Below are 144,179 nucleotides of genomic sequence, written 5' to 3' on the forward strand. Positions count from 1 at the left end.
ACACCCAGATCTCTCTGTACTGCCCTTTTACCTAAATTGATTCCATTTAGGTACAAATCTGCCTTCCTGTTCTTGCCACCAAAGTGGATAACCATACATTTATCCACATTAAACGGCATCTGCCATGTATCTGACCACTCACCTAACTTGTCCAGGTCACCCTGTAATCTCCTAACATCCTCATCACATTTCACCCTGCCACCCAGCTTTGTATCATCAGCAAATTTGCTAATGTTATTGCTGATACCATCTTCTATATCATTAATATATATTGTAAAAAGCTGCGGTCCCAGCACGGATCCCTGCGGTACCCCACTGGTCACTGCCTGCCATTCCGAAATGGAGCCGTTTATCACTACTCTTTGTTTCCTGTTAGCCAACCAACTTTCAATCCAAGTTAGTACTTTGCCCCCAATACCATGTGCCCTAATTTTGCTCACTAACCTCCTGTGTGGGACTTTATCAAAAGCTTTCTGAAAGTCCAGGTACACTACATCTATTGGATCATCCTCGTCCATCTTCAGAGTTACATCCTGAAAAAATTCCAGAAGATTAGTCAAGCATGATTTCCCCTTCATAAATCCATGCTGACTCTGACCTATCCTGTTACTACTATCCAGATGTGTCGTAATTTCATCCTTTATAATAGACTCCAGCATCTTTCCCACCACTGAGGTCAGACTAACTGGTCTATAATTTCCTGTTTTCTCTCTCCCAATTTTCTTAAAAAGTGGTACAACATTAGCCACCCTCCAATCCGCAGGAACTGATCCTGAATCTATCGAACTCTAGAAAATAATCACCAACACATCCATGATTTCTCGATCCACCTCCTTCAGTACCCTGGGATGTAGACCATCAGGCCCCGGGGACTTATCAACCTTCAGACCTAACAGCCTCTCCAACACCAATTCCTGGCAAATATAAATTCCCTGAGGTATAATGTTACCTCAGGGAGATTGCTTGTGTCTTCCCCAGTGAACACAGATCTGAAGTAACAATTCAATTCTTCTGCCATTTCTCTGTTCCTCTGTAAATCTCCTCTGAACCTTTTCCAAACCTTCCACATCCTGCCTATAATGCAGTGACCAGAACTGTACACAATACTCCAGGTGCAACCTTACCAGTGTCTTGTATAGCTGAAGCATTCCTCGTGACTCCGAAACTCAATCCCCGACCAATAAGCACGAACACACCATACGCTTTTTTAACAACCCTAGCAACCTGGGCAGCAACTTTCAAAGATTTATGCATCTGGACACTAAGACCTCTCTGTTCATCGACGCTGCCAAGAGTTTTATGATTAGCCCAGTACTCTGCATCCCTGTTATTTCATCCGAAGTGAACTACCTCACACTTTCCGCATTAACCAATTGCTACTTCTCAGCCCAGCTCTGCATCTTATCTATGTCCCTCTGTAACCAACAACATCCTTCAGCACTATCCACAAATCTGCCAACGTTAGTGTCATCCACAAATTTACTAACCCATCCTTCTACACCCACAACCAGATCATAACAAAAATGATAAACAGCAGTGGCCCCAAAACAGATCCTTGCAGCACACCACTGGTAACTGAACTCCAGGATGAACATTTCCCATCAACCACCACCCTCTGTCTTCTCTCAGCTAGCCAATTTCTGAATCAAACTGTTAAATCACCTTCAATACTGAAACTCTATATTCTGTGCAAAAGCCTAATGTGTGGAACCTTATCAAACATCTTACTGAAATCCATATACACCACATCAACCACTTTACCTTCATCCACCTGTGCTGTCACCTTCTCAAAGAACTCAATAAGGTTAGTGAGGTATCACCTACCCTTCACAAAACGGGTTGACTTATCCCTAATCAAATTATTCTTTTCTAGAGGATTATAAATCCTGTCTCTTATAAGCTTTTCAACACTTTACCTCAATTGAAGTAAGGCTCACCGGCCTATAATTGTCAGGGTTATCCTGACTCTCCTTGCTATCACTGCACCTGGAGCGTTAACTCTGTTTCTCTCTCCACAGATGCTGCCTGACCTGCTAAGATTTCCCAGCAACTTCTGATTTTGTTTCTGATTTCCAGCATCTGCAGTTCTTTAGTTTTTTTAATTTGGTTTGTGGTCAGGTTGCCTGCCTGTTTGAGTGAGGTCCCAGAGCTCTCTGCATGGACTGTAGCCCTGAAAGAACCTGGAGAAAAAGAGGATGTGATTAGAACAGGAGCTCACATTGCAGTTTCTATTTTCTTTGTGTGTTCTCGGCCTATCCTAATTGATATATATCTGCGTTAGAGGAAATGAAATACATGGTCTCCAAGTTTGATGTTACAGATTCGATTTTCACATGGAATTATGATAAACTACTTTTTCTAAACTGGGGCTCAGAGCAGCGTAGTGTTTTGCTATGATGTATCACACCTTTAACACCAGGCTCCTGCTAACTCCTGATTAAAAGGCATTTTCTCAATCCAGTTTTCTAAGGAGCCGGTGATGAATGAGTAATGATTCATGAACCTGTTTCACAGTGTAACACAAATGTAACTCTTCAATTCTGTGGATGCAGGCCGGATCAATTCTAATAGAGTTATTTAAAATTAGCTTTGGGTCACTCCCCAACAAACTGCATTCAGTGTTACAAATCAATACTAATCTGAATAGTTCTTGGCTGTAACCAGGAGTGATTCGATCCAGGGTTATTAGCTCGCTCCCACACAGCAGTGTGGAAAAGAACAAATAAACTGTTTCTTTTTCATTTTCTTCAAAGGAACTTCTTTTTGTTAACCTCAAGAAAGGAAAGATTGTTTACTGAAAACATTTTCTTTTTGGATGCTTTGGATTTCAGTGTGGCTGGATAGAGTCCATAAAGGGATATGCTGACAACCCAAGTGGTCTTACCCTTGGCACAATGGATTGTGCACTTGCCTCTGAGTCAGGCGATGAGGAGTTCAAACCCTGCTGTTGGTACTCAATTGCTTGGAGGGTGTGACACTGTCAGGGGAGCTACCTATCAGATGAGGCATCAAGCTGTATCACTGCTTGCTCCGTCAGAATCATAGAATCCCTACACTGTGGAAACGAGCCATTTGGCCCAACAAGTCCAGGCCAACCCTTTGAAGAGTAGAGTTCCAGACCAATTCGCTCCCATATCCATTCCCCTACCTTATTACTCAACATTTACCCCTGACTAATGCACCTAACTTACACATCCCTGAACACTGAACAATTTAGCGTGGCCAATCCACCTAACCTGCACAACTTTGGACTGTGAGAGGAAACAGGGGCACCTGAAGGAAACCCACGCAGACACAGGGAGAATGTGCAAACTCCACACAGACAATTGCCCAAGGCTGGAATCGAATCTGGGTCCCTGGCATTGTGAGGTAGGGTTGGAGGATCCCATGGCGTGGCTTTAAAGAAGAGCTGGAGGAATTCTTCCTGTGTCCTGGCTAATCACGGTGAGATTATCTGGTCCACTAATCATACTGCTCCTTGTCCAAATTGGCTACCTTGTCTCCTGAATTCCAACAGTGACAAAACTTCCAGAGTGATCCCTTGGTGGACAGCACTTTGTTGAACCTTGAGGATGTGAAAGGCGATATATAAATGCAGGCTTTCCATCAAGTTGTAATTGATTCTTGCTTGTCTTATGAGGAGAGAACTTTAGGCCAATACTCACTAGAGTTATGAAGACAGAGAGAAGTCTAAACATGCTCAAGAGGACTGACTTCTGTACAGCAGATTATGGGGAAATTTAGAGTTAAAAGTAGTGCCTTTGGTAGTGTTAGGAGAAAGTGAGGCCTGCAGATGCTGGAGATCAGAGTCGGAGAGTGCGTTGCTGGAAAAGCACAGCAGGTCAGGCAGCATCCAAGGAGCAGGAGAATTGACGTTTCAGGCATCGGGGCTCTTCACCAAGTGGGTAGTGTCACGGAAAGGAGAAACCTAGGGGTTCAGGTACATATTTCTTTGAAGTTTATATCACACGTGGACAGAATAATTAAGAAGGTGTTTAGCATGCTTGTCTTCATTGCTCAGACCTTTGAGTATAGGAGTTGGGACATCATATAGAGGTTGTTCAGGACATTGGTGAGGCCTCTTCTGGAGTACTGTCTGGTTGCCCTGTTGTAGGAAGGATATCATTACATTGGAGAGGGTTCAGAGGTGATTTACCAGGATGTTGTCAAGAATGGAGGGTTGAAGTTATAAGGAAAGACTAGATAGACTGGGACTTTTCTCACTGGAGTGTAGGAGATTGAGGGGTGACTTTGCAGAGGTTTATAAAATCATGAGAGATATAGATAAGATGAATGACAGTTAGAGGAGGGGAGTTTAAAACTGGGGGGCATATGTTTAAGGTGAGATGAGAAAGATTTAAAAAGGACATGAGGGACAATGTTTTTACACAGAGAGTGGTTTGTGTGTGGAATGAGGAAGTAGCAGTTTTGGGTGCAGTTACAATGTTTAAAAGACATTTGGATAAGTAGACAAATAAGAAGTGTTCAGACAGTTATTGACCAAGCACAGGCAGGTGGGACTGGTTTAGTTTGGGATTATGGTCAGCATGGACTGGTTAGAAAAAGGGTCTGTTTCTATTCTGTCTGACTGTGAAAGGTTCGAGTTTTACAGCAACTCCCATCCAACAGTCACATGGTCTCTTAGGAGACAGAAGGAGAAGGGATAAACACTCAGACTAAGTGGGAAGTCGCAAAACCTTGGGAATTCCTCATGTCACCAACATCCCTCCCTTCTCCCGACCTCCCACACCTCCCCCCCCTCAATCTTAACTCCAAGGAATGACCACAAAAGTGCTGCTTTTCAATTGTGTTGAATTTACGTTCACTTAAGTGATGACAGATAGGTAAAACATAAGGCTACAAATTGCACATCATACCATTCCAGATATGTAGTTCACATTCTTTACAACAATTCTCTTTTTACCAAGTCTTGAGCAATCAACAGAGAGATTTCGGAGCAGTTTGGCATTGAACCTGCATTAATAACGCTTCTTGTGACTGGAAAATGTTGGCTGCATGCAGACAGTCAGTGATTTATGAAGGTGTCGCTGGATAAAGTACATTGTGTGGAATAAATAAACATATTTTAAGCCTTTTGGAAGTGCAGTAAACAGTTTGGAGAACAGCAGCAGATTTCAAGAGGACATAAACAGACCAGTGAAATTGCCAGAAGCATTGCAGATGAAATTTAACGCAGAGAGGGGTGCACTGAAGCATTTTGTGTGGGAGAATGGGGACAGGCCCAGAGAAATGGAATGGACCAATTTTTTACATGAGGCGGAGCAACACAGCAAGGTGGATGTTTTGGTCTACAAATCTCTGGAGGTTTTTAGGCAAGTACGGGAAGGAGATAGAATGTGCAGGGGCAGTGAGCAAAGGGGACAATCTCTGCCACAATGTCAGCAAAAACAAGGGAGATGGTCATCGACTTCAGGAGGCAGAGTGGAGGACATGCCCCTGTCTGCATCAATGGAGCTGGAGCTGGAGATGGCCGAAAGCATCAGGTCCCCGGGAGTGATGATCACCACCAGAAAAACATTCTCCTCAATTCGATCCAAAAATGGTGACCCCTAATTTTAAAATTCTGCCTCTTGATTACGAACCAACCTACGAAAGAAAACTTCCTCGTCATGTCCATTTTATCAAGGTCTCAAGTTGCTCCTCACTCACCTGGACTCCAGCAGAATCCAGCCCACTCTCTCCGACTTAGCCTCAGAAGACAGCCTGCACATTTCAGAGTGGCACAGTGGCTCAGTGGTTAGAACTGCTGCCTCACGGTGTCAGGGACCTGCATTTGACTCCAACCTCAAGCGTCTGTCTGTGTCGAGTTTACACATTCTCCATGTGTCTGCGTGGGCTTCCTTCAACTGTTCCGGTTTCCTTTCACAATCCAAAACTGTGTGGATTTGCCCATAGAGTCCAGGACATACAGGCTAGAGGGATTCGCCATCGGAAATCCAGGGTTACAGGGATAGGGGAGTGGACTGGGTCTGTGTGGGATGCTGTTCAGGGGGTCGGTATGGATGAGTGGTCTAATTGCCTGCTTCCACACTGTAAGGATTCTACGATTCCAAGCACTGATCTAGTAAACCGCCTCTGTACCATCCTGAGGGCACTTATACCCTTCTTTAAATAATGTGATCAAAGCTGCAGAGAGGGTGGGATTTTATAAGGCCTTGAGTGTTGTGGGTCTTGGTGAGAGGTTTGGGGCAATCACACGACAAGTCGAATGAGATTAGAAGCAACTAATTACACTTTCCCACAGAGCTCTGAATGCTGAGATAGGATTCGTAAAATAATTGCACAGAGGCTGCTACCCCATCAGCAATTCATTCTTTAAGTGCACATGAACTGCCCTTGACTCTGGTACTGCCTCGGTCTGAGTCAGGTATCAGGTTGTCAGTATTGCTAACACTCCCCTTTTTATCTGTCAGCCGGGGCTCCCTGATTGGACCATAATTAAAAGCCCCCAACAGAAGACTCATATTCTATGAGGTCCAGCTCACTGACCTCATTCCAATCATTAGAATTCTTACTTGGGAGCTGCAAACCAAAAGGACTATTTTGTTTTTATTTATTTTTGGGATGTGGGTGTCGCTGGCTGAGCCCAGCATTTATTGCCCGTTCCCTAGTTACCCCCTTGAGAAGGTGGGGGTGAGCTTCCTTCTTGAACCGCTGCAGTCCACCTGCTGTGATTGACCCACAATGCCCTTAGGGAGGCATTCCAGAATTTTGACCCCACTGACAGTGAAGGAACGGCGATATATTTCCAAGTCAGGAGGATGAGTGGTTTGGAGGCGAACTTGAAGGTGGAGGTGTTCCCTTGTATCTGCTGCCCTTGTCCTTCTCGATGGAAATGGTTATGGGTTTTGAAGTTGATGTCTGAGGATCTTTGATTAACTTTTGCAGTGCACGTTGGAGGTGGTACACACTGCTGTTACTGAGTGTCTGTGGAACGAGTGGATGTTTATGGATGTAGCGCCCAATCAAGTGGGCTGTTTTTCCTGGATGGTGTCAAGCTTCTTCAGTGTTGTTGGGGCTGCACTCATTCAAGCAACTGGGGAGCATTCCATCACACTCCTAACTTGTGAACAGGCTTTGGGGGGGTCAGGAAGTGTTACTTGCTGCAGTATTCCTGGTCTCTGATTGGCTCCTGTAGCCACTGTGTTTATATGGTGAGTTCAGTTGAGTTTCTGGTCAATGATAACTCCCAGGAGAACACAGGGGGCCAACACCTTCAACATATTGTCTAGCTATCACCATTGTTAACAGCTAACCCGAGAATGTAACCTTAAAAAAAAGGTTTTGTGATTTACACATGAAAGAAGTGAAACTATCACTGTATTCTAACAGATGAAAGGCTTCACAGACAATCAATTTTTCAATGTATCATTTCAGTTACATCACACTGTAAATTTTTGCTATAAATTCTGTGTTACGATTGAGCCCTCCACTATCACCTGATGAAGGAGCGTCGCTCCGAAAGCTAGTGTGCTTCCAATTAAACCTGTTGGACTATAACCTGGTGTTGTGTGAGTTTTAACTTTGTACACCCCAGTCCAACACCGGCACCTCCAAACCCAGGATATTGACAGTGGGGGATTCAGTGATGGCAACACCATTGAATGCCAAGAGGCAATAGTTAGATTTTCTCTTTGAGTAGGATGATTAGATTCCCTACAGTATGGAAACGGGTCCTTCGGCCCAACAAGTCCACACCGACCCTCCAAAGAGTAACCCACCCAGACCCATTTCCCTCTGACTAATGCACCTAACACTATGAGCAATTGAGCATGACCAATTCACCTAACCTGCACATCTTTGGACTGTGGGGGGATACCAGAGTACTCGGAGGAAACCCATGCAGACACGGGAAGAATGTGCAAACTCCACACAGACAGTTGCCTGAGGCCAGAATCGAACCTTGGACCCTGATACTGTGAGGCAGTGGTGCTAACCACTGAGCCACCATTGTAGCCTGGCATTTGTGTGTTACTTGCATCTTGTCAGCCCAACCTTGGATATTGTCCAGCTCTTGTTGCATTTGGAGACGGACTGCTTCAGTATCTGAGGAGTCCTGAATGTTGCTGAATATTGCGCAATCTTTGGCGAACATTCCCACTTCTGACCGTATGGTGGAGGGAAGGTCATTGATGAAACAATTGAAGATGGTTGGATCTAGGACACTGGGGCCAAGATTCAAACCATGTCATGGCAGAATTTGAATTCAATAAAAATCTGGGATTCAAAGTCGAATGAGGTGTCAATTGTTGGCAAAAATCCCATCAGGTTCACTAATGTCCTTTATGTGATTATGTGAGACTCCAGAACCACAGCAATATGGTTGATTCTTAACTACCTTTTGGCCAATTAGGTAATAATGCTGGCATGACATCCATATTTTGTGAACGAATAAAAAAGGAAGAAGGCAGGTCTTAGTCGTTTCATGACTTGTCGTGACTGCAATGGTGACTACACTGTACATTCAATACCGCAATGCCAAATGTTTTCACTGCCATGTGAGAGGCCAAGTTACAATTGCTTTCCAAGTTAATGTCAAAATTTGAAAGCAAACTCATTCTAGTGCTAATGGAAAACAGCAATTCCAGTGGGTTCAGAATTCTGACATGACAAGGAATTTGGTCAGTACAGCGTTTATACCACTTGCAATTACTCAGCATTTGTAAAAAGGTTATTAAATCAATGATATATCAACAAACACGTTCCTTTATTATGAATAGTGTAATGTATATTTTGTGTGAAATACAATTTGGAAGGTGGAACTTCAATGTAGCACTGCTATGTAGCAGTGAAAGAACCAATTGTGTTTTTGATAACTCAAAGTAGAAATGTGTTTTGCCATGAGTTGCACAAGAACATATAAGCTTTGCTGAAGCAAACTGGCATCAGGTGTCTCTGGGTTGAAATAAAAACAGCCCAGCAACAGCACTTGATTTAGTTTAAAGTAAAACCTATCACAAAACTGGGAAAGAATAGCTGGATGTTCAAACCTGCAAACTAGTTAGATATCTCCCTTTCAGTTTATGAGTAGAAAAGACCCAGAAACTCCACAAAAAAAACTCAAGCAAAAGACCTAGGTCCAACTGATCAGTCAATTAATTTGGAATTATCATTGTTGTCAATTTCTAAGAAAAAAACTTAGAGAAATTCATCCCATTTCTCCTAATAGCTTGGCCGCTTGATCCATTGACTCTTGTTGACTATGTTCTGCATCACAATATTCCCGTGAGACTGTTTCTGTCATCTGAATCATAGAGACCCTCCAGTGTGGAAGCAGGCTATTCAGCTCATCAAGTTTTACACTGACCTTCCAAAGAGCATCGCACTCAGACCCAAACCCTTACCCTATCCCTGTCAGCCTGCATATCCCATGGCTAATCCACCTCACCTACACATCCGTCGACTGTGGGGCGAAATCAGAGCACCTGGAGGAAACCCAGGCAGACACGGAGAGAATGGGCAAACTTTACACAGACAGTCACCCGAGGGCAGAATCAAACCCAGGTCCCTGGCACTTTGAGGGATCAGTGCTGACCACTGAACCATTGGAATCCCTCTTGTTTGATTTGTCCTATTTGTGATTGAAAATATATATGTTTAGTTTTAAAAAAGAATGTAGTTTACATTTGTGAATGAGCGAATAATAATCCATTTTCCACCCATGAGAGGATAAGTGTTTTTGATCATGAAAACGCCAATGTTTTCCTTTTTCTCACTGATGGAACCTGATATGATTTTTGCTAATTTTAGATGATTGTCACAGTCAGCTATTAACCGCCCTAGTGATTAAATCAGTCATATTTCATTTTATGACGAGTTATAGAATAGAGAGGCTTGATTTCCAACATAATCTTCCCTTCAGGATCAAGGGAATTCTTCCAAGCTGTAATGGTAAGATTTTATAAGGAGGGCTATAGCGCAATGAGCAAGTTGTGTTGATGGTATCCACAACAAAGCCAACTAATCTTGATAGTCCTTAGAGTCATCGAGTTGTAGACTCATTCAGCACAGAAACTGACCCCTTGGTCCAACCGGCCCATTAACCAACCATAATTCCAAACTAAACTAGTCCCACCTGCCTGCTCCTGGCTGGTATCCTTCCAATACTTTCCTATTGACTGTATTCACATCCACCACTTCTCAGGGAATTCATTCCACACATGAATCACCCTCTGTGTGTAAATATTACCATTCGTGTCCTTTTTAAACCTCTCTCCTCTCATCTTAAAAATTCCCTGTAGTCTTGAACTCCCCCATCCTAGGAAAAAGACACCTGTCATTAACTCTATCTATACCTCTCATTATTTTATTAGCTTCTATCAGCCCCTCAACCTCCTACACTCCAGTGAAAAAAACGTTCCAGCCTATCCAGCCTTTCTTTATAACTCAAACCTTCCATACCTGGCAACATCCTGGTAAATCTCTCTGAACCCTCTCCAGCTCGATAATATTCTTCCTTCTCATGGAAGCACACAGGATTCTTAGGGGAATAAAATCGAACAAAGATTGCAGATACTGGAAATCAGAAGCAAAAAGCAGAAATTGTTGGAAGGACTCAATAGGTGTGGCAGCATCTGTGGAGAGAAAGCAGACTTAATGTTTCAGGTCCAGTGATGCTTTTTTCAGAATGGATCACTGGATCTGAAATGTTCACCGTGTTTTCTCTCCACAGGTGCTGGTCGACCTGCTAAGATTCCTAGGGAGCAGATGCAGAAAAAAATTATTCCCCTTCTGGGAGAGTCTCGGACCAGAGGGAATAATCTCAGATTAAGGATTGGTCATTGGAGAACGTGATGTGGAGGAAGTTCTTCTCTCAGAGGATAAGTGAATCATTTACTGTGGAGAACAATCAAAGCAGGGATATTTGGTCAGTTCAAGGCTGAGATAGTCAGATTTTCAATTAATAATTTATGGGTGGCATGGTGGCACAGTGGTTAGCACTGCTGCTTCACAGTGCCAGTGACCTGGGTTCAATTCCCGCCTCAGGCGACTGACTGTGTGGAGTTTGCACATTCTCCCCGTGTCTGCGTGGGTTTCCTCCGGGTGCTCCGGTTTCCTCCCACAGTCCAAAGATGTGCAGGCTAGGTGAATTGGCCATGCTAAATTGCCTGTAGTGTTAGGTAAGGGGTACGGGTGGGTTGGGCTTTGGTGGGTCGGTGTGGACTTGTTGGGCCGAAGGGCCTGTTTTCACACTCTAATCTAATCTAATAAACCAATCAAAGGTTGTGAAGACAAGGCAGGAAAATGGAGTTAAGGATGATCAGACCGGTCATAATCTTACTGAATGGCAGAGCAGATACAATGGGCTGATTGGTCTGTGATTACTCCTCTGTCTTTTGCTCTTAACCATCAAATATTGACTGAAATGTAGGAGGATCAATGATCACAAGAGAAAGTGGAAAGAGAGTGCATGTAACATCTGGCAATCTGAACAAGTGTGTCTTGGGTTGAAAGTCAACAAAAGGGCTATATCCCTAGGATGGGGGATTTCAAGTCGACTGAGATGAGAGGAGAGATATTTTTAAAAAGACATGGGATGTCATTTTTACGCACAGAGGGTAGTTCATGCGTGGAAGGAATTTCCTGAGAAGTGGTGGGTGTGGGTATTGTTAACATTGTTAAAGTTGTCAAAAAACTGTTAAGAGCTGCAGGTATTGAGGAAGATTGTCAAAGGATACAGCGGGATATAGATAGCTGGCAGATTTGGGCAGAGAAATGGCAGATGGTATTGAATCCAGATAAATGGGACGTTTTTGCATTTTAGAAGATCAATTTCAGGTGCAAATTGTACAATAAATGGCAGAACCCTTAGGAGCATTGACATACAGAGGGATCCGGGTGGACAGGTCCACAGACCCATGACAGTGGGAATACAAGTGGATAAGATGGTCAAAAAGCCAGACAGCATTGAATATAAAAGTTGGCAAATTATATTTGAGCAGTACAAAATTTTAGTTAAGCCACATATGGAATATTGTGTGCAATTCTGGTCGTCACACTATCAGAAAGATATGGATGCTTTGAAGAGGGTACCCATGTTGTCTGGTCTGGAGGGTTTTAGTTATGAGGAGAAGTTGGATAAACTCGGATTGTTTTCACTGGAAAGGTGGAAGCTGACGGGGCAACTTGATAGAAATTTACAGAATTTTAAGAGGCATAGATAAGGTGGATAATCAGAAGCTTTTTTCCCAGGGTGGAAAGGTGAACTATAAGAGAGCACAGGTTCAAGGCATAAAGGGGAAAGTTCAGGGAAAAAGTGCAGGGAAAACTTTTCACAGGGTGGTGGGGGCTTAGATCATACTGCCAGTGGAGGTGGTGGAAGCAGGCACATTCATAATGTTTATGGTATATCTTGATAGAAATATTAAGGTGAGGTGAACAGAGCGATAGGTACCATGCATGGGCAATACGTGATGGGTCAAAATAAGGATTAGGAATCGATGTGGGCTTGGTGGGCCAAAGGGCCTTTTCCTGTGCTATGTTCTATTGTACTTTTGCATTGTATAAGTCAGGATGGTGTGTGACTTGCATAAGAACTTGCAGGTTATAGCACTGGATGGAGTGCCCTTGTTGTTGTGGGTGGTAGTGCTTGTGGATTTGGAAGGTGCAGCCAGAGGAACCTTAGTGGATTGCTGTAATGTATCTTGTAGATGGTGCACACTGCTGCTACTGAGCGTCTTTGGTAGAGGGATGTGGTGCCAATCAAGAGAGCTGCTTTGTCCTCTATGGCCTCTTGAGTATAGTTGGAGCTGCACCCATCCAGGTAAGTTCTATTACACTAATGACTTATGCCCTGTAGATACTGTTACATAAATGCAACAAACACAACTGAAGGTGAACAGCATCCAAGCTTTTGAATATAATTTTGTAATCAAATTTTCCGAGCTAAAGGTTCATCAGCAATTAGAATGGTAAAACCACTGGTTTCGTTGCACCTGGAAGATCTCTGTTTATACGACAGATAGTTCTTCTCAGTATGAGAGCCCATTAACCTTGACTTAGCCTCAGCTTAATGGGCCAAATCAGTATCACTGCTTCCTATTTGTGTAGGAGACATCTTTTACAAAATGCAAGATCAGTCATGTGGAGGCTTGGAAAATTTGTTGAAGCAACAACAGGTGCTGAGATGGAAAGTTGTAACCTAATATCATAATATTAATCAGGTCTGATTAGCAGAGAGCTGGGAGGAAGAGTAAGTAAATACTTTGACATCAATGTTAGCTTGATTGCTTATGAAGCCTCTGATAATGATGCTCTCACCATCATAGTGCGTGGGGCAGAACTGATGAAACATCTTCACCTTTCCTTTCAGCCAATATTCCATGTTCGGAAACAATAATCAATAGCAGACTGCAAATTGTGTTGAAAGTTGCCTTGAAGCTACCATACATACACATGTACCAGCAGAGGGAGTCTGCCAGGAAGGGAGGTCCCTGTATACATCTATCCGCCATGTCGAAGGCCTTCAAGCCCTCCGCTTCTTCCTCTCCTGCCGACCCAACCAATACCCTTCCACTGACACGCTCATTGATTGGCTGAACTGATCCTCATCCTTATTAAACTTCTCCCTCCAATCCTCCCATTTCCTCCAGACCAAAGGGGTAGCTGTGGACACCCACATGGGTCCCAGCTATGCCTGTCTCTTTGTCAGGTATGTGGAACAGTCCATCTTCCGCAGCTACACCAGCAGCATTCCCCACCTTTTTCTCTGCTACTTCAATGACTGGGTTGGTGCCACCTTGTGCTCCCACGAGGAGGTTGAACAGTTCATCAACTTCACAAACACTTTTCACCCCAACCTCAAGTTCACCTGGACCATTTCAGACACGTCCCTCCCCTTCCTGGACCGTTCAATCCCCATTTCCGACAACCGACTCAACACGGACATCCACTACAAACTCCCCGACTCCCACAGCTACCTGGACTACACCTCCTCCCATGCCACCTCCAGTAAAAACACGATCCCTTATTCCCAATTCCTCTGCCTCCACTGCACCTGTTCCCCGGATGACCAATTCCACATCCGAAAATCCCAGATGGCCTCCTTCTACAAAGACTGCAATTTCCCCTCTCGCGTGGTCGACGATCGCCTCCAGCGCATCTCCTTCACTTCCGCACCTCCACCCACAAACCCCACCCCTTCAATCGCAACAAGAACAGAACCCACCCCCACCCCTGGTTCTCACCTTCCATCCCACCAAGCTCCGAATACACTGCATCATCCTCTGGCATTTCCGCCACTTACAAACAGACCCCACCACCAGAGATATATTTCCTTCCTCACCCCTATCTGCATTTTGGAAAGACCACTCCCTCCGCGGCTCCCCTGTCAGGTCCGCAACCCTCACCTACTCACCCTTCCCTCCCGGCACCTTCCCCTGACACCGCAAAAAGTGCAAATCTTGCGCCCACACCTCTACCCTCACCTCTATCCAATGCTCCAAAGGAGCCTTCCACATCTGACAGAGATTTACCAGCACTTCCATATATGTCATCTACTTTATTCGTTGCACTCGATGTAGTCTTTCTACATTGGGGAGACAAGACGCCTACTTGCAGATCATTTCGGAGAACATCTCCAGGACACTTGTACCCACCGCCCAGTGGCTGAACATTTCAACTCCCCCTCCCACTCCACCGAGGTCATTCGGGTCCTGGGCCTCCTCCATCACCAAACCTTAACCACCTGACGCCTGGAGGAAGAACACCTCATCTTCCGCCTTGGGACCCTCCCAACCACATGGGATCAATGTGGATTTCACCAGGTTCCCCATTTCTCTCCCCCCACCTTATCCCCGGCCCAACCTTCCAACTAGGCACCGCCCTTTTGAACTCTCCTACCTGTCCATCTTCCTTCCCACCTATCTGCTCCACCTCCTCATCACCATCACCCCCACCTTCATCTACCTATCGCAGTCTCCGTATCTCCCCCCCAGTCCCACCTCCCCCCCCCCCTCCCCCCAATTATCTCTCAGCCCCCTTGGCCACAAGCCTCATTCCTGATGAAGGGTTTATGCCCCAAAACGTCGACTCTTGTACTCCTCGGATGCTGCCTGACCGGCTGTGCTTTTCCAGCACCACACTCTTCGACAGGGGATGAAAAAGGAGTCATGTGGTCAAATATTCAATGCCGTTAGCTGAATATAGAGCTTGTTTTACTCTACAAACTGAATGGGCGGTCTTTTCTATGGTATATGGTTCTGATTGGGTTAATACTGCCATGAGTACCATAAGCACCACCCACTGGAATGATACCATGAGGATCGAAGGAAGGAATCAGACCAAAAGCAACACAGGTCTTCCTAGTAGACTCTGAACTAAGGTACACCAAACCCTTGCAATACTTAAATATTTGCAGAGCTGCAAAATATAAACCTTGCTCACTTTGTTTCTGATGGCGATCCTCATTCATACTTGACCATGATGGAGCATATACTTAGAAGATGGTCGCACTTTCAATTGCCCAGGGAAGGGAGGAGATTGCCCCACACTCTGATAATCGTGAACAAATATTGACTGCACAAATCCATTGTCTTGTCATCCTTCTAGAAATTAACCTCAAAGTAACCATCCTCCAAGGTGGAGGCGCCATCAGGCTCCTTCAGTTTATTGCTGCATATTATTGGCAGTATCAGCACTGAAGCTAGCTCCCTTCTCACAGCCGAAACATAATTGAATCAATACTTTGGCATCGCACTGTGTGGCTGGTTGCGGGTACAACAGGTCAGCGGTACTGTTATTAGATTAGATTTTTTTAGATTAGATTATATTACAGTGTGGAAACAGGCCCTTCGGCCCAACAAGTCCACACCGACCCGCCAAAGTTCAAACCACCCATACCCCTACATTTACCCCTTACCTAACACTACGGGCAATTGAGCATGGCCAATTCACCTCCACATCTTTAGACTGTGGGAGGAAACCGGAGCACCCGGAGGAAACCCACGCAGACACGGAGAGAACATGCAAACTCCACACAGTCAGTCACCTGAAGTGGGAATTGAACCAGGGTTTCTGGCACTGTGAGGCAGCAGTGCTAACCACTGTGCCACCGTGCCACCCACTATGTTATGTGGGAAGTCTCCATTCAGAGATATAATGAACATGCCATCGTTGTGAACACTGCTTGAGAGTACTTATGCAAGCAAGAGGACTTGTTTTGTCAAAGATTTTCATCAGGACAGTTTGCAAGAATATCAATTCAAGGGTAAAAATTCTACATTTACACTTTTTGAGAGAAGAGTGAAGGCGGTTGGCAAGTGGGCTGTAACTGGTGGAGATCTTACCATGGAAAATGCACTTATTAATGATGATTGGCAGTTAACAGCCAAGCTTTAGAACAGAGAATTGAGAACATTGCAGCACAGTACAGGCCCTTTGGCCCCCGATGTTGCACTGAACTGTGAAACCTACCTGAAGCCCTTTTTTTCGGTTTTAAACCAGCAACTGGCTGTCACCTTTCTTATTCGGTTCAAAGAGGCAAAATATGTGCATAAATGCGTTAATGTATGTAGCTTCCAGTGCATGCAAATGTACCACCCTGTAATCCTGATGGACAATCCGAAATTGGGTATCAGCATAATTCTTTCAACTTTCAGGGTTATCCAGCAAATGCAATTATAGAATCTCGTCTAATTTTGGACACTATGTTGCAATTTTGGCAAACATGGACTTGGTGCAAACTGCTGAAGGAATATCCTGTTTGATGTGAGCCACCATTCTCCTGGGCAATACGGCTTATATACCCTGGCATCGCACTGGCACTGATGTTGATACATCATATTGCTCATTGGGACAGAAAGTCTTCTTGACTTGACAGCAGCATTTTGGTAATGGCGAACACTTGTGTCATTACTGAATAGTTACAGCACAAAACACTTTGCTCAAATGTTTGAAGGGTCTTACATTTCTGAGGTAGACTGGGACTTTTCAACCCCTATACTTTCAAGAGTTTGCAAGCTTTCATCAATTAACATGGCTGTTAACTGTCAATCAACACATAGTATTCACCATGACAACATGCCTACCATTGAGAGCCTATTTACCAAACAATTAGCCATCTCCTTTCAAGCAGTATGAAGATTGAATTTGTGTTCTTGTGAGGTGTCCTGATGAGAACTAAATGAAATAAAGGGGTCCTGGACTCGATCCACCAGTTTGTGGACAAGCCAGGTGGGGCCAGTCTGTCCAATGGAAATCTGATGCTCAATAGGGTATTTGCAGTGTTGGCTCATTTTCTCTCCTGTTCACTGTCCCTCTCAATCCAGTCCTCCCTCTCGATGTTTGTGTTGGTGTCCCTCACAAATGTCCTCAGTTGCGCTAGACTCTGTTGCACGTACCTCCCTCAATCTTTATCTCTGCATCAATCTTATCACACAGGACTGGGGAACAAAACTCACAAAAAAAAGTTTTCAAAATGTGATGAATTTCAGTGCTGAAAATGAGAAATCTGATGCATCAAAATGATAAGCAGGCACCAAAGACTTTTCAATCCCAATCTTTCTTACAATAAAACAGAAAGCAATTGCGGAAACTCTCAGGTTTACAAATTTTGTTTCCTTCATTTTCACGTACAAATCCAACAATAATCCTCTGAAGGATTACTCCTGTACTGAGCTTGTCAAAGATTCTGATTCTTAATTGCTGTGAATTCAAAATCAAATGATGCTATTTTTACACTTCCATCACTGTCAACAGACTATATGGAATGAATGATTAGAATCAGCTCCGCAAACTGGATGCTATCTATACAAATTAATTTTCTGTCTGACACCAGACAGATGGAAGTTCGCTGTCCCTCTGTTTGCAAAGCACGTTTGTAATGCAGAAGCAGGCCGTTCAGCCCAATTGATCCATGCTGGAGTTTATGCTCAAGACAAGCCTCTTCCTTTGTTGAACTTTGCCAACACATACAGTTCCTTTTTCCCTCGTGTCTAAGCAGCTTTTTCTTAAATGCATCAATATTTGTTACGCAAGGGTTAATGATTGAGTTGAACTTTGCTCCAACCAATCTCATGATGCCTGGAAGTACAGGCTGGAAAATGGAGGAGTTTAGCTTCAAACCCCAATGGGGATAGGTGCGTCTTGATAGTCTCAGTAATTATAACTAGCTAGTCAAGCTAATTTGGACTCATTGCTATTGTCTAAGAAGCTGCATCTTCACAGATACAAAGGATTGTCACAATGTAGAAACAGGATGTTTGGCTCATTTTATCTGTATTGGCTGTCCAGTAGTGCAGCACAGTGGCTCAGTGCCAGAGACCCAGATTTGATTCCACCCTTGGGCAACTTCCCGTGTGGAGTTCGCACGTGCGCACTGAGCATATTTAAGACAGAGACAGATAGGTTCCTGATTGTCAAGGGGATCAAGGTTTGCGGGAGAATGGGGTTGAGAAACTTATCAGGGAGAGAGTGAGGACTGCCGATGCTGGAGATCGGAGGTGATTTGGAGGTGCTGGTGTTGGACTGGGGTGTACAAAGTTAAAAATCATAGTCCAACAGGTTTAGTTGGAAGCACTAGCTTTCGGAGCGTCACTCCTTCATCAGGTGGACCCACATTCCTGATGAAGGGCTTATGCCCGAAATGTTGACACTCCTGCTCCTCGGATATTGCCTGGCCAGTTGTGCTTTTCCAGTGCCACACATTTAGACCTTGAGAAACTTCTCAGCCATGATTAAATGGTGGAGCAGACTCAATGGGCTGAATGGCCTAATTTCTGCTCCTGCATCTTATGGTCTTATGCTCCTCAAACCTGTGTGGGTTTCCTCCCACAGTCCAAAGATGTGGAGATGAAGTGGATTACCCATGATAAATTGCCCCTAGTGTCCAGGGATGTGCTGGGTAGGTGGGTCAGCCAGGTTAAATGCAGGTTTACAGGGATAGGGTAGGGGCTGGATCTGGACTGGAAGCTGTTTGAAGGGTTGGTGTGCACTCAATGGGCTGAATATCCTGCTTGAGGTAAGGGCTTTTGCCCAAAACGTCGATTTCACTGCTCGTTGGATGCTGCCTGAACTGCTGTGCTCTTCCAGCACCACTATTCCATGAATATCCTGCTTCTACACTGTAGGAATTCTTTGATTGCATTATGACTCTGTCATTCTCCTGCCTTTTCCCTCTAACTCTGTGTGTCATTTCTATTCAAACAATCATCTCAGGTCCTCTTGAGTGCTTCAACTGCACCTGCCTCCAACACACTTCCGAATGATACATCCCGAGCCCAACCACTCAGTGGGCAAAAAATCTTTTCTTTCTTGCACATTATATTTGCTCCTTTTGTAAATTACTTTATATCTGTACTTGATCGTTTTAAAGATGGGAACGGTTTGTCTCATGATTTTGAAGACTTCTTTCAAAGCTGGTCTTACCCTTTTTATCTCCAAGGAAGAAAGGCCCAATTTATTGAGTCATACAGTCATTGAATTGTACAGCGTGGAAATAGACCTTGCAGGCCAACTCATCCATGCCAACCAGTTATCCCAAATTAATCTAGTCCCATTTGCCAGCATTTGGTCCTTATCTCTCTAAACCCTTCCCATTCATATACCCATCCAGATGCCTTTTAATTGCTCTAATTGTACCAGCCTCCACCACTTCCTCTGGCAGCTATATCCATACATGCACCGCCCTCTATGTGAAAAAAAGTGCCCATTAAGTCCCTTTCAAATCTTTCTCCTCTGCCCTAGGTCCTCTAGTTTTGAACGCTGGGGAATAAATAATCTTGGCTATTCACCCTATCCATGCCCCTCATGATTTTATAAATATCTACAATGGAAATGGAGGCTTTGAGTCATCAGGAGTGGTTGGATGGACTGGGTTTTTTTTTTCACTGGAGCCTAGGAGGTTGAGGGGCGAGCTTATAGAGGTTTATAAAATCATGAGGGGTATAGATTAGATTTGGTTCCCTACAGTGTGGAAACAAGCCCTTCGGCCCAACAGATCCACACCCAGACCCAATCCCCTCTGACTAATGCGCTGAACGCTATGGGCAATTCAGCCTGGCCAATTCACCTGGCCTGCACATCTTTGGACTGTGGGAGGAAACCAGAGAACCCAGAGGAAACCCACGCAGACACGGGGAGAACGTGCAAACAGCAAGACAGTCGCCCAAGGCTGGAATCAAACCTGGGACCCTGGTGCTGTGAGGCAACAGTGCTAACCACTGAGCCACCATAATGTGAATGGCAGGTATGTTTTTCCTGAGGTGGGGTATTTCAAGATTAGTGGACATATTTTTAAGATGAGAGGAGAAAGATTTTAAACAGTTATTTGAAAACACAGAGAGTGGTTCATGTGTGGAATGTGGTTACAGTTGCAATGTTTAAAAGACAGTTGGATAAGATTACCTATAGCATGGAAACAGGCCGTTTGGCCCAACAAGGCCATACTGACCCTCTGAAGAATAACCCACCCAGACCCATTCATACCCCTAACACTATGGGCAATTTAGCACAACCAATTCATCTAACCTGCGCATCTTTGGATTGTGGGTGGAAACCAGAGCAAACCTATACAGACATGGGAAGAACGTGCAAATTCTACAGGAACAGTCACCCGAAGCTGGAATTGAACCCAGCTCCCTGGCATTGTGAGGCAGTAGTGCTAACCACTGTGCCACCCTTGTATATGAATAGGGAAGGTTTGGAAAATATGGGTTAGGAGCAGACAGGGGGATTAGTTTTAGTTGGGATTATGGTCAGCATTGATTGGTCGAACTGAAGGTCTGTTTCTGCACTCTATGACTCCACTTGGCTTAACCATTCCCTTTGTTAGCATAGTTTCACATTCCATTACAACAGTTTTATTTCTTCTGAATTATATTTTGGTGAATTAGTCACGACCTTATATTAATGGCTCCAAGTTCTGGCCTTGCCTGCAAGTAGAGGTGTAATTCCTACACCCACCCTAACAAGCATCTTCATACTCCTGACACATCCTAATGGCTCACTCCTCCGATCTGCCTGGAGAAAAGATAAGAACTCAGTAATCCCCGGAAGGTGTCAACTCTCATTTCTCTTGGGGCATGTCTGGTAATAAGTCAAAGCCAGTTTGGGGGAGACGATGTAATGGGAATTGCAATCAAGTTTTACCAGTGAGACCTTTCCAATTTTACCTTTACAAAAGGAAAGCGTTTACAGCCAAAGGTAACAAAAGACGAACAGGAATCATGGGAAGATGGTGCCCAGTGGTATTATCACTGGACTATTAACCCAGAGACCACGGTAATGTTCTGGAACCCGACTTCAAATCCCGTCATGGCAGATTGTTGATTTTGAATTCAATTTCTTTTAAAAATCTGGAATTAAGAGTCTAACCGTGAAATCATTGTTAATTGTTGGGGAAACCCATCTGGTTCACCAATGTCCTTTAGGGATGGAAACTGCCATCCTTACTGGGTCTGGTCAACATATGGTCTACAGCAAATGTGGTTGACTCTGAACTGCTCTCTGGGCAATTAGGAACGTGCAATAAATACTACCAAGCCAGCAACGCCTTCATCCTGTGAATGAATAAAGGAATCATGGAGAAATATAGAGCAGACACAAAAGGAGTGTTTCCCCTGACTGGAGAGGGCCAGAACCAGGGGTGACAGTCTCAGAATAAGGGGCAGGCCATTTAGGACTGAAAGAAAAAGGGATTTCTTCACCTGGAAGATTGTGAAGTTTTAGAGTTCTATATCCACATCCATAAGTTTGGGTTCAATACAGAGTGGCTGAGGAGAAGGCAAGGTCAAGCACTTCCTGTACACTTTGGTTTGTGTAAAAAAAACTCTTTGCTACAAATTAAGCCTAAGGAAGAGGCCAGAAAGCTTGCCACGGGTAACTCACTTCCTGACTCCCTGACAGTCTGGCCACTATCCACAAGGCACAAGACAGGAGTGCAATGGAATACTCCCCGCTTGCCTGGATAGGTGCAGCTCCAACAATGTTCAAGAAACTCAACACCATTCAGGTCAAAGCAGCCATTTTGTTGGCACCACATCCACTCCCGACCCTCATGTGTACTATCCACAACCAGTTCTGAAGAAAGGTCACTTGACCCGAAACATTAACTCTGATTTATCTCCACAGGTGCTGCAAGACCTGCAATGCTTTTCCAGCAATCTACAAGATGCACTTTAGCAATTCACTAGAGATCCTTAGACAGCACCTTCAAAACCCATGACCATTTCCATCTCGAAGGACGATGGCAGTGGACACACAGGAACCCCCACCACTGCAAGTTAGCCTCCAAGTCACTCACCATCCTGACTTGGAAATGTATCCTTCAATGACATTGGGCCAAAATTCTGGAACTCCTTCCCTAAGAGCATTGTGGGTCTACCTACAGCATATGGACTGCAATGGCTTCAGAAATCAGTTCACTACCACCTTCTCAAGGGCAACTAGGGATGGGCAATAAATGCTGGTTCAGCCAGCAATGCCCACATATTGCAAATCTCTTTCATTTTCATGCCAGCCCCAGCCTCAATCTAAAGTCTTTCAAATCTAAAATAATCTCTTAGACCAGACCAGGTAAGGAGAGCAGTTTCCATCCCTAAAAGACATGAAAGAACCAGATGCATTTTCCCAACAATCCACAACGGTTTCATGGTGTCACAAAGCTAGTCCTTTTTTTTTCTAAAAGTTGTTCCTTGGCTCAAGGAGGCTCTGTCCTTGATTTTTTTCAGCAGGGTAATAAACCAGGCTGGGTTCCGATCAGACGGGTTTGGTACAGAGATGAAAAGGATTTTGAAAGGCCTTTTGTTTTTATGGAAACAGCTGAGACTTCAGGCCAAAGTGGTCATGTTTTATAAGTGACCTGTATAATGAAAGGAAAATGGTCAGCTCTCCAGCTGAGCAGTTCAGTTCAGTCCTGGACTGGTTGGGAGTTCAACAGTGAGTTGTGTGGAAACTCTCTCGTCCACCCCTCTAACTTCAACCTGCAAGCGTCTGACCCTTTTTTGTACTGTGTTTTAAAGGAGGTGTGCTAAGTGGGACTGTTGTGTATATTCGGAACAGCATACTTAAGTCTAGACTGAGTTCTGTAGGTGTTCTTTATTCTATTGTTCATGTTTCATTTCATAATTTTGTGAATAAATTTTTTTGTCATAGTAGTCATATAGTCATAGTGTCATAGAGATGTACAGCATGGAAACAGACCCTTCGGTCCAACCCGTCTATGCCAACCAGATATCCCAACCCAATCTAGTCCCACTGCCAGCACCCGGCCCATATCCCTCCAAACCCTTCCTATTCACATACCCATCCAAATGCCTCTTAAATGTTGTAATTGTACCAGCCTCCACCACTTCCTCTGGCAGCTCATTCCATACACGTACCACCCTCTGCATGAAAAAGTTGCCCCTTAGGTCCATTTTCTATCTTTGCCCTCTCGCACTAAACCTATGCCCTCTAGCTCTAGAATCCCTAACCCAGGTAAAGACTTTGTCTATTTATCCTATCCATGCCCCTCATAATTTTGTAAACCTCTATAAAGTCATCCCTCAGCCTCCAATGCACCAGGGAAAACAGCTCCAGCCTGTTCAGCCTCTCCCTATCGCTCAAATCCTCCAACTCTGACAACATCCTTGTAAATCTTTTCTGAACCCTTTCAAGTTTCACAACATCTTTCTGATAGGAAGGAGACCAGAATTGCATGCAACATTCCAACAGTGGCCTAACCTATGTCTTGTACAGCTGCAACATGACTTCCCAACACCTGTACTCAATACTCTGACCAATAAAGGAAAGCATACTACACACTTTCTTCACTATCCTATCTACCTGCAATTCCACTTTAAAGGAGCTATGAATCTGCGCACTCCAAGATCTCTTTGTTCAGCAACACTCCCTAGGACCTTACCATTAAGTATGTAAGTCCCACTAAGATTTGTTTTCCCAAAATGCAGCACCTCACATTTATCTGAATTAAACTCCATCTGCCACTTCTCAGCCCATTGGCCCATCTGATCAAGATACTGTTGTAATCTGAGGTAACCTTCTTCGCTGTCCACTACACCTCCAATTTTAGTGTCATCTGCAAACTTACTAACTACACCTCTTATGCTCACATCCAAATCGTTTACATAAATTATGAAAAGAAGAGGACCCAGCACCAATCCTTGTGCATTCCACTGGTCACAGGCCTCCAGTCTGAAAAGCAAGTATCCACCATCACCTTCTGTCTTCTACCTTTAAGCCGGTTCTGTGTCCCAATGGCTAGTTCTCCCTGTTAAACTCATTATGGGGCAGCACGGTGGCTCAGTGATTAGCACTGCTGTCCCAGAGTTCCAGGATCGATTCCAGCCTCAGGCGACTGTCTGTGTGGAGTTTGCTCATTCTCCCCGTGTCTGCGTGAGTTTCCTCCGGGTGCTCCAGTTTCCTCCCACGATCCAAAGATGTGCAGGTCAGGTGAATTGGCCATGCTAAGTTGCCCATAGTGCTAGGTGCATTAGTCAGAGGGAAATGGGTCCGGGTGGGTTACTTTTCAGAGGGTCGGTGTGGACTCGTTGGGCTGAAGGGCCTGTTTCCACACTGTAGGGATCCTAATCTTAAACAAAACTTAATCCAGATAATTTTCACTGTACACTTTCCAAAAGAAAATTGCAAAGTTATGGTCTGGGCTGCCTGCTAAAGAATGTTCTGAGTGGTCTGGCCTAATCAATAGCAATGGTCATCATTAGACTCTGAATTCCAGATTTTTATGGGATTCAAACCCCACAATCTGCCATGGCAAGATTCCAGTCCAGAGCACACTAACCAGTTCCTGGGTAAATAACCCAGTAATTATTCCATTGGGCCATTGCCTCACCATTTCTACATGCTCATGTTATCAAGGGATAAGGAAATGGCACAGAGAGATGCCATTAAAGTTGATAAGCAATGATCTGGAGAAATACAGCAGATACAAGAGACTGACTGGCCTACTTTCCCTGTGTTCTTATATCCCCAAAATACAAAGGACAGAAAGAGAGAGGTGCACTATGAGTCAAGAAGACGGTTTACTGTGTAAGGGATTTAGTTTCGATTTGGAAGACTTTTAGAATGAGGCCGGGGCTGACATTAAGACATCTGTTTGACACCTCTGCAAATCCATGATTGCAACTCTGTAGAGTATTGGTGGTTCTTGTCCACAGGCTGACTCTGACAATGTGCAGGGAACTGAAATGCTGCATTGTGTATCAATGTAAAAAAAAAAGGCACGTTAAGGAGCAAAAGCTGTCTTCATTGAAGTCAGCTCATCAGTAAACTCTTCTCGTTGCCATGCACTATAAAGGGTATTTCAGTATCTGTGGCCTCCGCAAAGATAATCTAAAAGTGCAACAGTCCAAATGTTGCTTTGTCGCTGCTCTGAGTACAATATAATGCTGTTATCCTTTTCAGCTGAATATTTCTCCGAATTGCTTTCTGTCACTCAGCATGAAGTGTGAAGCTGGTATTATCTGCGTAACCCCTTCAGGGCCTGACAGCACAGCACAGCACGGACTGATTCATAGCCCTAGGTCATACAGGATAGACTATGAGAGATAGGAATAGGAGGAGGACGTTCAACTCCCCAAGCCTGCTCTGCCATTCAGTGGGATCAGGCTGATCCGACTTTCCTCACGTCCACATTCCGGCCTTTTCTCTGCAACCCTTTATTTCCCGACTGGTCAAGAATCTATCTTAGCCTTAAATACACGCAGGGACTCTGCACCCATGGCTCCCTCTGTGGCAAGAAGTTCCAAAGACCCACAACCCTCCTCATCTCAGTCTGAAATTGGCTCCCTTTTAATCTGAGACTATGCCTTCTGGTCCCAGACTCTCCCATGAGGGGAAGCACTTTCTCAGTGTTGACCCTGTCAAGCCCCTTAATAATTATTTATACTTCAATGAGATTACCTCGCACTTTTCTGATCTGCAGTGAGTAAAGCCCCACTCTGTTTGACTTTTGGTCATAAGACACTCCCTCTATATTGGAGATTCACTTCCATAGAAGGCCTCAGCCCAGTCTACTTCAGTGAATAGAATAGAATAGAACTGAATAGTAAAGGAATGTGTTATCACCTGTAGTTTTGCATGGAAAACACAGTGAAAAGGTTTTTAAGTAGTCATGCCATAGCACCTATAATAATGACAGACATTGTAGAATCATAGAGCACCTTTGGTCCAACCAGACCACTCCACTATAATTCCAAACTAAACCACTTCCATCTGCCCACATTTGGCCTCCAAACCTTTCCCATTTATGAACTTATCTAAGTTTCTTTTGAATGTTGTAACTGCACCCGCATCCACCACTTCCTCTGGAAGTGCATTTCACACACGAACTGTAAATAAAAAGGCCCCTCATACCTTTTTCTCAATCTTTCTCCTCTCACTTTAAAATTATGCCCCCTAGTCGTGAAATCCCCCAGCCTAGGAGTAAAACAAAGGAAAGACAATGTCACAAGACAAAAGGCAAGTTCCCATACTTGGGGGAGGCCAATAAGGAATGATGGAATGCCCGGAAGATGCAGCCAGGAGGAGACCGTCAATATGGGATGAGACCGCCATTGCAGGCCGCTAGAACACTGGGATGAAAGCCCCCACCGAAGACGGCCTCCATGCCATGATGAGACCACCATTCCTGGACGTAACCCCTACCCTCCATCCTGCCAGGCAACTAGAATACTTTGAATTCTCTGCCAAAGATGACTCCACACAATGCTCACGTCTCACACCATCTTCAATAAGACATGACTCTCAATGTCCAAATGTCCTCTTCCTGCGTAGTGACCGCCACACGATTGGTTCAACACTGAAGGCTCCCCTTCACTCCCAAAGTCATCTTATCCTTTCGATGTTAAAGACAGGGTACCCCTTTTCACATTACTGAGCATCTCAGAGATGCATTTAACACTATGAGGATGAGAAATACCTCATAATACCAGGTTTGTAATACTGGATTCAAAGGTATCGCAGGGACTGTACCTGAAATTCTTCCAGAAAGGAGACCCAGCCTCACTTATTGCAGAGCTTCCTCAATACAGGACCCAGAGATGGCAGTCCAGAATCAGTGCTCATGTTTCTGCAGGGGGAACTGAACTCAAAAACCATTAAACCAGAGACCGCAGGGCTATCTGCTGAACCATCTGTGGTTCCCCCATAAAGATGCCATCAGTAAAGTAGTCAATATGGCGATCCAGTTTGGTTACAAAGGCTGACTAATCGATATTCACATCCTCATCCGTGAGTAATTATTCAGAAGAGGCTCTTTGTGGGTGAATATTTCTGACAAGACCAGGCCAAGTAAAGGAACCATCTTGTCAAGCCTTGAAAGACCCTGTGGGTCTGACAGACAGGAAGCATTTAAATCCTGCCTCCCTGCGGAGTGAATGCATTCAAACCACGATTGCAGCAGCAATCATTTACAAACTTATCAGGATTCTGCAGCGACATTGTTGGGTACCGGTGCTCAGTCAGGGGATTAAGCGATGAAAGGCCTGGCCTGGCCTTTGGACCCCTGACAAATTGGACCACTTCGCTCTCGCGTGGAACGGGCTGAGGACTATAATACTTCATTTTGAGCTCTCTGCAAAGCCGCCACAGCACAAATCCACAGTCAAGGAGGCTGAATGAATAGTTTTGGCACCCTGTCCCCTTAATGTTTCACCAGCCATCGACATCCCCCTCCCCACCTCCACTCTCACCACCACCACCACCCACCTACCTACAAAAGTAAACGTGTGCACGCTCAGGTTCACAATTAATTCTGAAAAGCCCCATTTGGGAAGTGTGCGGAATTTCATTATAAGACTCAGTGTGGCATTGGGTTGAAGTACGTAGGAGCTACTTATACTCTAGAGCAAGGAAGGTCATCTAACACAATTACATCAGGGAATGTTCCTGGAGATTGGAAAATTGCTAATGCGCTTTATTCAAGAAAGCAGAAAGCAGGAAACTACAGCTGACATACGGAAAATGTTCAGAGCTATTATTAAAGACATTCTAGCAGGGCACTTGGATACGTTCCAAAGTAATCAGGCAGCGCCAATGAGGTTAAGTCAAAGGGAAATTATATTGACCTAGTTTATTGGAATTCTTTAAAGAAGTAAGCTGTGCTGCAGACTAAAGAGAACCCGTGAATGTATTGTATTTAGGTTTTCAGAAGTCATTTGATAAGTTGTTGCATCAAAGATCATTTGGAGAAACAAAAGCTTGTGAAGTGGCACGGTGGTTCAGTGGCTAGTACTGCTGCCTCACAGTGCCAGGGACCCGGGTTTGATTCCAGCTTCAGGGGAGTGCCTGTATGGAGTTGGCACATTCTCCCTGTGTCTGCCTGGGTTTCCTCCCATGGTCCAAAGATCAGATTAGGTGGAGTGACCATGAGAAATTGCCCATAGTGTCCAGGGATGTGCAGAAATTGGTGGGTCACCCATGGGTGGGAATACACCCACCCCACCCCACCCACCTTTTCCTTGGAGCATGCAGGAGAGCAAGGGGGGGGGGCACCATGCCTGTGTTCAGGGCTGATCAGAGCACACACCCAATTAAAAAGCACCCCCCACACTGCTGTTCCCAGCTTACCCGGGAAATAGCAAGGTCTTAAACACACCTTGCATAAATGCAATGGCTGACAACAGCAACAAATCCTGATGCTTTTCATCACAGATGCCACAGGCAAGCCAGGAGGGAAATGAAGAGGAGACCCAGGTTCACATTCAGCATCATGCTCTGAGGATGCACCACCAGGACATTCCTGCCTGAAATAACTCCACAGAGGCTGATATCCTGTTACCAAGTCACCCTTTATTTACACGTGGAGAGTCCTTAATACTGATCCAGCTTCCTCATAGCTAAACCGTCCATAGTTTCCAGGGATGTGTAGATTAGGTGGATTAACCACTGGGATTACGGGTTTACAGGGAGAGAGTGGGTGGAATGCTCTTCAGAGGATTGGTTCAGACTCGATGACCTCTTTCCTCACTATCAAAGTTCTATGATGTTGGCTGTAGTTGTATATGAGTCAGACACTGAAGGAGCAAAATCAGTTCCCATTGAGGGATCTGGTTGGATGATTCCAGAGAGGTCCGGTGTGCATGTAGTTGATGACTAGATAGTGCAGTCTGTATCCCCTGCAAACAGCTTTGAGGAAAGTTCTCTGAAGACGTGTGCACTCACCAGGGACTCCAGGATGAAGGTATGTACCTCATGTGCATCGTCAAACATTTTCTCCCAAGTTTAAGCCCATGAGTGTAATTCCAGTAGGCTGGGCTGTTAATGAAAATTCATGGTTTGCTAATGACTAAGGCTCTTGACTTTTATACTCAGGAAAGCCTCAAAGCATCTGAGAAATTCGGATCAAAATGTTAGTCCAATGTTAGTGGTCAGGAATTTGGTTTCTCACCCAATGAAGCTGCCCTTGTTTCCTCGCTAAACATTCCAGATGGGCCTGGGAGACTCCGCCAAGTGTGTCTGAGAGTAAGCCCAGTCATAACTTTCCCAAGGTCCCTGGTTCCAGGTGCACAGATGGTTTCTATGGGTATGGCTGACTGAGTCAGTATGAATTGCCCACCCCTAATTGCCCTTGGGATGATCAAGAAGGACATTGTCTTATCGGAAGTGTTTTTTTTCAAATTGCAGAAGTCTACTCGGAATGAGGTAATTGAAAATAAGCATTTCACCAACAATTGCTTTAAATCCCTGCCCATTCCACTTCCACCTTCTACCTGCTCATTGCTGCCCCTCACCCTTTCACCTTTCACATTCCACCTATTTACTTGCCACCTCTAGCCCTTTAAGCTTTGAACTGGCTGCCCTTAACCCTTTCACCTTTGTCCTTCCACTGGCTATCTCTGACCTTCTACCTGCACATTAACTATCCCTAACCATTTTGTAGTGATTGTAAAAAGGTCAGCCAGGTTGGTCTCATAGAATAGGAGTTCCCTCATTGGGGATATTATCCTGGTCCAATCAGGGAGCCCTGGCTGACAGATATAAACAGGCGTAATAGGTCCAGGCAGCGGGCCGTGGAGGGGGTCGTTAGGGCCGACTGCCTGCCCCTCTTCCGGGGTTACGTTAGAGCCCGGGTGTCTTTGGAGAAGGAGCACGTGGTGTCCACCAACACCCTGGAGTTGTTCAGGGAGAGGTGGGCGCCGCAGGGAGTGGAGTGCATCATTTCCCCGTCCAACTCTATTTTGATTTAATCCCTGCCCTCCCCCTCACTGTTTGATCACACAGCATTACCCTTTGATGTGAGGGGCACTGCTTGTCACTGACCACTCGGGTGTTTCCTTTCTTCCTGGTGGTGGGAATTGAATAAAGATTCGTGGCACCTTGTGTCTCTCACTGTGTCTCACACCTGCACACACACAACTCTTATGTTTACTAGCTGCCTCTAACCCTTTCACTGTCCATGTGCTGACAATCTACACCTCACCTTTTCACCTTTGACTTTCTATGTCATAGAGTCGTGGAGTCCTACAGCAAGGATTCAGGCCAACTGGGTCCATGCCGACCAAAATGCCCAACCATGCTAACCCCATTTCCCTGCACTTGGCCCATGTCCTTCTAATCCTTTCCTATCCATGTATTTGTCCAAATGCCTTTTAAATGTTGTTAATGTACCTGCCTCAACCACTTCTGCTGGCAGCTCATTCCATATGTGTACCACCCTCTGTGTAAAAAAGTTGCCCCTCAGGTTGCCTTTTATTTTTTCCCCTCTATACTTAAACTGATGGTGTCTAGTCCTTGATTCTCCAACCCTGGGAAAAAGACTGAGTGCATTCACCCAATCCATGCCTCTCATGGTCTTATACACCTCTGTAATATTCTGCCCTCAGTCTCCTATGCTCTAAAGAAAAAAGTTGAAAAGTATGGTGCTGGAAAAGCGCAGCAGGCCAGGCAGCATCCGAGGAGCAGGAGAATTGACGTTTCGGGCATAAGCTGTGACACCTCCTCCCACAGAATCCGATCAGCTTCAACTGAAGTAAATATCATGAATAGGACTAACTGATTCTATATATTTGCACATTGTGAATTGTTGGAAAAAAATCCGTCTGGCTCACTAATGTCCTTTAGCGAAGAAAACTGCCATCTGGATCTGGTCTGGCCTACATGTGACTCCAGACCCACAGCAATGTGGTTGACTCTTAACTGCCCTCTGGGCAATTAGGGATGGGTAATAAATGCTGGCCCAACCAGTAATGCTCTCATCCCATGAACAAATATTTTATAAAGGCCAAAATGATCCTCATTATCTTGGTCTTAATTCAGCTTTTGGAATTCAGCAGTCACCTTTTGTGGTCATTATCTTGTTCTTGATCACACTGCTATTTTTGGGATCTGTAGGTACATTGGTTACTGCATGTTCAACAGAACAGCAGAGACGAATGTTCAAAAAGTCACTGAAGGGTTGATGCTTTTGGGCATCCTGATATAGTGAAAGGTGCTTTGTTCACTATTAAGGCAGGTATTGAATAGATAGAACTTAGCAGTGAACATGCTGAAGGGGAAAAGGTTAGTATCAGCTAGTGAGCAGATGGAAGGTCAAAGATAAAAGGGTTAGAAGTAGCTAATGAATACAGATAATATATAGATAAGTGTGAGGTCTTGCAGTTTGCAAAGTCTATTAAGGTAGGAGTTTCATGGTGAATTGAAGGAGCTTAAGGAGTGTAGTGGAACAGAGGGATCATTGGGGGTCAGGTGCATGGTTCTCTGAAATTTGAGTCACAGGTAAACAGGACAGTGAAGGAGGCTTTTGGCCTTCATCAGTCAGGGCACTGAGTATAGAAGTTAGGAAGTTATGTTGCAGTTGTCCAGGATGTAAGTGAGGCTGAACTTGGAGGACTGTGCTCAGTTCTGGTCACCTTGCTGTAGGAAGGATGTTATTAAACTGGAAAACATGCTGACGAAATGTACAAGGATGTTGCCAGGGCTCGAGGTTCTGAGTTATAGGGAGATGTTGGACAAGCTAGGCCTTTTTTTCCTTTAGAGAAAGTGAGGACTGCAGATGCTGGAGACCAGAATTGAAAAGTGTAGTGCGGGAAAAGCGCAGCAGGCCAGGCAGCATCCGAGGAGCAAGAGAATCGACGCTTCGGGCATAAATGGACAAGCAGCATAAGAGCATAAGAAGTGAGAACAGGTGTAGGCCATCTGGCCCCCTTGAGCTTGCTCTGTCATTCAATAAGATCATGGCTGATCTTCTCGTGGACTCAGCTCCACTTACATTCAATGAGGAAGCCTCAACTGTTTCACTGGGCAGAGACTTCCACAGATTCACAACCCCCTGGGTGAAGAGGTTCCTCCTCAACTCAGTTCGACATCTGGTCCCCCCCTTTTTTTTTTAGGGTATTCCCCCAGTTCTAGCTTCATCCACCAGTGGAAACAGCCTCCCTGCTTCAATCTTGTCTTTTTCCTACATATATTTAGCTTTTTCTATAAGATTCCCCAAAATTCTTCTAAATTCCAATGAGTATATTCCCAGCCAACTCAATCTCTCCTCATAAGCCAATTCTCCCAACTCAGGAATCAACCTATTGAACCTCCTCTGCACCCCATCCAGTGCCAGTATACCCTTTCTTAAATAAGGAGACCAAAACTATACGCAGTACTCCAATGGTGTCACCAGCACCTTATACAGCTGCAGCATGACCTCCCTATTTTTAAACTCCAAACCTCTAGCAATGAAGGTCAATATTCCATTTGCCTTCTTAATTACCTGCTGCACCTTCAAACCAATTTTTTATGACTCATGCACAAGGACACCCAGGTCCCTTTGCATAGCAGCATGCTGCAATATTTCACTATTTAAATAATTGTCCATTTTGCTGCTACTCCTACCAAAACGTAGGATGACCTCTCCTTTACTAACATTGTACTGTATCTGCCAGACCCTTGCCCACTCACTAAAACTATCTATATTCCTTTATATCTTCTTTATATTTTCATTGCTGTCAGTGAATTATGAATAGTCTCTCTATCCATGATTGGAAATACAACTCCCTCTTTGTAAGAACACAGTGAACTTCACCCCAACCTACAATCAGTAAATGTGCTCCTAAGATCTATGCAGCTCTTTCGTTGTGTAACTGGAAGGAGTCGACACTTGGTATCAGACATTAAAGCAATGTGAAAACAGTACAGAGAACTGAAGCATGTTTCCTCAATTTCTCTATAACCCACAACAAAGTGATTGACAAGCAACAGAGGTAAGACTTCAAATGAACTGACTGATTCCTTTTCACAGAACCTACAGTTTCGAGAAGCTTGTCACAATTTATTTCAATTCCCTCAGGCGATCACTGATCGTTTTCCTTCCCTTTCTCAACAGAGGTATAAATCAAACACCCAGGTGCCGTCTGTAAGTGGTTCTCGTAAACTTGCCACTTGAGCTAACTCCAGCCATAGCTCACTCATTCCAATCTCCTCTCGATCCTGTCTAAACCTCCTGAAATGATATTCTCTCGGTCAATTATACTCCCTGTTCTCCCTTCACCTCATCATAGACAATGCTGTTGTAGGGCTGTTACAGTTCAGTAAATGTGTCCCATCTTCTCAGTCAGGAGGACAGGGTTCAAGCCTCACCTGCTCCAGACGGGTGAAAAAAAACCATTTTGAACAGAGTGATTAAAAATAATCAAGAAGGTACAGTTGAGAAGGACCTAGGAATGAGAGACATATGTAGCGAAGCCTGTTCTCCTTAAAGCAGAGAATATCTATAGACCTCCTAGAGTGTGGAAAGGGGCCATTTGGCCCATCAAGTCTGCACCAAGCCTCTGAAGGTCCCTCCCCTTTCCCACTTAGCCTGCACATCCCTGGACACTACAGGCCAATTTAGCATGGCCTATCCACATAACCTGCACATCCTTGGACACTACAGGGCAATTTAGCATGGAGAATCCACATAATCTGCATATTTTTGGACTATGGGAGGAAACCAGAGCACCCAGAGGAAACCCACACAGACACGGGGAGAATGTGCAAACTCCACACAAAGAGTCGCCCGAGGGTAGAATCGAACCTGGGTCCTTGATGCTGCAAGGCAGCAGTGCTGACCACTGAACCACCACGGCACCTCAGATCAGGTTTAATAGACATTTCTGAATTAAAATAATTCCAATCGTTGTGGAGGAATTGTTGCTGCCAGCAGGAGATTCAATGATCAGCAAATCATAAATTTAAAGTAATGATGGAGATAAAAAATAAATTTATATTTTAACCCACCAGTTATGTTCTGAAAAAGCGGTGTCTAAACGTGGTGGAAGCTGATTCAATTGTAATTATAAGAAACAAAGAACAGAGAAAATTACAGCACAGGACCAGGCCCATTGGCCCTCCAAGCCTGCAATGATCCAGATCCTCAATCTAAACCTGTCACCTATTTTGCAAGGAACAAGAATTCTCAATCCACCTGATCAGGAAAGTGAAATCAGCACCCACCAAGTACGGGGAGAGAGAGAGGATCATTTCGGACTTTCAAGGAAGTTGGGAGAGTCTTATAGCAAACTATAAAATTCTAACAGGAAAGACGTTCCTGATGACCGGGGAATCCAGAACCAGGTGTGACAATGTAAGGATGCGGGGGAGTCCATTTAGGACTGTGATGAGGAGAAATGTCTTCACCCAGAGTGTGGGGTTCTCTGCCATAGAGAGCATTTGAGGCCAAAAGGAGTTAGATAGAGTTCTGAGGGATCAAAGGATATGGGGGAATAAAGCAGAACTGGTTGGATGATCAACCATGATCACATTAAATGGCTCGAAGGGCTGAATGGCCTATGTTTCTATGAGCCACACTGACAAAGAAAATGTTGGTGATGGGGAAGTGAGGGGGAGAGAATCTATGAGTGATTGATGCCATTAACGTTATGGCCAATTTGAAGAGGACACCAGTCTATTTGTTGGGGATGGCGACAGTAATCCAAAGGAGAGGCACCAGGAGAGACGGGAACAAGGTTCTTATTTTTCTGAGCTCACATTGTCGACCGTCAGACGCCCATTTCATTAACATCTCCCACTCTTTTATTCCTTCCCCACTCCAGATATTGGAGGCAGAGCCACAACTGAGCAGAATCCGTGCACGGACTTAACAGCCCGGAGCGGGTGAAGTGAGGTACGGGAAGCCTCCTTCCCACTTTTTTTTTTGCAAAATCAAAACCGCACCGAAAGCAGCTTCTTCCATCGGAACGTGGTGCAATTTCACACGTTATTAATATTATTTTCTTGCAGCTCCCCATGTCAGTCAGAGAGCTCGAAAATTAGCAGCGCTGTAGTAATGAGAGGAGCAGCTCGTACACCTGAACAGCCTGTCAGGGGTTGATTGCTAATCTCTAAACCGCCTACTGAATCATTCATTAGTGTTTAAATTACAATCCATCTCTGTTGCACTCTCACGACCCAAGAAACAGGAGTCCCACTTTCCACCATCCTGCTCAACATGCCCTGACAAGCAGCGAGTGTGTGAATAATTTGCACTGAAAATAAAACTGTGGAGTTTTAACTCCAGCTACTGCACTACCCGATGCCTCCTTTGCTCTTACTGCTGACAATAAAGGGGGTCATTGGGCGACTGGCCTGCATGGAACAGAAAGAGCACGGGCTGTTTCTCACCTAACCCCAGCTCATGTATCTCCCTGTGCTCAACGTGTTTGGCAGAAAGACCGGTAGATTGTGGGGTCAGGTCTGACAGCACATACAGACGGTCCCCAACTTACAAAGACTTGTCCTTGCAATCAGTCAAGATTCCCATCTTCCTGTCAGACTGCAAACCCTGACTCATAGTGGCGAGTGGCTTTTTCTTAATGGTCCTGTGTTGTGTTCCAACTTGCATGCAAATCGATTTGATATTCATTTAAAGGATGAGGGTGTCACTGGCTAGGCCAGCGCTTATTGCCCACCCCTAATTGCCCAGAGGGCAGTTAAGAGTCAACCACATGGCTGTGGGCCTGGAGTCATATGTAGGTCAGACCAGGTAAAGATGGCAGTTTCCTTCCCTAAAGGCACATTAGGGAACAATTGACAATGAATTCTCTCCCACAGGAAGCTGTTGGGGCCAGTTTGTTAGATATACTCGAGAGGGAGCTGGAAGTGGCCCTTGTGACTAAAGGGATCAAGGGGTATGGAGAGAAAGCGGGACCGGGATACTGAGATTGCATGATTAGCCATGATCATACAGAATGGTGGCACAGTTTCGAAGGGCCGAATGGCCTACTCCTGCTCCCATTTTCCATGTTTTATGGCCACCATTAGACTCTTAAATCCAAATTTTTATTGAATTCAAATTCCATCATCTGCAATGCCAAGATTCAATCCCAAGTCTCTAGAACGTAACCTGGGTCCCTGGGTTAACAGTCCAGTGATCCTACCAGGAGGCTATGTCCTTCCCATGAACATACCTGACTTAAGAATCAAGAATGAAACTCGATTGTAACCTGTTGTAGGTGATTGCAACATCTACTCTGAAACACCAGTGTAGTACTGGGGGAGTGCTGCTCTGCCAGTGGTTTCAACTGATATATAAAGCCAACTCCCTGTCTGTTCCCTTCAAGCATACACTCAAGATTGCACTACTTGATAGATTTACGAGGGAAATCCCTACAACCTTTCTGGCTAGTGTTTAGCTCTCGACGACATCAACAAAACTGATTATTTGGTCACAGATGTTAGTGGCACAAATTGGATGCTGGTTATTAAATTACAACAAATGTTTCAAGATTGGCAGCAAAGCTTTGAGGCGCCCTGCAGTGACAGGAGCTGCCCTGAGAATGTGTAATCCTTCACAATCAGTCAGACATATCTGCAACTGGAAAGGCTCAGCTGCGCCAAGACAAACAGGCATTGGGAAATTGAGGCAAGGTGCTCGATGAGAGTAGAGGGAACTTCTGGCATTGTGGCAGTGTTCCCACCCTGAACATGGATGCCCATTAGGCAAATATCGACAGTCTGGAATTGGGGGATTTTGTGATGTGGTACTATTGAACAGGAGGCTCCAGTTCAAGCCCTACCTGCACCAGAGGTGTGTACTCACATTTCTGAACAAGTTAATTAGAGAATATCAAGAGACCTGAACAGTGCAACCTTAACTCTTGGGGAATCACAACAAAACTCATAATTCGATGTGTCTAAAGTATGGTAATCAGTTCAGCCCATAATTTGGAACTAGGTATTTTTGTACATGGTCTTACATTCTCTCTGCATAATCATGCTATTCTCTCTTTCACAACAGTTTGATTCATCTGAGCTCTTTCAAATGGTAAATATGATCTTGAGGTAAATGTTAGACTAGATTACTTACAGTGTGAAAACAGGCCCTTCAGCCCAACCCACCCAGACCCATGCCCCTACACCTAACACTATGGGCAATTTAGCGTGGCCAATTCACCTGACCTGCGCATCTTTAGACCGTGGGAGGAAACAGGAGCAACCCCAAACAGACATGGGGAGAATGTGCAAACTCCACACAGACAGTTACCTGAGGCAGAAATTGAACCCAGGTCTTTAGCACTGTGAGGCAGCAGTGCTAACCACTGTGCCACCGTGCTGCCCAGTTCACATTGCGTCATTTCTGGGAGTTTTGCACTGACATCCCACTGTGAACTCAGCAGGAGATTGTCAAAACCAGGGAGAAGCAGTACAAATAACCATTGGTGGATTTTCACTTTCAATTTTCTTTTGAATTCCACCGGTCATGCAGTCATACAGCATAGAAACAGACCCTTCGTTCCGACTACTCCATGCTGAACGTAAAGCTAGTCCAACCTGCCTGCTCCTGGCCCATATCCCTCCAAACCTTTCCTATTCATGTACGTATCCAAATGTCCTTTAAATATGGTAATTGTACCCGCATTCACCACTTCCTCAGGATATTTATTTCACACTTCCTGTGTAAAACATTTGACTCTTATGTCTTTTTTTTTAAACCCCTCTCCTCTCGCCTTAAAGAGATGCCCCCTAGTCTTGAAATTCCCCATCCCAGGGGAAAGACAACTACCATCAATTCTATCTACAAATCTCATTATTTTATAAACATCTAACAGGTCACTTCTTAATCTCCGACTCACAAGTGCAAAAAGTTCCAGCCTATTCAGCCTCTCTTTATAACTCAAACCTTCTATACCCACTCATCCAAATGTTTAAGGAGATACTTGCAACCGGCACTTGATTCTGATAGGATCTTTTTTTTGGGTGGGTTTGGTGCCACTAAGCCTACCCATAATCCCAAGTTTGAGTTTCAAAATGATGCCAACAGCATGGATCCAATTCCTGCACGGGTTGAGGTGACCATGAAGAACTCTCTTTCTCAGCTTCTCCCCTTGCCTGAGGCTGTGGTGACACTCAGGCTAAAACACTATCGGTCCTCTCTCTCTAATGTGAGGGCAACCCCATGGACTGCTAAGAGTGTAGCACTTTTACTTACTTTTTTTAATGCCAGTCCAGGGAAAGTGGTGGTGTCATGGCCAAGTCATCCAGGGCCCCTTGATTTTCTGGGGACATGAATTCAAATCCCACCAGAGCAGAGGGTTTAAATTTGTTTGAAAATAATCTCGAATTAAAAGGTAGGATAATGGTAACTATTTAAATATTGTTGTAACAACCTATCTGGTTCATTGCCATCCCTTAAGGAAGGCAACCTACCATTGGTACCTGATCTTGCCTACATATGACTCAGGCCCACTGTAGTGTGATTGACTCTTTATTGTCCTCTGGGCAATTTGGAATGTACAATAAATGCCGGGTTAGCCGGTGACATCCCCATCCCATGAATGAATAAAACGTTTACATTATTCTGTGGTGAAGAATTGCCCATTATTTAGTCTTCAGGCACATACTCTAGTAACAATAGGTATTTCATTACATACTGATAACTGGTTAACTACATTACACTAGGAAGGAGACATTGTTATCCCTTAAGAGATATGCTATATAGCTGTAGACTGCACACCAGCAAACTGCCTAGTTCCTCCCTGGGGAAGTCATTTATTTTTTTGTTGAGCATGAGAAGCTGTTCCAAAGGTTCTGAGTTATAGTTACACAGCATGGAAACAGACCCTTCAGTCCAATCAGTCCATGCCAACCATAATCCCAAGCTAAACCAGTCTCACCTGCCTGCACTTGGCCCATATCCCTAGTTAGCTTCTGCTCATAAGACAATCCCTCCATACCAGAGATCCCCTTCCTCAGAAGGTCCCAGTCTTGACCCCTTCAGCGAATAGAACAAAATAGCAATTTTTTGCCATGTGTACTTTTACTTGGAAAACGCAGTGAAAAGTTTTAAAAGTCTCCCTACCACAGCACCTATATTAATGAGAGAAGTCATAGAGCCATACACCATGAAAACAGCCAGTCCATGCTGACAGCAATCCCAAACTAAACTAGTCCCACCTGCCTGCTCCTGGCCCATATCTCTCCAAACATTTCTTATTCATGAACTTATCCAAATGTCTTTTAAACGTTGTAACTGTACCCGCATCCACCACTTCCTCTGGAAATTCATTCCACACACAAACCACTCTCTATGCAAAAAAATTGCCCTCATGCCTTTTAAAGTTAAAAATCCCACAACACCAGGTTATGGTCCAACAGGTTTATTTGGAAGCACCAGCTTTTGGAGTGCTGCTCCTTCATCAGGTGACACATAACCACCTGATGAAGGAATGACGCTCCGAAAGCTAGTGCTTCTAAATGGACCTGTTGGACGATAACCTGGTGTTATGTGATTTTTTAACTTTGCCCACCCCAGTCCAACACCGGCACCTCTGAATCATGCTTTTTTAAAAATCTTTCTTTTCTCACCTTAAAGATATTGCCACCTGCCACTTACCTTATCTACATCCTTCATGATTTTATAAACTTCCATAAGGTCACCCCTTAACCTCCTACTCTCCAGTGAAAAAAAATGTCCCAGCCTACCCATTCCACTCCTTATAATGCAAACCCCCCATTCCCAGCAACATCCCTGGCAAATCCTTTCTGTATCCTCTCCAGATTAATAATATCTTTCCTATATCCTTTCAGGTCAGCTGCAACATTGATAGGAGCACGGTTTATGGGTAAATGCACCACATCATAATGTTGTGGGAGTGCCAGTGCAGACAGAATGGGCTGAATGGCCTCCATAACATTTCAGCGATTGTTGTTGGGGTGGGTTGGAAGTTTGAAGGTGGTTGGGCTGGCAGAGCAGCTGACCAACTCGCCTACTTCCTTGGGCTAAGATGAACAAAGAGGGAAGAGGTGGAGGATTACGAAAGCACATTTTACGTTCAGGCAAACCTGTAGCCCACAGCTCTCAGTTTGGATCTAAAGCCTTGAAGAAGATTATAATCTAGCGTTGACATTTAGAAATGATCTGAGTGCAAAGTATTGCCAAAAGCTAGTAAGTCAGTCATGAAATGAACCAGGTGTGCGGCTTATTATTTCTTTCTCAATGCTGTCTTGAGAAAGGTATGATTGGACTGAATAAGTGGCATTTTCTTTCATATTATATCGCCCACATGTTTTGACTTTTGATTGAGTGAGTGTAGAGTCCACTTTTATAAGTATTAATGAAGGCCCTGTTCATATCACAATAGTGAAAGCCAGAGCTCTGTATGGTGATACAGAAGAAAATGTGGGGCCCCTAATAGCGATATTTGTATCACTTACAACCACACTTGAGGTGTTGGAGGACTGGAGGGTGGCTCATGTCCCTTTGTGTAAGAAAGGCTGTAGGGAGAAGCCTGGGAACTATAGACTGATGATTCTGACATCAGTGGTGGGTACGTTGCTGGAGGGGATTCTGAGAGAAAGGACGAACGTGCATTTGTAGAGGTGAAGACTGATTAAGAATAGTCAATTTGGCTTTGTGCGAGGGAAATCGTGTCTCACAAATTTAACCAAAAAGATTGATGAGGGCAGAGCAGTTGATGTTGTTTACATGGACTTTAGTAAAGCCCTTGACAAGGTTCCACATGGTAGACTAATTAGTAAAGTCAGATCACATGGTATTCAGGGAGAGCTTGCCAATTGGATGCAAGAATTGACGACAGGAATTGAAATAAGCACAGTGCATGCACTTGTCATTTCTACTTGCAAAGAAACATTGTCTTCCGTCACTTTGAAATGGTATTCTGTCCTGATCAAACTATCTTCAGCAAGACTTAACTTCATTTACCTGTCCTGGGTTCATAGCTCAGCAGCAGAATAGGGATTGATAGGATTGAGCAGTGGTGTCCCACAAGGATCTATACTGGGCCTCAAATATTTCTTACATTTATTGATGGACTTGGTAACTTGAAAGAAAAAAAGCAATTCATAGCATTTCTGGATGATGCAGAAAACAACTGATTCTGTAAGTAATGGGCAAGGAAAGCACAAAGAGATATTGATAATAAGGGATGAAACTACACATAACACATCTCAAAAAAGGCTGATTAAGCCATTCATTTTGCCCCATGTGGAAAGCTAAAGTCAGTGCAGCTCCATGGAGACTTGAGTCTTGAGTCAAATTGCTCAGTGCCAGATCAGGAAAAGATGCAGCAACAGTGGGATGCAGCAGCAAAGATGCAGTGGGCAACACGGTGGTTAGCACTGCTGCCTCACAGCGCCAGAGATCGGGGTTCAATTCCCGCCTCAGGCGACTGACTGTGTGGAGTTTGCACATTCTCCCCGTGTCTGCGTGGGTTTCCTCCCACAGTCCAAAGATGTGCAGGTCAGGTGAATTGGCTGTGCTAAAATTGCCCGTAGTGTTAGGTAAGAGGTAAATGTAGGGGTATGGGCGGGTTGTGCTTTGGCGGGGCGGTGTGGACTTGTTGGGCCGAAGGGCCTGTTTCCACACTGTAAGTAATCTAAAAAAAAATCAGGAACATTCAAATAATTTAAAAAAAAGATTGTTTTTCTTCATGGGATGCAGTCATTGCTAACATTTGCCGCCTATTTCTATTTCCCCCCCGAAACGAATGATTTGCTGGACCTTTTCAGATTGCTGTGGGTCTGGAGTCACATGTGGGCTCCAGGTAAGGACGGCAGCTTTGCTTTTGTGGGAGCCAACTGGAATTTTACAATAACCGATAATTGTTTCATTGCCATCGTTACTTACAGCCTGCAATTCCAAATTCATGAATTGTATTTTAAGTTCCACCATTTTCCATGGTGGGATTTGAAACTCAAGTGCCCGGTAATTCATTCTGCCCTCACGATTTATTGTAATTGCACTGTTGGGCTTTTTCACAGTGTATTTCTACCTAATGGAGCAATACTTACATTAGGTTAACAAAAGGAACCCAGATGGGTAACAAGTAACGTGGATAGAACTGAAAGATTCAGTGGGCTTTCAGTCCAGTTTCTGCCGCACCTGTGTATATTGCAATCACAGACATTACAATGTCTGGGTTAGTCCTGAGCAATTTGATCCCACTCTACCATGTGCTGCCTTCAGGGGTGTCATGCTGCGACTGGCTCCGGAAGATGGAGACTGAGGCCTTTATCTAATCGGGTTACATGGAATGACACGATGATGCTATCATGAGCATGCCTTGGAAAGAAATGTTGCATACTGCATGTGGGACACAGCAGAGCATTCACTCTGGGCTTTTATTTTCCTACTGCTTCCCAGTAATGTTGGCCATCGTATCTCATGAACTTGAACACAAGCAAGTTACAATTGTTGCACTTTTGCATAAGATTGCCTGGAACATACCAAGAGTTAAGCTGAGCAGCTCTGGGTGACGTGCCTGACGAAGGATACACTGTTCGTGAAGGCAGTCAGGATGATATCTGTACGTGATTTAAATTATGAAGAAGGATTATGTACAAACCAGTTTTCTCATGAACAGATATAATATAATAACTCCTTATGCATTATTTTATCTGTTTTAAGCTCAACCAAGATGGCTGCTGGAATCATGTGATCGGACTTGACAATAACCTTCCAGAAGATTCCCGAAACCAAAAGACAATAAACACCTCATTTATCTCCTGATCGGTCTGACATGCTGACTATTGCGTTAGTCAAAAGGATCTTATCGCCTGTGGGGTCAAAAAGATTGGACGTTATACTATTTCTGTAAGAATGTTAATGGCTTTTCCTTTACTCTCTGGGTTGGGCCATTAACAGTTGTTTATCTTCAATCCAAGCATTTGATACAGTGGAAACTTTCTCTTCTTTATCCCACACAAGGGGGGGGGGGGGGTCATATGACCCCCACAGGACTGAACACACGCTTCCATCATGATGAAATAACAGTCAATTCATAACAACCACTTCATACAATATCTACCAATCATTTCGAAACGCTGGTCTCCAAAGGACTACAGAAGGAAACAAAACCTCTGGTCTGTGAAAAGCAGCCAGCTATTTGTGTTGTCTGCAAGTAATCTGGTTTCGTTCACTGAAATGGTGAAGCAAAAGTTACTTTCTGGCAAAGAAGAATTCTCGGGAGGCCTTGAAAGAGATTTTTAAAGAGAAGGAATGGTGACCATCACCCATAAAGGAATTCACGGCTTGCACGGTCAGTTTCACACTTTTGGACTCCATTTTAAAAGCAAGGAGGTTGATAAACTGATATGCCCCCATTTGTTTTGTGATGATCCTTTTGCCAATCAAATAACCACTGTGTCCTTGAAGACTTGATCTTTCCCTTTGAATGTTTGGGAGTATTTCCACGTTATGAAGTAGCCTCCCTCCCCATCATCAAGCATCAAAGAATGCGTGCTATGAGTCTTGGTTCTGAGTCGACTTACAGCAGCATTGTTGCTGCTCTTTCAAAGTCGGAGACCACAGGGGAAATGTGGGTACAGAGAGGCACAGACACCCGTTGTTTGAAGAGGAGAACAAGTGGAATCAAAATCTACCTTTGGACTAGTGGTGAGAATAGAAGGAGATTTTTTTTTGCAGTCTGTCTGCATGAGACTATTCTCAGGAATTCTGAGGGCGAACCCAATGATTTATTGATATTAAGAGAACTGATGAATAGATTAATAATCTCTGCCCTTCGCAGAGTCTAGGATTGGGAGAATAGTCAAAAAATTAGAGCAACGCCCTTTTATGATTGAAATGTCAAAATGTCTCAACACAGAAAGAATGGTTGAAATTTAAAATCTCTTCTCCAAATAGTAAGTCCCAAACATGGCATTTACAACATATACATAGTCATCAAACAAATGCGTGCACACATCACCGCACAGACTGACATAGATTCCCTACAGTGTGGAGACAGGACATCCGGCCCATCAAGTCCATACTGACCCTCCAAAGAACATTCCACCCAGAACCACTGTAACTCCACATTTCCCATGGCTATAACCCAAAGCTTGCACATCCCTGGAGACTTTGGACAAACATGCATGGCCGATCCACCAAACCTGTACATCTTTGGAATGCGGGAGGAAATTGGAGCACCTAGAGGAAATCCATGCAGTGGAAATTGTTGGCTGCCATGCTTTCCCAACCGCGTATGATCACACAAACATACACCCATTTACATACTCACACATGTACAAAAATGCAGACACACATTCACACACTCAAACATGTACAAAAACACAAACAGACACACATTCACACTCACAAATGTACAAAAACACAGACACACATTCACACACTCACACATGTACAAAAACACAGAGACACATTCACACACTCACACATGTACAAAAACATAAACAGACACACATTCACGTGCTCACACCAGTATAAAAAAACAAAAACACATTCACACACTCACACCTGTAGAAAAACACAAACAGACACACATTCACACACTCACACGTGGACAAAAACAAAAACAGACACACATTCACACACTCACAAATGTACAAAAACACAAACAGGCACACATTCACACACTCACACATGTACAAAAACACAAACACAGACACACATTCTCACACACACATGTACAAAAACACAAACAGACAAAAACATAAACACACATTCACACACTCATACATGTATCAAAACAAAAACACAAATTTACACACACACATGTACAAAAACACACCAGACACACATTCACACACTCAAAAATGGTCAAAACACAAATAGACACACATTCACACACTCTCAAATGTACAAAAACATGAACAGGCACACATTCACACACTCACACATGTACAAAAGCACAATAACACATTCACACACACATGTAAAAAACCAGCAACAGACAAACATTCACACACTCACACATGCACAAAAACAGAAACTGGCACACATTCACACACTCACAAATGTACAAAAACACAAACACACATTCACGCACTCACACATTTACAAAACAACCAACACACATTCCCACACTCATACGTGTATAAAAACACAAACACACATTCACACACTCACGCATGTGCAAATACACTAACAGACATTCACACACTTACACACGTACAAAAACCCACCAGACACATATTCACACACTCAAAAATGTACAAAACACAAATAGACAAACATTTACACACTCTCAAATATACAAAAACACAAACAGGCACACATTCACACACTCACACCTGTACAAAAACACAAACACACATTCACACACTCATACATGTATAAAACACAAACACACATTCACACACTCACACATGTACAAAAACACCTTCAGACACACATTCTCATGCTCACACGCACAAAAACACAAACAGACACAAATTCACACACTCACACATGTACAAAAACACACCAGACACACATTCACACACTCAAAAATGGTCAAAACACAAATAAACACACATTCACACACTCTCAAATGTACAAAAACATAACAGGAACACATTCACACACTCACACATGTACAAAAACACAAACACACATTTACACACACGCATATACAAAAACAGCAACAGACACACATTTACACACACACACGTACAAAAACACCAACAGACACACATTCACACACTCACACATGTACAAAAACAGACACACATTCATGCACTCACACATGTACAAACACACAAACAGAAACACATTCAATCACTCTCACCTGTACAAAAACACAAACACACATTCACACACACATGTACAAAGACACAAACACACATTCACACACTCACACATGCACAACACAATAGTAGACAACCATTCACACAAACAAAAGTACAAAAACACAAACAGACACACATTCACACACTCACACATGCACAAAAACACAGACACACATTCACGCACTCACACATGTACAAAAACCCACCAGACTCACATTCACACACTCAAGCCTGTACAAAAACACAAACAGGCACACATTCACACACTCATACATAGAAACAACACAAACATACACACATTCACACACTCACATATGTATAAAACACAGACACACATTCACACAATGACATATGTACAAAAACACAAAGAGACGGGAATTCACACACTCACACGTACACAAACACAGACACACATTCTCATACACACATGTACAAAAACACAAACAGACACCCATTCACACACTCACGCCTGTACAAAAACACAAACAGGCACACTTTCTCACACTCACACATGTATAAAAACACAAACACACATTCACACACTCATACCTGGAAAAAAACATAAACACACATTCACACACTCATAAATGTATCAAAACAAAAACACAAATTTACACACACACATGTACAAAAACACACCAGACACACATTCACACACTCAAAAATGGTCAAAACACAAATAGACACACATTCACACACTCTCAAATGTAAAAAACCATGAACAGGCACACATTCAAACAGTCACACATATACAAAAGCATAGTAACACATTCACACACACACATGGAAAAAACCAGCAACAGACAAACATTCACACACTCACACATGCACAAAAACAGAAACTGGCACACATTCACACACTCACAAATGTACAAAAACACAAACACACATTCACGCACTCACACATTTACAATAAAACAAACACACATTCACACACTCATACGTGTATAAATACACATACACACATTCACACACTCACGCATGTGCAAATACACTAACAGACATTCACACACTTACACACGTACAAAAACCCACCAGACACATATTCACACACTCAAAAATGTACAAAACACAAATAGACAAACATTTACACACTCTCAAATGTACAAAAACACAAACAGGCACACATTCACACACTCACACATGTACAAAAGCACAAACAGACATACATTCACACACTCACACCTGTACAAAAACACAAACACACATTCACACACTCATACATGTATAAAACACAAACAAACATTCACACACTCACACATGTACAAAAACACCTTCAGACACACATTCTCATGCTCACACGTACAAAAACACAAACAGACAGACATTCACACACTCACACATGTACAAACACCCACCAGACACACATTCACACACTCAAAAATGGTCAAAACACAAATAGACACACATTCACACACTCTCAAATGTACAAAACCATTAACAGGCACACATTCAAACACTCACACATGTACAAAAACACAATAACACATTCACACACACACATGTAAAAATCCAGCAACAGACAAACATTCACACACTCACACTTGCACAAAAACACCAACAGACAAACATTCACACACTCACAAATGCACAAAAACAGAAACTGGCACACATTCACACACTCACGCATGTGCAAATACACTAACAGACATTCACACACTTACACACGTACAAAAACCCAGAAGACACATATTCACACACTCAAAAATGTACAAAACACAAATAGACAAACATTCACACACTCACAATTGTACAAAAACACAAACAGACATGCATTCACACACTCACGCATGTCCAAAAACAAAGAAACACATTCACACACTCACACATGTACAAAAACACAAACAGACACCCATTCACACACTCACACATGTACAAAAACACAAACAGACACCCATTCACACACTCACACATGTTCAAAAAACAAACAGACTAACATTCACACACTCACAAATGTACAAAAACACAAAAAGACACACATTCACACACTCCAACCTGTACAAACACACAAACACACATTCACACACTCATACCTGTACAAAAACACAAACACACATTCACACACACATGCATGTCTCAAAACAAAAACACACATTCACACACTCACACATGTACAAAAACACACCAGACACACATTCACACATCAAAAATGGTCAAAACACAAATAGACACACATTCACACACTCTCAAATGTACAGAAACATGAACAGGCACACATTTACACACTCACACATGTATAAAAACGCAAACACACATTCACACACACGCATATACAAAAATAGCAACAGGCACACGTTCAATCACTCACACCTGTACAAAAACACAAACAGACACACATTCACACACTCACACATGTACAAAAACACAAACACACATTCACACACTCACACAGGTACAAAAACACAAACAGACACACATTCACACACTCACACATGTACATAAACACAAACACACATTCACACACTCACACATGTACAAAAACACACACATTCACACACACACATATGTACAAAAACACCAACAGACACACTTTCACACAGTCACACATGTACATAAACACAGACACACATTCACGCACTCACACATGTACAAACACACAAACAGACACATATTTAATCACTCTCACCTGTACAAAAACACAAACACACATTCACACACACATGTACAAAGACATAAACATACATTCACACACTCACACATGCACAACACAAAAATAGACAACCATTCACACAAACAAAAGTACAAAAGTACAAACAGACACACATTCACACACTCACACATGCACAAAAACACAGACACATATTCACACACTCACACATGTTCAAAAACACAGACGCAAATTCACGCACTCACACATGTACAAAAACCCACCAGACTCACATTCACACACTCACGCCTGTACAAAAACACAAACAGGCACACATTCACACACTCACACATGTACAAAAACACAAACACACATTCACACACTCACAAATGTACATAAACACAAACAGGCACACTCTCACACACTCACACATGTACAGAAACACAAACAGACACACATTCACACACTCAGAAATGTACAAAAACACAAACAGACACACATTCACACACTCAGAAATGTAAAAAAAAACAGACTTGCATTCACACACTCACACATGTACAAAAACACAAACAGACACACATTCACACATGTACGAAAACGCAGAAACACATTCACACACTCACAAATGTATAAAAACACAAAGAGACAGGAATTCACACACTCACACATGTACACAAACACAGACACACATTTACACACTCACGCCTGTACAAAACACAAACAGGCACACATTCACACACTCACAAATGTACATAAACACAAACAGGCACACTCTCACACACTCACACTTGTACAGAAACACAAACAGACACTCATTCACACACTCACACATGTACAGAAACACAAACAGACACTCATTCACACACTCACAAATGTACAAAAACACAAACAGACACACATTCACACACTCACACATGTAAAAACAACACAAACAGATACACACTCACACACTCACACATGTACAAAACTACAAACAAACACACTTTCACACAATCAAACATGTACCAAAACATAAACAGACACGCATTCACACACTCACACATGTACAAAAACACAAACATACACACATTCACACACTCACCCATTTACAAAGACCCACCAGACACACATTCAAACACTCACAAATGTACAACACACAAATAGACAAACATTCACACACTCATAAATGTACAAAAACACAAACAGGCACACATTCACAAACTCACACATGTACAAAAACACAAACAGACACACATTCACACACTCACACCTTCACAAAAACACAAACACAGATTCACACACTCACACATATACAAAACACAAATAGACACACATTCACACACTCACAAATGTTTAAAAACACAAACATTCACGCACTCACAAATGTACAAAAACAAGACATACATTCACACACTCACAATTGTACAAAAACACAAACAGACACACATTCACACACTCCAACCTGTACAAAAACATAAACACATATTCACGCACTCATACATGTAAAAAAAACACTAACAGACACTCATTCACACACTCACACATGTACAAAAACCCACCAGACAAATATTCACACACTCTCAAATGTACAAAAACACAAACAGGCACACATCCACACACTCACACATGTACAAAAACACAAACACATATTCACACATTCACACATATACAAAACACAAACAGACACACATTCACACACTCACAAATGTACAAAAACACAGACACACATTCACGCACTCACAAATGTACAAAAACACAGACACATATTCACATGCTCACAATTGTACAAAAACACAAACAGACACGCATTCAGTCACTCGCAAATGTACAAAAACACAGACACACATTTACACACTCACACACGTACAAAAACGCAAACAGACACACATTCACACACTCACACCTGTACAAAAACATAAGCAGACTCACTTTCTTACACTCACACATGTACAAAAACACAAACACACATTCACACACTCACACATGCACACAAACACAAACAGGCACACATTCACACACTCACAAATATACAAAAACACAAACACACATTCACACACTCACACATGTACAAATACACAAACAGGCATTCACAGACTCACACAAATAGACACATTCACAAAATCACAAATGTACAAAAACACAAATAGACATATTCACATACTCACAAATGGAGAAAAACACAAACTGACACACATTCACACACTCACACATGGTCAAAACACAAATAGACACATTCATACACTCACAAATGTACAAAAACACAAACCGACACACATTTACACACTCACACATGTACAAAAATACAAACACACATTCACACACTCACACGTGTACAAAAACACAAGCAGGCTCACTTTCTCACACTCACACATGTACAAAAACACAAACACACATTCACACACTCACAAATGTACAAAAACACAAACAGGCACACACTCACACATGCACAAAGACCCACCAGACGCACATTCACACACTCTAAAATGGTCAAAACACAAATATACACACATTTACACACTCTCAAATGTACAAAAACACAAACAGGTACACATTCACCCACTCACAAATATACAAAACACAAACACACATTCACACACTCACACATGTACAAAAACACAAACACACATTCACACACACACACATGTTAAAAAACACAAACAGATACGCATTCACACACTCACGCCTGCACAAAAACACAAGCAGGCTCACTTTCTTACACTCACACACGTACAAAAACATAAACACACATTCACACACTCACAAATGTACAAAAACACAAACAGGCACACTCTCACACACTCACACATGCACAAAAACACAAACAGACACTCATTCACACACTCACACATGTACAAAAACACAGACACACATTCACACACACACACATGTTAAAAAACACAAACAGACACGCATTCACACACTCACGCCTGTACAAAAACACAAGCAGGCTCACTTTCTGACACTCACACATGTACAAAAACATAAACACACATTCACACACTCACAAATGTACAAAAACACAAACAGGCACACTCTCACACACTCACACATGCACAAAAACACAAACAGACACTCATTCACGCACTCACAAATGTACAAAAACACAAACACACATTCACACACTCACACTTGCACAAAAACAGAAACAGGCACACATTCACACATGTACTAAAACACAAACAGACACGCATTCACACACTCACACATGTATAAATACACAAACAGACATACATTTATGCACTCGCACATGTACAAAAACACAGACACACATTCACACACTCACACATTTAAAAAAACACTAACAGACAGACATTCACACACTCACCCATGTACAAAAACCCACCATGCACACATTCACACACTCTAAAATGGTCAAAACACAAATATACACACATTTACACACTCTCAAATGTACAAAAATACAACAAAAAAACATTCACACAGTCACACATGTACAAAAACACAGACATACATTCACACACTCACATTGGTACAAAAACACAAACAGACACGCATTCACACACTCACGCCTGTACAAAAACACAAGCAGGCTCACTTTCTTACACTCACACATGTACAAAAACACAAATACTCATTCACACACTCACAAATGCACAAAAACACAAACAGGCACACTCTCACACACTCACACATGCACAAAAACAGAAACAGGCACACATTCTAACACTCACACATGTACAAAAACCCACCAGACACACATTCATGCACTCTAAAATGGTCAAAACACAAATATACACACATTTACACACTCTCAAATGTACAAAAACACAAACACACACATTCACACAGTCACACATGTACAAAAACACAGACACACATTCACACACTCACATCTGTACAAAAACACAAACACACATTCACACACTCATACATGTATGAAAACACAAACACACATTCACACACTCATACATGTACACAAACACAGACACACATTCTCACACTCACACTTGCACAAAAACAGAAACAGGCACATATTCACACACTCACACATTTACTAAAACACAAACAGACACACATTGACACACTCACAAATGTACAAAAACACAAAAACACATTCATACACTCACACATATACAAAACACAAACACACATTCACACATGTACAAAAACGCAAACAGACACACATTCACACTCTCACACATGTACAAAAACACAGACACACATTCACACACTCACACATGTAGAAAAACACTAACAGACAGACATTCACACACTCACACATGTACAAAAACATAAACAGACACACACTCACTCACTCAAACATGTACAAAAGAACAGACACACATTTGCACACTCACATATGTACAATAACACAAACAGGCACACATTCACACACTCACAAATGTACAAAAACACAAAAACACATTCACACACTCACACATGTAAAAACACAGACACACATTCACACGCTCACAAATGTACAAAAACACAAAGCGACACACATCCACACTCACACATGTTCAAAACACAAATAGACACACATTCACACACTCACAAATGTACAAAAAACACAAATAGACACACATTCACACACTCACACATGTACAAAAACACAAACAGACACACATTCACACACTCACACATGTACAAAAACAGAAACAGACACACATTCACACACTCACACATGTATAAATACACAAACAGACATACATTTATGCACTCGCACATGTACAAAAACACAGACACACATTCACACATTCACACATGTACAAAAATGCAAACAGACACACATTCACACTCTCACACATGTACAAAAACACAGACACACATTCACACGCACACACATATGTTAAAATACACAAACAGACACGCTTTCACACACTCACGCCTGTACAAAAACACAAACATACATTCACACACTCACAAATGTACAAAAACACAAATACACATTCACGCACTCACAATTGTACAAAAACACAAACAGACACGCATTCACTCACTCACAAATGTACAAAAACACAGACACACATTCACACACTCACACATGTACTAAAACACAAACACACATTCACACACTCACACATGTACAAACACACAAACAGACACACATTCATGCACTCACACATGTACAAAAATACTAACGGACAGACATTCGCACACTCACACATGTACAAAAACACAGACACACATTCACACAATCACACAACTACAAAAAACAAACAGGCACACATTCACACACTCACACAGGTACAGAAATACTAACATACAGACATTCGCGCACTCACACATGTACAAAAACACAGACACATATTCACACACTCACAAATGTACAAAAACACAAACAGGCACACTCTCACACACGCACACATGTACAAAAACACAAACAGACATACATTCACACACTCACACATGTACAAAAACATAAACAGACACACATTCACACACTCACACATGTATAAATACACAAACAGACATACATTTATGCACTCGCACATGTACAAAAACACAGACACACATTCACACACTCACACATGTAGAAAAACACTAACAGACAGACATTCACACACTCACACATGTACAAAAACATAAACAGACACACACTCACTCACTCAAACATGTACAAAAGAACAGACACACATTTGCACACTCACATATGTACAATAACACAAACAGGCACACATTCACACACTCACAAATGTACAAAAACACAAAAACACATTCACACACTCACACATGTAAAGACACAGACACACATTCACACGCTCACAAATGTACAAAAACACAAAGCGACACACATCCACACTCACACATGTTCAAAACACAAATAGACACACATTCACACACTCACAAATGTACAAAAAACACAAATAGACACACATTCACACACTCACACATGTACAAAAACACAAACAGACACACATTCACACACTCACACATGTACAAAAACAGAAACAGACACACATTCACACACTCACACATGTATAAATACACAAACAGACATACATTTATGCACTCGCACATGTACAAAAACACAGACACACGTTCACACATTCACACATGTACAAAAATGCAAACAGACACACATTCACACTCTCACACATGTACAAAAACACAGACACACATTCACACGCACACACATATGTTAAAATACACAAACAGACACGCTTTCACACACTCACGCCTGTACAAAAACACAAACATACATTCACACACTCACAAATGTACAAAAACACAAATACACATTCACGCACTCACAATTGTACAAAAACACAAACAGACATGCATTCACTCACTCACAAATGTACAAAAACACAGACACACATTCACACACTCACACGTACGAAAACAGCAACAGCCACACATTCACACAATCACACATGTACTAAAACACAAACACACATTCACACACTCACACATGTACAAACACACAATCAGACACACATTCATGCACTCACACATGTACAAAAATACTAACGGACAGACATTCGCACACTCACACATGTACAAAAACACAGACACACATTCACACAATCACACAACTACAAAAAACAAACAGGCACACATTCACACACTCACACAGGTACAAAAATACTAACATACAGACATTCGCGCACTCACACATGTACAAAAACACAGACACATATTCACACACTCACAAATGTACAATAACACAAACAGGCACACTCTCACACACGCACACATGTACAAAAACACAAACAGACATACATTCACACACTCACACATGTACAAAAACATAAACAGACACACACTCACTCACTCAAACGTGTACAAATGAACAGACACACATTTGCACACTCACATATGTACAATAACACAAACAGGCACACATTCACACACTCACAAATGTACAAAAACACAAAAACACATTCACACACTCACACATGTAAAAACACAGACACACATTCACACGCTCACAAATGTACAAAAACACAAAGCGACACACATCCACACTCACACATGTTCAAAACACAAATAGACACACATTCACACACTCACAAATGTACAAAAAACACAAATAGACACACATTCACACACTCACACATGTACAAAAACACAAACAGACACACATTCACACACTCACAAATGTACAAAAACACAAACAGACACACATTCACACACTCACACATGTATAAATACACAAACAGACATACATTTATGCACTCGCACATGTACAAAAACACAGACACACATTCACACACTCACACATGTAGAAAAACACTAACAGACAGACATTCACACACTCACACATGTACAAAAACATAAACAGACACACACTCACTCACTCAAACATGTACAAAAGAACAGACACACATTTGCACACTCACATATGTACAATAACACAAACAGGCACACATTCACACACTCACAAATGTACAAAAACACAAAAACACATTCACACACTCACACATGTAAAAACACAGACACACATTCACACGCTCACAAATGTACAAAAACACAAAGCGACACACATCCACACTCACACATGTTCAAAACACAAATAGACACACATTCACACACTCACAAATGTACAAAAAACACAAATAGACACACATTCACACACTCACACATGTACAAAAACACAAACAGACACACATTCACACACTCACACATGTACAAAAACAGAAACAGACACACATTCACACACTCACACATGTATAAATACACAAACAGACATACATTTATGCACTCGCACATGTACAAAAACACAGACACACATTCACACACTCACACATGTAGAAAAACACTAACAGACAGACATTCACACACTCACACATGTACAAAAACATAAACAGACACACACTCACTCACTCAAACATGTACAAAAGAACAGACACACATTTGCACACTCACATATGTACAATAACACAAACAGGCACACATTCACACACTCACAAATGTACAAAAACACAAAAACACATTCACACACTCACACATGTAAAAACACAGACACACATTCACACGCTCACAAATGTACAAAAACACAAAGCGACACACATCCACACTCACACATGTTCAAAACACAAATAGACACACATTCACACACTCACAAATGTACAAAAAACACAAATAGACACACATTCACACACTCACACATGTACAAAAACACAAACAGACACACATACACACACTCACACATGTACAAAAACAGAAACAGACACACATTCACACACTCACACATGTATAAATACACAAACAGACATACATTTATGCACTCGCACATGTACAAAAACACAGACACATATTCACACATTCACACATGTACAAAAACGCAAACAGACACACATTCACACTCTCACACATGTACAAAAACACAGACACACATTCACACGCACACACATATGTTAAAATACACAAACAGACACGCTTTCACACACTCACGCCTGTACAAAAACACAAACATACATTCACACACTCACAAATGTACAAAAACACAAATACACATTCACGCACTCACAATTGTACAAAAACACAAACAGACATGCATTCACTCACTCACAAATGTACAAAAACACAGACACACATTCACACACTCACACGTACGAAAACAGCAACAGCCACACATTCACACAATCACACATGTACTAAAACACAAACACACATTCACACACTCACACATGTACAAAAATACTAACGGACAGACATTCGCACACTCACACATGTACAAAAATACTAACGGACAGACATTCGCACACTCACACATGTACAAAAACACAGACACACATTCACACAATCACACAACTACAAAAAACAAACAGGCACACATTCACACACTCACACAGGTACAAAAATACTAACATACAGACATTCGCGCACTCACACATGTATAAAAACACAGACACATATTCACACACGCACACATGTACAAAAACACAAACAGACATACATTCACACACTCACACATGTACAAAAACATAAACAGACATACACTCACTCACTCAAACATGTACAAAAGAACAGACACACATTTGCACACTCACATATGTACAACAACACAAACAGGCACACATTCACACACTCACAAATGTACAAAAACACAAAAACACATTCACACACTCACACATGTAAAAACACAGACACACATTCACACGCTCACAAATGTACAAAAACACAAAGCGACACACATCCACACTCACACATGTTCAAAACACAAATAGACACACATTCACACACTCACAAATGTACAAAAAACACAAATAGACACACATTCACACACTCACACATGTACAAAAACACAAACAGACACACATTCACACACTCACACATGTACAAAAACAGAAACAGACACATATTCACACACTCACACATGTATAAATACACAAACAGACATACATTTATGCACTCGCACATGTACAAAAACACAGACACACATTCACACACTCACACATGTAGAAAAACACTAACAGACAGACATTCACACACTCACCCATGTACAAAAACCCACCATGCACACATTCACGCACTCTAAAAAGGTCAAAACACAAATATACACACATTTACACACCCTCAAATGTACAAAAACACAACAAAAAAATATTCACACAGTCACACATGTACAAAAACACAGACACACATTCACACACTCACATCGGTACAAAAACACTAACAGACACACATTCACACACTCTAAAAGGGTCAAAACACAAATATACACACATTTACACAACCTCAAATGTACAAAGACACAAAAACACACATTCACACACTCACATCTGTACAAAAACACAAACAGACACGCATTCACACACTCATGCCTGTACAAAAACACAAGCAGGCTCACTTTCTCACACTCACACATGTACAAAAACACAAACACACATTCACACACTCACAAATGTACAAAAACACAAACAGGCACACTCTCACACACTCACACATGCACAAAAACATAGGCACTCATTCAAACACTCACAAATGTACAAAAACACAAACACACATTCACACACTCACACTTGCACAAAAATAGAAACAGGCACACATTCACACACTCACACATGTACACAAACCCACCAGACACACATTCATGCACTCTAAAATGGTCAAAACACAAATATACACACATTTACACACTCTCAAATGTACAAAAACACAAACAAACACATTCACACAGTCACACATGTACAAAAACACAGACACACATTCACACACTCACATCTGTACAAAAACACAAACAGGCACACATTCACACACTCACACATGTACAAAAACACAAACAGACACACATTCACACACTCACACATGTACAAAAACACAGACACACATTCACACACACACATATGTTTAAAAACACAAACAGACACGCATTCACACACTCACGCCTGTACAAAAACACAAGCAGGCTCACTTTCTTACACTCACACATGTACAAAAACACAAACACACATTCACACACTCACAAATGTACAAAAACACAAACAGGCACACTCTCACACACTCACACATGCACAAAAGCACAAACAGACACTCATTCACACACTCACAAATGTACAAAAACACAAACAGGCACACTCTCACACACTCACACTTGCACAAAAACAGAAACAGGCACACATTCACACACTCACACATGTACAAAACCACAAACAGACACACTTTCACGCAATCAAACATGTACCAAAACATAAACAGACACGCATTCACACTCTCACACATGTACAAAAACACAAGCATACACACATTCACACACTCACACATTTACAAAAACCCACCAGACACACATTTACACACTCACATATGTACAACAACACAAACACACATTCACACACTCACAAATGTACAAAAACACAAACAGGAACACATTCACACTCTCACAAATGTACAACAACACAAACACACATTCACACACTCACAAATGTACAAAAACACAAACAGGCACACATTCACACTCTCACAAATGTACAAAAACACAAACACACATTCACACACTCAAAAATGGCCAAAACACAAATAGACACACACATTCACACACTCTCAAATGTACAAAAACACAAACGGACACACATTCACACACTCACACATGTACAAAAACACAGACACACAATCACACACTCACACATATTCAAAAACACAAACACACAAACATTCACACACTCACACATCTGTACAAAAACACAAACAGACACATTCACACACTCACACATACAAAAACATAAACAGGCAGACATACACACTTAGTCATAGAATCTTATGCACATTCACACTCTTACACACGCGAGTACACATTTCATATATTCACACATGCACCATTCCATGCAAACACGCACACTGTCACACTGACAAATGCACATGCAGAAACACTCAGTCACACTGACATACACAAACACTCAGATAAACACATGCACTCACACTGACAAACACTCACTCAGAAACACCCAGTCACACCAATATACACACAGATAAGTACACACGCAGTCACACCGACAAACACACACATGGTTACACTGACAAACACACAGACACAGATAAACACACATGCAGTCACACTGAGATCCACACACACACAGATAAACACATACAGTCACACTGACAAGCACGCACAGATATTCCCTTCCTCACACATATATGCTCACTCATGCACAGACATATACACACAGTCAAATATGTGCACACACTAGGCAAAAATACTAAAAGAACTGCAATTGCTGGAAACAAAACGATGGTGGCTCAGTGGTTAGCACTGCTGTTTCACAGCACCAGGGTCCCAGGTTCGATTCCAGCCTTGGATGACTGTCTGTGTAGGGTTTGCACATTCTCCCCATGTCTGTGTGGGTTCCCTCCGGGTGCTCCGGTTTCCTCCCACAGTCCAAAAATGTGCAGGTCAGCTGAATTGGCCGTGCTAAATTGCACATAGTGCGAGTTGTATCATTCAGAGGTAAATGGGTCTGGGTGGGTTGCTCTTCGGAGGGTCGGTTTGGACTAGTTGGGCTGAAGGGTCTGTTTCCACACTGTGGGAATCTAATCTAATCTAAACAAAAATTGCTGGAAAATCTCCATGGCAGCATTTGCGAAGGAAGATCAGAGTGAAGGTTTTGGGTCCATAAAGCAAAAGGAATCATAAGGCAGTCCGGGTTTGGAAGTGAATCAAAAGGATCAACAATCCCACATGTGCTCATAGCAAGTAAGAACCAAAAGAACTGTGTGTGCTGACCCTTCTTCGGAGCTACCACATAGACAAATGCACAGACATGCACACTCTCAAACATGTACACTGACAGATAAATAGATACACATACCACCAAACAGATAACATACAGGCATGCACATGTACACAAACATGTGCACACTGATACGTGCACACTCACAGCGGCACTCGTGCACTTAAAAGAACCAGTGAGCTTGAAGAAAAGGAGACCTCAAGTCAACGGCTTAGCTTGTCTGATTGAAAACGCAGCCCATTTCCTTCAGAATAACGAGTTGTGACAAGGTCCTTAGCTCTGTGTATGTCGGGTTACAGAGGAGAGAATTCTGCAATTACAGAAGTCAAAAACACTTACCGATCATTTGGTCAATTTCATCCTCTTGTTTCCACTGTAGGTTGGGAAATCAAAATGTTATTTAAATCTATATTGTGCTTACTACATCATTAATCCCCTGATAAATTGGGGAGTGCTGTTATATTTGACTGTTAAAGTATGCATGGTTCTTTTAAGCTTCAGCAATCAGCTGGAGATCTCTCAATTGGAATTGGCGCTTGATCTAGTTGAAAGTTTGGATCTGATGCCTGGCTGCTGGATTATCCAGCTGAAGCTGAAACTGTCCAAAGTCCCTGGTGGCTGAGTCTTGTGGTTTTTATCCTCGTGTTGGAACCTCTCCCCTTGGAACTGATCTTCTAGTTATCTAATTGGAACGATTACCTTCTGAAGCAGCTCAATCCGAACTTTTCTGAGCATCGTGTTTATTGCCAGAAAGAGAGATATGTTTCCTTATTGCACTGATCAGGGCAAAAGTGCAAGAGTGCCAAAGTTCAACCCATCACTCTGTTACTTGGGAAAAGGTCGCTGTCAAAGAGAGATATGTTTCCTTATTGCACTGATCAGGACAAAAGTGCAAGAGTGCCAAAGTTCAACCCATCACTCTGTTACTTGGGAAAAGGTCGCTGTCAAAGAGAGATACGTTTTCTTTTTGCACTGATCAGGACAAAAGTGCAAGAGTGCCAAAGTTCAACCCATCACTCTGTTACTTGGGAAAAGGTCGCTGTCAAAGAGAGATTTGTTTCCTTATTGCACTGATCAGGACAAAAGTGCAAGAGTGCCAAATTTCAACCCATCATTCTGCTACTTGGGAAAAGGCTGTCAAGTCAACTCTGTCTGGCTCAGATATCGTCAAGGTGAAAGCAATATGTGACGGTAGACTCCTTTGATAATTCATTGAATGTGCAAGGTATGACCATATCCCTTTGGTTTACATTCATGTCACAATGATTGTGCATGGTGGAAAGTTTAAGGGGGATGCACGCGGCAAGTACTTCACACAGAGGGCGGTGGGCGTTTGGAACGAGTTGCCAGCAGAGGTGGTAGAGGCAGGCACGGTAGATTCATTTAAGATGCGTCTGGATAAATGCGTGAGTAGATGGTGAGCAGAGGGATACAGATGCTTAGGAATTGACCGACAGGTTTAGACAGTACATTTGGATCGACTCAGGCTTGGAGGGCCAAAGGGCCTGTTCCTCGGCTGTAAGTTTTCTTTGTTATTTGTTCTTCGTATCGATGAGCAGAGTTACAAACTTGACTGATTACACTAAATTTGTTGGTTGTGTTGCTATTAGAGCAAAAAAAAAGAAATTGCTGGAAAAGCTCAGCAGGTTTAGCAGCACCCGTGAAGAGAAATCAGAGATAATGTTTCGGGTCGAGTGACCCTTCCTCAGTACTCGACACTTGACCCGAAACGTCAACTCTGATTTCTCTCCAAGATTCTGCCAGACCTGCTGAGCCTTCCCAGCTGCTTTTTTTTTGTTTTTGTTTCTGTTTTTGTTTCCAGCATCCACATTTCTTTCAGTTTTCTTACTTTGTATTAATGCACATGGGATTGTTCAGCCTTTTCAGTTACCTAGGAGCTCTGACTGCTTACAGTTTCCTCTTGCTTTCTCCCTGGAGATGCCTTAAACAATTAGAGTCGACTTGCCAACCAACCCACATCCTGTTCTGTTGTCGCATAAATTGTGGAAAATTTGGTATTCCTGCATTTGTACTGATAAGTAATAGTCCTCTTTTCTTCTGCGTTCAAGCTCTGCATGAGCAGCTCATGGATTTATTGCATTGCAAGGTGGGAACCAGAGCCGTGCACAGAACTAAGAACCTTGTCATAAGTTTTCATAGTGGGAGTAATAGATGAGAACAAGTTATTGTTAGATATGTTTGATTGGAAAGTTGGAAAGGAGAAAGAGGTAGGATATAGGTAGCATGGTGAGTCAGTGGTTAGCACCAAGAATCATGGTTCGATTCCAGCCTCAGGCAACTGTGTGGAGCTTGCAAGTTCTCCCCTCATCTGCATGGGCTTCCTCCAGGTGCTCTGGTTTCCTCCCACAGTCCAAAGATGTGCAGGTTAGGTGAATTGGCCATGCTAAATTGCTGATAGTGTGCGGGGATCTGTGGGTTAGTTGCATTCGTCAGAGGTAAAGGTAGAAGACTCTTCAGAGGGCCGGTGTGGACTTGTTGGGCCAAATGGCCTGTTTCCAAGCTGTAGGGACGCTATGATCTGTAGTGTGTCAGTCAGGTTAAATAAAACTGGATGGATAAGCTGTGCTCTCAACTTCATGGAATTTAATCTTACATCCACTCTTCCTGTTTAATGGGAATATTTCCTTGATGTGACTGGAAAATTGGGGGTTGTTTATGGATTATCAATCTCAGTGAAAACATCTTTGAAGTTTTGACAAATTCAAGAAAATTGCTCGGTCTGATTAACTCTGATGAAGTTACCCTTGGAAAGAATTGTTCAAATCCAAAGTTACCTGCAAAAAGAAACACGTTTGGTGTGTTGATCAAAGATATTTAAATTCTTGACCACTCTCAAATACTTTGAAGAGGCATGAAAGAGACTTGGAACTGAGCTTGTTGTAGGGCAATGCAGACAAGGTGAAAGAGGTGCAGGATAGACTGGGTATCATCAAAGAAGAGAGCTTCTATAACTAACCAACAACCATTTGCAAGTCAATAGCCATAAGAAGACCTTATCTCTTGCTTTCCTCCTCCAAGAGGAACTGTTAAAGTTTTTGAGTTTTACAAGCTATTCCCTTCACCTTGAGACATGATCAGCTTCTTGATTGTTCAGAATTGCTGCAGTATCAGTCCACCAGTCAGCAGATAGCTAGGTCATCACGACCAAGCACAGAGAATGCTGGGAAACTTAGCAGATCTGGGATTATCTTACATCATCCAATCATGGAATCCCTACTGTGTAGAAACAGGCCATTTGGTCTAAGTCCACACTGACCCTCTGAAGAGTATCCCACCAAGACCCTTTCCCCTACCCTATTACTCGACATTTACCCCTGACTAATGCACCTAACGTACACATCCCTGAACACTATGGGGCAATTTAGTGTGGCCAATTCACCTAAGCACCCAGAAGAAACCTACACAGTCATGGGGAGAATGTGATAACTCCACACAGAGAGTTGCACGAGGGTGGAATTGAACCCAGGTCCCTAGCGCCGTGAGGCAACAGTCCTAACCACTGAGACACCATGTCGTCCCGGAGAACGAAACAAACTCAACATTTGGGGGCCACTATGAATCTTCTTCAGAACCTCTTCCGACAAGTCAAAGCACTCCTTTGGAAATTGTACGGTAATGGGTTAATCGCTGCTATGCTGATCACTAGAGTTACGTGATGCCAGATGATGTCACATCACAGGGGAATGGATAGAGCTTGGTGATGGAAGCGACGGCAGTGGCCAGAGACCCAGAGTGGGAGCTTTGGCGGTTAGCCACCAAAGAAGGCAGGTGGGTGAGCCCGGGTGGAATTCTGGCAGCCGACAGCATCGCAGAGGTAGCCGGGGGGCGCGGAGTGTCATCAAAGTGGGACTTTGGCGGTGTGTGCCGAGGCGGCTGGTGAGCCTGCATGAGGGTTGGTGGAGAGACAGCAGCATGGGGGTAAGGGGGGGTTCAGGGTTGGTGGGCAGGGGGGTCGAGAGGTCGAACCTGCCATGAGGGCCGAGAGATTGAGCCCAGTGCGTGGAAGAGATCAGGGCCTCATGGGGAAAGCCCAACGTGGAGCGACTGCAGGCCCAAAGCTAAAGGAGGACAGTAAATTGGAACTTTTACCTTTATTTATTAATTATTACTTTTTATCTGTTAGGCTGACTTGTTGGACTACTTTCTACTGTTGGACTTGTTGGGCCAACTGGCCTGATCCACACTTTAGGGATTCTACTGAGAAGAACTATAAAGCTGAAACTTGGAACTTCTTCCTTTATTTTCCTACTTCTTACCCAAGATTTTATTTAGACTAGATTAGATTCCCGTACCTAGGCACCGTGTATTGAAGATGTGAATGGCAACTCTAAATAGGACAGTACCCTATGTATGGTGGTTGTTGTTGGTAATGCACCCAAACTGATGCCCAGGATCACTGAGGGAGTCAGGCCACACATCAGTAAGAGTTTCGAGGGTATGGTAGCCATGGGAAGAGAGAGAGAGTGCTGGTATCAAGGGCAAAATAGGTTGTTCTCAAAGCCTTTTCACTTCCCAGTGAGGGGTCCATCATTCAGGCACTGAATGCCTTTTAATAAGATAGCCCTGCAATTACCCCCCACCTCAAGAAACCCTAATAGGACTTCAGGTTTCTCCACCTATCATGTGTGGCCATCACCTATATTGATGGGACAGGCTTTTAAGTGGGACAAAAGTTAATGTTGGGCGGAGGCAGAGGCTCAACAATGGAGGGGGTGCTTACTCTCCCATCTGATTAAATGCCCTCCCCCCCACCAAGCATCCCAGTGGCCTTACTGCTGTAGGAAGGATGTGGTGAAACTTGAAAGGGCGCTGAAAAGATTTACAAGCATGTTGTTTGGGTTGGAGGGTGCCGGCTATAGGGAGAGGTTAAATAGGCTGGCCCGGTTTTCCCTGGAGTATTGGAGGCTGAGGGGTGACCTTATAGAGATTTATAAAATCATGAGGGCCAAGGTCTTTTCCCCAGGGTAAAAGAGTCCAAAACTAGAGGGCGTAAGTTTAAGGTGAGAGGGAAAAGATATAAAAGGGACTGGATGTAGGTTTGCTCGCTGAGCTGGGAGGTACATTTCCAGATGTTTCTTCACCCTACTAGGTAACATCTTCAGTGGGCCTCAGGCGAAGCAGTGTACATGATTCCTGCTTTCTATTTATATGTTTGAGTGTCTTTGGGTTGGTGATGTCATTTCCTGTGGTGACGTCACTTCCTGTTCCTTTTCTCAAGGGGTGGTAGCTGGGGTCTAACCCGATGTGTTTGTTGATAGAGTTCCAGTTGGAATGCTGTGCTTCTAGGAATTCTCGTGTGTGTCTCTGTTTGGCTTGTCCTAGGATGGATGTGTTGTCCCAGTCGAAGTGGTGTCCTTCCTTATCTGTATGTGAGGATACTACTGAGAGAGGGTCATGTCGTTTTGTAGCTAGTTGGTGTTCATGTATCCTGGTGTACACCTAGTACTACTCAGACCCCTTGGCATCATGGTAGCCCACAAACCCACCAACACACTAAAACAGCAGTTAATGAATTTGAAAGACCCTATACAGACAACAAGCAAAACTAATGTCATTTACAAAATACCACGCAAGAACTGTAACAAACATGACATTGGACAAACAGGCAGAAAACTAGCCACCAGGATACATGATCACCAACTAACCACAAAACGACATGACCCTCTCTCAGTAGTATCCTCACATACAGATAAGGAAGAACACCACTTTGACTGGGACAACACATCCATCCTAGGACAAGCCAAACAGAGACACACACAAGAATTCCTAGAAGCATGGCATTTCAACTGAAAGTCTATCAACAAACACATCGAGTTAGACCCTATCTACCACCGCCTGAGAAAAAGAACAGGAAATTACATCACCACAGGAGATGACATCACCAACCCAAATAAACCCAAACATATGAATAGAAAGCAGGAATCATGTACACTGCTTTGCCTGAGGCCCACTGAAGATGTTACCTAGTAGGGTGATGAAACATCTGGCTTCCAGCTCAGAGAGCAAACCTACATCTAGAACCACAACCTGAGCTACAAATCTCCTCAAAACTCGCTAATATAAAAAGGACCTAAGGGGCAACTTTTTCACACAGAGGGTGGTGTGTGTATGGAATGAGCTGCCAGAGGAAGTGGTGGAGGCTGATACAATAGCAACATTTAAAAGGCATCTGGATGTGTACATGAATAGGAAGGGCTTAGAGGGATATGGGCTAAATGCTGGTAAATGGGACCAGATGAATTTAGGATATGTGGTCAGCATAGATGTGTTGGACCATGCTGTACAACTCTTTAACTGTCTGACTTTATATAGATTCCAACATTGGTAGCTCTTACTTTGCCAGGAGATGAGACAGCCAAGGCCACAAGGTCCAATAAACAAGCAACACACCCAGTCAATTTGCACTGATGTCTGAACGTAAGTCTGAATGTTGGCCAACACTCCAGATGAACTTAATTGGTTGTCTTCAAGTGCTTCCAAAGGATTTTTACACCCTTTTTAGCAAATAGATTAGACCTTAGTTTAATGAATCATTTGACAACTAACACCTCAATATTACCCTTCAGTTCTGCAATGAGGTGTCTCCTAGGTGATACATGTCGGCATTCTTTGATGGAATGTTAACATCATTGAGAAGGTTTATAGTCATTGCTCATCCCTAATTACCCTTGAGCCTCATGTCCAGCCAGGTTATTTCCAAGGGCTCTTTGAGCACTTTCTCTGCAACCATAACATTGCATTCCTCGCTCTGTTCTATTAACCTAAGGCACTTTGTATGGTATGATCTGTCTGTACTGCACGCAAAACAAAACTTTTCATTCTATCTAGGTGCATGTGACAATAATAAGCCAAATCAAACCTAAAGACAACAGTTTGCGAACTCAAAGGGAACCAAACGAGTTTGTAAACAATGATTTCTTGCTATTAATGCTAACGTTTAATTCCAGATTGATATCACAGTTCATGCTACGTCACTTCCCCACTTTGGGCGCCATGGATAATGAAACATCGACTTTACCACAACACCCCCATCCCTCCACAACGGGTATCCAGTTGAACGACGCAGAACACCAGTCTTGTAGGGAGACAAGTGTGCTTTCATTTGCTGAGTTGAGCAACTGGAGGAATTGCTGCTATCTCCGAGGTTTGAGGTTGCTGTGGTTACCAAGGACTTCAGCACTGGATTGACAAGACTTTGAGAAGCTGAAGAGTGAAGTCTCAATCAGTGGCATCTGTTGTCGACGGTGAGGCAACGTAACATATGGCACGCAATCAAGCAGAGAAAGTGTTGTAGTAAGAACATTTTCTCCAATTATTCGCCAAGGATTGGATTTGTCTACCGCAGATGGTACTGCAAACGGACAGCTGTCCTCCCCCCCCCCTGACTGGGGTACCAGCAAAGCTGTCCCTTTCTTCTCTGGAAATCAGCATGGGAACGTTGAAGGGCTGTCAAGGAAATTGTTTACAGATATCGAACACCTCAGAGGAACTACAGACACAAGACAAGCTCCAAATGCAGGATGAAAGTGATAACAAGCCTTTTTAATCTCTGCAAGGCTTGTTCCATTGAACATTGAGGGCAGTGCCAACCCTGCAAGAGGAAAATGGGAAATCAGGAGTTGCTGTAGTCAACGAGTCATTCAGCACGGAAACAGATCCTTCAGTCCAAACAGTCCATGCCGATCGTAATCCCGAACAGAACCGTCCCATCTGCCTGTTCCTGGCCCATATCCCTTCTAACATTTCTTATTCATGTACTAATCTAAATGTCTTTTAAATATTGCAACTATACCTACATCCACCACTTCCTTAGGAGTTTCTCTATACATACAAACTACTCTGTGTAAAGAAATTGCTTCCTTGTCTATTTAAATCACCCCCGCGTCTTGAAATTTTACACCCTTGGGAAAAGACACTTGCCATTCACCTTATCTATCCCCCTTATGATTTTATAAACCACTATAAGGTCATCCTCCAACCTCCTATGCTCCATTGATAGAAGTCCCAGCCTATCCGGGCTCTCTTTATAACTCAAACCCTCCTTACCCGGCAAAATGCTGGGTAAATCTCTTCTGAACCCTCTCCCGCTTAATAACATCCTTCCTATAGCAGACCTTGCCATCTACCAGGGGATTAACCAGTTCCAGTCTGAGAATAATTCAATAAGGCAAGAATAGAATCTGTGTTGTTGAAAACCAAAGAATTTAAGAAATGCTGCTTGATAGCACAGAACTGTATCATTGCTAAGAAAACAATTATGATGCCAAACCTCTTGCCTTTCATTCTTCACCGCAGATTAAAAGAAAAACAGAATTCAAATGCTATATCATACAATCCCTACAGCATGAAAACAGGCCATTTGGCCCAACAAGTCCACACCAACCCTCCAAAGAGTATCCCATCCAGACCCATTCTATTAATCCTTTAATACTCATAGAAAGAATCCTTTTAATTATCTGGCATAGGACTTGGCTTAACTAAATTCCCAGTTCCATTGTAAGTGATAAACTTTTTCCAGAACTTCCATGCAGCTAAATGTAAACTTTTCAGCTTCAAATGAACTCTTCAGGGTCTTAGGTTAACATTTTTGAGTGTAGAACTTTTACTTAAACTCACCGTACTGAAGTAACCTATTTTTAACAATTCAATCTTCTCCCTTTTTCAGGAAGAGCTGCTTTAAATATACAGGTTCCGCTAAAAAAAAACCTTGCAGAACAGTCCCAAACTGAAATTAAACGCTGTTTTTCAAGTTGTGTGTATTTCGCCTAATCAGCTCCCCATACCCCCCACAACATCACCACCCGAACAAAATCCAGAATCTTTGATCATTGCATTTTAACTGTTCCCAAAGTAAACAAATTCCCCTTTGCCCTGAAAAGTACCTCTCTCAGATTGTTTTTAAATGATATCACCATGGCTACAAAAATGTTGATATGTTCATCACGAAATTCCTTCAGATACACAGTGAAAAAAATCTGGAATTAAGAATATAATTACCATGAATCTGTTCTCAATTGTCAAGAAAACCCATTTGGGTCACTAATACTCTTTAGGGATGGAAGTTGCCATCCTCATCTGGTCTGGCCTACATGTGACTTCAGGAACAAAACAATGTGATTGGCTCTTAACAATTAGGAATGGGGGATAAATACTGGCCTATCCAGCTACACCCTCATCCTGTGAATGAATTATAAAGTATTTTATTATATGAAAAATATAAATCACACAGCTGATATCATAAAAGGGAACACAATTTAGACCGTTTGGGATAAGAATGTAGATTCGTTAGCCAGCCGACTCTGATTTTCTGGCTGGGATGATACACCAAGAAATGAAAATCATCAAAAGGATCTTTCTTTTCTCAACAGTTCTCAGGTTCTTCAAATTGTACTCCAGGCTTGTGAAAAATTGCAAACCGCTGATTTTAAACATCTATTTTAGGATGTGCATTTTGCGAGGCCATTCCATTCACTCTGAGGACAGAAAGGATTAAACCACATTACTGTGAAATAGAATCAAAAACTGCGGATGCTATGAAATCTGAATCTGAAACAGAAAGTGCTGGAGAAACTCGGCAGGTCTGGCAGTATCTAGGGAGAGAGAAACAGAGTTAAAGTTTACAGTTCATCTTGAAGAAGGCTCACTGGCCTTTAAAGACTAACTCTGTTCCTCTTTCCATAGATTCTGCCAGACCTGCTGAGTTTCTCCAGGCCTTTCTGCTTTTTATTCTTATTTCTACTGGATCTGGGGTTCAGAATGGGTGAAGCTGATAGATCTCCTTCCCTAAAGGATATTGCTGAACAGGATGGATTTTTAAAAAGCAATCAGTCTGGGTCTTGAGGAGTGTTGACGAACAAAGAGATCTTGAGGTGCATCGTTCCTTGAAGGGGGAGTCACAGGTAGACAGGGTATTGAAGAAGGTTAAATTATGTTCCCTACAGTATGGAAACAGGCCATTGGTTCAACAAGTCCACACCGACCCTCTGAAGAGTAACCCATCCCCTCACCCTATATTTACCCCTGATTAATGCACCTAACACTATAGACAATTTAGCATGGCTAAGTTCACCTACCCTGCACATTTTTGGACTGTGGGAAGCAAACCAGAGCATCCAGAGGAAACCCACGCAGACACTGGGAGAATGTGCAAACTCCATACAGGCAGTCGCCCGAGGTGGGAATCGAACCTGGGTACCTCACCCTATGAGGCAGCAGTGTTAATGACTGAGCCACTGAGCCTCTCCAAAGGTGCTTGATAAACTTGCCTCTATTGGTCAGTGCATTGAGTGTAGGAGTTGGAATATTATGTCGTGGCTACAGAACATTGGTTAGGCCACTTTTAGAATACTACAGTCAATTCTGGTCCAGCTGCTATCAAAAAATATTATTAATCTTGAAAGGGTACAGAAAAGATTTACAAGGATGTTGCTGGGGTTGGAGGGCTAGAGCTATAGGGAGAGGCTGAACAGGCTGGGGCTTTTCTCACCTGGAGCGTCGGAGTCAAATGGTTGACATTATGAAGGTTTATAAAGTCATTAGTGGCATGGATAGGGTGAATAGCCAAGTCTTTTCCCCAGGGTAGGGGAGCCCAAAACTAGAGGGCATTAGTTTAAGGTGAGAGGGAAAAGGTAGAAAAAGGAATCTAAGGGGCAACTTTTTCACACAGGATAGGTGGAATGAGATTACAACAATTAAAAGGCATCTGGATGGGTGCATGAATAGGAAGGGCTTGGCAGGATATGGGCCAAATGCTGGCAAATGGAACTAGCTTTGTATGGAATATCTGGTCAGCTTGGACATGTTGGGCTGAAGGGTCTGTTTCCGTGTTGTACAACTCTCTGACTCTATGACACTCTACAGACTCCATTGTTGGTAGATATAATTTTGCCAGAGTATGAGACAGAAAATGTGTTGCTGGAAAAGTGCTGGAAAAGTGCTTTTCCAGCAACACATTTTCAGCTCTGATCTCCAGCATCTACAGTCCTCACTTTCTCCCCAGAGTATGAGACAGCCAGTTTGTCGACCACAAGATTCAACAGGCAAACAACATCATTTTGCATGGGTGACTGAATGTGGGGCAAATGGGACTAGATTAATTTAGGATATCTGGCTGACATGGGCAAGTTAGGAGGAAGTGTCTGTGTCTGTGCTTTACACCTTTATGAATCTAATAGTGGTAGCATTCAATTCAATTCATTTCAGACGTTCAGCATTCACCAGGGTGAAATTTAAACATATTGTCCAGAATGCTCAGTGGTTTGGCTGAAAGATACATTTTGACCAGGTCATGTTGAGAGCTTCCTCACTGGTCTTTAAATGGCATCATGATATCTGCTTCAGGATGAACAATTTATCCCAAAGTCAGCACCTCTGAGAATGCTGGACTGGAGTGTCGGCCGATGTTTGGGGCTCAACTCCCAAGAATGGTGCTTGTTGCATGTTGCAACATGTTCATGTTGCAGTTGTATAAGACTCTGGTGCGGCCTCATCTGGAGTATTGTGTGCAGTTTTGGTCACCATACTATAGGAAGGATGTGGAGGCACTGGAACGGGTGCAGAGGAGGTTTACCAGGATGTTGCCTGGTATGGTAGGAAGATCGTATGGGGAAAGGCTGAGGCACTTGGGGTTGTTTTCATTGGAGAAAAGAAGGTTTAGGGGTGACTTGATAGAGGTGTACAAGATGATTAGGGGTTTAGATAGGGTTGACCATGAGAACCTTTTTCCGCGTATGGAGTCAGCTGTTACTAGGGGACACAGCTTTAAATTAAGGGGAGGTTGGTATAGGACAGATGTTAGGGGTAGATTCTTTACTCAGCGGGTTGTGAGTTCATGGAATGCCCTGCCAGTAGCAGTGGTGGACTCTCCCTCTTTATGGTCATTTAAGCGGGCATTGGACAAGCATATGGAGGTTATTGGGCTAGTGTAGGTTAGGTAGGCTTCAGTCGGCGCAACATCGAGGGCCGAAGGGCCTGTACTGTGCTGTATTTTTCTATGTTTCTATGAGTCCATAACCAATACTGGGTTGGCGAGATCAATACTCTTCATTGTTGTCAGGAAGATAAAGTGCTCATGAGAAAGCTATGCCATACTCCAGGCTTAACAATAGAGGTGACCAGAGTTTAAAAGTGTGGGACTGGAAAAGCACAGCAGATTAGGCAGCATCTGAGGAGCAGGAGAATTGACGTTTAGGGCATCAGCTCTTCATCAGGAATGTGACTGGGATGGGGGTGGGGAGCAGCTGAGAGGTAAATAGAAGGATGGGGCTGGGGGTGGGGGTGGGAAGGCGACAGGTAGATGCAGGTGGGGGATGATGGTGATAGGTCAGAGGAGAGGGTGGAGCGGCTAGGTGGGAAGGACAGTTCAAGTTGGAGGGTTGGATCTGGGATAAGGCGGGGGGAGGGGAGATGAGGAAATCCACATTGATTCCATGTGTTTGGAGGGTCCCAAGGTGGAAGATGAGGCATTCTTCCTCCAGGCATCGGGTGGCTTGGATTTAGCAGTGGAGGAGGCCCAGGACTTGCATGTCCATGGCGGAGTGGGAGGAGGAATTGAAGTGGTCAGCCACGGGACGGTGGGGTTGTTTAGTGCGTGTGTCCCAGAAATGTTCCAGCCAAGATAATAACTGACAACGTGGGTGGGCAATTGGTCTTACCTTCCCACTGCTCTACAGGACCAAACTAGTTTGCAAAGAAAGGGCACTGACAAAGGGAGAAAGGGGGGACTTCCATTTCTATAGCGCCTCTCCAGCACTTGGGTGAAACAATGTAGGTATTTTGCAAGCACTGTGGCAATGGAAACCATTGGCAGCCAATTTGTGTACTGCAAACTCTCACAGACAGCATTGGGATAATGATTGTGTAACCAGCCTTCATGGTGCTGCTCGGGAGATAAATATTGGTCAGGACATCAGGGTGAAATTACTTTCTCTTCTTTTGGACTTTGCCAAGGGATCCTATATACCTGCCTGGGAGAACATTCTGAAAACCCTTTTTGATACCAGTTTCAAAACCCTGCTGAGACCCCAGACTCCTGAAAAACTAAAAAAAACTCAACATTTTAGTTCTGTTGGTCCCACCCATTCAGCCTGCTTCTATTGTTCCAATTTTTTTTAAAATCCCAAAACCTCACAAGCTGCTTTTTCTTGTAGGTCTGTCTGGACTGCTCTGTACCTCTGCCTGAAAACATCTATTCAAACAAAAACCCAGGACAAAATACACGTCTTAAAGTCATGGTATTGTCACCATTGCATCTAGGAGATGAAAGCTCCTGCTGTACACTTCCAGTACATTGCTGGATCATCAGTCTAAAATGAGTCATAGAGTCATGAAGCACAGAAACAGACCCTTTGGTCCAACCAGTCCATGCCGATAATCCCAAACTAAACTAGTCCCACCTGCCTGCTCCTGACCCATATCTCTCTAACCTTTCCTGTTCATGTGGTTATCCAAATGTCTTTTAAATGTTATAATTGAACCTGCATCCACCACTTCCCCAGGAAGTCCATTCCACACATGCTCTGTGTAAAAGATTTGCCCCTCATGTCTTTCTTAAATCTCTCTCTTCTGGTCTTGAAATTCCTCCATCCGTGGCAAAATACTCTCTCTTTGGGAGAAGATTTGTAGCTCGGGTGCTCGTTGTTGTGGTTCTGTTCGCCGAGCTGGGAATTTGCGTTGCAGATGTTTCGTCCCCTGTCTAGGTGACATCCTCAGTGCTTGGGAGCCTCCTGTGAAGCACTTCTGTGATCTTTCCTCCGGCATTTGTATTGGTTTGAATCTGCCGCTTACGGTTGTCAGTTCCAGCTGTCTGTTTCAGTAGTCGGGATATAGGGTCCAGGTCGATGTGCTTATTGATTGAATCTGTGGATGAGTGCCATGCATCTAGGAATTCGTGGCTGTTCTCTGTTTGGCTTGTCCTATAATAGTAGTGTTGTCCCAGTCGAATTCATGTTGCTTGTCATCTGCATGTGTGGCTACTAAGGATAGCTGGTGGTGTCGTCTCGTGACTAGTTGGTGTTCGTGTATACGGATCGTTAGCTGTCTTCCTGTTTGTCCGATGTAGTGTTTTGTGCAGTCCTTACATGGGATTTTGTACACTACATTGGTTTTGCTCATGTTGGGTATCAGGTCTTTCGTCCTGGTGAGTTGTTGTCTGAGAGTGGCTGTTGGTTTGTGTGCTGTTATGAGTCCTAGTGGTCGCAGTAGTCTGGCTGTCATTCAGAAATGCTCCTGATGTATGGTAGTGTGGCTAGTCCTTTGGGTTGTGGCATGTCCTTGTTCCGTTGTCTCTCTCTTAGGCATCTGTTGATGAAATTGCGAGGGTATCCGTTTTTGGCGAATACCTTGTATAGGTGTTCTTCTTCCTCTTTTTGTAGTTCTGGTGTGCTGCAGTGTGTTGTGGCCCTTTTGAACAGTGTCTTGATGCAACTTTGTTTGTGTGTGTTGGGGTGGTTGCTTTTGTAGTTTAGGACTTGGTCTGTGTGTGTGGCTTTCCTGTATACCTTTGTGGTGAATTCTCCGTTCGGTGTTCTCTGTACCATCACGTCTAGGAATGGGAGTTGGTTGTCCTTTTCTTCCTCTCTAGTGAATCGGATTCCTGTGAGTGTGGCGTTGATGATCCGGTGTGTGTTCTCTATTTCTGTGTTTTTAATGATTACAAAGGTGTCATCCACATATCTGACCCAGAGTTTGGGGTGAATTTGCGGTAAGATTGTTTGTTCTAATCTTTGCATTACTGCTTCTGCTATGAGTCCAGAGATGGGTGAGCCCATGGGTGTGCCGTTGATTTGTTCGTATATTTGGTTGTTGAATGTGAAGTGTGTTGTGAGGCACAGCTCCAGTAGTTTAAGTATGCCGTCTTTGTTGATAGGTTCCCCGTCCTGTTGTCTGTTCTGTATGTCCAGCAGGTTGGCTATTGTTTCTCTGGCTAGGGTTTTGTCGATAGAGGTGAACAGTGCAGTTGTATCGAATGAGACCATGGCTTCTTCCTTGTCTATGGGTATATTTCTGATGCTGTCCAAGAATTCCTGTGTTGTCTGTGTAGAGTGTCTGGATCTGCTGATCAGGTGTTTCAGTTTCTGCTGTAGTTCTTTAGCCAGTTTGTGTGATAGTTCACAGAAGTGCTTCACAGGAGGCTCCCAAGCACTGAGGATGTCACCTAGACAGGGGACGAAACTTCTGCAACACAAATTCCCAGCTCGGCGAACAGAACCACAACACACTCTCTCTGTACCTCTCCTTATTTTATAAACTTTTATAAGGTCATTGCTCAAACTTCTCCATTCTAATGAAAAAAACTCCCAGCCTATCCAGTCTCTCCTTATAACTCAAGCCTTCCATAGCTGGCAACATCCTGGTAAATCTCTTCTGAACCCGAAATAAAAACTGAAAGCAGGTAAAAACAAGTAAAAAGCAGCTTTTTACCTGCCTGACTGCTTTCAGTGAATAGCCAGACCAAATCAATCAAACCAGAGTCTGGATTAGAGTGGTGCTGGAAAAGCACAGCAGGTCAGGCAGCATCCGAGGAGCAGGAAAATCGACGTTTCAGGCAGGAGACCTTCATCATTTTTAACCAAACCAGAGCAAAGCTGAGCTGGGAGAACTGGCCACTCCCCTTTCATTGTTTTTTTTAAAACTTAAAAGCCTTTTGCCTGAAGATGCACCTGTTAGCTATTAATAAATTGGCCCTAAAACCCTTTAAACCCAGACATTTTTGGAACTTGTGTTTTTACAACCACCTGCAAAAAAGATCAAGGGCCACCTGACCTTGTTAAAGGAACAGCATCATCGCAAACTGAATCAAAAGCAGCTCTGTTTACAAATATTCTGTGATGGCTTTAAACTGAATGCTGCATGATGTGAGGGGAATAGCATGTCATGGGGTCAGAAAAGAATTAAGGGCGGCACGGTGGCACAGTAGTTAGCACTGCTGCCTCACAGCGCCAAAGACCCGGGTTCAATTCCCGCCTCAGGCGACTAACTGTGTGGAGTTTGCACGTTCTCCCTGTGTCTGCGTGGGTTTCCTCCGGGTGCTCCGGTTTCCTCCCACAGTCCAAAGATGTGCAGGTTAGGTGAATTGGCCATGCTAAAATTGCCCGTAGTGTTAGGGAAGGGGTAGATGTAGGGGTATGGGTGGGTTGCGCTTCGGCGGGGCGGTGTGGACTTGTTGGGCCGAAGGGCCTGTTTCCACACTGTAAGTAATCTAATCTAATCTAATCTAAACACCCCCCTAATCTAATCTAAACACCCCCCTAATCTAATCTAAACACCCCCCCCCCCCCAGCACCTTCTTGTGATGATACAAACCAGAATCTATATGGTGTGTTCACTGCTTTCTCCTGACCTTGCTAGAAGGCAGTAAATATAACAGTTCTGCTCAGGCTAAAGTTCAGATTTATTTGAGTGCCAAGATTTTACACAGAAGCAGAAGAATAAAATTAGGGACCCATTTATGATTCCATTTGCCTGTGTGGAGTTTGCACATTCTCCCCCGTGTCTGCATGGGTTTCCTCCGGGTGCTCCAGTTTCCTCCCACAGTCCAAAGATGTGCGGGTTAGATGGATTGGCCATGCTAAATAGCACGATAGTGTCCAGGGATGTGTAGGCTAGTTGGTTTAGCCATGGGAACTGCAGGGTTACCAAAAAAAGGTGACCAAACAGATGGATGAGGGTAAAGTGGTTGCTGCGGTGTAGATGGATTTCAGTAAAGCATTTGATAAGTTTCCCCATGGTAGGCTACGGTAGAAAATACAGAGGCATGGGACTGAGGGTGATTTAGTGGTTTGGATCAGAAATTGGCCAGCTGAAAGAAGACAGAGGGTAATGGTTGATGGGAAATGTTCATCCTGGAGTTCAGTTATTAATAGCATACGGCAAGGATCTGCTTTGGGGCCACTGCTGTGTGTCATTTTTATAAACGACCTGGATGAGGGCGTAGAAGGATTGTTTAGTAAATTTGCAAAAGACACTGAGGCTGATACAGTTGTGGATAGTTACAGAGGGACATAGATTATGCACAGTGAGAGCCTTTTTCCTTGGATGATGATAGCTCGCATGAGGGGGCATAGCTTTAAATTGAGCGGTGATAGATATGGACAGATATCAGAGGTAGTTTCTTTACTCAGAGAACGCCCTGCCTGCAACAGTAGTAGACTTGCCAACTTTAAGGGCATTTAAATGGTCATTGGATAAGCATGTGGATGAGAATGGAATAGTGTAGGTTTGATGGGCTTCAGATTGTTTCCACAGGTTGGCACAACATCGAGGGCCAAAGGGCCTGTACTGCGCTGTAATATTCTATGTTCGATGTTCTATGAACAGGGTGGGGGTTGGGTGGGATGATCTTTGGAGGGTCAATCCAGACTTAATGGACCAAATGGCCTCTTTCCTTACTGTAGGGACTCTATGAGTAGAGTGAGAAACCTAAAGTTCAACATTTAACTTCCAGACAAACGAGCTGTTCCAAACAACAAAATGGCTGAAATCTTGGCTGACCCTTGACCATGAGGCCTGTTGGCCGTGAGGTTCAGATGAAAGTCTGGGTGGACAATGAATCCACAAAACCCCCTTTAGCCACTTTACACTGTAAAGGAGGAATGAACATTATTTCTCTTCGAATCAGATTCAATTCAATTTTGTGTTTGCTTATTACTGTACTTTCTCCCATCTCTGTTGCCCTTCGTTGATTGCTGAACTCACACCTCCTACCCGCCCCCTCCCCCCAGTGTTTTCTGCTTCCATTTCAGATTCACAGCAGTTGGTTAAAATTGAAACTCCCTTGTATCTGTTTCGGAAACAAAATGCCATCTAACCTTGAAAGGCTCAACAATTTCATGAGCTCCACTTGAACACCTGCCAGGATTCTCATCTCAGCAACGTGACCATCGAGATGCTACCATTGGCCATTTCTCAAGGTACAACCGGCTGAACCTCATCTCTGTTTCACACTTCGATCTCTCCTAAAACCAGAAGGATCGCAAGATAGTTCCAAATGATGAGGACCATTCGGTCCATTTTTTTTTTCATCCATTCAGGTCAAGCCACCTGGATTCCAAGGTCCCTCTGTTCCACTACACTCCTTAAGGTCTAGAATCTTACATCCAAAACTTGATAGATTTCCACCAGATCCCCCTTCATTCTTCTGAACATCAGTGAGTATAGCCCCAGCCTCTCTTCATACATCAGTCCTGCCATCCCAGGAGTTACTCTGATAAACCTTCCCCACACTGTCAGTTGCAGCAAGACAATCCTGCTCCTGGACTCAAATCCTCTTGCTAAGAAAGCCTGACACTCCTGCAATGCTTACATTCAGCAACTGGACTCATTACCCCTTCCCCTTTCCCAATCTGTCTATCACTGCTCAGGAAATAACCTGCCTTCAAATTTTTGCTACCTCACACTCATCCATATTATACTTCCATCTACCATGCACTTACCCACTCACTAAACCCTTCAAAACAGCTTTAAGTTATCTGCAAATTTGGAGGCATTACATTTAGTTTTCTCATCGAAATCATTAACAGAGGTTAGCTGTGGGAAATGTGATGTATGTATCTGGGTGGGATGTTCTTTGGAGGGTTGGTGCAGACTGGATGGGCAAAATGGTCTCTGTATGATTCTAAGGATTTGGCTAGGAGTAGGCCCTCAATCCTGCTCCCCCATTTGACAAGAGCATGGCTAACCTGATCGGGGCCTCACTCCAGTTTTATGTCCACACCTCTGAACCCTTGACTCCCCCGTCAGCCAAAAAATCTATCAAACACAGCTTTGAATATTTGAATCTGCTGCCCTGTTCTAGCAAGAAGGATTAAAGTGAAGGCCACTGTGTGCCTCACCATTGTTCTAACATTGAGCATGTTATTGCAGGCTTGTCTTCCAATGCTACTAACCAATTTACAAATTTCAATTCTTTAGCTCTGAAAATATCTGAAAAAGAAAAATCCTGACAATGTACTAGCAGCCTCCTTTATTTCCATTAGCTTTTCGTATGAGAAAGTCCTTCCTAATATCACTTTTCAACAGCACAACTCTAATTTGAAAACTATGCCCTTTGTTCTAAATATCCCCATCAGAGGAAATAATTCCTCCACTTTTCTGCCGCAAGATTATTTTATCATTACCAAATTTAGGTCAACATCAATTTCCTTGACTCAAGGGAATACAACCGAAGTTTATTGTCGCTTTTCTTTAAAAATTGATCCTTTTAATTTCTGCACAGGGCTAGCAAATTTGCACCATGTACCCCAACCCCCTTCCCCATGCCACCCTACCCCAACCAATAAAACATTCCCGGGGGCAGAATTTGTCTTGCTGTTAAAGTTAGGCCATGCAGTTCCATCGGATTAGTGCACACATACGGGGAAAGTGGTACACTTTGGGGTGGCACGGTGGCTCAGTGGTTAGCACTGCTGTCTCACAGCACCAGGATCCCGGGTTTGATTCCAGTCGACTGTCTGTGTGGAGTTTGCACATTCTCCCCGTGTCTGCGTGGGTTTCCTCCGGGTGCTCCGGTTTCCTCCCACAGTCCAAAGATGTGCAGGTCAGGTGAATTGCTCATACTAAATTGCCCATTGTGTTAAGTGCATTAGTCAGAGGGACATGGGTCTGGGTGGGTTACTCTTCGGAGGGTCGGTGTGGACTGGTAGGGTCGAAGGGCCTGTTGCCACTCTGTAGGGAATCTAATCTATATTAAATCTAATCTATCTTTCTGCAGGATGGCTTGATCAGGAGACCCTATGCTCGTACCACCTATCAGAGACAAAAGAAAACTGCAAGTGCTGGAATCCAAGGCAAGCAAGAGGCTGGAAGAACACAGCAAGCCAAACTGCGTCAGGAGGTGGAGAAGTCAATGTTTCAGGTGTAACCCTTCTTCAGGGCTGGTGATGGGGGTAGGGGGAGCTGTCGAGAAAGTGAGGATGGGTTTTGGGTGGGGAGAGGTGAGGATAGGTGAACACAGGTAGTGGGTACAACCTGGTTGTCCAGTGGGAGAAATGAATCCAGTTGGTGGCTGGAAAGAAGGCTTGGTCAGTTGGATGGAAGGGAGGGGGAGCGGCTGGGAAGGGAGCTGGGGGTTGGGAAGGAATTGACAAATTCAATGTTGGGTCCTCTGGGCTGTAGGCTGCTCAGACGGAAGATGAGGTGTTGTCCCTCCAATTTGCGGTCTGATTCGTTGCGGTAACGGAGGAGGTTGTGGATGGTCATGTCGGAAGGGGAATCAAAATGGGCAGTGGCTGAAAGGTCAGACTGGCCCTTGCAGGCCCGGCTGAGATGCTGGCGAAACGTGCCCTTAGTTTACATTTGGTCTCACTGATATAGAGAAGACCCTCTATTATCGGGCACTTTTCTAGGATTGACAGGTTGATAATCAGCCTGTTTGAGCCATGTCACTGTAAACGTGCCTAACCAACAAGTCTGGCTGTGGGACTTGAACCCACGGTTTCTGGGCCTGAATGAAGGGGTGCTGACATTGCACATTCTCTGCCCAAAGTGTAGTATCCAATAAAAAAGGAGATACTGAAATTAGGATCCAAAGAACTGAAGCATCACAAGCTTCTCTTTATGCTCCAGCCCCACCAAGCTGAAGGCCTGTATTTTACTAAGTTAAAAATCACACAACACCCGGTTATAGTCCATCAGGTTTATTTGGAAGCACAAGCTGTTGGAGCACTGCTCCTTCATTGGGTTGCTGTCAGGAAGGGACAGCACTCTGAAAGCTAATGCTTCCAACACTAGCAGCTCCAAATCTGTACTTTACTATCCTTTCTTCTCGGTGTCTTCTCGTGTCGGGTGATTTGTGTCATTAGACACCAAGATCTCTTGCCCATCTACTTTTACTCATTAGGGAAAGATTTGATTTGTTTTCCTTGCGTCCAGAGGCACAGAGGACGAGGGTCAAAAATATTGAGGAATTTGAAAACAGCAGAGTAAGTGGATGAATTCACATTTCCCCAGAACTATCTTAATGTCCCTCCATAACGTGCCGCTCTCAGCTGGTTAACTTAGGTGGCACGGTGGCTCAAGAATTAGCATTACTGTCTCACAGCAGCAGGGACATGGGTTCGATCCCAGTCTTTGGTGACTGTCTGTGTAGAGTTTATACCTTCTGCCTTGTGTCTGTCTGGGTTTCCTCCAGTTTCCTCCCGCAGTCCAAAGACGTGCAGGTTAGGTGGATTGGCCATGGGAAATGTGGGGTTATAAGGGTAGGAGGAGTGAGATGCGCTTCAGAGGTTCAGTGCAGGCTTGATGGCTGAATGGCCTCCTTCTTCACTGTCAGGATTCTATGAACTCACACTGCTTCCAAAAGTGGCAATAGCTGTGCATTTGGATAGGCTAATCTTTATTCCCCCATGCAGCTCTCTGATGTTTATGATGATAAGTACAACTCCTTATTGTGTCCCTAGGAACAACACTTTGCACATCACACATCAATTAGAGGGTGTTCCCTTTACCCACATTCGTTCTGTTTTAACTAACAAATGATTGCCAAGCTCTTTCATCGTTAGGTCTACGCTAATGATAACTTAGGGGATGCTTGTCAAATAATTTCTCAAAGTTCACATCAAGCAACTCACCACCATCCCATTTAACAACTCCTTCCAAACCCATGACCTCTACCATCTTGAAGAACAAGAGCACTAGATACATGGGAACACCACCCCCTGCAAGTTCCCCACCAGGCTACTCACAAAAGCACAAGTCAGCAGTGGGGGATGGAATACTCCCCACTTGCCTGGGTGACTGCAGCTCCCACAACACTCAAGAAGCTCAACACTATCCAGGACAAAGCAGCCCGCTTGATTGGCACCACGTCCACAAACACTCACTCCCTCAACAACCAATGCTCAGTAGCAGCAGTGTGTACTATCTATAAGATGCACTACAGGAAGTCACCACAGCACCTATCAAACTGGCAACCATTTCCATCTAGAAGGACAAAGGCAGCAAGTACATGGGAACACCAGCCCCTGCAAGTTCCCCTCCAAGCCCCTCACCATCCTGAGGTGGAATTAATTTGCCGTTCCTACATTGTCGCTGGGTCAAATTCCTGGAATTCCCTGCCTCAGGGTACTATAGGTCTACCTACAGCACATGGACTGCAGCGGTCTAGAACGCAGCGATGAACATGGATGAGCAATAAATGCTGCCCCAGCCACAAAGCCCATGTCTCATCTGTAAATTTTTTAAAAGTTGCTGCTTTGGAACTATACAGTTGACAGGGACATAACCTAGGATCACATGTTACACTTACTCTCGCACTGATAATGTGGTTCACAATCTAAGAACATTGTAATGGTATAATTTACATGTGATTTCGGCCACTAGGATTATAGTTTTGTCTGATTTTGATCTTAATTCCCAGTCTTTGAAAAAGAATCAGGCAGAATTACAATACTAGTGGCTGAAATCAAATGTAAATTAATGGCGATGGATTGTGAAAAGAGACCTGGTTGTCCTTTTGCACCAATCACTGAAAGTTAGCTTGTAGGTGCAGCAGACAGTGAGGAAGACAAATGATATGGTGGCCTTCATAATGAGAGGATGTCTTGCTGCAATTATACAGGGCGTTGGTGAGAGCACACAAGGAATATTGCATGCAGTTTTGGTTTCCTAAGCACTGATCCTTGCGGCACACCGCTGCTCACAGGCCTCCAGTCTGAAAAGCAACCCTCCGCCATCGTCTGCCTTCTGCCTTCAAGCCAGTTCTGTATCCCAAATGGCTAGTTCTCCCTTTATTCCATGTGATGTGATTTAAGGGTGATTCTGGCAACAGGAACAGCTTTGGAAGGTTTCCACTGACTGAAGAAAGCTTTAAAGACTGCTGAAAAACATCAGACATTTGCCAAAGAGCTTTGATACTGACAGGAATGCATCGAAAGGACAAGCAGACTCCTTTGGGAACTGTGAACGACAAGTAATAGAAATAAACAAGATTCAGTGGGGTAACTTCTCTCCAAGGGGAGCTCCCAAACAAGTCTATTGTTTAAACAAAAGATCACACCCTATGCAGAAGCATTATAGTAAAGAGCTTGACTCCCTGGGGCCTGTTTAATAGTGTGCCGTTTCACATTCTGTGAGATAAGACGGCAACAGGGAAAAGAAATACAAGTCACTAGCTCTTAAAACTGTTTCTACGAGGGTAACATTATCCGTGAGGAGTTAAAAGCTGAGTGGCTGAGGAGGGGCGAGATGGGAAAATACAAGGCAACATGTGAGTGAACCAGTGCGTGAAGTGACCACTCCAAAACAGCTGGGCATTTATGTGTAAAACAGAACTTTCACAACCGCAGGACAATTTTCACAGCCCATGCAATACTTTCCAAAATACGTGCAGCTCTGTAAGTGTGGTGCCTGCCCATCTCTCACAACACAGCTTTCACAAAAATCTTCAGCCAGAAGTGTCGAGTGGATGATCCACCTCGGCCTCCTCCAGTGGTCCCCAGCATCACAGATACCAGTCTTCAACCAATTCAATTCACTCCAGGTAATATCAAGAGGCACTGGTTGCTGCAAAGGCTATGGGCCCTGGCAACATTCCAGCAATAGTTCTGAAGACTTGTGCTCCAGATCTTGCTGCTCCTCTAGCCAAGCTCTTCCAGTACAGTTACAACACCGGCATCTACCTGACAGTGTGGAAAGTTGCCTAGATATGTCCTGGTACATAAAAAGTAGGACATATCCAACCTGGCCAGTTGCCACCTATCAGTCTACTATTGATCATCAGTAAAGTGATGGAAGGTGTCACCAGCGGTGCTATCAAGCAGCACCTGCTCAGCAATAACCTGCTGTGTTGAAACTCAGTTTGGATTCTGCCAGGGTCTCTCATCTCCTGACCTCATTACAGCCTTGGTTCAAACATGGACAAAAGAGGTGAGAGTGACAGCCTTTGACATCAAGGCTGCATTTGACTGAATGTGGCATCAAGGCGCCCTAGCAAACTCTCCGGTGGTTAGAGTCATACCTGGCACAAAGGAAGATGGTTGTGGTTGTTGGAGGTCAGTCATCTCAGCTCCAGGAAATCTCTTCAGGAGTTCCCCAGGGTAGTGTCCTCGGCCCAACCATCTTCAGTTAATTCATCAATGACCTTCCATCCACCATAAGGTCAGAAGTGTAGATGTTCACCGATGATTGCACAATATTCTGCACCATTCACGAATCCTCAGGTACTGAATCAGTCCGTGTCCAAATGCAATAAGATCTGGACAATATCCAGGCCTGAGCTAGTAAGAGGCAAGTAATATTCATGCCACACAACTGCCAGGATGTGACCATCACTAACAAGAGAACTCTAACCACTGCCCCTTCGCATTCAATGGTGTTACCATCACTGAACTCCCCACTAATAACATCCTGAGAATTATCATTGATTAGAAACTTAACTGGACTCACTACATAAACACAGTGGCTTTAAGACCAGGTCAGAGGCTGGGAGTACTGCGGCTAGTAATTCACCTCCTGACTCCCAAAAGCCTGTCCACCGTCAGCAAGGCACAAGGCAGCAGTGGGATGGAACACTCCCCACTTGCCTGGATGGGTGCGGCTCCAATAACTGATGAAGGGCTTTTGCCCGAAACGTCGATTTCGAAGCTACTTGGATGCTGCCTGAACTGCTGTGCTCTTCCAGCACCACTAATCCAGAGCAGCTCCAATAACACTCAAGAAGCTCAACACCATCCAGGACAAAGCAGCCTCTGCTTGATTGGCATCACAACCACAAGCACCTACTCCCTCCAACACTGACACTCAGTAGCAGCAGTTTGTACTATCTACAAGATGTACTGCAGGAATTCACCAAAGATCCTCAGACAGCACCTTCCAAACCCAAGACCACTTCCATCTAGAAGGAAAAGCCCAGCAGATACAAGGGAACACCACCATCTTCAAGCCACTCACCACCCTGACTTGGAAACATCTTGACATCCCTTCACAGTCGCTGGCTCCATATCCTGGAATTCTCTCCCTAAGGGCATTGTGGGTCAACCCACAGCAGTTGGATTGCAGTGGTTCAAGAAAGCAGCTCACCCCCACCTTCTCAAGGGGCAACTAAGGAGTGGCAATAAATGCAGGCCTAGCCAGCAACACCCATGAAATTAAGACCATGAAATATGTTTTCTTAGTCTTCACCAGGGCGTTAAGGGAGACTCCTCCTTCTCTTCTTTTGGAATCCATGCAATTGCAGAAGGTTTACCTCCTCCTTCCACACTATCCAAGGCTCCAGGCCCATTCTCCAGGTGAAGCAGTGATTCAGCAGCACCTCACTCAGTCCTGTCTACTGCATTCACTGCTCACAATGTGGTCTGCTATACATCAGAGAGACCAAAAGCAGGCCGTTTTGAAATCAACTACATTCTGTCCGTAAAGAATGACCCTGAGCTTCCAGTTGCCTACCACTTCAACACCCCACTCTGTTCTCTGTCTCTGCTGCAGTGCTCCAGTGAAGCTCAGTGCAATCTGGAAGAGCAGCACCTCATTTTCCACTTGGGGACCCTGCAGCCTTCAGGACTCAATATAGGGTTCAATAACTTTCGTGTCTGAATACCTCCTTCCATATCCTTTACCCATCCCCAAATCCCAGACCCTGTCATGACACAAACTGCTTTCAGTAAAATCCAACCCATTTTCACCCACTCATCCCCCCCCCCATTATTAGTTTTTTCCCTTCCCTGGCTCCCCATTGCCACCCCCTTTGTCTGCCTGTCTCTGTCCGTCTCTCTCTCTGGGCTCCATCTCCATTCACTTCTTCCTCCCAACTCCTATCTTCAGCAAAAAAATATCACACTTCCCTAGCTACAAGCAGTTCTAAAGATTCAAAACATTTACTCTGCTTTCTCTCCCATGAGTTGAGAGTGTGGTGCTTGAAAAGTACAGCCAGTCAGGCAGCATCCAAGGAGCAGGGGAATTGACGTTTCAGGTATAAGCTCTTCATCAGGAATTCTCTCCAATGTGGATAGGCATTAGGACCCAGCAGCAGCTGTTCAATGCTGTCATGGAGTTGCCTGTCACTGGGCTTAAAGACTACAGTGTGGGTGGAATCAGAATATAGTATATTACTGAGTATAAATACCTACAGGGTGGGTGAAGTTAGAACATACCACATAACTAGGGTATAAATATTACAGTGTGGGTGGAGTTGGAACATATATCAATGGTATAAATACTACAGTGTGGGTGGAGTTAGTACACAGCAGAAGGAACATTCTGGAAGAAGACTACCACACTATTAGAATACAACATGGGCATGAGCACACAAATTAGATAGATTAGTTTTATCGAATGAAACTATAATGTATTGATTAGTATCCAAAGCAGTGTTTGTCACTAAGGTATTTTAATCAGTGTTTCTGTTTATAAAGATTTATTTTTAAAAGAAAAGGATCTTTCACAATTGCAGGACAAATTAACCGCATTGGTGTGCGTCTGGAGGTGCATTTAAGCCAGACTGGGTAAAGATGGCAGATTTCCTTCCCTAAAGGCTTTAGATGGGGTTTTATAATAATTAATCATACCTGCTAAGTTTTGCCATCAAATTCTGCTTTTCTTTTGGTTTTATACATGGAGAGGTAAACCAGCAGAAGTATTAGGACAGAAGAAGACTATTCTGCCCATTATAACTATACAAATCCTTTGAAAGAGTAACGCAAAACTTCGCAATGCTTCATAACCTTGCAAACTGTTCTTTCTCAAGTCGACACCTAATTCTTCATTGAAGGATAGAACCTGTTCCCAACCCCATTTTGGGATGTGCCTCCCAATTTACAAAAAAAAAAATTTTGCATCTCTGCGGTATGGTTTTCTTGCCAATTAGCGCAAATCTGTCTCTGTTGACTACTAGGAGAAAGTGAGGACTGCAGATGCTGGAGATCAGAGCTGAAAATGTGTTGCTGGAAAAGCGCAGCAGGACAGACAGCATCCAAGGAACATCCTTCTTCCTGAAGAAGGGCTTATGCCCGAAACGTCGATTCTCATGTTCCTTGGATGCTGCCTGACCTGCTGCGCTTTTCCAGCAACACATTTTCAGCTCTGTTGACAACTAATCTGTTATGAGTTCAATTCCCACTTGCAGCATCGTTAAGAGTCATGTGAGGAGAGAGTGGAGAACTAGCTGTTTAGTTAAAGAGCCGCCGTATTTGAGAACACGGTGCCCTATCTCAGAAATGCAGGTAGGCAGGAGGAGATATTTGAGGGCTACATTTAAGCCCAAGGGTTGGGTTGGAAGAAGCAATTTAGCAAGCACAGCAGAGCAGGGAAGGAAACGGATGGGTAAAGACTGAAAGAGACACACAAGATGTGAAAGTCAGGGATATTTAGGTGTTGGGAGAGCTCCGTAATTTTGATAGAGAATTTGGGATTTCAGCAAACTTCATGGCTCGCATGGAGTATGGGTGCCACACACAAGGCTTGAATTGCCTATGGACTGCCAATGACATGTTATCCATTTGCAGAAGACAATTCAGTGGCATAGAGTCATAGAGGTTTACAGCATGGAAACAGGCTGTTCGGCCACCCAGTTTTTCACAATTCAACCAGACATTTAATAGCACGCAGTTTCACATTCGTGTGAGAGAAGTGGGCAGCAGGAAAGGAAACTGCTTCATTAACTCTGAGACGTTTTCATAAGCCTTATAGATTTAAAGCCTTAAAGCTTTATGGATTTAAAGGGAGAATGTTGGAAAGGTTGAGGAGGAGGCAAACAATAGCATTTGGGTGAAGTAGTTGATGAAAGTGATGCCTCAAGATTAAACATTGTTGTGGATAGGCATTAGGACCCAGCAGCAGCTGTTCAATGCTGTCATGGAGTTGCCTGTCACTGGGCTTAAAGACTACAGTGTGGGTGGAATCAGAATATAGTATATCACTGAGTATAAATACCTACAGGGTGGGTGAAGTTAGAACATACCACATAACTAGGGTATAAATATTACAATGTGGGTGGAGTTGGAACATATATCAGTGGTATAAATACTACAGTGTGGGTGGAGTTAGTACACAGCAGAAGGAACATTCTGGAAGAAGACTACCACACTATTAGAATACAACATGGGCATGAGCACACAAATTAGATAGATTAGTTTTATCGAATGAAACTATAATGTATTGATTAGTATCCAAAGCAGTGTTTGTCACTAAGGTATTTTAATCAGTGTTTCTGTTTATAAAGATTTATTTTTAAAAGAAAAGGATCTTTCACAATTGCAGGACAAATTAACCGCATTGGTGTGCGTCTAGAGGTGCATTTAAGCCAGACTGGGTAAAGATGGCAGATTTCCTTCCCTAAAGGCTATTAGATGGGGTTTTATAATAATTAATCATAATTGTAGTTGTCAACATTATTGAGACTAATTTGAGACTCACTGAGTTTGAATTCTACCAGCTCCTGTGAGAGGATTTGAACCTGGAGTGTTCCTTGAAGTGTCGTTATAACTTAGCCACCATCAGCCCTGAACTTGAAGCATGATTGTGTCTGCATAGTGGAATGTCTACAAAACATTTCCTTGCTGAATTTTCTCCCCTCTCGCTGGACATTTTCCCTCCCACATCAGCTCACTCAATCAGTAGCAGGTCCAGCTATAGCTTTGGAGAAACTAAACCATTCAGCCCATTGTTTGACATTTAATTAGATCAAGGCTATTCAACTATTCAATGCTACTCTCCATAAAATATCCCTCTCGCTTGATATTAGCTTATATGGGGTAAAAACAATGACTGCAGATGCTGGAAACCAGATTCTGGATTAGTGGTGCTGGAAAAGCACAGCAGTTCAGGCAGCATCCAAGTAGCTTCGAAATCGACGTTTCGGGCAAAAGCCCTTCATCAGGAATAAAGGCAGTGAGCCTGAAGGGTGGAGAGATAAGCTAGAGGAGGGTGGAGGTGAGGAGAAAGTAGCATAGGTGGGTGAGTGGGGGAGGGGATGAAGGTGATAGGTCAAGGAGGAGAGGGTGGAGTGGATAGGTGGAAAAGAAGATAGGCAGGTAGGACAAGTCAAGGAGACAGTAACTGAGCTGGAAGTTTAGAACTAGGGTGAGGTGGGGGAAGGGGAAATGAGGAAACTGTTGAAGTCCACATTGATGCCCTGGGGTTGAAGTGTTCCGAGGCGGAAGATGAGGCGTTCTTCCTCCAGGCATCTGGTGGTGAGGGAGCGGCGGTGAAGGAGGCCCAGGACCTCCATGTCCTCGGCAGAGTGGGAGGGGGAGTTGAAATGTTGGGCCACGGGGCGGTGTGGTTGATTGGTGCGGGTGTCTCGGAGATGTTCCCTAAAGCGCTCTGCTAGGAGGCGCCCAGTCTCCCCAATGCAGAGGAGACCGCATCAGGCGCAACGGATACAATAAATGATATTAGTGGATGTGCAAGTAAAACTTTGATGGATGTGGAAGGCTCCTTTAGGGCCTTGGATAGAGGTGAGGGAGGAGGTGTGGGTGCAGGTTTTACAGTTCCTGCGGTGGCAGGGGAAAGTGCCAGGATTGGAGGGTGGGTTGTTTGGGGGCGTGAACCTGACCAGGTAGTCACGGAGAGAACGGTCTTTGCGGAAGGCGGAAAGGGGTGGGGAGGGAAATATATCTCTGGTAGTGGGGTCTGTTTGGAGGTGGCGGAAATGTCGGCGGATGATTTGGTTTATGCGAAGGTTGGTAGGGTGGAAGGTAAGCACCAGGGGTGTTCTGTCCTTGTTACAGTTGGAGGGGTGGGGTCTGAGGGCGGAGGTGCGGGATGTCGACGAGATGCGTTGGAGGGCATCTTTAACCACGTGGGAAGGGAAATTGCGGTCTCTAAAGAAGGATGCCATCTGGTGTGTTCTGTGGTGGAACTGGTCCTCCTGGGAGCAGATCCAGCGGAGGCGGAGGAATTGGGAATACGGGATGGCATTTTTGCAAGAGGTAGGGTGGGAACAGGTGTAATCCAGGTAGCTGTGGGAGTCAGTCGGTTTGTAAAAAATGTCAGTGTCAAGTCGGTCGTCATTAATGGAGCTGGAGAGGTCCAGGAGGGGGAGGGAGGTGTCAGAGATGGTCCAGGTAAATTTAAGGTCAGGGTGGAATGTGTTGGTGAAGTTGATGAATTGCTCAACCTCCTCGCGGGAGCACGAGGTGGCGCCAATGCAGTCATCAATGTAGCGGAGGAAGAGGTAGGGAGTGGTGCCGGTGTAATTACGGAAGATCAACTGCTCTACGTAGCCAACAAAGAGACAGGCATAGCTGGGGCCCATACGTGTGCCCATGGCTACCCCTTTGGTCTGGACGAAGTGGGAGGATTCAAAGGAGAATGGGACTGGATTGTGGTTCAGTTTGTTTTCATGGTGTTGGCCAGCAAACTTGTTCACCATTGATCACTGTCCAGTCTGTGTTTCGACATCCGTGAGGTCTTTGGTCCAGATAAGAAGGAGGTATAGCTCCAGCACAGGCAGCTGGGATGAAGGGAATCCCTGGATTTATGCAGGGGATACAGGAGTTTACTGAAGAAGGAAATCGGAAGGGTGAAAAGGAGGCGTGAGCTAGCCTTGGCTGAGAAGATGAGGGCGAATCCAAGGGATCCTTTCAGTATATTAAAGAAAAAGAATAACTAGAGAGAGAATAGGACCCATCAATGACCAAAGTGGACAGATATGTGTCGAATCACAGGAGAAAGGTGAGGTCCTCAATGAGTATTTCTCCTTTGTGTTTACTGTGGAGAAAGATATGAAGACATGGGAATTTGGGGAACTTAGTGATGATATCTTGGGGGCAGTCCATCTCACAGTAGAGGAGGTGTTGGATGCATTAGAATGTATGAAGGTGGATAAATCTCCTGGTCCTGACCAAATATATCCAAGAAAACTGCAAGAGGCTAGAGAAGAAATTGTGGGGGCCCTGGCTGATATTTTTGCATCATCGTTTGCTACGCATGGAGTCCCGGAAGACTAGAGGGTAGCAAAAGTTGTGCTCTTATTCAAGAAAAAATCCTGGGAGCTATAGACTGGTAAGCGTTATGTCTGTGGTACGTTACTTGAGAAGATTCTGAGAGATAAGATTCACATGCATTTGGAAAGACAGGGTTTGATTAGGAGTAGTCAGTATGGTTTTGTGCGTGGAAGATCATGCCTCTCAAATTTGCTACAGTTCTTTGATGAAGTGACCAGGAAGGTTGACAAGGGCAGGGGGGTAGGTGTTGTCTATTTGGATTTCAGTAAGGCCTGTGATAAGGCTCCATATGGTAGGCTGCTCTGGAAGGTTGGATCGCATGGAATCCAGGGGGAGCTGGCAAATTAGATACACAATTGGTTTGATAGAAGGAGGCAAAGGGTAATATTGGAAGGATGTTTGTCGGACTGGAGACTTGTGACTCGTGGAGTGCTTCAGGGGTCAGTGCTGGACCCACTGCTCTTTGTTGTCCATATCAGTGATTTAGATCAGAATGCACAAGGCATGATTAGTACGTTTGCAGATGGCACTACAATAGGTGGCATTTTGGACAGCGAGGAAGGTGCTCAGAAATTGCAGCAGGACCTTTATCAGCCGGGGAACTGGGCCGAGAAATGGCAAATGGGGTTTAATATCAATAAGTGTGAGGTGTTGCATTTTGGAAAATCAAATCAAGGTAGGAGTTTCATGGTGAATGGTAGGGCCTTAAAGGAGTGTAGTGGAGCAGAGGGATTTTGGAGTTCAGGTGCATGATTCTCTGAAATTGGAGTCATAGGTAGACAGGACAGGACACATGGTCTTCATCAGTCAGGGCACTGAGTATAGAATTTGCAAAAGTTATGTTGCATTTGGAAGTTATGTTGCAGTTGTACAGGATGTTGGTGAGGCTGCACTTGGTGTATTGTGTTCACTTTTGGTCACCTTGCTATCTGAAGGATGTTATTAAACTGGAAACAGTGCAGAAGAAACGTACAAGGATGTTGCCAGGACTCTAATTATAGGGACAGGTTGGACAAGCGAGGACTTTTACCTTTACAGTGTAGGAGACTGAGGGGGGAGCTTATGGAGATGCGTAAGATCATGACAGGTACGATTAGGATGAGTGCATTTGTTTTCCCAGGGTTGGGGAATCAAGGGATAGAGGGTATCAGTTTAAGGTTAGAGGGGAAAGAATAAAAGGGAACCTCAGGAGCAAATCCTTTACACAGAGGGTGGTACACATATGGAATGAGCTGCCAGTGGAAGTGGTTGAAGCGGGTACATTAATAACATTTAAAAGGCATTTGGACAGATACATGGATAGGAAAGGATCAGAAGGATATGGGCCAAGTGCAGGGAAATGGGGTTAGCGGTGATGGCCATTTTGGTCGGCATGGACCAGTTTGGGCCAAAGGGCCTATCTCTGTGCTGTAGGTCTCTATCACTGTCTGACTATAAAGTCAGTGTATATGTAAAGCTCATTACTGTCAATGTGAGCTCAGAGGATTGGCACAATTAAACTGAATCACACACTGACTCATTCACCTTGCCAGACCAACCACTGGTTGGCACGGTGGCTCAGTAGTTAGCACTACTGCCTCACAGTACCAAGGACCTGGGTTTGATTCCACCCTCATTCTCCCCAGGTCTGTGAGGATTTACTCCGAGTGCTCTGGTATCCTCCTATAGTCCAAAGATGTGCAGATTAGATGGATTACCCATGGGAAATGCAGGGCTATAGGGATAGGTTAAGGGACTGGGTTTGGGTGGGAAATGGTAAGAAAGATGGGATGTTCCTGGTTGCCTCCCTCGCAGCTTATCACGATCCTAACCATGAGGCAATGTTGCCTCCACGCCATGCAGACAGAGGGGGATGTAGCACAGCCCTTTGTGATGTGTAAAGCTGAGCAACATGTTACCAGGGCCAACCTGGTCATCAGCACCTGAGAGTGCAGTCAGAGCCTCAGCTTAATGTCCCATCCAAGAGACAGCAACTCTAATTGAGTGGTGCATCGACAGCATGTCACTGCAGTAATACTCTAGACATGACGATTCAAAGAACTTAAACCACAGGCACAATCCAGCATGACAACTGCTCTATTCTCATGTGGTTTGATGCCACATTATGAATGTAAGTTTAGACTCATGGAATCTCTACAGTGCGGTAGCAGGCCATTTGGCCCATCGAGTCCACACTGATTCTCTGAAGAGCATCCCTCCATGACCCATCCCCTAACCTTTCCCTATAGCCCTGCAATTTCCCATGACTAGTCCACCTAACTTGCACATCCCTGGACACTATGGATAATTTAGCATGGTCAATTCACCTAAACCTGGACATTTTTGGACCATGGGGGGGAAACCCTTGCACTCACTTGGAGGATGCGCAAACTCCACCCAGACAATCGCCCAAGGGTGAAATTGATTCCAGGCCCCTGGTTACTGACATAGCTGCCTTCTCTACCCTCCACCACCCAAGATACCCAGTGGGTCTCTTAACTGGATTGGAGACATGCTGGTGAGTACCTTTCTGGCATGTCTCCGCAGCTGGTAGAGCCCAGGTCAGTGGTGTTAACCACTGAGCCACTGGCCAACCCAGGCTCTTTATTGTTGATCAAGGAGAAGTTGGAGTCAAGGACAGTGTTTAGGTTTACACTTGAAGTTAACACTGTTGGCTATATATATATTTATTTATATATATTATATATATATAAAATACATTATATTAGACAAGGACTAATCTTCCTGCTCATGTTGTCATCAGGTGGTCATCCTCCAGTGTGTGTACTGTAGTATTTATACCCAGTGATGTGCAGCTGTGTGATCTCACTGCAGAGTTCCTCCAGGGTCCTCATGTCTTCCTACAACAATGGGTAATCTTGTCAAATTGACTTCATATTCCCACCTGCTCCCAAGATTTCCTAAGGGCAGTTTGTCTCTCCTGAACTACAATGTGTTCAACCACGTAGCATCTGCAATTGTCATGGGTGTAGGTTCCATCAACTCACAAGTCTTTCAGGAAAAAAAAACCTCCATCACCTCATCTCAGTCCTAAATGACCAGACCTTTATTCTGAGACTGTGCACCCCCTCTCTACCACACTGTTGACTCCTGTTGAGCAGAAAGAATTGCTTAGTGTCTACAAACCCCTCAGAAACTCAGATGGTTCAATGTTGGGAAATCATTTTTTCCAACACCCCCCACCGCCCCTGAAATAACTCCACCGAGGTCAGTATCCTGTCACCAAATCAGCCTTTATTTACATGTGGGCAGTTCCTGACTCTGATCCAGCTCCCTCAGAGCCAGCTCTCAGAGTGAACAGAGCTCCTAACACTCCTAGCACACCTTGCATGGCAGTGCTGACAGGTTGGACCAGACTAACAGCCCCAATCAGGGAACTCCTACTCTATGAGGTCCACCTGGCTGACCTCATTACAATCACTGCATCCCACTGTTTGACTTTGATATCCAGAGAGGATGGCACAAGTGATAAAGGTGATCACATCCCAGCCTGATTGCTGTAAGTCTCATATTCCCATTTGTACCATCTCTATTCCTGACTGATGGGCTTGGGACCAACGTATATCCTGAGCTCATTGCTGCCTCAGAGTTACTTTACAAATTGAAACCCGAGCTGTCAGCTGACATTTTAGAAAGGAGAACTCTGAATCTAATCTAATAATAGAATCTCCTGCTCCATTTGAATGAGGTCCAGAGAAACCTCCCTTCTCTTCTCGTTCAGCTGTTTGCCTCTTACTTCACACACAGACTTGCAACTTGTAAATAGACAAGAGGTTGCAGAGAAGCGAGTCCAGTGTACAGTGACAACATTCGTTAAGGTTTGCTGACCAGAAGGCTATAAATGTGTCTGATAACAGGTATCTGTGGTCCAGTTGATAACACTCTGCCTCTAAGTCAGACCTATGAGTTCTCGTTCCAAGTGAGCACATAATCCAGGCCAACACCTCCTGTACAATAAGGTATTTTAGCCCAAATGTTAAAATGGGGGGGCTCCTTGTGAACTCACAGGGAACATAAATGGCCCCTTATTTTGACTAAGAGCAGGAGAGTTCTCTCAGGGAATCTGGCCTATGTTTATGCCACAAACCATAGTCATTTCACATTGATGCTGCTGATGGGATCTTGCTCGACACGAATTGGACACCAACCTTCCTGCACAACAACAGTGACGATGCATGACTGGCTGTACAACACTGTGGGATGCCCCGAGGTAGTGAAGTGGAAGTGTTTCCACTCAAACTGGCCCAAAGGTAGAAGACAGAGGCTGGCGGTGGAGGGTGGCCTTTCAGGCTGGAGGCCATGGACCAGCGGGGTGCCACAAGGATCCCAGGTCAACTGCTCTTCATCACTTATGTCACCGATTTGGAAGTGAACGTAGGAGGTACAGTTTGTAAGTTTGCAGATAACACTAAAATTGGAGGTGTAGTGGACTGCGATAAAGAAGTTTACTTCTGAGTACAGTCTTAACGGGCATGGATATGGTAAATAGACAAGGTCTTTTCCCCAAGGTGGAGGAGTCCAAAATGAGATGGCAGAAGTTTAAGGTGAGAGGGGAAAGATTTAAAAGGGACATAGGGGACAAGTTTTTCTCACAGAAGGTGATGCGTGAATGGAATGGGCTGCCAGAAGAAGTGGTGGAGGCTGGTACAATTGCAGCATTTAAAAGGCATCTGGATGGGTATCTGAATAGGAAGGGTTTAGAGGGATATGGGCCAAGTGCTGGCAAATGGGACTAGATTTCTCTTGGATATCTGGTCAGCATGGTCTAGGTTGATTGAAGGGTTTCTTTGCGTGCTGTATGTCTCTACGTCTCTACGACTGGGGATAGTAAGTGTACCCACTGGTCAGAGTGAAGAAGGAGATTGCGGGAAACAGATGACCTCCTGAAAACCTCAGGTCAGATTTCACATAATCTGTAAAATAGTTTGGGTATCACCTGACCCTAAATGTTAGTTCAGATTTCTCTCCCACAGATGAGCTTCTCCAGCAATTTCTGTTCTTGTATACTCAACAAGTCTCTTCTAGTTGGGTCAGAAGGGTAGAGATCGTTATAGAACATAGAACATAGAAAAATACAGCGCAGTACAGGCCCTTTGGCCCTCGATGTTGCGCCGATCCAAGCCCACCTAACCTACACTAGCCCACTATCCTCCATATGCATATCCAATGCCCGTTTAAATGCCCATAAAGAGGGAGAGTCCACCACTGCTACTGGCAGGGCATTCCATGAACTCACGACTCGCTGAGTAAAGAATCTACCCCTAACATCTGTCCTATACCTACCACCCCTTAATTTAAAGCTATGCCCCCTCGTAATAGCTGACTCCATACGTGGAAAAAGGTTCTCATGGTCAACCTTATCTAAACCCCTAATCATCTTGTACACCTCTATCAAATCACTGCAATAAGCTTGAATAAACTCCCACACACAACAGCATGGCTTTGTATACTTTGCTCAGTACACAGCCTGATTTTGTACAGTCAATAAAGACTCAAAATCCTTTTGGTGGTCTGAAGGTCAATAATATGTTGATTTGGTAAACAGAAGGAGGAAACAGGAACCAGGATGTCTTTTGCAAAGGTTTGTTTCCAATACACTGCACAGCATAACTCCTTTTCCTTTACACAGAGAGCATACCACCCCAGCTGAAAGCAGCCTTTCCTTCAGCCAGCCTGCAGCTCTCCTCTGGGGCTATCACACCCTGAGGTGCATCATGAACCTGAATCCTCTGGCCCAGGGTGACACTGCTGCTGTCCCTTAAGATCATCAAATGGCTCTGGGAATGAGAAACTTCAGTGATGAGGGTAGGTCGAAGACTTTGGGACAGTTCTCCTTGGAGAGAAGAAGGTTAAGAGGAAATCTGCTGGAAGTGTTCAAAATCGTGCGTGCACTCGGGAGGGAGAGGCTGTTCCTGCTCATAGAAGGATCAGGAACGCTAGGACGTTCACTTAGGCAGTTGTTAGGGTAAGTATTGCATTGCAGCTTCAATTGAGGCATCTAACAGAGGGACTGGATAATAATTTGGATAGAATTGGCATACAGTGATATGGGGAAAGGTAAGAGATTGGCAGGAGGTGTTAGAACCAATATAGATACTGATATAACCTCACAGAGGCTGGTACCCTGTCACCAAGTCAATCTTCATTTACACGTACATATGACACTGACCCAGCTAGCTCAGAGCTGACTCCGATAGTCATACAGCCATCGAGCAAGGAAACAGACCCTTCAGTCCAACCAGTCCATGCCAACCACAATCCCAACTAAACTAGTCCCACCTGCCTGCTCCTGGCCCCTATCACTCCAAACTTTTGCTATTCATGTACTTATCCAAGTGTCTTTCAAATGTTGTCACTATATCCATATCCACCACTTCCTCAGGAAGTCCATCCCACAAGCCACACTCTGTAAAAATTTACCCTTCGAGTATTTTTTAAATCTCTCCCCTCTCCCCTTAAAAACATGCCCCCTAGTCTGAAAATCCCCAACCTAGGGAAAAGACACAAACCATTACCCTTATCTATACCTCTCATAATTTTAGAAACTTCTGTAAGGTCACCTCTCAACCTCCAATGTTCCTGTGAGAAAAAAGTATCAGCCTTTCCTTATAACACAAACCTTCCATATCTAGCAACATCCTGGTAAATTTCTGCTGAACCTTCGCTAGTTCAATAATACCCTTCCTATAGTGAGCAGAACCCCTGACACTACTGTTTACATCTGTCAACAAGGGCTCCCTGAGTGGACCAGACTAACAGCCCCAATCAGGGAACTCATATTCGACGAGGGCCAACTGGCTGACCTCATTCCAATCACAACACTGGCACAATGGGCTGAATGGCCTTCTTCTGCATTATAACAGTTCCATGATTCTCTGATTTCACACTCACTAAGATTGAATTATATTTGCCATTGTTTAGTCTGTATTTGTATTCATTTGCAGCTTCCTCTGTCTAATTCAGAAGAATAAACTACACCCCTTCCTCTAGTATCCTCTCTGAATCTTGAGGCCATGTCGAAATTATTAACAAATTTCCAGAGAACAGAAGTGAACCCAGAATTAACGTTGATGAATTACCAACAACAGATTGCATTTACGCAGCACCTTGGGCACGGTAAAATTGTCCAAGGTGCTTCAAGTGAGTATTCTGGTGAAAGTGTGTTACTGAGACACGTAAGGAGCTATCGAATAGGTGACTAGTTAAAGAGGTAGGATGTAAGTGGTGTGCCTTAATGGATTAGAGTGAGAGGTAATGAAGCGTAGAGTTGAGGGGAGGGAATTGGAGAAGTGAAATGGAGTCTGCCAGCGAGAGGGACCAGTAGTCTGCAGAGAGTTTGAGCAGAGGGTTTAGGAGGTTTCAGACACAAGAACTGTTGACAATGGCCTCCCACTTCAAACCACACTGAAAAAAAAAATCGACACTCCTCCCAATTCCACAGTGCAGAATTGATTTACATACTTGGTCAAAAAAGTTTCTAAGATTTTTGTGTGCTGCATAAATCTGATTTCTCATTTTACCACACCTGATACATCCACAAACATTTTTAATAGGATTTATCCAGCATGATCTTCTGTTTCGAAACCTGAGCTGGATACTGATAAATATTTTCTATGGACGTAGCTGCATATATGATCCGAGCCTGAATGAAATAACATAGATTCCTATCACAGAATTAAGTAGCTTGATCTGAAAATACACCCCCCTGCTGTGTTATTTCTGACAACTCATATAATCCTTTCAGCGTGAAAGCAGGTGATTCAGCCCATCGAATTCAGACCAACCCTCTGAAGAGCATCCCACCAAGACCCACCTCACTCCCCTATTCCTGTATCCTTGCTTTTCCCGTGGCTAATCCAGCTAACCTATAGATCCCTCGGCACTATGGGACAATTTAGCATGGTCAATCCACTTAACCTGTATGTCCCTGGACTCTATGGGCAATTCAACATAGCAATCCACCTAACCTGAACATCTTTGGACTGTGGGAGGAAACCAGAACACCCAGAGGAATCGCACACAAAGCACAGGGAGAATGTGCAAACTCCACATAGACAGGTGCCCGAGGTGGGAATCGAACCCAGGTCCCTGGTGCTGTGAGGCAGCAGTGCTAAGCACTGAGCTAATGTGCCACCTGTAACTGGTGTGCATAGTATGCTCATGATATCATCACAGTCCCAGAGTAGGTGACCTGAAAGTTAAAAGGATATATCTCAGTGGGGCCTCTTGAAGCGTGATTCTGCGAAGGGAAGCATGCTGCAGATAGTAACCAAACTGTTGTGGTTCTGTACGCCGAGCTGGGAATTTGTCTTGCGAACGTTTCGTCCCCTGTCTAGGTGACATCCTCAGTGCTTGGGAGCCTCCTGTGAAGCGCTTCTGTGCTGTTTCCTCCGGCATTTATAGTGGCCTGTCTCTGCCGCTTCCGGTTGTCAGTTCCAGCTATCTGCTGTAGTGGCCGGTATATTGGGTCCAGGTCGATGTGTTTGTTGATAGAGTCTGTGGATGAGTGCCATGCCTCTAGGAATTCCCTGGCTGTTCTCTGTTTGGCTTGCCCTATAATGGTAGTGTTGTCCCAGTCGAATTCATGTTGCTTGTCATCTGTGTGTGTGGCTACTAAGGATAGCTGGTCGTGTCGTTTCGTGGCTAGTTGGTTATAGGGCAAGCCAAACAGAGAACAGCCAGGGAATTCCTAGAGGCATGGCACTCATCCACAGACTCTATCAACAAACACATCGACCTGGACCCAATATACCGGCCACTACAGCAGATAGCTGGAACTGACAACCGGAAGCGGCAGAGACAGGCCACTATAAATACCGGAGGAAACAGCACAGAAGCGCTTCACAGGAGGCTCCCAAGCACTGAGGATGTCACCTAGACAGGGCACGAAACGTTCGCAAGACAAATTCCCAGCTCGGCGAACAGAACCACAACAACGAGCACCCGAGCTACAAATCTTCTCCCAAACTTTGAACAGCTACGGGCGAGAGACGCTAAGACAAGCCAGGAAATGGGAATCCTGTGCCAACCGCCTAAGCGCCACATACGAACAACTCCGGTTCCTGCATGAATGGCGAAAGAACTGAATCCTTCCACCATGTGTCAGATACAGACCACCAGTCAACAATCCCCAAGCCAGGGACACAGCCAGGCAGAACGGATTCAGGATGATCCAGGTAATGATTACAGACGTTCACAACAGACTACACAAATACAGACAAGAAATTGCGCGCCAAAAATTGTTAATTTCAAAAACCACCAATCAGGAATGGACCCGGACCATAGAACAGGTCGTCACCATAGGACAGAACAGGACAACACACCGCAAAAAAACAGCACTGAAAGAAAAAATGGCCAAACTAACACACAACGAAGAGGACACCACAACACACACCTGGGTTAGAAACCTCTCCCACAGACAGCTCACAGACACGGAAAGAACAATACTGGCCAAGGGACTCAACTACAACCACAGGGACACCAAGACAGCAGACTTCCTAGCAGCACTAGAATGCACACTCAGGAACAATGGACTGACAGAAGAGACACAACAAACTGTGAGACAAAGTATCGTACCGCTGATAACAAGAAAAAGGCAAACACATAACCTCAACACCAAGGAGAGGGAAGCACTAAAATCACTAAGAAACGATAAGAACATAATCATACTACCAGCAGACAAAGGCAGAATGACGGTCATTCTGGACAAAGCAGAGTACATCCAAAAAGCACAACAACTACTTACAGATACCAACACCTACCAAAAGAGGGAGTTTGACCCCACCCCACAGCTCACCAATAGGATAAACAACACACTGAGGAACCTTCAAAAAAACGGACAGATAACCAGGTCTGACCTACAAAGAATGAAACCTGAATGAACACCAACTAGCCACGAAACGACATGACCAGCTATCCTTAGTAGCCACACACACAGATGACAAGCAACATGAGTTCGACTGGGACAACACTACTATTATAGGGCAAGCCAAACAGAGAGCAGCCAGGGAATTCCTAGAAGCATAGCACTCATCCACAGACCCTATCAACAAACACATCGACCTGGACCCAATATACCGGCCACTACAGCGGACAGCTGGAACTGACAACCGGAAGCGGCAGAGACAGGCCACTATAAATGCCAGAGGAAACAGCACAGAAGGGCTTCACAGGAGGCTCCCAAGCACTGAGGATGTCACCTAGATAGGGGACGAAACGTTTGCAAGACAAATTCCCAGCTCGGCGAACAGAACCACAACAATGAGCACCCGAGCTACAAATCTTCTCCCATACTAGTAACCAAACTGCTCAGTGCTAGGCCAGACATGGCAGTGCTGATGACTGCAAAATATGTGTAAAGATCAAGTCTCTATTCTCTTACTAGACTCTCAGGCTGTTCTTCTATTAGAAAAAGATGACTTGTGGAAGTTTAAACCAAGGATCCCCCCCCTTCAGGCAAGGAGAGAGATAGAGAAGGAGAACTGAAATAACTCAACAGAGGCCTTAATCCTGTCACCAAGTCACCCTTTAATTGGAAGTGCATTGTACATGACACTCACCCAGCCAGCTAGGAGTCAGCTCCTAGAATAAACAAGACCTCTGCCTGTTTATATATTTTTTTTTCTTTTTTTTGTTCTTTCTTTCTTTAGAAAAAGAAACTCTACCCCTCCCAAACCAGAAAGCAACACACTGACTGTTGCACCAGCCAGCACAGAGTCAGTTTCCTCAACTGAGGAGACTCTAAATCTCCTGATTTTATTTCTCTCTTTTTCTTTCCTTTCTTTCCTCACACTACCAACTAACAACAGCAGTGTGTATTTTTCCCCAGCATCCATGTTGTGTGTGTATGTGCAGGTATTGGGCACAGTGAAGAATAACAAGTGTGTAAATCTTTATTTATATTCCACCACCAGGAAGAAACACCTGAGTGGCTAGTGACAAGCAGTGTCCTTCTCGACAAAGGGCAATGCTGCGCCATTTTAAAGTGATGGGGAGGGCAGACCTTCCTGTGTATATACTGTCAGCTAGGGCTCCCTGGTTGGACCAGGTTAACAGCCCCAATCAGGGATCTCACTTCCTATGAGGTGCACCTGGCTGACCCCATTACAATCTCTATAGGGATCCTCAGCCAATACAGGAATTGAACTCTCACTGTCAGAATCACTCAGCTATCCACCCAACTGAACTAGACAGTCCATCTCAATGGGCACAGATTGGAATCTATACAGATCAAAGGATGTTGGTCTCTAATTTTACCATTGTACATGGTCAATTGGTAAACATTATTTAAAGATAACCCTGAAGTCTAACACAAACATTAAGATAGAACCTGCACTAGAACACATTATGTGACCAGTCACACAGTTTAGAGGTAATACAGGATTGGCAACAAATTGCTGACCTTGTCACTGATGTCCACATCACATGGAATAATTCAAAAATTGACGTTGTTGTGTTTTGTGGGAACTTGCTGTGCACAATTTGATCATCCTGTTTTTCACATGTTAAAGCAGTGGGCATATTCAAGTAGCATGGTGTTGGCCACTATGTATTAGGATGGGCTGAGTGTGAAAGGCACCACACAAATGCAGGTCACTCTTTCTTTTGGCATGGGGCTGCTGCCAGACTCCTGAGACCCCTGCTTACAGCGGAAATCCCCAAAATTGCCGTTGAAACCACAATCATTGGTGACATTTTCTGAATAGACAGTGGAATAGAACATCAAAGATGGGATGACAAAGGGCTTCTGGGTTAGCATGGACAAGATGGGCCAAATGGTTCCCTTCTGTGCAGACACCACACCCGCAATTGGCATTCCATTTCCTCTCTCTACCTTAGCCTCAGTAACCATTTGAGATAAACATTGCGTATTGTGATAACTCTGTATGGAAACAACCTTTTTCAAGCATATTCTCTTTTGAAACTATTGAATTTGAATTCTCGGTTCTTTTAATGCAGATTGACCTCAGTTACAACAATATTTCATGATATTTATGTCCTGATATTTATAACCATTTGCAAATCCCAGGTGTTTACTGCTTATTCAACATAAGCTTTGCTGCCAAATCATGAGATCTCTGTAATAAACATTTATTCAATATTGCAGTGCGATATCACTTATGCTCCCCTAATATTCTCGCAAACTATTCTCACAGTCTGAGAATCAAACTAATATTATTCATGGAATCTCATCAGTGTGGAAGCAGGCTGTTCAGCCCATCGAGTCCATTCAGATCCTCCACCCAATCCAACCCCCTTCCTTATCCCTGCATTTCCTATGGCTAACACATCTAGACTGTACATTGCTGGACAGTATAGGCAATTCATGCATGACCAATCCACCTTAACTGTACATCTCTGGACTGTGGGAGGAAACCGGAGCACCTGGAGGAAACCCACGCAGACACGGGGAGAGTGTGCAAACTCCACACAGTCAGTCTCCTGACGGTGGAGTTGAACCCAGGTTGCTGGGTCTTTGAGGCAGCAGTGCTAACCATTGACAGACCATGTCCCCAGGACAAATTCAGGAGAAATGTTAGAAAGTACTTCTCTGTGCAAGGGGCAGTAGATGTTTGGAACTCTTCCTCAAATGGAAGTTGATACTGGATCAGTTGTTAATTTTAAAATTGAGATAGATATTTCTTTGCTAACCAAAGATATTAAGGGATACAGAGTTAGGTTACAGATTGGCTATGGTCTCATTGAATGGTGGAACAGGATTGAGGGGCTGAATGGCCCACTCTTGTACCTACATTCCTAAATTATGGGAGTATTGTTTCCTCAGATACAAATAGCCTGATAAGGGTCACTTTGGCAGATCACAGGACAGAGCACATCAAATAAACTGCAGTGTCCATTTATAAAGAAACAGCAGCCAGATCTTAGGTATGACTTGATATCATCCAAGAGCAGGAGCAGGCACAATGGGCTGAATGGCCTCCTTCTAAACCATAACAATCCTATAATTCAGTGTCCTCCTCTACCCGGCCCTTCAAATATTGCCTGTCCCACATTTATCAGAGTCTGCAGGTCACGCATGAAGACTATCAGCCACTTCAGAACTCATTGAATCATCGAGTCATATAGCCTGGAATCCGACCCTTCAGTCCAACCAGACCATGCAGACCATAATCCCAAATTAAACTAGTCCCACCTATCTGTGCTTGGCCTCCATCCGTCCAAACCTTTTTTTTTATTAATGTACTTATCTAAATGTCTTTTAAACTTTGTGACTGTACCTGCATCCACCACTTCCTCAAGAAGTTCATTCATACAGGAACAACCCTCTGTCTAAAAGAATTACCCCTTGTGTCTTTTATTAATCTTCCTCCTATCACCTTAAAAATATGTCCCCAATTCTTGAAATCCTCCACCCAAGGGAAAAGTCACCTGTCATAAATCATCTGTACCCCTCATGATTATATAAAACTCTATATATGACTCTACAAGGTCACCCCTTAACCCCCAAAACTCCAATAAAAAAGTCCCAGCCTATTTGCCTCTTCTTATAACTCAAACCCTCCATTCCCGCTAACATCCTGGTAAAACGTTTCTGAACCCTGTCCAGTTTAATAATGTCCTTCCTATAACATGGTGACCAGAACTAGACACAGTATTCCAGAAGCGGTCTCACCAATGTCCTGTACAACCTCAACATGACATCCCAACTCACAGAGGAAGCAAATCATTCTCGATGCTGAGTGACTGCCTAAGAGGGGATAGAGAAACGTCTCACACTAGACTACATCATGGGAAATATCAGCAGCTCAACAAAGAAGCAGTATAAAGCATATTGTAAAGTGAGTGAGATAAAATTCCAGAACTTAGGGACCAGACAACTGAAGGGGGGTCCTGCCACATTTATCTGCAGCTCCCCTTATGCCCACCCCCAGTGCTGAAGGGTTATGTCCAAAACTTGACTTCTCTGCCTGGCTGGCTTGCTGTGTTCTTCCAGCCTCCTGCTTGTCTACACGTGATTAAAAGCAGGAATACCCAATAGGTCAGATGAAAGGAGATCCAACATCTGGGAGTCTGGAGGAGGTTACAGAGATAGGGAGGGGTTACATCATGGCAGCCTCGAAAATGAAGAGGAAAATTTTAAAATTGATACAGTACTTTAAGATGGTTGAAGTGAACTCTCTGCTTTTCTGAAAGGTTCCAACTCAACTGTAACAATTCCTTGCAACATTATTTTTCTTTTAATGTTTTTGAAATGTTTTAGCTCAGACCCACTTGGATTAACCCCCTTAACATTACAGTTATCGCACTATGTTCTCCTTTATCATCATCATTCCTCTTATCATCATTATTATTTATTAGTTCTTATCCTTTTGTTCTAATTGGTGCCTAATATCTTTATTAATCAATGACATTCTTAAAATGCTATATTTTTCTTTCCAGCCAAATGTTCCAATTCTATCATGTTTACAATCCCTAAAGCATTTCTCAATTTTGCATCAGTTCATCAGCTTCCAGTCTCTTTCGAACCAACTCCGATCCAAGTTGTGGGCTGACTGTGTTGTCTTCACGTTTCTGATCAAGATCCATCCCTCAGTCGACACCATCAAAATCAATGACCTGGTCATCACAGAGGGAGATGTTGGTGCAATGGTAACGCCACTGGTAACCTACAGACCTGAACTCAAGACTTTGAAATCATACTGGTGGACTGTGAGTTGAATTAATCTCTTCTTTGATGGTAGAAGACAGAAAATGCTGGAGAAGCACAGCAGATCTGGCAGTAGCTGTGGGAAGAAAGCAGAGTCCTTCTAGTTCACAAATGTCCCTATGGGAAAGGAAATCTGTCGTCCTTACCTGGTCTGACCTCCATGTGATTCCAGCCTCCAGCAATGTGATTGGTTCTTAATTGTTCACTAGGCAGTTAGGTTTGCACAGTAAACAAAATCTTCTGTCCTTACCTAGTGTGACCAGTGGAGAGAGGGTTTGAATAATAGAAACCATTCACCTCATTGAGTTTGCACCAATGCTCTGAAGAGCATCCCACCCAGTTCCTTTCCCTACCCCTACATTCGCCATTTCTGTTACCTACAGTCAGGCCCCACCACCAGCGATGTATTTCCCTCCCCACCCTTATCTGCGTTCCGCAGAGACCATTCCATCCGTGACTCCCTCGTTATATCCATGTCCCCCACTAACCCACCTTCCACTCCCAGTACCTTCCCCTGCCACCACAGAAGGTGTAAGAGCTGCACCCACACCTCCCCCCTCACCTCTGTCCAAGGCCCCAAAGGATCCTTCCACATCTGGCAGAGATTTTCCTGCAAATGCCATTGGTCTCGATATGGTCTCCTCTACAATGGGGAGACAGAATGCCAACTTGTGGAACACTTCAGAGAACATCTCTGGGACACACGCACTAACCAATCTCATTGTTCTGTGGCTGACCACTTCAACTCCCCTCCCCCCGCTCTGCCAAGGGCATACAAGTCCTGGGCTTCCTCCTTGGGGCCCTCAAACCATACGGCATCAATGTGGATTTCACCAGTTTCCTCATCTCCCTTCCCCCACCTCATTCCAGAACCAAACTTCCAACTCGGCACTGCTCTCTTGAACTGTCCCACCTCTTCATTCTCCTTCTCACCTATCTGCTTCACCCTCCGCTCTGACTTATCACCATCATCCCCCAACTGCATCCACCCATCACCTTCCCAGCTACCCTCCCCCCAGCCCCACCCCTTCTCCAATTTATCTCTCAGCAATATCACCACCCCAAAACATTCCTGATGAAGGGTTTATGCCTGAAATGTCGACTCTCCTGCTCCTCGGATGCTGCCTGACCTGCTGTGCTTTTCCAGCCCCACACTCTTCGACTCTGATCTCCAGCATCTGCCGACATCACTTTCTGCTACCCCTGTAATCCCCCAATATAGCATGGCTCATGCACCTAACATAGACACTACAGGGTAATTTAGCATGGCCAATTCACCTAACCTGCAACTCTTTGGACTGTGAGAGGAAACCAGAGCACCTGAAGGAAGCCCACACTAACATAGGGAGAATGTGCAAAGTCCACACAGGCAGTCGCCTGAGGGTGGAATCGAACCTGGGTTCCTGAGACAGCAGTTCTAACCACTGAGCCATAGCTGATAACTATGTAGATGAGCCTTTTAAGTAAGTTATGATCTAACTGCGATCTCGACAGCCACGTGCTTGCGCTCTGATAGGAGATTGGAATTTATACAGTTCAGAGGATGTTGTTCTCTAATCTAACCATTGTATTAGGTCTATTGATGAATGTTGTTTAAACATAACTCTGAAGCCTGGCCTGAATACTAAGCTAGAACCTGCACTAGACCATATTTTGGAAAGGCTTGGCCAGGAGACGATACGGGGTGGGCAACAAATTACCTTATCACTGATGTCCAGATCACACGGAATAATTCAAAAATTGACCTTGTCGAGGTTTGTGGGAACTTGCTGTGTGCAATTTGATCATCGTGTTCTTCGCACGTTAAAACAGTTGCTATTCTTCAAGAAGCATGGCATTTACTATTAAATATTGGGATGTTCTGAGTTCATGTAAGGCACTACACAAATGCAGATTGTTGTTTCTTTCAGTATGGAGGTTGCTGCCAGATAACTGAGGCTCCTGGTTCCAGTGGAAATACCCAGCAGTCCCCAACGTTCACTTTGAGACCACAATCATTCCTGACATTTCCTGAATTGGACAGTCAAGTTGGATCTGAGGGTAGGGCTTGGCAGTGTGGTATCAGACTGCTAATTCAATTGCCCAGCTAATGTGCGGAGGACGAGGGATCGAATCCCATACCACAGGTGGTGGAATTTGAATTAAATTAAAAACAAACAAAAAACACTGGAATTAAGATCCTGATGATGATCGTGAATCAATTGTCAATCAAACCCTTCTGGTTCAGTAATGTCCTTTAGGGAAGGAAACTGCCATCTTTACCTGGTCTGACCCACATGTGACACCAAACCAACAGCAATGTCTGATCAATTTGGGATCAACAATGATTGCTGTCCTAGCCATTGATGCCGTCATCCCATGGATGAATAAAAATGGACATCAAAATAGGATTAGAAAGGGGGTCTGAGTGCCTTCGGGTTGGCATGGAAAAGATGGGCCAAATGGCTCCCTTTCTGTGCTGTATTGTTTGAATGGAGCTACTCAAAACAAGGTGAACATTTGGCTAGCTTTTGATTTGCCAAAGCGTTGGTGTTCTACAGTGCATGCAGGAGACAGAAACCAGCTCTTGATGTGCCTCATGGGATGTGGACATCGCTGGTAAGGCCAACATTTGTCTCCCCTTCCTGAACTGCATTTGAACCAAGCTGCCTGCAAGGGCCATCTCAGAGAGCAACTAAGCATCTGGAGTCACATGTAGACCAGACCAGATAAGGATGGCAGCTCTTCCCCCATAATCTTTAGCGAAGCAGGTGGGTCAATATGACAATAAGTACAACTCTCTTACTCTCCATTATTGAGATTGGCTTTATATATCAGATTTATTTAGAACATAGAAGAATACAGCGCAGTACAGGCCCTTCGGCCCTCGATGTTGCACCGATCAAAGCCCACCTAACCTACACTAACCCACTATCCTCCATATACCTATCCAATGCCCGCTAAATACCCATAAAGAGGGAGAGTCCACTACTGCTACTGGCAGGGCATTCCATGAACTTACGACTCGCTGAGTGAAGAACCTACCCCTAACATCAGTCCTATATCTACCCCCCCTTAATTTAAAGCTATGCCCCCTTGTAATAGCTGACTCCATACGTGGAAAAAGGTTCTCACTGTCAACCCTATCTAAACCCCTAATCATCTTGTACACCTCTATCAAATCACCCCTAAACCTTCTTTTCTCCAATGAAAACAACCCCAAGTGCCTCAGCCTTTCCTCATAGGATCTTCCTACCATACCAGGCAACATCCTGGTAAACTTCCTCTGCACCCGTTCCAGTGCCTCCACATCCTTCCTATAGTATGGCGACCAAAACTGCACACAATATTCCAGATGCGGCCGCACCAGAGTCTTATACAACTGCAGCATGACCTCAGGACTCCGGAACTCAATTCCTCTACCAATAAAAGCCAGTACGCCATATGCCTTCTTCACTGCACTATTTACCTGGGTGGCAACTTTCAGAGATCTGTGTACATGGACACCAAGATCCCTCTGCTCTGCCACACTACCAAGTAGTCTACCATTAGCCCAGTAATCCATCTTTTTATTACTCTTAACAAAGTGAATCACTTCACACTAAGCTACATTGAACTCCATTTGCCACCTTTCTGCCCAGCTCTGCAGCTTCTCTATATCCTGCTGTAACCTGCCATATCCTTCCTCACTGTCTACAACTCCTCCAACTTTCGTATCATCCGCAAACTTGCTCACCCAACCTTCTAACCCTTCCTCCAGGTCATTTATAAAAATGACAAACAGCAATGGTCCCAAAACAGATCCTTGCGGAACACCGCTAGTGACGGCACTCCAAGATGAACCTTTGCCATCAACTACTACCCTCTGTCTTCTTCCAGAGAGCCAATTCCTAATCCAAACCTCCAACTCACCCTCAATGCCATATCTCTGTATTTTCTGCAGTAGCCTACCATGGGGGACCTTATCAAACGCCTTACTAAAATCCATATATACCACATCTACCGCTTTCCCCTCATCTACCTCTTTAGTCACCTTCTCAAAGAATTCAATAAGGTTTGTGAGGCACGACCTGCCCTTCACAAAACCATGCTGACTATCCTTGATCACATCATTCTTATCCAGATGTGCATAAATCCTATCCCTTACAATTCTCTCTAAGACTTTGCCCACAACAGAAGTGAGACTCACTGGCCTATAGTTACTAGGATTATCCCTACTCCCCTTCTTGAACAAGGGAACCACATTTGCTAGCCTCCAGTCCTCTGGCACTACTCCTGTCGACAAAGAGGACACAAAAATCAAGGCCAATGGCTCTGCAATCTCCTCCCTTGCTTCCCAGAGAATCCTAGGATAAATGACATCAGGCCCAGGGGACTTATCTATTTTCACCCTTGCCAGAATTTCCAACACCTCTTCTCTACATATCTCAAAGCCATCCATTCTACTTATTCATGCCTCAGTATTCATATCGACAACAATGTCCTGTTCCTGAGTGAATACTGACGAAAAGTATTCATTCAGCGCCTCCCCAATCTCTTCAGCCTCCACACGCAACTTCCCATTACTATCCTTGATTAGACCTATTCCTTCCCTAGTCATTCTTTTATTCCTAACATACCTATAGAAAGCCTTAGGGTTTTCCCTAATCCTACCCACTAAGGACCTTTCATGTCCCCTCCAAATTTGTTGGATTTTCATTCTTCTGTGGTAAGGTTTGAACCTGTGTTCTCAGAGCATTACATTATCCCAACAGCAACTACCTGCCCTCACCCTGGAAGAGGGCAGAGTGGTTCATGTTGTTTATTTGGACTTGTGTAAAGCCTTTGACAAGGTTCCGCATGGTAGACTAATTTGTAGTGTTAGTTCAGGGTGAGCTTGCCAACTTGATGCAAAATTGCCTTACTGACAGAATACAAAGGATGGTGGTGGAGGGTTTTTTTTGGACTGGAGGCCTGAGACCAGCGGATCAGGGATCAGTGCTGGGTCCTCTTTTGTTTGTCATTTATATAAATGATGCAGATGAGACGAGAGAAGACATTGTTAGTAGGTTTGTGGATGACACCAAGATTGGAAATATACTGGACAGTGAAGAAGGTTATCTAAGATTACAAAGAGATCTAGATCAAGTGGGTCAATGGGCAGAGGAGTGGCAGATGAAGTTCAGTTTGGATGAATGTGAGGTATTGTGTTTTGGTAAAACAAACCAGAGTAAGATTTAGTGGGTTTGTGGGCTGCCATGATGCCAAGGGGTCTGAGTAGTCTGGCAGTCATTTCCGAGCTGTCTTTGATGTAGGGGAGACTGGCTAGGGTTTCTGGACGTGTTTTGTCTGCTGTTTGGGTTTGTTGCTGAGAAATCGGTGGACTGTGTTCATTGGACACCCGTTCTTTCTAAATCCACTGTGTAGGTGATTTTCCTCTGCTCTGTGTAGTGTCTCTGTGTTGCAGTGTGTGTTGGCTCATTGAAATAATGTTCTAATGCAGCTTCGTTTGTGGATGGTGGGATGATTGCTTCTGTAGTTCAGTATTTGGTCTGTATGTGTTGCTTTCCTGTTGAGCTGGTTTGAAGTTCCCCATTGGCTGTTCGCTCTACTGTGACATCTAGGAATGGCTGTATGTTGTTGTTTTCCTCCTCTTTAGTGAATTTTATTCCAGTAAAGGTATTATTGATGGTCTTGAAGGTTTCCTCTAATTTGTTTCGTTTAGTGATGACAAAGGTGTCATCCACGTAGCGGACCAAAAGTTTGAGTTAGATGGTTGGCAGAGCTGTTTGTTCGAGTCTCGGCATTACTGTCTAACCCACAAACCCACCAACACACTAAAACAGCAGCTAATGAACTTGAAAGACCCGATGCAGACAACAAGCAAAACTAACGTCATTTACAAAATACCTAGCAAGGACTGTAACAAACACTACACTGGACAAACAGGCAGAAAACTAGCCACCAGGATACATGAACATCAACTAGCCACAAAACGACATGACCCTCTCTCACTAGTATGTTTAGATACAGATAAGGAAGGACACCACTTAAAATTGGACAACACTAGAACTCTGTCCAAAAACACATTGACTTGGATCCCATTTACCACCCCCTGAGAAAAAGAACAGGAAATGACATCACCATAAGAAATGATGTCACCAACCCTAGGAAACTCAATCATATAAACAGAAAGCGGGCTACACCATTCGTGCTTCATCCGGAAGCTCGCTGAAGATGTTACCTAGTTTGGTGACAAAACATCTGAAAACGAACCTTCCAGCTCAGTGAGCAATCCTAGATCCAGAATCATGAGGGTTATAGATAAGGTGAGTGGCAAGTATCTTTTCCCTAGGGTGGGGGATTTCAAGACTAAGGTTATTTTTAAGGTGATAGGAGAAAGATTTTAAAAGGGCATGAGAAAAGAGAGGTGGGTTGCTAAACTGGATGAACTCATTGTACAGTGTTAGCTGAATAGGATCAGATCCAGGTAGTGGATTAGTGGTGCTGGAAGAGCACAGCAGTTCAGGCAGCATCCAACGAGCAGCGAAATCGACATTATGGGCAAAAGTCCTTCATCGATTTCACTGCTCGTTGGATGCTGCCTGAACTGCTGTGCTCTTCCAGCACCACTAATCCAGTATTTGCTTTCCAGCATCTGCAGTCATTGTTTTTACCTCAGATCCAGGTAGCACTGTTCTGTACTCACAGATCTACAGCGATATCAGTCCGATGGTAAAGAACCTGAGTAAAAGGCTAGCTCTACCTTTTCAGACCCTAATCATCAGATTCTGAACAATGCATTTATATATGAACAGGTTTCATCCATTCCATTACCATTTCTGTGACTATATTGACACACAATCATTATACTGTAAACAGGAAAGCATGGGAAATGTAAGTTGCGTTGGCAAGTGATAGATTGGTCTGCCCTGACATTCAGTCTTTGGGCTGTGCTTTCCCTTCAACAAGCTTCTCTGAATGATGGCATCCCTAGTCGGGTAAGGAACTGTTGCCCATACCTAATGTGGAAATCTCTGCATTTATGTGGCACCTTGCACAACCTTGGGATGCCCTGGGCAATTTTTGACCAAAGAGGCACTCTTGGAGTGGAATCACATGCAAGTGGGGAAGCTAATAGGTGCAGAGTAAGATTCCACTGATAGCAATGTGATAAATGGCGGGATGATCCCTTGGTTAAAGGATAATATTGGTCAAGGGCATCAGGGAGAACTCCCCTTGCTCTTTCTCAAAATAGTTTTGTTGTATAAACTCCGTCTGCAAGAGGGGGATGTTTGGGACATGGTTTAGCATCAAATTCAAATCATCTGCCTAAATCCAAAAATGAAATTCTTCTAAAATGTGGTCCATTTAACCCAGATTTTCAGAGATTTTTGACTCATTTAAATGATAACCTTCCTGTTCCATCCAGATGAAGGATGCAACTGGAACCAATCTTTATACAACTTCAGAACAATTTATGTCCTGAGTTGTACTATACAATTTTAGTAAACATCTATTGATTGGGTTACAATTCCCAATTTATACCCACTATTTGCATGCAATTAAACACAATTGTTTGTAATTAAAATTGAGAGGGAGGAGGACTATCCATGCTCAAGGGTGACCTTAGAGCCTCCAGAGATTAAATATTAACAACCAAAATATCTCTGGGAGTGATACAAGAGAAACATGAGGCAATTGAAGTGTTTTAAAAGTGTAATGTCCTCAAAATGTCGATTCAGAAATCAGGCTGTTTGTCTCCCAGTGATGGGAGGAAACAGTACAGTTGAAACCTCCAGTGTTATCTTAATCCTGAGCTAATGAGTGGATTGTGAAATTAGTCATGAGCACTGTTCCTGAGAATGGTTCCACTGACAGAACTCAGCAAGCCCCATATCTGTGTCCAACCTATCTTGTGACCCTATCTTGTGTCTCTTTATATGTTGTTTCTTAACCACCTCAGGATTGAGATAACACTGAAGTTTCAATGCGTGAGGTGCTGGAAGGCTGGAGAGTGGCTAATGTGGTGACACTATTTAAGAAAAGTGGTAAGGAAAATCCGGGGAACAAGAGGCAGTGGCCAGATGTCAGTGATGGGCAGGCAGTCGGAGGAGATTCTGAGGAATAGAATATACATGCATTTGGAAAGGCAAGGACTGATTAGGGATAATCAACATGGCTTTGTGCCTGGAAAACCATGTCTCACTAAACTGATTGGGTTTTTTGAAGAAGTAACAAAGAAGGTTGATGAGGGCAGGGCAGTCGATGTTGTCTATATGGACTTCAGCAAGGTGTTTGGCCATGTTCTAGATGGTAGACAAGTTAGCAAGGTTAGATTACATGGAATACAGGGGGAACTAGCCATTTGGATACAAAATTGGCTTGATGGTAGGAGACGGAAGGTGGTGGTGGAGAGTTGATTTCCAGACTGGAGGCCTGTGACCAATAGTGTGCCACAAACAGTACTGGGTCCACTGCTTTTCATCATTTATATAAATGGTTTGCATATAAACATAGGAGGGAGAGTTAGTAAGTTTGCAGATGACACCAAAATTGGAGGAGTAGTGGACAGTGAAGAAGGCTATCTTGATCAGACCTTGATCAGATGGGCCAACGGTCGAGGTGTAGCCGATAGAGTTTAATTTAGGTAAATGTGAGGCACTGCATTTTGGAAAAAACAAATCAGGGCAGGACTTCTACACTTAATGAGAACATCCTGGGAGTGTTGCTGAACAATGAGACCTTGGAGTGTAGGTTCATAGTTCATTGAAAGTGGAGTCGCAGGTAGATAGGATAGTGAAGAAGGCATTTGGAACGCTTGCCCTTATTAGACAATACATTGAGTATAGGAGTTGGGAGGTCATGTTGCAGCTGGGCAGAACATTGGTTAGGCCACTTTTGGAATATTGTGCGCAATTCTGGTCTCCCTGCTATAGGAAAGATGTTGTTAAGGGTTCAGAAAAATCTTACAAGGATATTGCCAGGGTTGGAGGATTTGAGCTATAGGGATAGGCTGGATAGGTTGCGGCTGTTTTCCTTGGAGTTTCGGACGCTGAGGGGTGACCTTATATAAGTTTACATATCTGCATGCATACTTCTATACATGCATGGACATAATCTTTCATACATGTCTTATATGCTTACATACATGCCTATTTGCATATACGTATGTCCTCTTAAATCTGTACACACTTACATTTTTGATTTGATTTGCTTTATTATTGTCGCATGTACTTAGGGACAGTAAAATGTTTTGTTTTGTGTGCAGTACAGGCAGAAGATACCATACAAAGTGCATTAGGGTAAGAGAACAGAGTGAGGAATACAGTGTTACAGCTGCAGAGAAGGTGCACAAAGAGGGAGATCAACATTAAACTTAAAATTTGAGAGATCCATTCAGAAGGAGAAAGGATCCAATCAGAAGGAGAAAGGATCCAATCAGAAGGATTCCTGAAGAAGGGCTTATGCCCGAAACGTCGATTCTCCTGCTCCTTGGATGCTGCCTGACCTGCTGCGCTTTTCCAGCAACACATTTTTTCAGATCCATTCGGAAGTCTGATGACAGCGGGGAAGAAGCTGTTCTTGAATCAGTTGCACGCACGGATTATGGATCACAAGTAAGAATATGCCTTTTCACCCTCAGGATTTTAAATGTTTCTGCAAGATTAGACCTTCATTTTTAAAGTACTAATAGATACAGGCCCATCCCTTTCTATATTTTCTCATCCCAGGAATGGACTGGTTTGACCGAACGGTCTATTTCCGTACTGTATGACTCTCCAACTCTTTGAATCTGTTCAATGAACCTTCCCTGCTAATAGTTCTCATGCATTTCCGAAACAAGAACAAAGCTGATGCAGATCTAACAGGCTGCCCTTTGTGCAGTGTCGTTCAACAAAACAATTATAATGATAAGAGCAAGTTTTTGGGAAGAGAATGTTCAACTGAACACAATATGAAGACTAGACCCTGACAATCTCTATGGAAATATTCCATCTCCAGCCTGTACTAAACTGCCCACCTGAAGTGGCAGCATGAAGTGGTAACTGGGACTTCCAAGCAGGAAACCTTGGGTGTCATTGTCTGGTGATAGGACCGTGGCAGGTTGGAGGGAGTTTGAAGTTGTTGCTTTAAGCTGTGATTGAGCCACTGAAGAACACAGATGTTCTCTGGCAATCCAGCAATGCGACACCCTTAAAAAAAACTCATCGTAATGCTGCTGGAGAGAGATAGGAACATGATATCCGAGGATCAACATTCCCCTGGCATTCCATTTGGTACCAACACTCCGAGATTGAAATAAAGCCCGTAAGTTTCACCTGGGGAATGCATTATCAAATCCAAGTTGTTACATTCCATTGAATGCTGGGTTATCATTCATCGCAGTGCATTAATATCTCACTCCAATTCCTTTGCAGTTTGAAGAGATCAAGAACTATTGGACGGAGGCAGAGACTGCAGGTTTCTGAAAGAGGTAGAGTTTACGCTCATCCGCAAATTTGTACCCACAAATTCGTCTGGTTCTGGTGATGGAATCCTCCAGTGATACCCTTGATTTGATATCCTGAACAAGTCAGCATTCTGTGAGAAGATAGCACTTATGAATCAAGCTCAGCGACGACATTCAGTCATAGAGGCAGGGCTTATCGCAAGGCGTTTAATAGGTTTCTCAGGACTGTTCATGGGTCATGGCAGAGCAGTAAAAAAGCAGATAGTGATTAAAACTCAGTGAATTATGAGACCGAGAGAGAGATGAACACTCCATGTTAGAGTCTGCTGATTATTAGCTGTATTGCAGAAAAGGCAATGAACAATGTTGATCAAAAAACAACAAACTGCGCAGGATGCTGGAAGATAGAAATAGTTGGAGATACTCAGCAGGACTGACAGCATCTGTGGAGAGACGGCAGAGTTAATATTTCGGGTCCAGTGACTCAGAACTGAAACAAAAACTGAAGTAGCTACAGGAAGACTCAACAAGAGGAATTTGCTTAGATATGAATGTTGACTGAGTAACAATAATGATTATAGTAAAAGTAATGGATGGAAAAGACAGGAGAAAGGAAAGCAATAAGCCTCACGTCTTGCTGCCCATCAGGGACCCCTCCATCGACGGCTGGTCTGGAGGTTTAGGTTCGCTTCTGGCACTGTTCGCAAGCCCAGTCCAAAGTCAAGTCCAAAAACTCGGAACAAAACTCTCTCCCTTTGTTAAAAATCACACTGAACCAGGTTTAATTGGAAGCACACTAGCTTTCGGAGTGACGCTCCTTCATCAGCTGCTCCGAAAGCTAGTGTGCTTCCAATTAAACCTGTTGGACGATAACCTGGCGTTGTGTGATTTTTAACTTTGTGCACCCCAGTCCAACACCGGCATCTCCAAATCATGACTCTCTCTCTTATACAGTGTAACAAACAGCCAGCGCAATAAAGCAAATACAGAAAACAAGCTGCTTGCAAGTACAGAAAACAAGTTTACATTGTGCCATCTGTGACACATACAGGAATGTTCCCGGGACTCATTCAAGGTCATGCAGCCATCGAATATCATCAACAATGTTAGTACATCAGCCCGTTGTATGTAATCCACCTCCATGATATTTGACAGCGCATGTTACAATGGCAGACCAATCAGTGATAGTCATTCAAGAACATATAATGTGCATATTTAACCTACACCATAAAATTAAAACTGCAATGAAAATAAATATCATTAATATGGATAATATAACAATAGGGTGCATCATCAAATGAATGACTTCAGTGGACGTTTTTGTGAGATAGGGGTACAGCAGTGGCCAATTGATGAGTCATCTACAGCAGCATCCATCCATAATAAATGTGCATGCTTCTGTGAAGAAATCATATCTTCTCAGCTTGCAGTCTTTGACAACTCACTTTCTTTTTGTTGACTTCCCTCTGTCTCTCCACTCTGGTGTTTCCTGCCCCGTTCTCAATATCCAATGAGTATCACCTTGTCTGTAGGCCAGTATCTCACCAGGTTTAGGTGGGTGTTGTGGGTGGTATACCCACACTTCTCTCTCTGTAAAAAAGTCGTTGGACGTTGTAGGTTTATTGGGACGATGGAACTGGCCACCTTCATTAAATATTCGACTCATGGGTGTCCCTCCCTTCAGGAGCTGGTTATTCAGATTATAGAATGCCTGTGTCAGCATATTGAGCTAGCCCTGTAATGCATGATTAGTTTAATTTGTTGCTTTAACAACTCATTCATTCATTCCACAAAGCCAGCTATCTGAGGGTAATAGGGAATGTGGAACATCCGATGTGTCCCATTGTCTGCAGCCCTTTACTGCACCTTTTGACCTGTGAAGTGTGAGTCATTATCTGGTATTTCTGATAGCTCACGAGAGTAGGATATCAACTGTTCTAGACCCTTAACAGTGTTAGTCTGATTTGCTTTGTTTGTTGGGAAGGCTAACATTAGCCCAGAGTCAGTGTCCACCATGGTTAACAGATGTTGATATCACTCTGGATGTAGGTTTGCTCGCTGAGCTGGAAAGTTCATTTTCAGACGTTTCGTCACCATACTAGGTAACATCATCATTGAGCCTCTGGATGAAGCGCTGTTGCCATGGCCCACTTTCTATTTGTGTTTAGATTTCCTTGGGTTGGTGACATCATTTCTGGTGGCCATGTCAGTTCCTGTTATTTTTCATTGTTGTCGCAGTGGCGGGCCAACATAGTCAATCTGCCAGATTTGAGCAGGCCGGTCTCCTTGTTTGATTTGTGTCATTGACTTTTTCAGCGTGATATGTGTTTTACCTTTTGATATATTTCACCCTTGCCAATGATCAGTGGGTTAGTGCAAACCTCCATCTCTTACCCATTGCACTGTGCTGCGATACCCTCGGTGTCCTGATTTTTCATGAACCCATTTTCCAGTGTGATTCTCATCAGATGCATCTTCAACTGTTCTGGCCTTTATTATTCCGCTTACAGTATTGTTGTGATCAGCAGATTCCGAACCATCCTTCACATGGTACACAGCAACTTCGATGGGATGTGCCTTTGCTGAAATTTGTTTCCGAGGAGAAAATGAGGCCTTCAGATGTTGGAGATCAGAGTCGAGAGCGTGGTGCTGGCAAAACACAGCAGATCAGGCAGCATCTGAGGAGCAGAAGAATCGATGTTTTGGGCAAAAGCTCTTCATCAGGAGTGAGCCTCTATTCCTGATGAAGGGCTTATGCCTGAAATGTCAATTCTCCTGCTCCTTGGATGCTGCCTGATGTGCTGTGCATTTCCAGCACTACACTCTCGACTCTATATTTGTTTCCATAGTCCTGTTTACCACAGGGACTTTCCAGCAATCTTCCAGTCATGTGATTGGCATCCATACAGTCATTCCATTGGTATCGCCCATGAGTCCGTAGATATGAGCAGAGACTGACTCTCGTCCTCCAGCACTAGAACCACAGCTGCTACTTCTGCATACTGGCTCGGTCCCCCATCTCCCTCACTATGGATAATCGTCAGTGTGGAGGGATTAAATGCAGCCATTTGCCACCCCCTCGGGCCATTCTTCCAGGTGACTGATCCATCAGTGAGTCAAGCACAGCAACGCGTATCTTCCGACGGCTGTTCAAACTGAACGGGAGATGTAGGGATGGCCAGGTCAGAGCTCGGAGTTTGTTCGCGGATTGTGCGGAACCCCTTCCGTTCCTTTCCCGGCTCGATCAGCTGTGTACCGTTTCCATTTTACAACGGAGCTTCATTGGGCTCTACCAGTCTTGTGGGTCACAATGTCAGATAGCACCCAAGTCAGAATTGGCCATTCAGGTCTGAGGAGTACTTTGTCCTTGCCCATCTGCCCTGCAGTTTCTACTCAGGCCAAGTAGCAGGCCAGAAGTTGCTTTACAAATGGGGTGTAATGTGCAGCTGCCTCAGTCAGCTGTCTGGATCAGAAGCCCAAAGGTATTGCCATCTGCTCTTGTCTCTGCCCTAAGCTCAACGTGGTTACACCTGGTTCTAGTGATACTTGTGACTCAAAGTGTAAGCCAGGTATCCGAGGAGCCAGAGGAAGTGCTAATTCTAGGGCCTCTTTAGCGGCCATAAATTCTGCCTGCTATTCATCGCCCCATTCAAACTGAGCTTTCTTTGAAGTAATGGCATATAAAGGTCTTAGTAACGTGATCAAGGGAGGTGTATGTCTGAGCCAATATCCAAGTAGACCTATACGTTCCTATGCATCAGCCTTGTTCATTGGAACGGCCATTTCTTGTACTTTATTATAGAGTCATAGAGTCATAGAGATGTACAGCATGGAAACAGACCCTTCGGTCCAACCCGTCCATGCCGACCAGATATCCCAACCCAATCTAGTCCCACCTTCCAGCACCCAGCCCATATCCCTCCAAACCTTTCCTATTCATATATACCCATCCAAATGCCTCTTAAATGTTGCAATTGTACCAGCCTCCACCACTTCCTCTGGCAGCTCATTCCATATACGTCTTTACTTTTTCAGGATCCCCTTTTGTCCACTGAATGCTGAAAAACTGCACTGATTATGCTGCTGCCCGTATTTTTTTGTGGGTTCACTTCATAGCCTCTGTCTCACACTGTGTTGCACCCGTGTGGCCGAACCTTCTGCCACCGTGGTTTCCATTGGCCCGTGGATCAAGATGTCATCAATGTAATATGCTACATGAATGTCCAATGGTAGCAGACGCATATCTCAATCCTTTGCTACCAGCACATGGCATAAAGTTGACCTGTGAAGGTAATGTTGTGGTAGCTGTCAGAAGGTATATTGGAGACCTTCCCATGGAAAAGCAAGTTGATATTGTGGTTCCGGGGCTGTAGGTATTGAGACAAAGGCATTTGCCAGAGCAATAACAGCATACCGGGCATCTGGCCCCATGACAAACTTTCTATAACAGTGACCACATCGGGTACAGCCACCAACAGTGGAGGAGCTCACTTGTTGAGTTGGAAGTCATCAGTTGTCATTCACCAACTTCCATCAGGTTTCTTTACAGGTCATACAGGGCTATTGGACTGCACTTGTCACAATCCCCACAGCTAACAGGCCCCTGGACAGTATCCCCAATTTCTTTGTGTCCTCCCAGAATACGATACTGTTTCATCGAAACTATCCATGTTGGCAGAGGAAGAATGGAGCGGTTCCCATTTTGCCTTGCTAACAGTCACCATCACAGCTTATATACCAAAAGAGAAGTTGCTCAGTGGAGTTTGCCAGGTGGTACCTCTTAATAAGTCTCCGCACGGTGGCTCAGTGGTTAATACTGCTGCCTTGTAGCAGCAGGGACCCGGGTTCGGGGCGGCACAGTGGCTCAGTGGTTAGCACTGCTGCCTCACAGTGCCAGGGACCTGGGTTCAATTCCAGCCTCGAGCGACTGTCTGTGTGGAGTTTGCACGTTCTCCCCATGCGTGGTGGATTTCCTTCGGGTGCTCTGGCTTTCCCCACAGTCCAAAGATGTGCAGGTTAGGTGAATTGGCTATGGGAAATTGTCCATGGTGTTCAGTACATTAGTCAAAGGGAAATGGGTCTTGGGTGGGTTACTCTTTGGAGGGTTGGTGTGGACTGGTTGGGCCGAAGGGCCAGTTTCCACACTGTAGGGAATCTAATCTAATTATGGACGGCATGATAGCACAGTGGTTAGCACTGCTGCCTCAGCGCCAGAGACGCGGGTTCAATTCCCACCTCAGGCAACTCTCTGTGTGGAGTTTGCACGTTCTCCCCGTGTCTGCGTGGGTTTCCTCCGGGTGCTCCGGTTTCCTCCCACAGTCCAAAAAAATGTGCAGGTCAGGTGAATTGGCCATGCTAAATTGCCCGCAGTGTTAGGTGAAGGGGTAAATGTAGGGGAATGGGTCTAGGTGGGTTGTGCTTCGGAGGATCAGTGTGGATTTGTTGGGCCGAAGGGCCTGTTTCCACACTGTGAGCAATCTAAAACTGTTAATATTTCCTGGTATGTTGGATAACAATACCAGACCAACTCATGGGGGTCCATTTCCAAGGGTCATTCTAATACTTGTTCTGCCTGCCCGTGTTACCATCCCACCAAATCCATTAATATTTGTTCTGAGCCCTACATGTGGATGGCTATGTATAATAGTAAATTCTGCCCCAGTGTCAAATAATGCGATATCTCATTGTCTTTCCTCCAATGAACAGTGATAGGGACATAGAACATAGAACATTGTAGTGCAGTACAGACCCTCGATATTGCACCACCCTGTGAAACCAATCTGAAGCCCATCTATCCTGCACTATTCCACTTTCATCCATATGTTTATCCAATGACCATTTAAATGCCCTTAATGTTGGTAAGTCTACTACTGTTGCAGGCAGTTTATTCCATGCCCCTACTACTCTCTGAGTAAAGAACCTACCTCTGACATCTGTCCTATATCTATCACCCCTCAGTTTAAAGCTATGTCCCCTCATGCTAGCCATCACCATCTGAGGAAAAAGGCTCTCACTATCTAACCCTCTGATAATCTTTTTTGTCTCAATTTAGTCACCTCTTAATCTTCTTCTCTCTCATGTAAAAAAGCTCAAATCCCTCAACCTTTCCACATAAGACCTTCCCTCCATACCACCTGGTAAAGCTCCTCTGAACCCTTTCCAAAGCTTCCACATCCTTCCTATAATGCGGTGACCAGAACTGTACACACTACTCCAAGTGCGGCCTCACCAGAGTTTTGTACAACTGCAACATTACCTTGTGACTCCAAAACACAATCCCTCTAGCAATAAAAACTTCTTAACAACTCTATCAACCTAGTTGGCAACTTTCAGGGATCTATGTACACGGACATTGAGATCTTTCTGCTCATCTACACTGCCAAGATTCTTACCATTAGCTCAGTATACTTTATTCTTGTTGTTCCTTCCAAAGTGAATCATTTCACACTTTTCCACATTAAATTCCATTTGCCACCTCTCAGCCCAGCTCTGCAGCTTATCTATGTCCCTCTGTAACCCACAACATCCTTCATCACTATCCACAATTCCACCTACCTTAGTGTCATCCGCAAATTTACTAACCCATCCTTCTACGGTCTCATCCACGTCATTTATAAAAATGACAAACAGCAATCGCCCCAAAACAGATCCTTGCGGTACAATACTAGTAACTGAAATCCAGGATGAACATTTCCTAGCAACCACCACCCTCTGTCTTCTTTCAGCTGGCCAATATCCAGTCCAAAGCGCTAAATCACCCTTAATCCCATGGCTCCATATTTTGTGCAATAGCTTACAGGGTGGGGAACCTTATCAAACGCCTTGCTGAGATCCATATACACCACACCAACCACTTTACCCTCACCCCCCTGTTTGGTCACCTTCTCAAAGAACTCAATAAGGTTTGTGAGGCACAACCTACACTTCACAAAACTGTGCTGACTATCCCTAATCAAATTATTCGAATTGAAATGATTATAAATCTTATCTCTTATAACCTTTTCCAACACTTTACCCACAACCGAAGTAAAGCTCACTGGTCTATAATTAACAGGGTTGTCTCTACTCCCCTTCTTGAACAAGGGAACAATATTTGCTATCCTCGAGTCTTCTGACACTATTCCTGTCGACAATGACAATATAAAGTTCAAAGCCAAAGGCTCTGCAATCTCCTCACTGGCTTATCAGAGAATCCTCAGATAAATCCATCCAGTCCAGGAGACTTATCTATTTTTACACTTTCCAGAATTGCTAACACCACCTCCTGGTTAACCTCAATCCCGTCTAGTCTAGTAGTCTGTATCTCAGTATTCTCCCCAACAACATTGTCTTTTTCCAGTATGAATACCGATGAAAAATATTCATTTAACGCTTCCCCTGTCTCCTTGGACTCCACATACAACTTCCCACTGCTGTCCTTGATTAGCCCTAATCTTACTCTAATCATCCTTTTATTCCTGATATACCTGTAGAAAGCTTTATGGTTTTCCTTGATCCTATCCATCAATGACTTCTCATGTTCCCTCCTGACTCTTCTGAGCTCTCTCTTTAGGTCTTTCCTAGCTAACTAGTAACTCTCAAGCACCCTAACCTGACTCTTCACAACTCATCCTAACATAAGCTGTCTTCTTCCTCTTGCCACCTTAGTACACCTTGGCTACCTTACTCAACCATTCGCTCCCCTGCCTGACAGGTACATACAAATCAAGGACATGCAGCAGCTGTTCCTTGAATAAGCTCCACATTTCAATTGTGCCTATCCCCTGCAGTTTCCTTCCCCATCCTATGCATTCTAAATCTTGCCTAATCGTATCAAAGTTGCCTTTCCCCCAGTTATAACTCTGACACTGCAGTATATACTTGACCCTTTCCATTGCTAGAGTGAATATAACTAAACTGTGGCCATGATCACCAAAGTGCTCGCCTCGGTCCAAGTCTAGCACCTGGCCGAGTTCATGAACATTATCACAACAAGGCCTTGCCCCTTGCTGGTCTGTCTATATACCATGTCAGGGATCCCTCCTGCACACATTGGACATAAACATGAGGCTTTGAGTGTCTGATCATCCTACTAGATGCCAGAGTCATGACCCCACCCCTAATAGATTGATTGACTGGCTCACCAATCAATTGCCTGACTTCCTCCAAGCTAGGGGGTAGGGATGGTAGGCGAGATGCAGCTGGTGTGGTTTCCTTTCCTCTTTCCACATCTGATTTAGTCTCTCTTACTTCCATACCCATTATAGAGCAATGTGTCTTCCCCATATTGTATATGGCATCTGTGGGTATTCCGTCCATCTTACACCTCGCTAGTCCTGCTTTCAATAAAGCTCCAAACACTTCTCTTCTGTTTATCATTTGTTTCACCTTCAAACACACCCCATCTCCACCTTGTTCAGAGAATCCCGGCAGTGCGGAAACAGGCCATTTGGCCCAACAAGTCCACACCAATCCTCCAAAGGAGAACCCACCCAGACCCATACCCCTGACTAATGCACCTCACCTCCACCTCCCTGAGCACTATGGGCAATTTAACATGACAAATCTACCTAAACTGCACATCTCTGGACTGTGGGAGGAAACCAGAGCACCCAGATGAAACCCACGCAGACAGAGGGAGAATGTGCAAATGCCACACAGAGAGTTGCCCAAGGTTGGAATCGAACCAGAGTCTCTGGTGCTGTGAGGTAGCAGTGCTAACCACTGAACCACCATGCCGCCCTGTTGTCCCTGTTCGTCGCTTGCTCAGGTGAGCCTCACTCTTCACTTACTAGCCTTCACATCCTCTAACTGTCCCAACAAAAGACATACATGTCCCACTGCCTGTCCCTGGGCTGTCCCTAATCGGACTAATGGGGGAACTCTCACCCAGCCCGGACCACTTCGCTTTATCCAGCTCCTTATTCCGGCTGTGAAAACTTCTGGAACCTGAAACTGTTGAGAATATGTACTGGCTTACATGGCCAAATCCCTCAAACATTTTACACCTTCTGGTATGCTCTCCCATTTTTCAACAGCACCTTCCCAATCTCTTGGGGGAAGGGTGGTTGTTTCCTAATGTCAGTGCATCCCACAGTGATCCAGTTTTCCCTGTATTTCTAAAAATGCAATTCACATGTGGGTCAACACTTCGTGCTCTGTAACACTCAGCATAATGTGGGCAACATCCTGGTCCCATGACCTCGTCAGCCAAGAGGCCAAGGACTCACCCGCGGTCTGCCTAAAGCGCGACCCCAGTTCCTGCAATTCGGACATAGAATAATCTCTCACGATATTTGAATTTTGGGGGTTTTGTTCTCCTACTTGTTTGTCTTATTCATCATTTGGGGTGGTGCTGTTACTCCCTCTCCTGAGGCCCACTCTGGTCGTGGAACATCGCCTCCCTGTCGTCCATTCACCCTCTGAATCACATGTCTCCATCCCAGTGGTGGGGGTCCCATAACTCACATACTTTGCCTGGGTCACCATTCTGATTGAGCCACTTTCCTCTCTTTTTCTGTCTCACCCTCACCAGGCGGCATACTATCTGGTTCTATTTCTCCTGAGCCTTCTTGGCTCTCTCCTGTGCTAGGTAAAAACAATGACTGCAGATGCTGGAGATGAGAGTCTAGATTAGAGTGGTGCTGGAAAAGCACAGCAGGTCAGGCAGCATCCGAGGAGCAGGAAAATTGACGCTTCGGGCAAAAGCCCTTCATCAGGAATACAGGCAGAGAGCCTGAAGGGTGGAGAGATAAATGAGAGGAGGGTGGGGGTGGGGGAGAAAGTAACATAGAGTTAAATAGATGAGTGGGGGTGAGGATGAAGGTGATAGGTCGGGGAGGACGGTGGGGGAAAGTAGCAAAGAGTACAATGGGTGAATGGGGGTAGGGATGAAGGTGATAGGTCAGGGTGGAGTGGATAGGTGGAAAAGAAGATAGGCAGGTAGGACAAGTCATGGGGTCAGTGCTGAGCTGGAAGCTTGGAACTGGGGTGAGGTGGGGGAAGGGGAAATGAGGAAACTGGTGAAGTCCTGTGCTGTGTTGCACTGTTAAGCTAATGTTCTGCTGTTCTACCACCGTCAAGGCAGCCTCAAGCTGCCTGTTTTTGACTTGGCACTCTTCCAAATCCCTACACATGAAATCTTCGAGGAGAAAGTGAGGACTGCAGATGCTGGAGATCAGAGCTGAAAATGTGTTGCAGGAATTCCTGAAGAAGGGCTGATGCCCGAAACGTCGATTCTCCTGCTCCTTGGATGCTGCGCTTTTCCAGCAACACATTTTCAGCCCTACACATGAAATGCCAAACTGTTACCAATATCCATCCCATTTGCTGTACACAGTCTGGGGCAGCCTGGGCCCTGCAAGCACTCTTGCACGGCAGCCTGTAGGAATGATCCTCATTTGTCCCTTTCTCCGGTTAAAACTGCCCACCATTCTTATGGGGGCCTGAACTGCGCTAGCAAGTTGGCGATGGGCCCTAATCCAGAGTCTGCCGCATTCCATCCTGGAAGACGAAAGGTCTCCAGAGCACCATGTCCCCATTCCCTTCATTTAAACATTTTCCTGAATCCTATTCTTAGTGCCAGAGATGACTCAGATCACAGGAGTATCCAAATCCTTTCGGATTCAGTTAAATGTCGCTAATAGAACAGTCAACAAAAGCAATTTACTTAAATGCGAATGTTTACTGAGTAACAATAATGATAGTAGTAATAATTATGAATGGAAAAGACAGGAGAAAGGAAAGCGATAACGCCTCAGATCCTTCTGCCCATCAGGGACTACTCGATCAATGGCTGGTCTGGAGTCTTAGGTTTGCTCCTGGTACCAGTCTAAGGTCAAGCCCACAAACTCGGAACAAAACTCTCTCTCTCTTATACAGTGTAACAAACAGCCAGCACAGAAAAGCAAATACAGAACACGAGTTTTGATTGTGCTGACTGGAATGTTCACCGGACTCATTCACGAGCACGCAGCCGTCGGATATCAGCAACGATGTCTGCACTTCAGCCCATCCTACACAAAGGGTCACCGGACCTGAAATGTTAACTCTGATTTCTCTTCACGGATGCTGCCAGACCTGCTGAATGTTTCCAACAACTTCTGGGGTTTTTTTCTGTCTGATTTGCAGCGTCCACAATTCTTCCAGATCTTTCTCAGGACCCACCTGCTGAGCCATTTCTGCTTTTGGAACTATACTCAGCCTGAGACCCAACAGGTGAAATCGAGAGCAGTAAAATAGCTCAATGTAGCTGGTGGAAGTGTTAGCTCCAGGAAGCTGAGGCAGCTGCTTGCATGCCCACACATCTGCCTCGGCATGTTGCAGTGTTCCAGTAATGGCTTGGAGATGCTGGTGTTGGACTGGGGTGTACAAACCACATCTTACCATGGCTTATACACTTAATGGTAAGGTCCTAGGGAGTGTTGCTGAACAAAGAGACCTTGGAGTGCAGGTTCATAGCTTCTTGAAAGTGGACTCGCAGGTAGCTAGGATAGTAAATAAGGCGTTTAGTATGCTTTCCTTTATTGGTCAGAGTATTGAGTGCAGGAGTTGGGAGGTCATGTTGCGGCTGTACAGGACATTGGTTAGGCCACTGTTGGAATATTGCATGCAATTCTGGTCTCCTTCCTATCGGAAAGATGTTGTGAAACTTGAAAGGTTTCAGAAAAGATTGACAAGGATGTTGCCAGGGTTGGTGGTTTTGAGCTACAGGGAGAGGCTGAACAGGCTGGGGCTGTTTTCCCTAGAGCATCGGAGGCTGAGGGGTGACCTTATAAAGGTTTACAAAATCATGGGGGGCATGGATAGGATAAATAGGCAAAGTCTTTTCCCTAGGGTCGGGGAGTCCAGAACTAGGGAGCATAGGTTTAGGGTGAGAGGGGAAAGATATAAAAGAGACCTAAGGGGCAACTTTTTTACGCAGAGAGTGGTACGTGTATGGAATGATCTGCCAGAGGAAGTGGTGGAGGCTGGTACAATTGTAACATTTAAGAGGCATTTGGATGGGTATATGAATGGGATGGGTTTGGAGGGATATGGGCCAGTTGCTGGCTTGGTGGGGCTAGCAATTGGGTTGGGATATCTGGTCGGCATGGACGGGTTAGACTGAAGGGTCTGTTTCCATGCTATACATCTCTATGACTCCATGATCTATGTTGGCTCATTAAATCCCTTTAAACTCCCCAGCTGATTGAAATTCTTCACTCCTGTTGCTTTGATCTTGAAACTCCCTCCCAAGAGACGCGATATTATGGAATGCCACAATATCCCTCGGTGTATGCTCCCCTGGTCTCTGAGTCTATACTTCAAGCATATCTCCAGCTTTTCACTGACAGCAATCTTCACTGAGTCAGTCTTGTAATTGATTTTTTTTTTGTTTGTAAATTCCAATGTTGCTCAGTTCCATCAAGCAAATGCTGATTGTGATGTTTTCACTTCCTTTACTGAGCTGTTAATGACACACAGGTTTCCTTTCTGCCTTTGACTGTAAGCAGAAAAAAATGCTGGAGGTCACAGCACTTCAGGCAGCATCCATGGAGAGAGAGCAAGCTAACACTTTCAGTCGAGATGCCTCTTCATCAGAGCTGACATGAAATACGTAGTTCTGAAAAAGGGGTACACCCACGATGCTGACTTCTCCACTTCCTGATGCTGGCTGGCTTGTTGTGTCCTTCTGCTTGTCTGCCGTGAAGTGTGGAGGGTGGTGCCATATTAAGTAATTATGCAATACTCGGGGGGTGGGGATAGTGCAGTACTGGGGGAGGTAGTGCAGATTAAGTGGAAATGGCAGAACAGTGGCGTGTCCAAATTGGAAAGAACAGACAGTCCCACTGGGGTGGGGGAAGGAGAGAGAATGGACATGGTGATGGAGAATGTAACAAGCAAAGCTATGAGTAACAGAAGGAATGGGAGTGGGACCATAATCTGAAGGTGTTGAACTCAATATCAAGTAAACTGACTGGTCTGAAGATGGGATGTTGCTTCTCTAGTTTGCGCCGTGATTTACTGGAATACAAAGTTAAGAATCACACAACACCAAGTTATAGTCCAAAAGGTTAATTTGGAAGCACTAGCTTCCTGTTGGACTATAACCTGGTGTTATAGAGTCAGAGAGTCACAGAGATGTACAGATGGAAACAGACCCTTCGGTCCAACCTGTCCATACCGACCAGATATCACAACCCAATCTAGTCCCACCTGCCAGCACCTAGTCCATATCCCCCCAAACCCTTCCTATTCATATACCCATTCTGATGTCTTTTAAATGCTGTAATTGTACCAGCCTCCACCACTTCCTCTGGCAGCTCATTCCATATGCGTAACCAATGTCCTGTATAGCCGCAACATGACCTCCCAACTCCTGTACTCAATACTCTGACCAATAAAGGAAAGCATACTAAACGCCTTATTTACTATCCTATCTACCTGCGACTCCACTTTCAAGAAGCTATGAACCTACACTCCAAGGTCTCTTTGTTCAGCAACACTCCCTAGGACCTTCCCATTAAGTGTATAAGTCCTGCGAAGATTTGCTTTCCCAAAATGCAGCACCTCATATTTATCTGAATTAAACTCCATCTGCCACTTCTCAGTCCATCTACCTCAACTCCACTTTCAAGGAGCTATGAACCTACACTCCAAGGTCTCTTTGTTCAGCAACACTCCCTCGGACCTTCCCATTAAGTGTATAAGTCCTGCTAAGATTTGCTTTCCCAAAATTTATCTGAATTAAACTCCATCTGCCACTCCTCAGCACGGCTGAAGCTTTTATTTTGACTGAGTTTCATTGGGTTTCGTGGAGGGTCTCTCTCTGCAACATCGAATGTGTTTCCTTGCCATATCTTAGCAAACTCATCTCATTAACTAGCAACCCTGCATCTATGGTGCCTGTCTCAACCAATTCCAGACTATCGGTGTTTATTCAGAGTATATCATCTACACTCACCACATCACTCTGGGTGTTAGGTATAAGCTATGCATTCCTGTAAATTGTATTTCTGTTCCAAAGCTGTGCACTAAAGTTTATTGCTGTTTTCTTAAAGCAGTGGGAGATTGTTGTTTTATTTTTTTCGCCATTCAAAATAAAAGTTACTGTTCCCTAAACGGATCATAACACTGTTTGATGATCTTGCCCAGAATCGTAACACTCTCGATGTGATATGTACCAGCCTGAGGTGGGATGCAATGCTGCAGAATCAAATGCTTCCAAGCAGGATAAACAGAAGTTAATGGTTGGAATAATTATAGGATTAAAACACACTCTCATACTGCGACTGACAAAGCATACAGCAGGGGATGGAATAGCAGAGTGGAAATATCACTGGGCCAGTAATTCAGCATCCCCAGAGGAAATGGGGCAGCTGCCAAGGGTTCTGATCCCACCCGGATTAAATTAATCGTGAAATTTAAATTCAATAAAAAGCTGGCCAATTTGTGATCATTTTTGCTTTATTTTAGAAATAATCTTACTTTGACTTATGGTATGATGGCTCAGTGGTTAGCACTGCTGCCTCACAGCAGTAGGGACTCGGGTTCGATTCCAGCCTCAGGCTGACTGCCTGTGGGGAGTTTTAACATTCTCCCCGTGTCTGTGTGGGTTTCCTTTGGGTGCACCAGTTTCCTCCCACAGTCTGAACATGCACAGGTTGGGGGGGGATCGGCCATGTTAAATTACCCCTAGTGTCCAGGGATGTATAGAGTAGGTGGTTTAGCCATGGACGATGCAGCGTTACAGGGATAGGGGAGCGGGTCTGCTTGGGCTGCTCTTCAGAGGGTCAGTGTGAGTTCAATGGGCTGAATGGCCTGGTCCCACACAATAGGGACACTGTGAAACCTGCCGTCTGGTTTGGCCTACATGTGACTCTGAAATAGCCAAGCTACACAAATCAAGAAGCTATCAGGAATGGATGATTAGTGCTGGCCCAGCCTGTGAACAAATTAAAACTAAATGTAATCTACCATTCTTTCACCAGGGATTATGTTTCAACCCGTTGATGGAGTTAGGAAACAGGAAAACGTATGAAGTCTGTCCACCATCTCCAAGTCACTTGCCTGGATGAGTGCAGCTCCAACAACACTCCACAAGTTCGACACCATCCAGGACAATACAGCCCGTCTGATTGACCCCACTACCTACCACCATAAGGTGCAGTGCAGCAACTCACTAAGACTGCTTTGATATCAACTTGCAATTTTTTCAAAGTCCACCACCCAGAATGACCTGGGCAAAAGACAAATGGGAGCATCTTCACAAAAAGAACAAAGCACAAAGAGAACCTACATCACAGGAGCAGCCCCTTCGGCCCTCCAAGTCTGTGCTGATCATCATGCCCTGACTAAACTAAAAACAAACCTTCTGCTTTATTCGGTCCGTATCCCTCTATTCCCTCCTGATTCATGTAACCATCCAGATGCCTCTTAAATGTTCCCAACATGCCTGCTCCCACCACCTCCCCTGGCATTGCATTCCAGGCTCCTACCCCTCTCTGCGTGAAAAACCTCCCTCATACAACTCCTTTAAACTTCCCCCCTTTCACCTTGAACCTTTTAAATTGAAGCTTCAACCCTGGGGAAAAATCCTCTGGCTACCCATCCTATCTACACTTCTCATAATTGTGTGGACCTCTATCAGGTCTCCTCTCAGCCGCGTCTTTCCAGTGAAAGCAATCCTAATCCTTTTAACCTTTCCTCACAGCCAATGCCCTCGAGACCAGGTAACATCCTGGTGAACCTTCTCTGCACTCTCTCCAAAGCTTCTACGTCCTTCTGATAGTGTGACCACCAAAACTGCACACAATCCTCCAGATGCAGCCGACCACGTGTTTTATAGAGCTGCAAGGTGGTTTGCCAACTCTTGTGCTCCATGCCCTGGCTGATGAAGGCAAGCATGCCATATGCCTTCTCCATCACCTTGGCCAACTGTGTTGCCACTTTTAGGGAACTGTAGACCTGCATGCCAAAGATCCATCTGTATGTTAATGTTCCTAAGGGTTCTACCATTTACAGTGTAATTCACACCTAAATTTGATCATCCAAAATGCATTACTTCACATTTGTCTGGATTAAACTCCATCTGCCATTTCTGCGTCTAAATTGCCGATCTATCAAGTTCCCCTTCAAGCCACTGACTTGGAAATATATTGCCGTTGCTTCAGTGTCACTGGGTCAAAAACTGGAAGCCCTTCTCCAAGGGCATTGTGGGTCAACCTGCAGCAGGTGGACTGCAGCGTTCAAGAAGGCAGCTCACCCCCACCTTCTCAAGGGCAGTTAGGGATGGTCAATAAGTGATCCACTTTCTTTTGAAGAACAAAACAAAAGCTTTTCAACCCATTGAGTCCGGTTTGGCATTGACTGAACTCACAGTGGGGTTGGGTATGACTCAACTCAGCTGTCGAGATAGATACCGCCAGGCAGTAAAGGGGAAAGGACAAGGCCATCACAGCCGAACCAGTGCCAATGGAAATCAATGAGGAAGGCTGGGGTGAAATTCCGTCTGTGACTGAACCTCAATCGAGGAACGGAAATTGTTACGGATGGAGAATCAAAGTCCATCACCTTTCATTGGTGTCAGTAAAATGTTTAGACATTACCCACCAGATTGGCTAGCTCAGTGGTTAGTGCTGCTGTCTCACAGCGTCAGGGTCCCAGGTTCAATTTCAGCCTAGAGTAACTGTCTGTGTGGAGTTTGCGCGTTCTCCCCATGTCTGTGCGGGTTTGCTCCAGTTTCGTCCCACAGTCCAAAGATGTGTAGGTTGGCTGGATCGGTCATGGTAAATCACCCCATAGAGTTCAGGCTAGGTAGTGTAGCCATGGGAAATACAGGGTTGGGGCTGGGGCTGTGTGTTAGAAGGGTCAGTGTGGACTCGATGGACTCTTTGGCTTACTTGTCAGGCTTCTATGATCCTACTAGAGCTTCCCGTAAGTCATTTTATTCTCCTGAAAGTAATTCCATTGTAAGCAAGTTGATTTAGTCTGAGGAGTCACTGAGCTGAATCTAGTTCAACAAATAATTGTCAAAATCTCACTGGAAGGTCAATAGACAGAGTGATTATTCATCAGCCATGACCACTGACTTTGTGTAGTGGGGATTTAGAGAATTCTCAGCTCTGTTCATATTGACTTTGAGTGAAGAACTCACGTCAGTCTGTGGAGCTGGCCGGGGATGCTGAAAGTTGGCTACATATTGATCCTGGGAGTTGCTGCCAGCGCTGCTTAAAATAAAGATTGACAGCCCAGTCTGTAATTACCTCAAAGGGAGCTGCAGCGATGGACTTCTGAGGGAGTTTTCACATTGTCAGACTGCAGGGGATCCCAGGATATTAAAGCTATTGCAACAGTAGAAGGTGGGGTTTCAAACCACAGACACACCAGCAGACTCAGGAATCGAGGAGAAACTTCTGCAAAGTTCAAATTGTGAATGCTCTTTGTTTGCAAACCGGGTAAGTCTTCTCCCTTTCAAATGGTGGCCTCGTGGCATTAGTGACAGTTAAGTACTCAAGTTACAATGGCTCCGCGGTTAGCACTGCAGTCTTCCCATGTCAGAAACCTGGGTTCAATTCCAGACTCAGGCAACCGTCTGCATGGAGTTTGCACATTCTCCCTGCCTCTGCAAGGGCTTACCTCCAACAGTCTGACTGAACAGAGGGATTTTGGGGTCCATGTCCATAGATCCCTCCATTTGCCACACAAGTTGATCTGGTTGTTAGGAAGTTGTATGGCTTTCATTAGAGTTTAAGAGCTGCGAGGTTATGCTGCAGCTCTATAAAGCCCGAGTTAGACCACATTTGGAATATTGTGTTCCGTTCTTGTCACCTCGGTATAGGAAGGATGTGGAAGCTTTAGAGAGGGTGCAGAGGAGATTTATCAGTATGCCGCCTGGACTGGAACGCATACCTTATGAAGGGAGCGAGGGCTTTTCTCATTGGAGTGAAGAAGGATGAGAAGTGACTTAATAGAGGCATACAGATGTTGAAAGGTATAGCCAGAGACATTTTCCCAGGATGGAAATGGCTATCATGAGGGGGCATAATTAAAACATGATTGGAGGAGGTTTAGAGGAGTTGTCAGAGATAGGTTCTTAACACAGAGAATATTGTGTGCGTGGAATGCACTGCCAGCAGTGGTAGTAGAGTCAGATACATTTGGGACATTCAAGCGATTCTTGGATGATCGTAAAAAGAGGGTGTATCAGTTAGTTTGATCTTAGAGAAGGATAAAAGGCTGGCACAACATTGAAAGCCGAAGGGCTTGTCCTGTGCTGTACTGTTTTATGTTCTATGTTTTATGTTCTAATTCTCAAATTAGATGGATTGACTGTACCACATTGTCCTTTGTGCCCAGGGATGTGCAAGCTAGTTGGATTAGCCATGGGAAATGCAGGGTACAGGGGGTCGGGATGCTGTTCAGAGATTCGGTGTGAACTTGATGGGCTGAATGGCCTGTTTCCCCACTATAGGGATCCTATGACTAAGTTGCTCAGGTGAATGCTACAGGCACGTGGGTTCAAATTTAAAAGTACTTAATAAAGCCAGGATGTGGAAGTACCAGTGTTGGACTGGTGTGGGCGGCACGGTGGTACAGTGGTTAGCACTGCTGCCTCACAGCGCCTGAGACCCGGGTTCAATTCCCGCCTCAGGCGACTGACTGTGTGGAGTTTGCACGTTCTCCCCGTGTCTGTGTGGGTTTCCTCCGGGTGCTCCGGTTTCCTCCCACAGTCCAAAGATGTGCAGGCCAGGTGAATTGGCCATGCTAAATTGCCCATAGTGTTTGGTAAGGGGTAAATGTAGGTGTAGGGGTATGGGTGGGTTACGCTTCGGCGGGGCGGTGTGGACTTGTTGGGCCGAAGGGCCTGTTTCCACACTGTAAGTAATCTAATCTAATCTAATCTAATCTAAAAAAAGCAGAAGTCACACGACTCCAGGTTATATTCCAAAAGGTTTACTTCCAACAGTCTGACTGAACAGAGGGATCACAAGCTTTCCAGGTTTGTGGTTATCTGCTGACACTGTTAGCTACCTGGAATTATCTTGCCATTCTTTCTCTGCCCATATATTCTGTGATTGTGTGGCAGTCTCCACTTCAACTAAACAAGGAACAAGGCTCTAAAAACTTACAATTTTAAATAAATCTGTTGGGCTAAAACCTGGTTTGTGTGACCTCTGACTTAATAAATCCAGAATAGATACCTTCTTATCAGCCTGTTCGTGATAATATTTTGAGCTTTTGGAGCAAGTAAGACTTACATAAGATCTCAGAGCAGTGGTAGGCCCCAGGCCTGCTCTCTCTCTCTCTCTCTGAATACGATCATGGATGATGTCATCTCAGTCTCAATTCCACTCTCCACAGCCCTTTAACCTGTTATTAATTAAAAATCTGCCTCTCTCCTCCTTCAATTTGAACTCAGGTCTCTTGTCGCAGAGCTAGGGTCACTACCTCTGCAATACAAGAGTGCCTTAATTATGGTAACCATGACAACAGTTGCTGTGTAATAAAAAGATGACAACTATCCGGATCATTCATGTTTCTTAGGGATGGAAGTCTGCCATCCTTACCTGGTCTGGCCTATATGTGACTTGAGACCAACAGCAATGTGGTTGACTCTTAACTGCCTTCTGATTGGCTCTGGCAAACCATTCCTTTTGAAGGCAATTAAGGAATGTGCAATAATTGTTCATCTTGAGAGAGGTACCCACATCCCATTAAAAAGCTTGATTAACAATACAAAAAAGGAGTCCATTCGGCCCCCAGAGCTATTTCTGCCATTGAATCATAATTGACCTGCCCCTTGGGTACATTTACCCAGTTTGGTTCGGTACCTATACCTGACACAAACCTGTCAAACACAGTGTTTTATTGAGAGGGAGAAGTCATTATTCCAGATTTCCACACCTTTTTTTTGGAAAAAGGTTCTTGATATCGCCCCTAAATGGTCTGGCTCCAATTTTGTGGCAATATCCTATCTTTGTGATCACACAGGAATAGCGCTGGAGATTGAATATTGCTGAAATGGGCATCATGCTGTGGAATCCTTTTGTCTTGCACTCATCAGGATCAAATTCAAGAATGCCAAATTGCAAACGATCACAGGAATTTATATCACTGGAGAGAATTGTTGCTGTTTGGTTGGCATGTTGATTCTAATTGCTGGAACCATGGAAAATGCTGCCGGGCCCTCTGGACTCCCACATTTCGGGGTGGCATGGTGGCTCAGTGGTTAGCACTGCTACCTCACAGCACCAGGGACCTGGGTTCAATTCCCGTCTCGGGCAACGGTCTGTGTGGAGTTTGCACGTTCTCCCCATGTCTGCGTGGGCTTCCTCCAGGTGCTCCGGTTTCCTCCCACAGTCCAAAAATGTTCAGGTTAGGTGAATTGGCCATGCTAAAAATTGCCTGTAGTGTTAGGTGTATTAGCCAGGGGTAATTGTAGGGAAATGGGTGTGGGCGGGTTGCTCTTCAGAGGGTCGGTGTGGACTTGTTGGGTTGAAGGGCCTGTTTCCACACTGTAGGGAATCTAATCTAATCTCATACTTACTAAACAATGATAGATCTTGACCCTATTCCCTCTGCATGCAGAGGACTGGACAAATGTGACATTAAAAACTTGACCGATTATCTCAAATTCATGTTGCAATTTGTTCAAGATGGGGAGTAGAGACAACTCTGGTGATTATAGACATTGAGCCTTACTTCAGTTGTGGGTAAAGTGTTGGAAAACGTTATAAGAGATAAGATTTATAATCATTTCAATTCAAATAATTTGATTAGGGATAGTCAGCACAGTTTTGTGAAGTGTAGGTTGTGCCTCACAAACCTTATTGAGTTCTTTGAGAAGGTGACCAAACAGGTCAATGAGAGTAAAGTGGTTGGTGTGGTGTATATGGATTTCAGTAAGGCGTTTAATAAGGTTCCCCATGGCAGGCTACTGCACAAAATACGGAGGTTGGGGGTTGAGGGTGATTTAACGGTTTTGATCAACAATTGGCTTGCTGAAAGAAGACAGAAGGTGGTGGTTGATGGGAAATGTTCATTTTGGAGTTCAGTTACTAGTGGTGTACCGCAAGGGTCAGTGTTGGGTCCACTGCTGTTTGTCATCTTTATAAATGACCTGGATGAGTGTGTAGAAGGATGGTTTAGTAAATTTGCAGATGACACTAAAGTCAATAAAATTGTGGATAGTGTCACAGAATGTTGTAAGCTACAGAGAGGCATAGATAAGGCTGCAGAGCTGGACTGAGAGGTGGAAAATGGAGGTTAATGCAGAAAAGTGTGAGGTGCTTCACTTTGGAAGGAGTAACAGGAATGCAGAGTACTGGGCGAATGGTAAGATTCTTGGTAGTGTAGATGAGCAGAGAGATCTCAGTGAAATAGATCCCTGAAAGTTGCCACCCAGGTTGTGAGGGTTGTTAAGAAGGCATAAGGTGTGTTGGCTTTTATTGGTAGAGGGATTGAGTTTCGGAGCCATGAGGTCATGCTGCAGCTGTACAAAACTGGGGCAGCCGCACTTGGGGTATTGCGTACAGTTCTGGTCACCGCATTACAGGAAGGATGTGGAAACTTTGGGAATGGTACAGAGGAGATTTACCAGGATTTGCCTGGTATAGAGGGAAGGTCTGATGAGGAAAGGCTAAGGGACTTGAGGCTATTTTCATTAGAGAGAAGAAGATTGAGAGGTGATTTAATTGAGACATGTAAGTTAATCAGAAGGTTAGATTAGGCGGAGAGTGAGAGCCTTTTCCCTCGGATGGTGATGGTTAGCACGAGGGGACATAGCTTTAAACTGAGGGGTAATAGATATAGGACAGATGTCAGGGGTAGTTTCTTTACTCAGCGAGTAGTAGGGGCGTAGAATGCATTGCCTGCAACCGTTGTAGACTCGCCTACTATATGGGCATTTAAATTGTCATTTAGTAGGCATATGGACGAGAATGGAATAGATGGGCTTCAGATTGGTTTGACAGGGCAGTGAAACATTGAGGGCCAAAGATATAAAAGAGACCTAAGTGGCAACTTTTCACACAGAGGGTGGTATGTGAATGGAATGAGCTGCCAGAGGAAGTGGTGGAGGCTGGTACAATTACAACATTTAAAAGGCATCTGGATGGGTATATGAATAGGAAGGGTTTGGAGGGATATAGGCCAGGTGCTGGCAGGTGGGACTAGATTATATTGGGATATCTGGTTGGCAAGGACAAGTTGGACCGAAGGGTCTGTTTCCACGCTGTACATCTCTAGGACTCTATGACTCTATGACACTTCTGTTTGTCATTTTATAAATGACCTGGATGAGGACACAGAAGGATGGGTTAGTAAATTTGCGGATGACACTAAGGTTGGTACAATTTTGTATAGTACCAAAGGATGTTGTAGGCTACAGAGGGACATGGGTAAACTGCAGAGCTGGGAGCTGAGAGGTGGCAAATGGAGTTTAATGCAGAAAAGTGTGAGGTAATTCACTTTGGAAGGAGTAACAGGAATGCAGAGTACTGGGCTAATGGTAAGGTTCTTGGTAGTGTAAATGAGCAGTTTCCATATACATAGATCCCTAAAAGTTGCCACCCAGGTTGATAGGGTTATAAGAAGGCAGATGGTATGTTACATTCTGCCTCTTATGAACAACTGAAGAAGCATGTTGTTCGATTTGATCAGTCAGTCACTGAGATGTACTGCCTATTGTACCTGGCAGAGTAGCAAATGGCATTTATACACAATGTGGTGTGATAAATGGATCATCTTATGAGTTAATTTAGATGAAAACCGATTCAAGCAAGTGCAGTAATGACCAGATGATGCCATTTGAGAAATAGGTGTTGTTGAGAACTCTTTGAAATTGAGTTGGCATCTTTCATATCTACCTGTGAGGGTGCCAGTATTTTAGTTGGACAGCTCATCTGAAAGGCGATGTCTTTACCAGTGCACATACTCTCAGGACTTGAGGACCCGGGGTTCAGTAAGCTGGATAGCTGGCTTACAATGCAGAGTGATACTGACAATGAGGATTCAATTCCCACACTAGCTGAGGGTATCATGAGGTATCTCCTTCTCAGAATCTCCATTCGCTTGAGGCATGGTGACCCTCAGGTTTAATCTCCACCAGTCATCTCTCTCTTTCTCTCTCTCTGTATATTGAGAGAATGAGATTATGAAGACTGTACCTTTTACTGGAGCTGAGACATCAGCATAGATGTTCTGCTTGAGTGACTGGAGTGAGCCTTGAATTTATAAAGTTTGCTTTCAGAGGTTAAATTGCTGCCTATTGTGCTAGTCCATTCCTCACCAGCCTTGATCAGTCTGCATCATTGGTTGGGGAAGAAGCTCCAAATTATGATTCTGAAGTCACTCTCGACATGTTCACAGAATTAGTTTGAGTGAAGGCCTTAAAAACAAATTTATGATAAAGCTCTTTGCCCGGTTTCCTTTCATCCTAAAGAGTTTTGATGAACTTTTGAAGCTCAACACAATTTTCCAATGTGGAAATGGAATTTCAATTTGACACATTTTGCAATGATCACTGTTTGTCATTCATAAAATGAACGCACGACCTCTCCACACCAACAACTCAAATCAGGTTTTCAAGAGACTATAGGATGTTTCTTCAGATAATAAGTGGTGAATGGGGAGCAGGTCCAGGAGATTGGCACATTTATGCTGGGCCAAATGGCCTCCTTCTGCACCAAAATAACTCTGTGACTCTGTGAATTTAGGTTTGTACTAAGATTATAATAGTTGGTTGTTTTTCATTGTTGTGGACTCGATTGGTCAAAGAGTCTTTTCTGTGCTGTACACTTCTATGTCTCTGTGACTCTAAGACTCTAACCCAGTACTGTCCCTGTCCTGGGAGTGTTTGATTGGGACAATGCAGAGAGAGCTCTGCTTTCATTTTAAATGAGTAGAGAAAGCTTTACTCTGTATCTAACCCTGTCCTGTCCCTGTCCTGGGAGAGCTTGATATGACAGTGTGGAATGTGTTTTACTCTCTATCTAAACCTCCATTGTATATGTTCTGAGAAAGTTTGAGGGGAACAGTGTCAATGAGGCTTTACTCTGTATCTAAACCCGCGCTGTACCTGTTGTGGGAGTGTTCAGTGGGGACAGTGTAGAGGGAGCTTTGATTTCATTATAAGAGAATAGACAAGGCCTTACTCTGTAACTAACTCTGGACTGTACCTACCCTCGGAGTGTTTGATAGGGCAATATGAAGTGCCTTTACTCTTTATCCAAAACTGTGTTGAATCTGTCCCGGATATGTTTGAGGGGGTACTGTAGAGTGAGCTTGACAGTGTATCTAACCCAGCTCTGCCTGCCTTGGGGATATTTGTAGGAACTATGCAGTGAGAGCAGTAAACTAATGATGCTACGCTTACTCCTCCTGTATTTGATGGGACAGTGTGTATTCACTTACCCAATACAGTGAAGTCACATTGACTCAAATCTGTCTCTCCCGAAACTCTCGTTGGAGTGAAGTGGCCAGCTGTTCCTGCTCGAAGAACAGGAAAATCTGCAATAAGCTCCAGATAATAACTGTGGATTAGCTGTACTTATGTATGTGTGCATACCTGGTTGTGTCAACTAATTAGAGTGGTGCTAGAGTGCAAGATCATGCGTAAACCCACCATGATAACAACAGAAAGCCTCTGAGTAGTACATAGAACAATACAGCGTAGAACAGGCCCTTCAGCCCTCGATGTTGTGCCAACCTGCAAATTTATCTAAGCCCATCCCCCTACACTATCCCATCATCATCTATATGCTTATCCAACGACTGTTTAAATACCCCGAAAGTGACTACATTGACAAGCAGGGTATTCCATGCCCTTACCACTCTCTGAGTAAAGAACCTGCCTCTGACATCAGTCTATTTATATATATATATATATATATCCAGAATATATCCTGAATGAGAGTGGATGGAAAAAGTGGTTTTAACGTATTTGAAACCGGACTGTTTTCCCATCATTTACCAGACTGTTCTTTAATATTCAAAGATGGAATGTGTAACAATGGGAAGCAAAAGTAGAAACGTGGCACTGGGGTGATCTGTGCTAATGGGGATGGCACTAGAAACGTGCCTGTTTTTGTGATCAGAAAGTGCAAGAAGCCATGTGGCTTTGTGACTGCCAATACCCAGGCAGCCCGGAGTTAGCTTGCCTTCATTGAACAGACCTTTGAGTATCGAGGTTGGGACGTCATGCTGAAGTTGTGCAGGACATTGGTGAGGTCTCTTCTGGAGTATTGTGTCCAGTTCTGGTACCCTGCTACAGGAAGGGCATTATTAAACAGGAGAGAGTTCAGAAAAGATTTACCAGGATGTAGCATGGAATTGAGGGTTTGAGTTGTAAAGATAGACTGGAACTTTTTTTCATTGGAGCGTAGGAGATCATTGAGCTTGGTTTTTATACCATGAGGGGCATAGATAAGATGAATAACAGGTATCTTTTCCCTAGAGTGGGGGACTTAAAGACTCTAGACTATATTCAAACTTTGGGAGAAGATTTGTAGCTCGGGTGCTCATTGTTGTGGTTCTGTTCGCTGAGCTGGGAATTTGTGTTGCAGACGTTTCGTCCCCTGTCTAGGTGACATCCTCAGTGCTTGGGAGCCTCCTGTGAAGCGCTTCTGTGATCTTTCCTCTGGGGCATTTGTAGTGGTTTGAATCTGCCGCTTCCGGTTGTCAGTTCCAGCTGTCCGCTGCAGTGGCCGGTATATTGGGTCCAGGTAGATGTGCTTATTGATTGAATCTGTGGATGAGTGCCATGCCTCTAGGAATTCCCTGGCTGTTCTCTGTTTGGCTTGCCCTATAATAGTAGTGTTGTCCCAGTCGAATTCATGTTGCTTGTCATCTGCGTGTGTGGATACTAAGGCTAGCTGGTCGTGTTGTTTCATGGCTAGTTGGTGTTCATGGATGCGGATCGTTAGCTGTCTTCCTGTTTGTCCTATGTAGTGTTTTGTGCAGTCCTTGCATGGGATTTTGTACGCTACCTTGGTTTTGCTCATGCTGGGTATCGGGTCCTTCGTTCTGGTGAGTTGTTGTCTGAGAGTGGCTGTTGGTTTGTGTGCTGTTATGAGTCCTAGTGGTCGCAGTAGTCTGGCTGTCAGTTCGGAAATGCTCCTGATGTATGGTAGTGTGGCTAGTCCTTTGGGTTGTGGCATGTCCTCGTTCCGTTGTCTTTCCCTTAGGCATCTGTTGATGAAATTGCGCAGGTATCCGTTTTTGGCGAATACATTGTATAGGTGTTCTTCTTCCTCTTTTTGTAGTTCTGGTGTACTGCAGTGTGTTGTGGCCCTTTTGAACAGTGTCTTGATGCAACTTCTTTTGCGTGTGTTGGGGTCGTTGCTTTTGTAGTTTAGGACTTGGTCTGTGTGTGTGGCTTTCCTGTAAACCTTTGTGGTGAATTCTCCGTTTGGTGTTCTCTGTACCATCACGTCTAGGAATGGGAGTTGGTTGTCCTTTTCTTCCTCTCTAGTGAATCAGATTCCTGTGAGTGTGGCGTTGATGATCCGGTGTGTGTTCTCGATTTCTGTGTTTTTAATGATTACAAAGGTATCATCCACATATCTGACCCAGAATTCAACTGGGACAACACTACTATTGTAGGACAAGCCAAACAGAGAACAGCCAGGGAATTCCTAGAGGCATGGCACTCATCCACAGATTCAATCAATAAGCACATCGACCTGGACTCAATATACCAACCACTGCAATGGACAGCTGGAACTGACACCCGGAAGCGGCAGATTCAAACCACTACAAATGCCGGAGAAAACATCAGGATAGTGAAGTGAAGAAGGCGTTAGGTATGCTTTCCTTTATTGGTCAGAGTTTTGAGTACAGGAGTTGGGAGGTCATGTTGCAGTTGTACGGGACATTGGTTAGGCCACTGTTGGAATATTGCATGCAATTCTGGTCTCCTTCCCTATTGGAAAGAGGTTGTGAAACTTGAAAGGGTTCAGAAAAGATTTACAAGGATGTTGCTAGGGTTGGAGGATTTGATCTATAGGGAGAGGCTGAACAGGCTGGGGCTGTTTTCATTGGAGTGTCGGAGGCTGAGGGGTGACCTTATAGAGGTTTACAAAATTATGAGGGGCATGGATAGGGTAAGTAGGCAAAGTCTTTTCCCTGGGGTCGGGGAGCCCAGAAATGGAGGACTTAGGTTTAGGGTGAGAGGAGAAAGATATAAAAGAGACCTACAGGGCAACTTTTTCACACAGAGGGTGGTGCGTTTATGGAATGAGCTGCCAGAGGAAGTGGTGGAGGCTGGTACAATTGTAACATTTAAGAGGCATTTGGATGGGTATATGAATAGGAAGGGTTTGGAGGGATATGGGCCCGTTGCTGGCAGGTGGGACTAGATTGGGTTGGGATATCATGGACAGGTTGGACCGAAGGGTCTGTTTCCATGCTGTATATCTCTCTGACAATATTACTCTATGACATGAGGGTGACATGTTTTACACAGTTTCATGTGTGGAATGAATTTCTGGAGGGCGTGATGGATGCAGGTACAGTTACAACATTCAAATGACATTTAGATGAGTTCACGAACAGAAGAGATTGGGATATGGGTCAAGCGCAGGCAGGTGGGACGAGTTTAGTTTGGGAACATGGTCTGGTTGGACTG

Source organism: Chiloscyllium punctatum, chromosome 46 (genome assembly GCF_047496795.1).
Source record: "Chiloscyllium punctatum isolate Juve2018m chromosome 46, sChiPun1.3, whole genome shotgun sequence".
NCBI lineage: Eukaryota > Metazoa > Chordata > Chondrichthyes > Orectolobiformes > Hemiscylliidae > Chiloscyllium > Chiloscyllium punctatum.